The sequence below is a fragment of the Ammodytes marinus genome (assembly GCF_949987685.1).
Source record: "Ammodytes marinus genome assembly, chromosome: 16".
NCBI classification, from domain to species: Eukaryota; Metazoa; Chordata; class Actinopteri; order Uranoscopiformes; family Ammodytidae; genus Ammodytes; species Ammodytes marinus.
Genome location: NC_137220.1, coordinates 15787982 through 15914328, shown reverse-complemented (window position 1 = coordinate 15914328; position 126347 = coordinate 15787982). Strand labels below are relative to the sequence as shown.

Genomic DNA, 126347 nt, shown 5'->3' with positions numbered 1-126347 from the left:
TCAAACTCAGGAGAGGTTTAGAACTGTCATGTAAAACTCTGTGGGGGGTTTTATTAAACTTTTAGATAATTTGTTTTGTTTTGTTTGGTAGCCTATATTGTGCTCGAGACATGGCTCTGTCCCAGATAGCGTGCCTGGATAATAACCATGTGAACCCGCGGACAAACGACTCCAAACCGGATTTCATTTACTGCGAAGACCAGCGGCTCGCGCTTGAGGCTCTGTTGCAGGATGGTCGCGAGGCGTTTTTCAAATACCTGGAGGCTCGAGGCCTACGGGGTTTCCTCTCGGACCCGGAGATGGAAGCTCTCGCCGGCACGTACGAGCCCCATGACCCGGGCTCGGAGCTCATTCAGGGGAACGCCGAGGACGACGGTGCCCCAATGTCACTGCACTACTGGCCCGATATGTCGGACACGTCCATCCCGATGATGGACCTGGGCTGGCCGGACACCGAGGCTTACCGCGGGGTCACGCGCACCAGCGTGTACGCGCAGCCACCGCTGGACGGTCAGCCGCACGTCAAAGAGATTGTTAGAAAAATGATTGGGCAGGCGCTAAAGGTATGTCAACATTGGCTATAATCAGCCACAAGTTAACCTAATTCTACAATGCATTAATAGCAGTGGTCAGTCTGTTTCCCCTCTCCACTTTTAAACTGGGCTACACTTGCCTACGTTTTACGCATTCCACATAAAGCCTGTGTGGCAATAGACGATCAATGTAAAACATATAAATCAAAATTGATTGTAGCCCAAATTCACACAAAAATGCCTCCAATGGCTGTACAAGTATATAGGCCTAAGCAAAATAAAAATGGCATAACAACAACACAAAACACCATATGCATACAACAAGATAAATAACTACAAAGCATTAAGGACAAGAAATAGGCTATGACATAAATAGTTCCAAATTATAACAATTAAACATTTATGAAGTATAAGCAGTTGATGGTGTTGTGCCTTATCTAAAATAGGCCTACTACTGCTATGCCTTGATATAGGCCTTTATCTATGGGTTGTTTCTCTGCCTAGCTGTACCCATTCAAAAGATAAACTGTTACGTTGACATGACACTATGCTAGGGCTCTCTTAGCCAGTATGAGGTCCAGAGTGCAGTCCGCTGATCTAAAGAGACAGACGAGAGTAAAGTGCAACCTTGACTAAGCTGCTTTATCAGGGACAATAATTGCCGCACACACAATGTAACTGTGTGTTGGGTTGGACATTTGCATGAATTTTTTTGGGCTCTTATACTGCCAGGGTGCACGTGTGTGTGCGCGTGTGCCTCTGTCTCTTCATGCAGCTCACTCATCTTAAGGCAGCGGCTCTCAGTGGCATGTGTTATTTCACCCAAACATCCCGTGGGCATTTTCCTGAAGAGCTCACAGATCCATGAGATGTATGATTCACATAAGTGGAAGGCAGCGAGAACACACATAACTTGCCGTAATTGCTGACTTAACAGTTTTATTTCAACACGAAAACCTGTTTGATCTTCTTCTTTTTCGCTCAAACCTGTGGAACTACTTAAATGTTTTAGACTCTTAGGAGAAAACTCTAAACACTGTGTGATGTTTGCAAGTAAAGTCAAAGTTCATTCAAACCCTGAGGGCAGATCCTGCTTTGTGTAATAAAGTGTGTGTTTGTGTGTTTTCACTTGTTTGCATGCATGTGTGCATTTGTGCAAGACTTTGTTCCTGTGTTTGATGTATGATGTATGCGTTTGTCTGCAGGTAATAGCAGTGGCTATGGACGTCTTCACTGATGTCGACATATTTCGAGATTTGCTCGAAGTGGCTTTCAAGAAGAAGGTCTCTGTCTACATCCTGCTGGAAAGCACAAACCTACCTCATTTCCTGTCCATGTGTCAGAGGGCCAACATGCACCCGGGACACCTCAAGGTTAGCCAGCGACACATAGCATTGTTGCGCATAGCGGCCTGGCGTTTAGCATGAAACGGCAAGGCTTACAGTAAGCTGTACTACAAAGTCAAAAGATCCCAGATGGTTGGAACAGTCAAAACAATCACCCTGAACCCTCACTTTGAGAATGAAATACACCTGTGAGTTTCCGTTGTAGAATGCATTAAGTCGTTATCTTTTGAAAGAAAGACAAGCAACTGAAGTCATGAGATTTTCATTTTGCGCTGTTAAGTGAAAGTGCATGCCTTTCACTCACTCTTTGTCTCTTGTCGACATACACGCACACACACACACACACACACACACACACACACACACACACACACACACACACACACACACACACACATACACCCTGCAAACCCTTCCAGCTGGCACTGAACCATAGATGAGCCTCTTACCTCTTTGTATCTACCTTTGGTGTTTCATTCCATAATTGGCTGGTTACCGTGAAAAACAAAAGTGATAGAAAACATTTTGCTCATGCTGGGACTCGTAAACACTGTACGTTGCCTGTAATTTAAACCGCTTCTTCAGGGAGTTCCTTCACTGAGACATAAATCTTTTGATCAGGCTGCCAATACAGACATCCCAGGCAAACAGTAGATGATGGACTCTTTAATGGTTCGCACCTAAATCTGCAGTATTTAGTGGGTGGAAGTCAAGTCTCAGTGGTGCCTGCGTTGTTCTTCCTTTCGCCTGGGTGAATGCTTCACTATATATACACACAGCAGAAGCTCGGCAGGATAGTTTCTACAAAGGATTCCAGTGCGCTTAACTAATTATGTTGAGCAATACATACTGCTTAGGTATACAATGGTCTAAATTAGTGATTGGCAGGCATAAGTACATGTACAGATCGCATACAGATTATACAGCCATACAAGAACAGACACGCGTGTATAACTCTCTGCCAGTTTATGCCTTGGAGGAACTAAACACAAACGCAATAACACCCTGACGAATGTCCAGTACTACCTGTATCTGGATCATAAGCAAAGCAGCAGAACATGTAAATGTCTCAGGTTGCTTTACAAACATACGTTGTCCTACATTTAAATGAGTGAAATATTTGATAGCAGAATGGCTATGTATTAAACAAAGACTGCCTGTGTCAAAGCTCTCCTTTCCTCGTTTCCATTTTTCCCCATTCTTATTTTGTACAATATTCTGTGGTGTTTTTTTCCCATCAAGTGTCAGTGTAGATCTGCAATAACAGGAAGTTTTGAGCAGCATTTAACTTCTCAGGCATGGTACGTTGAGGGACATGGTGCCGAAATTCATGCACACACAGCCATTGTTATTTTAATCCAAACCACTGATGCTATAAATGGTCCTGTATCATTCAGTTCAAGTCTCATCCGGGAGACCTATCACCGTGGTTAGCATGTGGCATCCCAGAAAATCTGATCCGCCAAGAGTACATCTGTACAAGTGGCAGTTTATGGCTAAAGGAAAAAGTGATGAGCAGCTAACGCGAAATCTCCCGAGGTGAAGAGTTTGCAGAGGGAGCTTGGTGATTGGTAGCAAGAGTTGAAGACAGTTTTGACATTATGAGATTTGACTGGAAGCTGGAAGTGCCGTGAGGGAGTCTGCAGTTACAACTACACTATAACAGTAAAGGGATTTTAGTTTGTTCAGTATGCTTTTTTTTATTAAAGCTTGTTCGGTTGTGGTATTTTCACATAGAAATCTTTCTAGAGCAGATTAAGGAAGCGTCCTCCACACTTGTTACACACACTCACAGAAAAGCTAATTTGCTGATTCTATCTCATCAGTCAACCAAAGGAATTTTCTGTGCAAAATAGAAATGTAAGGGTGTGACCAAAGAAAGAGGGAAAACGTGTTGCTACTGTGAGACGCGCTGAGAATAATGTGACAATACAACTCTGTCATAAAGTGTTCTTAGCTGCGCACTCTAAATCTAAACTCACAGCAACCAATATAATGGTCTGTCATGTCAAAAGGACCTCAAACACCTTACAAGGGGCTTGACAACTACAAAACGGGTCCAAAATCGAGTTAACTAAGTGAAGCGCAAAGTTCAAAGCGAACAGAATAGCTATGACTCACAAACCAAAAACAAGAAAAGCGAATCAACCAACAGACAAAACAGTCATGCTGCAATTGTGACATTAGATGCCATTTCTTTCATAGTTGGATTGGGTTTGGCATCCTTAAGTCCTTTTACTAACACCTTTTGTTAACACCTGGAAAGGACTTGAAAGCTAAAGTAATAAACTAGATGTTCCTTTCATGTGATCTCCTATCTGGAATGTTGTTAAAGTCTTTTTTATAACACCCTACACGGTACCACCCATTTATTATCATGAGTGTTCAGTGTTAGCGCTGCCACTTATTATATCTGTGCACAGTAACATGTGCACAGTAGGGGTTTGCACGTGTACACGCGTACATGTGTAACCGTTTAGGAAAAATCAATAAACTGAAATGTTTTAAGTTTGGAAAATTATTATTTCCAGGAGTGGTGGGCGATGTGAGCTACTAAAGCAGATAACACAACACATTATTGTGTTTGGTAACAATATTTATTAATTTAACTATTTAACTGCTCCACCTTCAGTTTCACTTTCCTTTTCATCTCCGTCTCAAACAGCTGGTCTACACCTTATGTGCCTTTAAATATGTTATTGTGAACATGCTTTCTAGGGAATGTAATGACGTTACAGTAGAGGATGCTAGGCTAAGCACAAGCGTCAATCATCCAATATACGTATATTCAAAATACATATGAACATGACTAGAACATACAAATAAAGTTTGTTCTTTGCATGTTCTAGTCATTGCTGTCATTGTTTTACAGCTTTGTGTCACAGGGATCACAGATTACAAAGTTGGCTTTGAATCTACAGAAGGTATGGCATCTAAAATCTTTGTTCGTGTGTGTGTCACAGCACCTTCGTGTACGCTATCTGGATGGAGCAGAGTTCTACACTCGGTCCTCAACCAAGGTCAGAGGGCGAATGGCACAGAGATTCATGTTCATTGATGGAGACAGAGCTGTGTCTGGCTCGTACAGGTCAGTGCTGTGTGGGTGTGTGTGTGTGTGTGTGTGTGTGTGTGTGTGTGTGTGTGTACGTGCGTGCGTGCTTGTCAGTGGGGATGTGAGAAAGGGAGCCCGTGAGAGGAGCTTTCTATCTCTGTCTGCATTCACCTGTCTTTGTTTCCATGAGAGCGGCATCGACAGATATGAATAAAGAATGCACCGCATCTATTAACGTTCAGTATCATTTTCTGAACATGTATACTAGACAAACAGGTTGTAAATGTATCTAATGTACAAGAGTAAGAAACACACACACTGGGTCTCCTCATGTAACTGGAAAATGACACATTTCCTCTTTACATATTCATTTGAGGCTCTTACAATCCACATCAAATGTTGTCCCATTTGTCTGCTTGGGTCACTTACTTCTTGCTTTTGACCTCGCCTATGTATATTTTCAATAAAGTATTTTTTTGTTCTGTGAGTTGGTGGTGTACTCCATTGTAGTCTAACATTGTATTTTCTGTGTGTCCTGTAGTTACACTTGGCTGTCCTCGCGACTGGACAGGAATCTCATCACGGTGGTTTCAGGTCAGGCCGTGGAGACCTACGACAACCTGTTCCGCATCCTTTACGCGGTCTCCAGCTCGGTCGACATCACGCAGTGCGCCACGGACCTTGAACCTGAGCCTGAGCCTATCAAAGAGCCGGCACCAGCGCCCCCGCCTCCTTCTGCCGAAGTCGTAAGGAAACGTCACAACCCCAAATACGCCCTGGTCGCTTTAAGCTACCCGAGCCCCAGCCCTGCTGATGACCAAAGCAGCACCAAAGAGAACCAAGAACCAGAGGTCCCAGAAATAAAGAAGATGAGGCGGATGAGTGAGGCCCCGGACATCCACCCCGGACTCGTCGACCTAGAGAAAGTGTGCTTGATGGATTACGTGCCCACGTGGCCAGAGCCCGACCCCCCCAGTGACGTGATTGGCTTCATTAATGTTCGGGATTCGACAAAACCAAATTTGGCCCACCTCCAGAGATCTGAGATGTACGAAACCAGCCAAGCAGTCAGGTTTAGCAACCCAATCAGCGTGCCCAAAGAGAGCCTGCCAGAGGTTGCCAAGCCTAGACAGCTTACTGCTGAACCTAAGGAGATGAATCACGTCCAAACAGCAGTACAAGATAAAACCAATGTTGTGAACCGACCTCAGCCAACACAAGTCAATGCATTGCCTGGTAACATCAAAGGTAAAGCAGAGGTATCTGGACCAACATGTCAATCTGACAAAGGCACTACTAAGACTTTTAACACTGAGAATAAATTGAATACGAACAACCAAAATGCAGGCCCTAACACCACACCTCACCAAAACGCACATGTACCACCCCAGTCCAACAGCAAAGCATCGGCTCCTAACCCCGTGCTCAAACAAACCTTGCACCCTATCACCTCTTCTTCTACAACTGTCAGTCCTGCCCTCTCTTCCCCCTCTGCATCTTCGTCTTTGACTCCAACTTCTAATCCTCCCACCGTTACCCCTCATACTGTCCAGCCCAGAGAAACACCGCAGCAAAAAAAGACTGGTAGTTATGGAATGTATACTGACAGATCGGGAACCACATTGGTCGCTGGAACCAACCCAAAATCCCATTCAGATGTTTTGATCGCTGATGCAGCAAAGGCAAAGTGTGGGAGTATTCAGGAAATCATTCCAAAAGATGTTGAACCCAAGACTTTGACTTCAAAAGATTACAATTTAAGCCAAAAGAAGGACGGAGTAGCACCAGTGCAGAAGGAGCCCAAGGCCCCAGAAAAAGCCCTAATCGGCTCAGACTTGGCTGAAGTGCCAAAAAGTACAAATGTGAAACAAAACAAAACCTCACAGGGAAGAGCGTATCAACTTCAGGATATATCATATTCTAGTCCACAGGATATAGGTGTATTAAATACTGTACAGTCAACAAACAGTGTTGGTAATAATAACACACATACAGCCGCTGCAGACACAAACAGCCAGCAGGTCAATCCAAGTTCCAAACAAGCAAACTGCACGGACAGCGTGCCGAATACTGCCAAACAAAACGCTCACGGCACCTGTGCAGAAGTAACTCCTAAAGCACAGATGAGCACTAAGACACCTGAGAAATCCCTGCGCTTAAATTTCTCCGACACACATTTGCCCAATCTGCGTTCGCTGATGTCTGAGAGAGAATCGCGGTCACTCACAGCTCTCGCGCGCACACCAACTCCGGACGGAATACCCTCGCGCACGCCTACACCGGACTCCCGAACAAACACGCCTGATGGGTATTTTTCACCAAGAGAGGACAGCACCTCGGATGAGTATTATGAATGCTGCGAGTCACCTCTCAACGAGCCTGTTACCAATAGTTCTGTTCACCTCAATCATAACGCTGTTGCCGCTATGTTGGGACCTACAGACAGTAATACCTCTAGCAGGGAGAAACAGAGTTTGTCTGCTAAAGATTTGAAAGAGGCAGCGGAAAGAAGCAGGGATGCCAAGAGAAAGAGGTTAAAAAACCAAGCGGGAGGATTAACCAATGAGGGAGCAGAGCCAAAGGGATTGTCCACAAGGAGGGTTCCTACGGCGAGAGAGAAAGCAGAGAAAGAGAAGGCTGTGGGCCGGGCGGCATTAGGACCCAGCGGTGTGGAGAGGAGAGACAAGCACCTGTCAGTCAGAGACATTGACGCTCAGAAGGTACGATAATGATATAAGTTAGCACATGTTTGAGTGTTTGTATATTCAAGATATTTCTCCTCATTATACAAACAGTGCTTTTAAAGGGTTCCATGCGACTTCATCTAAATTAAAAACATTTCTACCTTCTTCATTTTCCAACTACGTGAGAGTATGCTGTAGAAGCTGTACATCTTTACAACTTTATAAAACCAAGTAGGGAAAGTAGTTCATCTATTCATCTATCTCCATCCACCCATACATTTCTGTTGTAGTGTGTCTGTGTGTCTAGGTATATTAAGTATGCACCAGCGGAGTGTCACTAAGAAACACTCAACACTAGTTCATTATTATTGAACAAGGACACTGTGTGTGAATGAACGTGCTGTACCTATAATGAGGCAGCGCCCGCGTGTTCACACCGATTTCAATATTAACGAGTGGAAAAAATATTGATGGTTTCCAATTTATTTGGTGTAGTTCAAATCATTTGCCGATGATCTTACGATTTACATATATAACAGCTGTCTAGTCAGTGAGGAGTCATTGGCATGTTTCATCTCAGTTCTGACATGTAAAATGAACAAGACATTAAAGCAGATCTCACATTTGACACCAAGTACGTCTCTCTTTTCCATTTGCAACAAAGCTTTCATGACACCCATCACTGTGAGTGTGAGCGTTTGACACTGCATTGTGGATGAGTTGCCAGAACGCTGATGGAATATAATGTGAGAAGAACATGCTGCTAGTGTTAGAACAAAACCTACAGTAGTCAAATGGATTAATATTGGTATATGTCATCATCTCCGGCCTCTTCTTTTTGTCCCTCTCCGTAGCCTTTATATACTCTTCCCACACGTCCACAAGGACATCAGCAAGACAGAGAAGCATTCTCCCTCACCCAGTCAACAAGGTCCACTCGAGCCCCTCCCCTGTCCACGCCTTCTTTGGACTCTCGACACTGGGGGGGCAGTCAGGCATCAGAGAACGCCCCGTCTCATCGCAGGATGTCGCCCAGACATTCTTCTCCAGGGCCGGGTTCCAATAGGTCCGGGTCTGGACACAAGCAGGCCGAAGCCTCCCACAACATGCAGAGCTTCCTCATCCCCTCACGACAGCCTGTACCCACGCAGGCCAGGCCTAGAAAACCCCCGGCCTCCTTCCTCCACTCCATCAGAGGGCAGCAGCTCCTCGGGAATTCCCAGAACCAGACAACGTCGGCGCAGAAGGCCCACAGCGAGGGAGAGGGACAGGCGCCGTTCAGCGTGACTTTTGGCCGGCTGTACAGCCTCAAGGACCTGAAGGACAAGATGAGCCAGCTGCCGGGACAGAGCAAGAAAGGCAGGGCCAGCTCCCCTGCCAATGGGCGTAAGGGCACACGCTAGTCTGCTAGTCATTTAATTTTTTGTTACATAAGACAAAAAAAAAGGTCAGGGTTATAACAAAAAAAATCTATTAGAATAGACCAACCTACAAGATAAGCTTAGAAAATCTTGACTTGACCAGTATGTGGACTATGAAATAAATAAAAAAGGTCCTTCTTTCGGAGAGTTCACTTAGACTATAACAAATGACATGTGGTGTTGAACACACTTCAAGTTGTTTCACCACACGTACGAAACAGCTCCTGTACATCAATGTTTGTTGTCATTACTGCACCAAACCATATGTGATTGGATAATGTTTTTCCTTCTTTCTCTGCTTATCCTTCCTAGAGATGACCTGTATATAATATTATAAATACAAGAATAGAAATGTAAACATAAAACAGTTCCGTCTTACACCTTTACTGCCATTCTTGGTCCACGCACCTGTGAGCTGCTTCAGAGAACTGGTTGCTCTATGGTTTGACAGTTTATGAGGACCGGTCCAACCATTTTGCATGTAGTGACTTATGCAATGTAAAACATTCTCAACATTATGACATCAGCAATTGACAATGTATGACAGCAGATGAATTGTACATAATTGTTTGCACGTGTTTGCCTGAGCCTTTCTGCAATTTGTTTTAAAGAATGGGATATTATTTGTTTGTTCTAAAAAGTAAAGAAAAGGTCGCACATCTCAGGTAGCCAAGCGGCACAAAGAGTTCCAAAGAGCGTTTAAAACAGACAGGTTCAACTCAGTGATATATACATACATACAAGGGCAGAGTCACTACAGCTGGGAGTTGGAGCCCAGTTATGCATCAGCCAATCAAATCATCCCACCCCATTGCTTAACAGACCAAGGGGATATTGACAGGTGATTCACAAACCATTACATTCCATTTTTTCCAGTTATATAAAGTGACCACATAACATGGGGGTTCTAACAAGATTATTTGAGACTTCTTAATTCTCCTAAAAAATGAAATAACAGTTTCCCCAGCATCTGACCTGTTAACATAGCAAACACTTTTTCACCCTGGAGTTACTTCTTTCTGATGGGTTTCTATGATGTGTGAGGACCCACTTCAAGTTGTTTTACCAATATGACAGTTGTCCTTTTGAAACTGCTCCTGTACATCAGTGTTTCTCATTACTGCACCAAACAAAGCTTGACCGGATCAGTGTTTTTCCTTATTTCTCTGCTTCCCCTTCTAGAGATGACCTTTATACAATATTGATACATCTCGAAATGTTTGCAATTCTATTATATATTCTAAATTATGTCATGTTAAAATAATGTCACTGTCTGTCTGGCTGAACTCTGTGCTTCGTCCTATGGGAGGTTGTGACCTCTGATGCTATCAGTGGTCTTAGCATCTGGAATTGAAGCATAGCTGCCTATCCTCGATTTTTAATGATTAATGAGATGGTTTGTCTCCATTTTGTTTGCAAAACCTTTGTCTTACCTTTCCACCTAAGGATAAAATCCCGGTCTAGGTTGCTTTGACCTAGATGTACTGTACATATGATGTGGGTCTAGCAAAAGAAAGAAAAAAAGTTGCATTATCTGTGATACATGTTTTGTGAAATTTCTCTTTTCATTCAGAAAGATATCAAATGTGGGAGGTCTTTCTTAGCTTACAGTTATTTGGTATCTCGGGGTGGTGCAATGTGAATGTGGATTAAGGATATATACATGCTGTAAAGTTAAGTTAAGTTACTTTATTAGACAATGGTTACTTTAAAATGTGTCTTTTCGCATATCCCCTCTCAAGTAACCACACTTCGGAGGGAGTCAGAGCGCAGGATCAGCCATAGTACAGCGCCCCTGGAGCAGTATTTGGGTTAAGTGTCTCGCTAGAGATGATGGGCACCGTAGACGTAATACCAGCCACTACTAGTTTTACACCTTTCCTTGAGGCCATCCTACCACCCTCCCAGTATAAGTGACTGGGATTCATCCATATGCACATTAATAGAGTTGTAGATAGGTTTCACATGTTTGATGAAAGCATGTGGGTGTTTTACATGACAAACTCATGTTGTATTTACAAATGGAAAGAACTTTGTGTGATTTTGAACAACTAGTCACAGTATTGTTAACCTCATGGCAGGTAAACAAATAAAAAAATATCACTGTCTATGTGAGTTTGTTTGTGTTATAATAACAAGCCAATGTTTGCCTCTTGCTTAGGACACAAATTTGAATGCTAAAACTGTTGATGCAGAATCTCAACTCATTGTTTATCGATGTATCAGACATTCCCTTAGGCTCCTTCCCTTTGGTTATTTCATATTCCTCCATTGTTTGCACTACATTGACAGACTATTAGCAGTCAGGTTATTGATGTATTCTTTGTGTACAGCAAATCCCATTTACATTTAAAATGCCTTCTTTTTTTACTGGAAGACAAAGTCACAGCGACTGTGCCTCAGCAAAGCATAGGTTATCTCCAGAGACTAGCACAATAAACACCATGCAGTACACACTTGTTACTTTTAAGTACTGATACAGATGCCCTGAAGATTATAACAGCAGTGTCATGCACTCCATTCAAATGGAGTTATTATAATAATTCAAATGTAGTTAGATAGGTGGGAAAAACAACTGTCTTACAAAGATACGAATGAGAGAAGCTCCAGTCTGTCATCTTGTTATTGGAACAAACAAGGAATTTGTGCACTGGCTTGCTTGCTTTACTTCTGAACCAGCTTTATTTGACTGCAGTTAATCCCCAAATCACTGTTTGGCTCTGTGAGTTCTTGTGTCCATATTGTTTTGGGTTTGGATTTAAAAAATCTGTTCCAAAGGGAGATTTTTCAGAAAAAGGGTTGTTTTTTTCCCTGCCCGTGCAAACTAGGATTGAATTCCATTATATAGATTATAAATTATTGATGTCTGTCCTTGGTAGCTGCTGAGGGCTGGTCTGCATGCCGATTGAGATAATTACTTGATCTACATGGTTGAGTTGACGGCAAGATTTGCTAAATATGATTTATCTTCTTTTTCTAGCTTCAGCGACGTCAAAGAAAAAGTCAGAATAAAACGATGCATTTGTGGGTTTTGGAAGCTTGAGTTGTCTTTCACAGCCTGTTTGTAATCTTTCAAAGAACCAGCAGTGATCCATGTCAGACGTGGGAGTTATTTTGTAAAAAAGAAATTCCAATCGTATATAGGAAATTCAAGATAATCCCAAATAACTTATGTGTTACCTTACATTCAGTACGTGGAGCACTACAAGCTCCACGTACTGAACAAAGTTTGAGGTTGTGTGAGTTGCATGAGAAGCTGCCGCTGAGGTGTGATGATTTAGAGTTCTTTTTTTTTATGGCGTTCATGTTACTTACTGGGTGTGTTAAACATTGCCTGTGTGTGCTGTAAAAAGCTGATGGTGTGCCAGCAGAGACAAGTGATGCATTGCAACGACTGATTGACTCACTTACATTTGCATGCTTCGGTGACGAGAGCAAGATAAAAATGGAGAGAGATGTTTTTTATTGCAGGTTACGCTGGTGTGAAAAAAACACAAGCACACACACACACACACTTTAAATTTCACACAGACTCTACTAATTATCCCTCATGTTAGCTCTGTGAAATTTGTCTTGACATGGCAAAATAAAAAGCAAAGAATGTGTTGAGAATATGGTGCGTGTGCAATAATAGGGGCACATGTTTGTTGAGGAACGCGGAATAACCTACAGACAGAGGAAGGCTAGCTGTTTCCCCCTGCTTCCAGTCTCTGTGCTAAGCTAACTTACTTACTGGCTGTTGCTTCGAATTCGAGGGGTGTAGGCCTACATCTTGTCCCCTGTCTCCTAGCAGTTCAAGTCAATAAGAGTATTTCCCAAAATGACGGAAGAAATCCTTTAAATACTAACTCAGCATTTGTCCAAATATAAAAGAAGCATGAAAATCCAGATTTTAATATAGAGTATTTTTAAAAACAATATGAAACTTTGGTACAAAGTGACAAAAAGCTGCAAAAGTTATATTTAGATGACATCTTTTTTCATATGCCAAATAATAATACACTCACTTTTCTGGGTCACACACATCCAGATTTAGAATGAGTCAGAGGCACACACACACACACACACACACACACACACACACACACACACACACACACACACACACACACACACACACACACACACACACACACACACAAACACACACAAACATACTCTGATATCACACAAGGAAGATGCAGGGGATAGAGCAGTGATTGAGCAGCAGAAAGCAGAGAGATAGAGGAGGCGAGAGAAACAGAAAATTCCTTCTTATCTGAAGTAAAAGACTGATCAAGCAACTCAGATATACAGCCCAGGACATGAGGAACATGGGATACGCAAAATAGATGAATGGATTTAGCATCTATGGGGGGACAGGCTTCTTCATGAGTTTCCCTTTTACATTTTCTGTTAAAGTTTACTATTAAGTTTTACTACTGTATGTTTCAGTACACCTCACGAGCGTCTCATGCCTACCCTGGCTGTGGCTTGTCCAGTGGCTCCTAATACTGAAGATGTCAATGTTCAAAAAACGTGTCACAAATATAATGGTTTCACTCTGTACAGTTTGAAAAAGCAGTCATTCTGGTGACAACACAAACCACTGGGTGCCCTGGCAGTGACTTAAAATAGGTGCCAGACACAGGTTACCAGTTCTGTTTATTACCTCTCTCCACACACACACACACACACACACACACACACACACACACACACACACACACACACAGACGCACCTTCATGGAAGTCTTGTGATGATGTTTTCTGGTGTTGGGGGGATGATTGGACTGTATGATAGCACACCACCATACACATTCATAAACACTCACATCTAAATATAAACCACCCCCTCTCCCTCAGGCCATTTATATGGAGATGAGAGACTTGGATACCAGGGCCAAACACACACACACACACACAAACACACACACACACACACACACACACACACACACACACACACACACACAGATAGGGCTCATCATAACATCCTCTATTCGAGCCCCCGATTCTCATCATAAATGACAATGCCAGACTTCCACCCGGCCGCAAGGGTCGCAGTCGCAGCACAGACAAGTGTGACACAATGGGCTCACACACACACACACACACACACACACACACACACACACACCCACACACACACACACACACACACACACACACACACACACACACACACACTGAAGTGGTGACTCACTCCTCTTTTGGTTCCCTCTGCTTTGCAGACAGCCCTTTGGGTCTTTCGGCGACTGCAAAGTGGCTTACGCACACACCAACACGTAGACTCAGGCAACACAAGTAAATACAGACATTAAAGATATGAGAGGTTGGGTGTGTGTGTGTGTGTGTGTGTGTGTGTGTGTGTGTGTGTGTGTGTGTGTGTGTGTGTGTGTGTGTGTGTGTGTGTGTGTGTGTGTGTGTGTGTGTGTGTGTGTGTGTGTGTGTGTGTGTGTGTGTGTGTGTGTTTGTGTATGTAGGAAGGAGGAGGTGGACCGGCAAGTTTAGCCGAGACATCCTCTGATGTCAACAATTTCCGAAGACATGACTTTAGTCATTCTTCAATTAGTGTGATTTCACGCTCACTTGCTCCTCTGGGTAATGAAGTGTCCTATTAGCCTGTTGGGACTTGATTGAAGACACACACATGTTCGATTATCTCATGTGTCACTTTACGATGATGGAAGATGACGAAGTAAACTTTCATGTTCACTTCTTCCTGTTCTTTAAAATTGGCTACAGAAGAACCAAAGATGAATGAAAAGTTGTGGTGCTTAGTTTGAACAATTGGAAAACAGCTAATCCTATGGTTTCTACAAAAAAAAAATCAGCATTTATTTGTCGGGTTTGCTCTTGGTTTGGTGGTGTTTTCTGACGCACAAGAAGTGTTCAGGTTCCAGTGGAGCGCTAGCTAACCAAAGTATCACATCTATGTCTTATTATTGTGTCTTATTAAATGTGTTTTACTACGTCACATGTTGAAAAAATGTGACTGTACATATGAGCTGTATGGATGATACCATAAGTGAACTGAAGGTATGCGTGACACTGAGATGTGTTGTGACTGCTTTCAGAGGCTGCGGGGCTCACCCTGTTACATAACTGTTTCACCCTGCACAGTGGTTTCAACACCTGGCTGTAGAGGTGCAGTTGCTCTCCAACTCTTTCACAGTTGCATGGAGGCTATACAGTTTATAACACCAGCTGACAGGGTGTCCAGTAGACTTAGAGAAAGGGGTTACTGAGTGTATTTTGCATTGAATCAGAGTTGTTATACTTCTTATTTCAGACAAAATAGGCCTATATATAATATGATAATAATAATGTTTTTTTTTATGAAAAATATTTCTAAGCAGTGTGACCAAGTATCTGGAATGTGCATGGAGGAGAAGCAGGTTACATATTTCACAGGTCAGATAGGTGTGTGTGTTTGTGTGTGTGTGTGTGTGTGTGTGTGTGTGTGTGTGTGTGTGTGTGTGTGTGTGTGTGTGTGTGTGTGTGTGTGTGTGTGTGTGTGTGTTGTGGGTGTGTGTGTGTGTGTGCGTGTGTGTTTGGGCTTTTTTCAGAGCCTTTTTTAAAGGTCAGAAGTCAGGTAGCATCTTTTGGTTGTCTGACTTTAAATGTTACTAGGTCTTATGCCGGATCATGTTACGCGATCATTGTTATGTATCGGTACAGGAGAACGAATTCCGATGATCGCATGTGATCTCACGTGGAATACATGGGAAAACCCGTGGTGCTTCTGTTAAGGGCGTGCATCATTGAGAACATGATTTATTACATCTTAAAAGTCAGTGGTGGAACGCTGTTGTTTTTTTGTTTTTTTTCTATAGCGGAGCCCGCTGGGTGACTTGACACTTTAGGCTCTGGGCTAAATGAATGATGTCACCAATGTTACCAACGCCTGACTCTACAGGATGGCAAAGAGGACTGTTCCAAAAACCTATGAGGCTATTGCTCAGGGCTCATTGGCTTATTTCAAAAGGCACTTGTTTAGTGTTGGTTCTTATCTATTATTCTGGTTCTATTGAGAGTGCAAGATGATATTTCAATCAACATTCAAGAGCCCTTCAGAAAGAGACAGACAGACAGACAGACAGACAGACAGACAGACGGACAGAGACTCATGATATTGGATGTGTTGAGGCAGAGCAGAAGGGAGGGTCATGTAAAAAGAATAAAAAAATAGCTTAAGGTCACAAACACACGCACGCACGCACACACGCACACATGCACGCAAACACACACACTCGCACACACACACACACACACACACACACACACACACACACACACACACACACACACACACACACACACACACACACACACACACCATCCTCTGGCCAACTCCCTCCTCTGGCATGCAGCTGACTGTTGGAGTGGCATTTAATTAATCCTGTCAGAAAAGGTTAAGAAAAAGAGGAGAGAAAGGGAGGCTACAAAATGAAAGACGCAGACAAAGGGAGAGACTCTTTAAGGTGCTTCTATCGCCAACTGAAAAACAATAATTCATTTATCCAGAGCAAATCAGGTTAGCCTCACTCTGCAGGTATACATGAATTTAGTGTACCCGAACACAATTTTAACTGCGTTAAAAAGTTTGGGCTAAAGTGGTAGCGCCGCGGTGCTATTATTAACTTTCAGTCATGCTGTACAGTGGGCATTCTTTATGGGTTGCTGCTTCTGATCACAATCCAGGTGGTGTTAGTGCAAATGTCAGACGCCTCCCATTCTAAGTATTATCTAACCCTTGAGCCAGGTATTCAAGCCCAATAGAAAAGACACAGGAGTAGACTTGTACAGGTTTCCTGCCCAGTGAATGAACTTGGCTCAAGCAAACATCCTCTTGCTTAATTTGCAAAGGAGAGCCTTTGTCAGAAGGGATCTTCTCTGCTCCATATAGAAATGACAATAACACTGCACGTATACAGTGGCTGATAAAGTCTTTGATCAACTCTCTGTCTCTTTAAAGGCAACCTCCTCACCCATCGCTCTTTAAAGCCATAGTGCGTATGTTGCCCCCCTGAGTAATTCTGTGTAACTAATTACAACAATACTGTTGGCGCCATCTACATGAAGTAAGCCTTCGGTGCTCGCGCATGGCTTGTAATACATTCTGCTGTACATCCAGGTTTTTTCTTAGCAGTGGAATCAACAACTGAAACATCCCGAGGGAAAGTTCTTGAGCTCTTGTGCCAGTGTCAGGTAGTGACACCAGTTTGTATATGATGCTTATATATCTTTAATGCTTCTCTGAAATGTTCATCCCTCTCATTCATGGAAAGCTGTATCTGAAGGAATCAGAGCATGTAGGGCGTTGAGGCAGTATGTTCAGTGAGAGTGGTACATCTTCTCCTCTGACAGGTCTATACTTTAATTACCCAGCTCTTCTCTATTGTCAAAGTGGGTAGGTGTAAGGGGGCGGCTGTCAGGGCTTAACGAAGGGCATATAGATTACTCAAGAGTTGCTTCCTATTTGTGCAGTTCAGAGGCTAGCTTCATTTTGACTCATGTTTTGTGGCCGTCAGGTTTCAGTGACAGAGAGCACAGGGCGACACAGCCGAGACAAAGACCGGACACGCAACAATGATGTGTGGTTTCCTGTGGAACAATACTCCTGTAGCCCTTGACAGCTGCTCAGGGCCACTATATCTAACACACACACACACACACACGCACACACACACACACACACACACACACACACACACACACACACACACACACACACACACACACACACACACACACACACAATATATTAGAATATATTGCCATCTGCAGGCCATCGCGTTCCATGGATTCTTACACCAGCAATGTACATTGTATTCAGTAGCTAGTGTATGTATTTAAATGAACTTAGTTTGCCTAAGCTAATGCAGTATAACACAGCCCTCTTCCAATAAATCATACCTTTACAAAGGTGTTGAGCTTTTGTTTCAAAACAGGTGATGACTCTACTCAATATGGTCAATTTATGGCAGTAGTTTTCAAAAGCGCAATAAAAATTCCAGCCTTTTAGGTTAGGAACTTTTGAATGAATTATGAAGTGAAAATAATCTTCATCCAGACACTGATATATAATATGGGGAAGTAAAAATAGTGCACAGGGTAAATTTATTAGAGGTGATTTCAGACACAGCCTCTGTCTCCCTCTGGTGGAGGAAGAGTAGAGACAAAGAGCATCTGTATCCAGGATCTTCTTTTAGCAACATGTTTACACCTACACAACCCCACTATCCTTGAATTAGGAAGACCTGGCCTATTGCATAAAAGTGGAATAAAGACATCCAGGATGATTGATAAAGCCAGCCTTGACAAAGTCTAGCCTGGGCAATTTGGATTAGTCAGTTGCATAAACGCCAATCCAGGATGTAAAGGGGCTGCTTTGTCAAGCCAGGTGTAAGTAATTCTGTTAAGTGCCAGCCCACAGCTTTCAGAAGTAGACCCAAAGATCGAACACAGATTTACTGATGGAAAAATGGAAAAGACGGCCCATTTTCCCACAATGACTTGCTAGTTTAAACCGTAAGTCAGGGGGCAGTTCATTTCATACAGGAGATGTATTCTCTGCCAACTGTTCTTGATGTCCCTGCATTGTTTTATCAGGGCTCAACAATAAGGATTGCCCGACGTCCCGGGGCAAGTAAAACGCCACGTCGGGCCAGTAACTATGACAACCCACTTGCCCGAACGGGCAACCTGGAGTTTTTCCGAAATTATTGAAAAAAAATTATGATAATAATATTTTTATTTTTTATAGAGCCAAATAAAATTCATCTATCCACGGTCTTTTTTCATATAGAGCTGGTGCTCATTATTAAATAAACGCTTAGGCCTATGTTACTTATATAATTTATGTGCGAGTAGTTGTGTCTGCTGCGTTGCATCTCTCTCCTCTGCTCCGTTTTGTGAAGGGGGGCATGGCTCCAGCGCCGAAACACACACACACACACACACACACAGATTTCGGCAAAAAAACTGGTGCGCGTCTCTCACACACACAGTCAGAGAGATAGGAAAGAGAACTACACGCGTTACGTTGGTGTAACAGAAAGTACAAAAGCCAACGAGAAGCCTAAATAAGTAGACCCCAGCCGTCTGAAAAGCAGCAAAAATATTCGCGTTTTTTAAATGCATCCAAAGTGAATCTAGTAGTAGTTTAGCGAGGATGCTAACGTTAGCTCTGCTGCTAGTAGCCTACTACCAGTTTAATGTGTGCAGGACAACACAAACATCAGCAACAGTTAGCAGAGGAACATCTCTACAGCCTGCATGTATATCTTAATAAATGGACCTGAGGTGTCATTTCTCATACCAGGAGGCAGTGGAAGCTTGAAACTATACTGGAAAAGTGTTCAAAACAGCCTGTCCTTAGCCAAAAGTTGAGATTTTTAACAATAATAATAAAAAACGTTTAAAACAGATTGTTGTAGGCCTAAAAAAATGTCTTACAGAAAAAAAGTTCTAAAGAATTGCTGTTGTAAAAAGAATAAGGTACAAGAAAAAAACCTTTGTGTGACCAATGTTTTTTTTGTTGCATAAAACACGTCTCATTTGCAGTTATTGTCGGTTTAGAAACTAAAAAATTACAAATGTTCCAACTCAAATAATATTTGAATAATAGCCTCCACTTTCAGTATGATCATCTATAACACTGTCCATGATGTGTTCATACATTATAAATAAAGAGCGAATATAACAAATATTTGTACACCACTAATAAAAAAATTTTTATATAGGGGCCAGTAAAAATTGACTTCGGGCAAGTAGAATTCAGACCCACTTGCCCGGTCGGGCAAGTGAAAAAAAACCTTAGCGTTGAGCCCTGTTTATGATAAAATAGTTGACAGTGAGCAGTCTGCAGGTGCATCAAAAAGTGAAACTTTCATAGATTCATTACAAGAAGTGAAATATGTCAGGCCTTTTTTTGGATGATTGATTGATCATGGAATAAAAAATCTAGTATCTCAAAATATTAGAATGTTACATACAACCAATCAGAAACAGGATTTATAATACAGAAATGTCGACCTTCTGAAAAGTATGTTTATTCTAGATTAATTTCACTTCATGTGTAATGAATTTCTAGAATATATTTAAATTTAACTTTTTGAATTCAATTACAGAAAAAAAGGAATTTTTCATTGATATTGAATTTTGTTTCAGATGCACCTCGATATAGTTATAAGTACAAAGTGAATTTATTTGACCCACACTTGCAACGTCATCTGCCATCGATAATCAATTGTATAAATATAGCCTGCAATATGAACAGACTATCACATAAATTATTATAATTTATATCATTGCATCTTAATCTAATTATAATTAAGTTAATTATAAATGGTTCAGGTTAAATAAATAAAAAAGAAGAACTATTTAACTAAATGACAATGCAGTCTTTTATGTGGTACCTTAAAACAGGCTAATGAAAATAAAGCAATACACGGAAGATCATGGAATAACTGTTAAACACCTTGATTTCAGATCGGAGTGACAGCTGACTGAGCCAATCAGGCAACAGAATAAGTTTATCCTTTACGTTTAGCCTGGTCCCGACCAGGCTAAACGTAAAGGATAAATCTCCATGGTAACTTATGTCCCTCCGCTTTTATGCAACCAGATCATGGCTAACGCAAGCCAGGATAACCGAAATATCCTAGGTTAATCCCTTATCCTAGTTTTATGCAATAGGCCCCTGGTTACTTAGCTCCACCGGTTGTTTGTTATTCACCTTCGAATGACAAACAGAGAGACCAGTGTTGAGGTCTGACTCTAAGATCAATAGTGTGTTACTTATCTTCATGATCCAACTCTCATCTTCCATCAATGATGGCTCTAGCTCCGACTAATACATATTTTCCCTGCATGTCGCACACAAAATAGGAGGCAATTTCTTTTTTTTTTATTATCTATGAATATGTTTATTGGTCTCTTAGAAAATAACAAGTCTATAAACAAAGAAGTACAAGAAATATAAGGAAGAGATGATTATCTGGTTGTCAACAGCCAGTTCAATACATGTAATAACAACCTTGTACGGATGTCAATAGTCAGTCAACCCCCTTTTCCAGAAAGCTTTACATCAGTGTCTTTTTGTGTTTGTATTCTAGCCTGCACGGCTTCAGTACAGCACTGATGCTTACCAAAGGACTGTCCTTCACAATGCTTATCACAAATGTGATCATTTCATGTGGAAGAGGAAAGAAGCTGTTTCCCAAAGAGTTTTTTTTCTGTATTGTGTGCACCACCTCTCTGCTGTCTTGGGTATAAGAGCTAAGGCACTTTCAGATTTTCTTTTCTCCTCGATTTGCACTTGCACTTACTTCAAAGTGAAAAGCTGCAAAATACCGTGGCACACATTTTACAGAATGGTCATTTTTCAAAAAAAAAAAATTATAATAAAAAAGACAGTATGTGACATTCAACCATAGCACGTGAATCCTATGACCCACTGCAACAACGAAAAAAAAGAAAAAAAAACATTCATCTGAAAAATCATCATGTCATTATTTCAGCCTGCAGAGTCAGGATACAATAGCAACTTACATCTTCAAAGACATTTGGAGTTACACCGTGATTTTGACGACTTGCTTTCATCAAATATAACATACCATGACCGTATTGACAAAGTCTAATATAGAAAAATAAATAAATAACAACTGCATTAACATTGAAGCAACCATTGGAATAAACAATTGAACAGTACAGTGCCATACGTTAACAGCAGTGTTACGTGACATTGATTCATATTTGCAGCAGCGGCGTTTCTATGCAAGCATCAGATACATTTCTTCTGATGATACATTACAATAAGCTGGATGTTGTTGGCCTCTGGAATACAGATATATGTTTAAAGGATGCAATGTCTCTCGCAGTTGAGTTTTACATTTCTGGATTAATCCCCTTTATGACTGTAGATATAAGAAGCAGGGAAGGAAGTTGTAAAGAGAGAAATATATTTCAGGAGACATTATATTCTCCATTATCCGATGAGTGACACTTGTGTTTGGGAGGGCCCAGCAGAGGGAGCCTTCACTCCAGTTATCTACCAGCCATGCCCAGCCATTTGCATAGCTTATGTCTGCCCTCAGGAGATGAACTTCTTCATACATTTAGTAATGAACAGTGCACGCCGCCTGCAGTACATGGCAACGCATTCAAGAGCACCTAGCTTCTCCACTGGTATGAGTTGCAGCTACGCCTATCACACAGTAATATGGAAAATGTAAAAATTTCAAAAAATGAAGTTTTAGGCAAGCAATCGGCACTGCAGTGGAGATGGAAGAGGTTGACTTCAAGTACACTACAGTTGATGAAGGAACTGTACAAACATGTTAGAGGGGAGTTGTACCGAAAAGGGTAAGGTTATGTATGTTGTGTCTATTTTGATTTTTCTTGTGAGATTTATAATACAAATAATTATGATTGTGATAAATCAAGAAAATATATCAAATGCTTACAACAAAAGATGCCAACAGTGCAACAATTGTATTTTCTTCTATATGTGGATGACAGAAATATACAGTATATGTAGTTAAATGACTAGACATCATCTTTGCAGGGAGCACGTCATGTTACAGTTAATGTCATAATCCCTGAATGTGCCAAAATGTGTGTATGCAAGATGATACATACACACATACACCGCAATCATTTTCATACAGTCGACTCCCTAAGGAAACCTATCTCCCTTTGCATTGTGGGAAGAAATTATGATAATTCAGCTTCTTAACACGTTGTTTCTTTCACGTGCTCAGGGAAGGAAAGCAGCAGGAAAGATAATGTGCACTATCAGCTCATTGCATTGTCTGTATTGCACTGGGGATGACAGTGATGTATTCATCAAAACATTGAAAAGCTTGCAATCAGCTTTTCTTTGAACCCCATTAGTCTATCAACATTCCAGTTTTTTTTTTTTCAGCATGAGAGGGGGTTTCATTTTTAGCAGATCCACTCACACAGTATGATCTCTATATATAAAATGAAGAATGTGATTTGCTTAACCCAGGAACAAATAGCTGATGTTCTGATGCATCCATCATGGCCTGAAATAAACTGGGGTTTGTGTGCGTGTTTGTGTGTCGATGGGTGGGTTTGGGGCCCGGATGATAATGCTAACATTTGCACTCTCCTCTGCTCTGGTGCGCTAATGGCTAATGCTCATCACCACATTGGCAACCCGCAGAGAGAGAGAGCGAGAGAGAGATAGACAGAAAGAGATAGAGAGAGAGAGAGAGAGAGAGAGAGAGAGAGAGAGAGAGAGAGAGAGAGAGAGAGAGAGAGAAAGGCCACACAGCGGAGCAGAGCACTTGACTCCCCTGGAGCACACATTGATTGCAATGCTCCTCAATATGCAACGCTGACTGACCCAGCAGTGTGAAACCCCTTCCCTCTCCCTATAACCCTTCGGTGAGCTTCAACCGGTCTGATACGTGTTACGTGCTAAAACTCACTTAAAAGCTTTTGTGTGATTAAAAAAATAATAATTTTGCGCGCTTCTGTAAAGCCTCGTATTAAGGGCACATTGGGCGGGAGGAGAGAGGGAGTACAATCTTGAGACGGCAATAGGAGGAAGAAGAGGGGATCATATGCACTGTAGCAGCCTGTACCCCTTCCCCCCACCCCCTACTGAGTGCTGCACTGATGCAAGGGAATGTGTGTGTGTGTGTGTGTGTGTGTGTGTGTGTGTGTGTGTGTGTGTGTGTGTACAGTATGTTAGGAGCTAGCAGTGCATTTGAGTAGTATAGGCTATAGGGAGGGTTGGGGGGGATGGGGAAAAGGAAAGTGAGAGGTGTGTATTTGTGTGTGGCTCCTACAGTTTGACAATGGTTGCCGATGATGCCGAACGGGCAGGACAGGAAATGGTTCAAACTCAGCTGGTTGGCTTTCTCTCTGCAACACCTGCACCTTATGCATTATCAGCTCTGGAGGGAAGTTAACACACAGAGCAAAGAAAGCATTTGGGAGAAGTCGCTGTGAACTGATGCCAAATCCGAGTTTTTATTTTATTATTATACATATATAAGCTATAGAAAGATTAAAGATTTTTCAACATCAAATCCCCTGGGAGGGATTTACAGCATATCTCCACAGTTAGAAAGCCCCTCTTTAACAGGCCGATGGGGGTAGGGAGATTGAAATGCATCGGTGGTGACTGACAAAAGGCGTATAGTTTCTTCGGGGGAGCTTCAAGGGACAAGGAAATATGCTTCTCTTCACTTGTGTCACGCTTATGAGGTCAGACAGCAGAGAGTACACAACGCACTCGTCAGCTGCTGCACTGCACCGCCGCTATATGTGCCAAAGCCCTCGGTGCACAGTCTCGCACGTAGGCTACACACACTTGGAAACAAACACACACTCCCTCCCCATTTCTCTAAGCTGGGACCAGCCAGCAGCAAGAAGAACAACCATCCATGGCTAGAGCCCCGAATTAAACGCCGGGGTGGGGTGGGGTGGGAGCCATAAAAATAGGACAAGAGATGTATCCGTAGAAAAATAGAGTAATTTCCAGAGAGAGGCTGATAAAATGTCTTTGGCACTTCTGAATTAAAAAAAAAAAAAAACACATCATCCACAAAGGATAAAATGGACAGTGAGTATTGAAAAAGGCCAAAGACGGAGAAAGCTCTCCAACAGCCAAAAGACAAAAGATTAACATAATCCCCCCCAAAAAAATTCATCCACATATAAGTCGGGCCAGTCCCGGGTGGATTTGAGCCTGAACGGGGCCGTACTCCACCATCTCCCCGTCCACGGTCAGCATGCCATGCGGGGAGAGGGGCTCCAGACGCAGGGCCCTCACCTTCTGGTAGACCAGGTGGGGGCAGCCGCACGCCAAGTGGGCGCCCTTCTCCATGGCCAGGAAGAGGCGCAGGAGGGCCGGGCGTGAGATCCCCGCCGTCACGTAGAATAGATGGATGGCCCCGTCGTCCGCCGTCGCCCCGGGGACAGTCCACAGGTCCTCGGCCAGGTGGGACTGGTAAATAGCCAGCACCAACACAAAGTCCTCCTCCTCCACCACCGTCCAGCTCTCTGGCACAGGCTGCTCCAGGCCGGGCAGTAGAGAATCCACCGGTGCTCCGGATGTTTTGCAGTCCCTTTGGGTGTCAGCGGGTCTCTGGGCAGAGATGGCGTTGTTGGAGGCGTTGGCGATGGTGTTTCGGTTGGCGATGGCGCTGTTGTGATTGTGCCGGGAGTTCCGGTTGGGAGAAATGTCGGGGATGAGTCGACAGGGAAGGGACGAGCACAAAGACGGGTGCTGGGGTGTGTTCGGAGGAGGGAGGCTAGCCTTGATGGGAAGCGCCTCCTTGACGGGCAGATACGCCAGCCTGCCCTGGTAGACTCTCAGGGTGGCCAGGCGGACCAGCGTGCCCATCAGGAAGCGGATGGCGCCCACGTGGCGGTACTTCTCGCTCTCGATGTCCACGTCGGCCACGAAGCCCCAGGCCAGGGAGAGGAAGGAGAAGAGGCGCTGACGAGAGGACAGGTGGACAGACACCAGGTCCATGGAGCCCACCAGGCCTTTGCACAGCATGAAACCACAGCTCAGCAGCAGCTCCTCGTTCCACGCTGGAGGCCACCTGACAGACGTTACAGTTAGAAGCAAGCATGACACATCACAAAGGGTGTCATGAATTACTGTTGCTACATTATTATATTTATATGTTTAAGACTCCGAGATCTAGACATCTAAAAACATACATGGTTTTGCCACTGCTAAAAATGAAGTATTCTAACCTTGTTGTACCTAAACAAATATGGTATAGATTCAAACCACACACAAAGATTGCAACACACATGAGCTTGTTTTGCTGAAAAACCTTAAATTAAAGGTGCAGTGTGTAATATTGGAGTCTTTAGCAGCATCTAGTGGTGAGTTTCTAGATTGCAACGCTCTGTTTCTACCCCTTCCTTTCGGAGAATTTACAGAAGTTACGGTGGCCTTCAAGGACAAGAAGTTAGTTACTAAAGATGGCATCATCCACACATGCATCAAGTCTTTCCACAATATCAAGTGATGTGGTAAAGATGTATTTAGTTATGTATTCTATAGTACTTCTTCTTTGTCCTCCAGCAGCATTCCGGGTGGACACCCAGAATATATAAAAACGCATATGACCATTACGTTTCTCTGTTCTGTGCTACTGTAGAAACAGTCAGTGTCAGTGCAACATGGCGGCTCATTCTAAGGCAATTAAAAAGAAAGAAAAACAATTCAAGCAATTTGACAAGTCTATTTAAACATTTTTGTGAACATTATATTCCATTTCTACTAAGTCTGTTCTGAAAAATGTCAATACATCCTACACACTGTAACTTTAATGCAACTGCTTTCACAATCATTAAGAAAACTAAGGGTAGAGTGGGGTCACTTGGACTCATGACCACAGTCTTTAAACACAGCCCTGTCCTTGCATGCAGCTTGTACACCAGAGTTTGATGTTGTGCCTACAGCTAACCAGCAGATGGAGGTGACACCCTGGACTTGTGCTGGGGTCCACCGCTTTTTTCGCAGCTGCACTGTGCACTGTAATCACTCATAATGTGAAAGTTTTTCAAAACCCATTACATCATTCCCCGGGGAGTTATCAGCCGCCTGAAATGACCTCTGCTGCACAGTGAAGCAGTACCAGTCTCTGCTCCACTGTCTCTCTCCCTCCCTCCTTCCCCACCAATGATGTGCCCAGTCAGCTTTTGACCGTAATTACACCGAAAAGGAGATAAATCGTTTGCTTTAAGGCTGAGGAAGGAAAGTTCTCTCCTTTGTTCTTCTTATCTACACAGTGGGTCCATGCATTTAAATGACCTATTAATGGGCTGACTCACTGTGAATAGTGGTGGACAGAGGCAGCCAGGGCGTTGCCTGAGCCACCTGGTAGAATACCCAGAGGGGTCTGGATGGCGTCATGCCAGTCCTCTCGCTCCATCAGACCATTTATCACCTGAATAAACAAGAACATATGGGAAAAGAAACGGAATCAGATAATGCTTCTAAATACAAAGTAGTGTAGGCCTATGGCAAAGAGTTACTATAGTCCTGGGGAAACTGAAGCACCACCGGTGGAAAATCAAGACATTCTTAGTGCAACAGTGCTTCAAATATCCACACAATGGACTTTTTTCCCCATCACCATTTTAGAATATCAACAACCTAAAAACAAGTGAAGCCTCTAAAGAACAAAATTAAAGTAATTAATGTCTGCAGAGATGGAAGATGTAGAATCACATGCTCTTCTGTCATGTCTGAGCCCAAATTACATTTTTGCAGGCCTAATTTGAAAAGCGCTATCAATAGACACAGGGGTGAGATGTTCTTATATCAATTCCATCTGTGATTGGTTAATTTATGGAAGAGTTAAAAGGCCCAAATCAAATCAGTATCATGTTATGTGAAAATGTGACCGTTAGCTGAGAGCTGGTTTTCCTGAAGTGAGGTGTATGGCTAAGCTTCGTACATTTTGTTCAATTAAACATGTCTTTGGCACAGAAAAACAATCCGTGGCTTCCCATTCAGTAACATTTCTCATTGACTGTAAACAAATAATGATTACAAATAATGATATTCAACAAAAGGTATAATGAATCATTTTCATATGAACACGTGTTTTCATTTAATAATAATACCACACAATCTTTTAAAATCTTCTACTCATAAAAGTCAAATCACCTCAGAGAGCAGCCCGTCTCCAGACATGATAACCAGGGCGTCCCACTGCGACAGGTCCGCCTGCCTCACTAGCTCCCGCGCATGGTTCTGGTGCTCTGAGAGGGAACACAAGAGGAACAGGAAAGATCAAAGAAAAAACATGAAAGAGACAACTATGGAAAAACTTTGCGACAAGTGTACGACTAAACTGGCGAATTAAAAACGGGGGCAAAGGCAGAGAGGGAGAGAGAGAGAGAGAGAGAGAGAGAGAGAGAGAGAGAGAGTCGCTAGCCTTTGGGGATAGGATCAGGGAGATTAGGGAGGGAAAGAGATTCAATTTCCCCTATTACATTAGCCCATCCAGCGGCTACTCAACAGCTCCGAGGCAGCTAAGCCTACCAACAAACATCTGTGTCTGACAAATGTCCGTGTGTCATTGTGTGCATCCTCTTGGTTCGCTGTGTGCATGTGAGCGTTCAGCATGTGTGTGTGTGTGTGTGTCTGTGTGTGTGTGTGTGTGTGTGTGTGTGTATATTTGTGTAATGCGCTGGAGGACGACTGAGCTATTTGGTCAGCCTAGTTTTTTTGGCAGCGTCCTTGAAAGTGTCCCTGCTGAGGGTCCCACCATTACTAAAGTCTACAGTCCTGCCAGCCTAGACTCCCCAGTGTAGTGGTGGTTGTGTGTGTGTGTGTGTGTGTGTGTGTGTGTGTGTGTGTGTGTGTGTGTGTGTGTGTGTGTGTGTGTGTGTGTGTGTGTGAAAGAGAAGAGACTTAACTTTACAGAGAGAGAAAGAGGGAGAGAGGGTAGGAGAGAGAGAGAGAGAGAGAGAAAAAGAGAGGGAGAGAGGGAGAGACAGGAAGGCAGACAGACAGGCAGCAAAGAAGTAAGTGAGAATCAATGCACTGCTATCATGAAAGAAATTTTTTTCTCCGCACCAGCTGAAAGTATAGATTGGAAAATAGGACTGAAATAAACTAAAATGACCGCCTGGCGGTTACATGCCTACATCGGTGAAAGTATATTGGTGGTAGACACTGCTTTAAAGAAGGTAAAGCACAGTGACTTTGATCTTCGACCTCCACAAAGTGTTTGTGCCAAATTTGACAAAAGTATTCCAGAGAGGTTTCTAGAGATATCGTGTTCATGACGAATGGGGTCACTGTGACCTTGACTTTTGACCTCCCAAATCAAATCCATTCAGCCTGGAGCCTAGAGTTCTGCTAAAGTTGACATGCATCCAAATCAGTTTATTCTTGAGTCGGAGTTCACATTTGTGCAAACTAACTTGGCCATGACATAGGGATGGACATACGGATAACACAAAAACACAATTCCACCGGCCTATGTCTATCACTTTATATGTATACAATCTACCCTTTCCTTTCAGGGTTGCGTCAGTGCCCCCTGCTTTGTTCTGCTATTTGCTTGCTGTAAACCAGATGGAGGCTTGAAACGATGCAGTGCTGTGTGTTGACAGACAGAGGAAGAGGCGGGTTAACGGCGCCAAGCGGCTGACTCTGCAGTTTACAACCTGCCGGGGCTGATGCTCATGCTTCCCTGGCCACATAGTTATTCAAGGGGGTCGATATCCAAAACAAAAACATCTTCCTGAACCTGAAGACATTATGGTTTGTGAATAATACGCTCTGTTAGAGGCTAGGTGTATTGGAGATGTTTCCACTTTAAATGCAGCATCTTCCTCCCCTATGTCACACTCTGCTGCCTGCTTCTGAGGTGAACTGGGGTGAAGATGAAGCTCGGTGGCGGTGCAAAGGATCACCTCATCCAGAATGTAAAAGGTACTGGCTGACACGCAATGTGCCTCCAATTGGTATGCTTTCCCCAGGCAAAGGTTGTATGATAAATTTATCAAGGAGATGTGTGGCAACGAGTTCAGCAACACACACACACAGTTAAAGGTGTGCCAGTTAAAGGTGGTGTCAGCTATTCTGGAGAACGCTTGTTGTCAAAATCAGTGAATATTTCCTATGAATCCACTATCTGTCCGTACTGTGTGTGTGTGTGTGTGTGTGTGTGTGTGTGTGTGTGTGTGTGTGTGTGTGTGTGTGTGTGTGTGTGTGTGTGTGTGTGTGTGTGTGTTGGAGAAAAAAAACTCCAGTGCTAATATACAGCCTAGGCTCTGAAAACGGGTATGTAAACAAAGGGGGCCAATCGTAGTTTGACAACATGCCTGTTTACAGAGCCTAAGCTTTGTATTAACACAGGAGTTTTTTTTTCCAGCAGAGAGAGATATTCACTGATTTTGACTACATGCCAAACTTGTCTGACTTAAGCTTATCCCACCACTGCAGGCCCATAGTGACCCATATCCTGACATCACTAATTATTCTACTCGTCTTTTTTCATCATCATCCAGCTGCTAACCTTCTTTTAAGCCCCCCAAGAGTCAACACAAAGAGCCCACCAGCACTCTTTTTAACAAAAAATAAACAAACACAGCTTTTCCCTCCTGTCCCTGTGTGCTTTGCTGTCATATTGTGCCTCGAGTTTGAGCGATGTAAGAGATTCGGCTGATGCAATATCAAACCAGTAGGGAAGGAGATGTGTTTTACTTCACCTGTCACTGGGTTAGGGTGTGGAACTTTAAAGCTTGAGGGGCTGATGATGCCTTTCCCTGTTGCCAAAAAGAGGTCACTTGAAGTTGAGAGCCCAACGACGACGGTAGCCAACACATTGACATTGTTTAAGGTCAAATAAAAGCCACCAGCAACTCATCCAGAATGTGGAGCAGCTGGGGCAGACTTGACTTAAATGTGAATCAGTGTGCTTGAATGCCCATAAATGTGTGTGTGTGTGTGTGTGTGTGTGTGTGTGTGGGGCTGAACTCGTTGCCTTTGAATATGTGATCACACACAACAAAGGAAGTGCAATTGCTGCAGAAAATAGCTGGATAGCTCAGTAGCTAATACCACTGACTTGTAGACTTCATGGGAAACAGGAGTTCTATCCCAAGTGAGGGTGGGGCAAGTCCAGGAGGGTCATAAGGGAAGACCCTTAATGCAAACTGCCTACCTACATTGGATAAAAAACTCAAAATGTAAAAATGTGCATTCTTGGTCATTATGAGATGCCAGGATTTTTCATTTACATGAGCTGCAATCCATAATCATCCAAAGAAAAGGGCATTACATTTTTCACTTTATGTGTAATGAATATAGAATAAATTAAGGTTTTATTTTTTGGAGAAGAAAATTATAGAATTCTCTTTTTACTCTTCCATGATATTCAAAAAAATGTTTAGATACACCTGTACTTTTGTTAATGCAAAACTCTTACTTGCAGAGTAATGCAGACGCTATATATACTGACCTGTGATGACCAGCGTGTATGGGACGTTGGCCTCTGTGAACATGCCCTCTACGTGTCCAGTGAAGAGTTGTAGAGCCTGACCACGCCCGCTGTGAGGGTTCACCAACACCATCACTCTGCAAGGCCGACGCACCTCCGCATACACCACACCTGAGAAGGACAAAAATAGGTCCAGTCAATTGGTGCCCCTTTAACTCTTGCTTGACCCGTATCAATATGTGTGCATGAGTTCATTCCTACATAAACACCAACACATATGTATTTGGAGAGGGACTTATCAATTATTAACTTCAAGGAAAAAAAGGACAAACACACTGTGAGTGAAAGACTAACGTAAAAGCAGCGGTCTTATCATCAATGCAGGCAGCTTAACCGTCATCCTAACGTATTTCTATAAACCACCATCAAACTAAAATATGACATTATTTATCTTCTATAACATTATTAGTTATGTTTATATTGGCATCTTAGTCAGGTTGTTGGCCTTCAAAGACCATTGTCCCCCAAGTGGCTGGGCCCTAGAAAGCAAATATTTCAAAAGGACATAATGAGGACAGATTGGGTCCCTCAGGGGATGGAAAGAGCATGGAACTCACAGGCTGTGACAGGGGTCAGATAGATGTTAATGGGATGTGCCATGCACTTTCTGCTAGGAGAGAGCTAACATGCTTCTCAAGACGGGATCACACAGATTATTGAGAGCACTTCTGTGACATGTTTACCAATCCCCATGAGGGAAAGACATCCTCATGTTGCAGTTATGCCCCTCAAGGGAAGACGCAGAAGTAAAGGAGTGACTACACCTCATTATCCAGGGGTCGACTCTGGAAGGATTTGGCATCTTGCTCAGGGCCACTATAGCAGAATGGATTTACTCATATTCAATCTTCAATCTGCTTTTATAAGGATTAAAATGTAAGCAATGTAAGATAGATGACAGTCAACTAATGGATAAAAAAGTAATAAATCAAGAAAAATGGGACACATGTCAGAAAATATTTGCTTTCTTGCAGAGGGGTTGGTTTAGCTCAGTAGCCTGCATGGTCACTATAGCCAGTGAGATTAGTTTAGCACTAAGACTGAAACAGGGGAGAAACCAACTGTGTGAAGTTAAGAAATCCACATGCCAGCAATTTCAATGCTAACCAGTTAACACAATTGTATATCGTTCTTTATATTGACATTTTAAATTGAAATGAACTGGCCTCGAGTGCAGATTTTGGTTTCAATTGACAGAGCCAGGCTAAATGTTCCATTCTTTATGCTAAGCTAAGACAACTTAGCTTCATATTTTTTACCACACAAACAAGAGAATCGTATCGATCTTCTCATGTACTGCAACTCTTGGCAAAGAATTGCAAAGGGAGATCACATTGTCTTGTTGCATCGATTCCATGACTTTAGTTGTAATGAGTTATTTGTTTCAGCTCCTAAAGTTAAATTTTTTTAATCCATATTTATCCGCTGTATTGTAATACTGGCTGTTGGACAGAAGCGTCCTCTAGATGCGGATTCTTCAGCAGACGCCCTTGACCTTTAAAGCAGACACAGACTTAACAGGGACCGCATGAAACCTCATCATCAATTTCCACTGTAATTATTTGGTGCTGTCTTTATATCAGGAAGACCAAATGACCAGAAGCACAAAGTGTAATGGATGGCATAAAACACCTATAGTTTCGACTCCCAGTTCTTCTCAACAGTTCTGAGCCTCAATTTCCAGCACTATGATGCTCTGCTGCTATTGCTGCCTCATTTGGCCCGTGATGACAGGACACACAGGTACTGAAATATCTCCGAGAAAGAGGTGCAAAGCCCACCAGGAACAGTGAGGAGAGAGTGCGAAAACACACAGGCACATGCCAGACTCGGCCGCCGTTCACCCACACAGGGACACCACTGTTCTTTTAGTCTTTTGCTTGTATCAAGAGCACAATGCGGCATTCAGACACAATAGCTCCTCTCTAAACTTCCAGAATATTGTGGAAAATGTAGTCTTGACAGTGACAGAGCTTTGGAGTTATGTTTTGCACTCAAGTGTGATGATGAGCTGAATAACAAAACCCTTGACAAACCCACAGACACCCTTGAAAAGGTCAAACCTAAACAAGTACAGATCAGCGTCATCCTCTGGCAAATGAGATATGGCAGAGAAGGGTTTTTAGGTCTCGTCCAGCACCTTCAGGAGCCCGGAGGAGGACATCTGAATCACTGCACACATCCCTATTTTTTTCCCCTCGCCATCCAAACTGAATAATGAATAATGAAGTGGTGAGAAACCCATCATGCTGCAGCTTCCGAACCATGTTGCTAAACACTGAAGGGCGGCACTATAATCCCGTTATGCAAGGGAATTTATACAATTAAATGAATTAAAATACTTGGGATGGGATGGGATAACTGTAACAATTAATCCCCCTCTTGTCTTGTATGGGGATATAATATATGAAACACATTTAAAGACATGGTTTATATAGCTGGACAGAAACACTGTGCAAAAATGTTGAATTTGTTAAGCTTCATTAAAATCTTCTGACCCTTTTGACTGTCGGGATGGTTTATTATATGCTGATTATGTGCAGTCAGTCGCCACTTTATTAGGTCTATTGAGAGCAATAGACCAGCTCTTTAAAACAGGCTTTGTGAAGTGACACATACATGCTTTCCAATTGTAAGTCTACACATTGATATTAATAAAAGAAAATGTAATAGCTGAAAGTTGTATCCACACCTCTTTATAACAGTTTAAACAAAAAACTGAAGGTATAGGTTTAATAATGAATGATTCTTCATTTTGCACAGGACAACCTGGTTTACTCTTCAGTGACATGTTTGAATTAATGTCACTTTACTTTATATGCTGTTTGCAAATTTGTTTCCTCTTGAATATGCACTATTCCAAACAGTACATGAAGGCTGAAGTTCGAATCAGTGGTTCCCTAACTGGGGTTTGGGGCCACCATAAGGGTTGACAAGAATATTATCAGGGCAGGAGCCACAATAAACTAGTGTATTTTTTTTTAGGTTTGCCTCTGAAAACGGCTTTTCCCCCCGACATGACATACCTGAGCTATGTGTGAGTGTGTTAGTGTGTGTGTGTGTGTTTGTGTGACAGGAAGATACGTATATTATGCAGGGTATGTGAAACCCGCCTGCGAGGTGAAGTCAGATAGCTGCGGGCAGAAGCTGCCTATCACACCGGCAAGCAAACTTCCAACCACAGTGTGTGCCACCACAACCACTTCACTGTTAGAAGTTGGTACACACACCTCCCCCCCTCCCCCCCCCCCCACACACAGTTAGACTTGGTTGTGACAGTGTGGCAGTGCTAACAAGCTGTGAGTAGAGGAGTCATCGTCTCTTTGCCACAAGCGTACCCCCTATGCTGAATAAGGACGCAATGTACCTGCAGTGCTTCATACTGCAGCGCATGTGGCATTTCATACCAAAACCCCATTCAAGAAAACTCTCAGAGAAGAAACAAATATGCGGGTTATTCACTGCGAGCTGTCTTGTGCAGGAGCAACTGTATATCAGACTGGACCGGCGTGTCTGCAAACAGGCTACATTCCAAGGTTGGGGGAATGCTTGCTGGAAAGGAGGGGAGGATGCCCAAAGAGCAGACACACAACTGACCCTACACTCTCAGAAAACAAAGGACCTTATTGTACCTTAAGGACTACAATGACTTGTCAGCGGGGCAGATACTTATTTGTACCCATGCCTTTCATCTACAAATTTTCTAACAAAAAGTATTTCGTATTTCTCTTATATCAGTGTGTTTCAACCATAGCCTACTGCTAAACATCAACCCTAAATACAGAATAAAATAGTAATACCTTGAAATTTACAGTAAGAGAAACATTTATATTTTACCTCACTTCATTTTGTTGTATTTGGTCTAACACACATTGTCTACTGATAGTATACCTTAAAATCTAAAATAAATAACAAATATGCACCTTTTACTGCTTGGAAAACAATATATAACAATATGGCCCTCAAAAAAGCACACGTAGTTACCTTGAGGTCCAATAATTAGCCATAGGGGGCACATTAGTGTTATATATATACCTTGGGGGACATAAATTGACTCTTGCTGTACCCCTATTTCTGAGAGTGTATGAGGCATCACCAGGGTTTGGGGGGTGTTGACGGGCCATCACAGCCTGCTGCATGTCACAGAGCAGACAGAGACAAAGGCTCCGGGGGGACCCGGGGCATGAAGCTTGGGGTGAGAGGTCGTGACTTGTGTGTGGTGACGCATTTTTAGCCCCCGACCCCTTCTCCCATTGAGGCCACAACGGCTTGGGCCAGACAAGATCATATACGCTGACAGGCCCACACACCTGCCACCTGCCCGTTCCATGCTGGACAACTGTTGCCTTTGTGGAAGCTCAACAATCTCCTTCAACGGCTTGCAGGAATTTGTAAAAGTTAAAGGATTAGTTCAACTTCTTCTTTCTCTCTCCGGCTCAATAAAAGGTATTTATATTTATTTGTATTCCATATTCATATTTGTACACTTCATGCCATCTTATAATAAAATACATACTGGAAAGAAACCAGGAAGTTCATGTGATGGCTGGTTTCCTTCCATTATGTATTTGAATCTAAAATGACATAATGTGTTAAAAAATATACAGTGCAACATAACGTGGTAAATTAACAAGTCCCAATAAGCACATTTTCATAAAAAATGCACGCACAGTTACAGGAACGGTTTCTGTCGATTTTCTTGAGCCGGAGAGTGAGGTAAAAAAGTTGAACTATTCCTTTAAGGTTGCTCCTCTGGGTCAGACTCAGAAGGCGGCCAACAACGCACAAATGGAGAACACAAATGTAAAATTCTACTTTGCATCAAATGTTAAAATCCTTACCAGCCTCCAAACAGCTGCTTGAAAAGCAGAAACTGATACAACCAGTAGCAGTGATGGCAGCCACTAGTAGAAAAAAGTCAAAGCAAGTAACCGTCATTTGTGCTGTGCGTGCAATCCGGCCTCTGTGGATCTTTAAGGCATGGAAAAATGCAGAAGCAGGCCATTAGCGTGTGTAGGACTGTATCATAGTGTATGTACTTCATTATTTACGGCTCATTCATTTCAATGAACTTGCGACGGGAATAAAAACCCAGCGGGGATAGACTTCAACATCCAAACTGAATCAGAGTGAATTAGAAGTGTTTCAGCAGTTATACCCTCACGTGCTAAATGTCCTTGTTTATCCACTTTGTACATTCAGCGAATGTACGTCACTGCCACAGCTCTCGGGCTCAATATCAATCTTGCAACGCAATTGCACTTTTAATCCAACCTTTCCATCTGCAATGCCAGATGAGATGACACGCAATTAACTTAAGGGAGGTAAATATACCACACAGGATTAGTGCATCGCGTTGACTTTCATACAACCTCTACGACAAGGCAGCAGAAAGCAGACAATCCTGCTGCAACTATTAAGCACAATGCCAACAATTACAGGTGGAGTCAGCGATTCTGGAGAATGCTTGTTGTCAAAATCACTTTTTGTCAATATCAGTGACTATCTCACAATCCGCTTTCTGTCTGTAGTGTGTACTGTGTGTCTGTAGTGTGTACTGTGTGTGCTCTGAACATTTTTAAGAAAAAGTGATTTTGACGACAAGCCTCAAGAGTTCTCCAGAATCGCTGACTCCACCTTTAGATCGCATCATAGATTCTGCTAAATACTGTATTATTGTGGATGGCCTGGATTTGGAAAGCAACAACAAGCTCATAAATGAATGATACGATCCCATCATCACCAGCACTGAGACGCTGCGTTCAAAAAGAAGCACCAAAGGGAGGGGGGAGGGGGGGGCAAGAGGAGAGATGAGAGACCACACGGAAAACTGTTAGATGGTTGATCTGGTTCATTAATATGTGTGATTTGAAAACCTCCCAAGCCGGAGCCCTTTGATGAGTCCAGTATAGAGGACAAGGACAAGGGTGGGGGGGGGGGCACAGTTATCTCTCAGGTTACCATCTGCCTGCCTGACTGAAACCCAAAACTCCTACTGGCAGCAGAGCAAAGGGAGGCTATAGGCTTGATGTTCCTCCTCACACAGAGCCCAGTCTCTCTCTCTCTCTCGCTCTCTCTCTTTCTTTATTCACCTCTCTGTGTTTTTGCACCTGGAGGCTGCAACCAGGAGGGGCGACCTCATTCCTTATCACGCCACTCACTTACCTACTGTATACTTGCCTCCATCTTTGGAAAAACCAACATTCCAAATTAGTCACTGTCAAGTCAAATATCCGCTCTCCTCCTTGACCTGCTCTGGACTCTCTCAGGACTGGAGGAGCGCTTTATATTTCAACTGTTAAATTATTTCCACATGAGGGAAAAGGGATATTACCTGACCTGACATGTGCAGCTATAGCTAGCGAATTCAGAATTTGATCCCCATATTAAAAGTGAGTAGCCTATCATGATTTTGATGAACCACTCCAAGCAGCGTTGTCCCATCATCAGCACTTCCTCTCCAAATTAGTGATAGGGGCGATGAGCTACATTAACACTCACTCACATCATATCCATGTGAAACCTGGAGTCAGCGATGTTGTCATAAAAAAAAAGACTTTTGGCACCATTTGTGAATATCTCCTCCTGTCAATATATCCTGTCTGTCTGTACACTGAAAATAAATACACAGCATAAGCTCTGTAAACTGGTACGTAAACAAAGGGATATGTAAACAAAGGGGGGGAGCATGCAACATTCCTGTTTACAGAGCCTAGGCTGTGTATTCACATTGGATTGTTTTTGTCAGCGCACACACAGTATGGACAGTTAGCGGATCCAGGTATTCACGGATTTTGACAAAAAGTGATTTTGACAACAAGCGTTCTCCTGAAACGCTGACACCACCTTTATTGTGTCCATGTTAATTACTGACTCCATGTAAACCACCAGGATGCCTTCTGCACAGAGAAGCTAACAAGACTTGGAAGGAAGACAGCGGAACCTGAGGACAGTTTGCATTTTAAACAGAGCAAGACATGATGAGACCTATTTAGAGATAGCCGGCCGCCTGCAAAGAAGCAGTGTGATGAAAGGGTGGCTTTTGTTTTTGATATGATTTTTTTCTTCTTCTCCCACCCATCAACAGTTAATTCTCAGTGGGGAATTTACCGAGCCAAGAGTAATGATGAAGCCTAAGCAGCGGCTATAGCTCCAGGGCTGACAGGGGATCAGTAGAAAATCTAACTACTTAAGTGATCAGTTTTATGTGTGTGTGTGAGTGAGAGAGATGGAGGGAGAGAGATGGAGTGAGAGAGATGGAGGGAGAGAGATGGAGGGAGAGAGAGAGTTTACAGCAGGCTCTACATCCAGAATCAACCCCCCCCCTCTCTCATGGGGGCTGTACTGTACGAATGAATGAGGCAGCTGTGTATAGCTGCTGTTCTCAGGTGGATCTCCTTTCAGCTGGGCAGATAGAGCAGAAGGTCACTGATGGAATGTGTGCTAAACCTGTTTTTGTTAGTAGGCTGTAGGAAGCTGCACTGTGGCTGAGCTATCAAGTGCCAGGTCAACCTGCTGTTTACAGGCTGTGTTCAATTGCCTCTGTGATGGCCCTTGCTTGATCTGTGTGTATGCATGCTCTCTCGTGATATGTCACTTTATTGCAAGGTGCCAGTGGAGCTGATGCAGCCCGATTTGGAACACATGGGTCCGGGATATAAAATAAGTTAAAAGCCCCAGCTTCCAGGACATCTCTGTTTCAGCCAAAGAAGCCCTGTTGCTATAGGTATATTTTATTTTGGTCTTACCACACCTCACATGATAGGCTACATGTTACATAGCCTATAGCCTACATTTGTATTCAATTGGCAAATTATGCCTGTATTATTTTTGGTAATAAATACCTTAATTTACTGATACTTTGTGTTCCTTTTCGGTTTGTGTCAGAGCCGTTTATAGGCTAACTTACTTAAGACTGTAACAGTTTTCCCCTGAAAAGTGAAACCCCAACTATGATTGTTTAGCCTATTCACTGTAACACTAATGGGCTATTATTTTATCAGCTTCACATCAGAACATATGTTATTATCCCTCTACTCTCCATGCAGGCCTCTATATTTTGCATCATAAGTTGCATGTTTGTTAACCATTTCCCACTATAGTCCAGATTGATATATGTTTCCCATTAAGTGCTCACCTTCTCTCCGGGGCGCTTGCAGCACGGCGGCATCCCTGACCGCCCTTGCCCACCTCTTAGCCTCCTGGAGCGGGTCCTGGACCGGCGGCGCCACCCGAAAGCACTGCTCCACTCTCTGGCGGGCCACTCCGGCGCTCATCCAGCGCCTCTTGAACGGATAGAAATACGCCGTGAAGTAGGCTGCTGCCGCGTCGTCCGATTCCTCCGGCCCCCTGTGCGCCCGGCAGCCGATACAGTCCACCAAGTTATAAATCACTTTGGTCCGGCCGGGCGACGAGGAGATCCTCTGGACGGTCAGGGCGCTCTCCGTCAGGCTCACCGAGTACCGGAGCGTGTCGTTGAGCGCGTCGGTGAACTCCCCGTATAACAGCACGCCACCGCCGCCAACGACGAACCCGTTCATCCGCTGCTGCAGCTGCTGCTGCTGGTGGGATAGGGGGTCCCCTGCTCCGGAGGCGACGTCTTTCTTCTCCATCCCGGGACGGAGAGTGCGACGCGTCCCGCAGGCAGGCCCAGTGTGTGGATGGCGATGCGCTGCAGACTCTGCCGTGGGACCCTTTATTTGAGTGTGACAGAAGCTTGCTTTATAGTTCAGAGTCTCTCCCTAGTGACCGAAAAGGGGTATGGCAGTGAGGGTTAGAGCAGGAGGAGAGAGGCTGTCATGTCTCTTCACCAGCAGACTCTGAACTGCTCTCTCTCTCTCTGGAAAGTGACATGTCTGGGGGAAACTCTGGCAGGTTTTGAACAACCATGTGAGTTTGCCAAATTCCGGAAAACATAGAAACTAGGCCTAGCCTATATAATAATACAAAATAACATAATAATATATCAGATATTACTAAAAGCTTCACAAAATGAAAACGTTTTAAAAAGAAGTTTGAGACCTAGGCCTATAGGCTTATTCCTACATTATGGGTGTGAACGATGAAGCTTTTCAGATAAAGACCATGTAGTGCTGGAAAACGCCTGGTCCTTGGGTATAGACCGTTTTGTAATTACTTTGCATATTGAAAATGTAATGTCAGGCTACTTTCCAAAAATGGGGCCTACTTGAGCGTAGGCAACTTTTGAAAATATTTCATTGCACAGGATGCCACAAAAATAAACTTGGTTTAGCAACAAATTTGTAGAATTGTTTTTTTTAATTCATTATTCTATATAATTTGTAGCCTATATTATACAAATTAAGTGTTAACCCTAAAACAGGCAACGTGCACTGGGAGATACATACTCTTTAACATCCTGTAGGGGGCTTGCTGGAAGGTTTTCACTAATCTAGTTAGCATTTATCAAAAGACTTGTCTGTTATTAGCATCTAGGTGACATGATTTGGTTCAAGTTATCTTTCATTGTTTAGTCAGCCTGATCAGAAATCAACATGGACGCCAGTGGTGAAGCGCCAGCTTCCCAGGGTGTAAGTAATCATATATTAGACATACTTATTTTTGTTAAAATAACAATCTAAATTCATATATTGAATTAGGACATTTGTCTTAACATGCTGATGAAGAAAAAAAAAATCCATCTGTGTTTGTGGGGTTTTTAGCAGAATTTGAAATGTATGTATCCCCAGAGATACGTTGCCTGCTTAGGGGGTAGAAATTTGGTCAATGTTCATTATTCTGAATTTTATTTAAAACTTGAAAGCATGTTGATAATGACTGCATAACCATATATTATCATGAACAGTTGTGCCCATTACAACATTATTACTGTATTTCACTTTTAAAATGATCTTTCTATATTTATGTATACTTAGGGCAGTGCTGCCTGGAAGGCCCTATCCCTAACCGTTGGGGGAGGGGAGTGCCTTCCAGGCACAAAACACAAACTTAACTGCCCAGGGATGGCCAAAGCCACTGGCAGGGAAAGTAAGCTGCTGTTAATTAAATATATAATTTCCAGCTGGTGGCTGCTGGTCGTTGTAGGCGCACAGTGTAGCATCATGCCTGCATCGGCTTCAGAGGAGCCTCTGACGCACCTGTGGCAGCTGTTTGAAAGGATCAGGGTGCAGTGACTAATAGTCAATCCTGCTACAGTTTGGCCTGTCATCCATTGCTTTCCTTGGGCACTGCTTTCCACAAAGGGAGCCATTAAACTGGTACACAAGTAGGACACCGTGCCAGGTTCATGCACACGGCACCATAAAGTCCCTACATTCCTGTTGGACGGCCTCCATTTCACTGCCTTCGTGGACCACAAGCCGTATACTAAGCTGGTGGGTGTTACATTTGTCTGGCCCCGCCTCAGGAGTGATGTAAAGACCTGGGCTAGCTTCAGTTTGGCCTGTCAGCGTGTTCAAGGTACACATGATACCAAAGCCCCCTTGGCGCCGATTCTGGTCCCCGAGAGGCATTTCGACCAGGTCAAAAAGGACCTGGTGGGCCCCCTGCCTTCCTCCCGTAGGTTCACTGACCTCCTCACCTTGGTGGACAGCACCACCAGGTAGCCGGAAGCCATTCCTCTGCATTCACTGAGGTGGACTGGGCGTTCCTCAGGTCATAGGTAGCCCGTTTTGGTATGCCGGCTGACCTCACCTTGTACAGAGGCCCACAGTTCACATCCGAGCTGCATGGCTAAAGGGTCGCAACTGGGTTGACTGCCTCCTGTGGTTGTTGGCTTGTTTGGCTCTCTGCCCCTAAGGAGGACCTGCAGTTTTCATCTGCTGAATTGGTTTACAGACAGCCACTGGTGGTCCCATGAAAGTTCCTTCAGGACGCTGCGGTTCTGTGAATGGGCGCGTCACATTGGACTTTTGCCCTGGGCAACTCCAGCCCCTTCACTCAGGTCCCCCTGAAGACTCCCCTATGATGGGCCCTTCTGTGTCCTGGAGGCGGGGACCAAGAACTTTGTGGTGGACATGGGGGATAAGCTACAGCGGGTCACTATGGGCCGTCTCAAGCCTGCCCATCTGGATGTGGCTGATCCAATTTGATGAAACTAGATTGGTAAAACTGAATAAAATGTACTTAAAAAGTAGTATTTGTAATTTAAATGGACAAGATACACAACAATTTATAATTTCTGTTCATCAAATTAAAAATTTATATTTTTACCATTTCGGCTTTTTTTATACCTTAATAGGGCAACGTATCCTGGGAGATACAACTCGTAAAACCCAAAATATACAAAGTATAAAAAAATTTGATGTGGAAATATTTTTCTTTGGTCTTGAAGAGATGAGTGATAACATGAAAATATTTTTAGAAACTCATTTTCCACTGTTGCCTGTTTAAGGGTTAAATTGTAGCTACATTTGTACATAATCAATTCGTTTTATTTCTTTATTCTGAAACAACTTGATGAAAACCATGAAAACACCATAGTAGCCTATATAAAAGGGTTAAGGAAAACACAAGTTGAACTTTTGCCACACCCAGTCTTTGACCACGTGGGTGATGACGTTTACGAGGTATAAAACTGTTGTCGCGAGCCTATCCGGTCTTGTTCTCCTTCTTCCGCGGCGTAGCAGACGAGCCCTGCAAAGCTCCGGCTCCAACATGCTGTTTTCACGTCTCGTGGTCGTGAAGCACTTGTGCCTAACCATGCAGTTTACTGCAGATGAGCCGCCCTGAACAGGTAATAATTTAATGGGTCTGTAATGAGACTAGTGTGTGTGTGTAGGTCTTTAACGGTTTCACATTAACCGTGCTAGCCTGCTAGCTCCTAGCTATCCTTAACACGTGCAGGGGGGACATGCTGGGCGGTGGTTTGTTCTAAAGAAGGGTATTTCGAAAGACCAGATGCATTCAATCCATTGGCACCTAGATTAACATTTAGTTTAGATATAATCTGCATCGAAAGGGATCTTGCGTATGGATTAAAATGTTGGGTCTCCACGGTGTATCAGTTTACAGATATCTAATGTGGTGGATTTTCTCTTCACAGGCAGCTTTGGACAACGTCGATGTGCAATGAGTATCTTGCTATCAACACGAGGCCGCGTATTTCGTTGAAATGAAAGGTAAAACTGGCGACCAATGGCGTAATGCCATTTTATTCCTGACTTCCTGCAATGCAAATGATGAGTTTTGTTATCCCTGTCTGAAATACAAGTGTTGCTATCAATGGTATCTGACTTGCAGTAGAATGACTGCAAGAGTCACTACTCTCTGCTGGACGGTCACTAATGTAAAGTATTGTTACAGGGGTCGCTGGTTCTTCTTTCCCACCCGCCATAACTGCCACCGAGGAGGCCCGGTGAAAAGGTTTGTACAACCCTTATGTTGCTTTTGATCTTGAATTATGAAACTGATTTCAGTGATGATAACTGCTGCATAGGAAGTGCCGTCTGATGCGACAACTGACGATGGAAAAAGCTGTACTGAGAAATCTTATCAAACTTTTTTTACCTTTTAATTTTAAGTGTGCTTATGTGTGGGTCTTTAAGAGAGGACCACCCAACCTTTCCATTTAAAACGCAATGGTGTGTGTCATAAGCATCTCCTGTGATGAACCTTAAAGCAGAGTGAAAAACAGTCCTGGAGTTTTAAGACATGAATGTGAGGACCAGATGCATTTTATCCATTGGCACGTAGATTAACATTTAGTTATCTGCATCTAAAGGGAGCTTGCATATGGATTAGAATGTTGGGCTCCACGGTGTCTGTTTACAGATCTCTAATGTGATGCATTTTCTCTTTTTTACAGGCGGCTCTGGACGATGTATTGCACAATAAACACCTTACTACCAAAACGAGGCCAGGCATTTTGTTGAAAGGTAAAACTGGCGACAAATGGCATCATGCCTCTTTTTATTCCTGACTTCCTGCAATGCAAATGATGAGTTTTGTTATCCCTGTCTGAAATACAAGTGTTGCTATCAATGGTATCTGACTTGCAGCAGAATCAATGTGCAAGAGTCATGTGCTACCCACTGCTGAATGGTCACTAATGTAAAGTATTGTTACAGGGGTCGCTGGTTCTTCTTTCCCACCCGCCATAACTGCCAAAGGGAGGAGGCCCGGTGAAAAGGTTTGTACAACCCTTATGTTGCTTTTGATCTTGAATTATGAAACGGATTTCAGTGATGATAACTGCTGCATAGGAAGTGCCGTCTGATGCGACAACTGACGATGGAAAAAGCTGTACTGAGAAATCTTTGCAAACTTTTTTTAAATTTAACTGTGCTTATAATGACCATTTAGTGATCCAAGATGTTAATTGTTTCCCTACAGGTCTTATCATCTGCAGCACAAGTCTGGGATGACTCATGAATGCTGATTTGAAGTCCAACAGGTAAATACTGTAAAATTTAAAATCAAGGTCAAGCCAGTGATGAAACATGTTATCCCTGTCTTAACTAAAGTGATGATTCATGGTAACCTGAGGCTTGACTGTTGATAAAAGGTATTTTTGTTTGGTTGCATTGGTGCGTGTCTTGGTCTTAATCCTTTTTTCTTTTTCTTTTTTTAACTTTCAGATGAGACCTCAGGGGAAGTGCAGATGACGCCAACTTGGGGATTGATACAAAAGTGTGGACCAACAGCATAAGAAATGTCTATGTATCTGGTCTGAGCTTGGAAAGACAGATTTTGCCTCACGGCCAAACAATAAAAAAAACTATTAACTGAACCTTGTGAGCTTGAGTGAACTATGTTTTCTGAAATTAATTTTCAAATGTTTACATGGCCCCATAACCTTTCCAGAGACTTATCCAAAGATGTGATGGAGTAACCAGTAGTGTTGCAAATGATAACAGTAAAATATCACATTGTAGAACCTCATTTGGACAATTGGATTTCTCCATAAAGGGCTGTCAAGTCTGGAACATGTTACCTGTTGACATCAAATTAATACCACAGTTCAAATCTATAAACTGGCTCAACTGTTGTACCCATTTTTAGATTACTTCTATAGTGTTTTATAATGTGATGCAGTTTATGGTTAATGTTAAATGAAGCCTTTGTGGTTTTAAGTTGCCCAAATGGGGAAAATTGTAAATTAGCAAAACCTATAAACTGCAGTTGCATTCTTATCGTCCCTATTCAAAAATAAATGCAGCCAATTTGTTTCATGTAAAATAATCTTTAAAGTTATAATGTATAAAATTAGGACATAAGTAACATGAATCCAGCTGGGATCACCCAGCTTGTGTTTGTCAATCTGTGTTGAAAGTTGATCTGGAAGATTTCCTCTTCAAATTGTCCAAGAAAATCTGCTCCTCTTGGAGGTATTCACGGTCCTGTGAGCGTGGGGGAAGTCGTTGGAGCAAACGTACAGATGTTTCAGGACATTTGTATGAACTGTGGATCTCATTGTGGGTGAGCACATGTTTCAATTGCAGTTTAAACATTAGAAACCTGGTCACAACCTATTTTTGTAAAATAAGCTAGTCTTGACTATTAGCTCAAGAGCCGATTATTCAACTGTACTGTTAAATGATGTCATGTAGTATACCAGTACTTATCTATGTTATAATGTATCTAAATACTTAGTCTATTTACAACCTAAGTATTACATCATGCATCAGTGACTATTTTTGAAAACCACAATGGAAAAATGAAGGTATCAGTAGGAATAATGACTGAGCTTCTCAAAGTATTTGAACTGGTTACCTTGTCTGCAGTGTACTTCCACAGAGCCAGGCTGGCCTGAAGAGCCATGGCCTGAGAGTTGGCAAATGAAGTAGAATGGGGAATACTGAGGGACAATGGCAGCTGGGGGTTTGGCAACCCTGAACCTACACATAAAAATAAACCTTGTTACATATTGAAATGTGTTTTGTATTATGAACTAGTTTTGTCATAGCATTTAGCTCACCTGGTAAAATGGGTTGAATTATTTGCGGGTCAAAGGTTATTGGAGGGTCAAGTCTCAGCTCCTCGGTCTCCTTCTGCAGATGACTTAACCCCATTCGCTGCTGTAACATGAAGTGTTTGAGTTAAGATACCACCACCTAGTTAAAGTGGTGTTTGTTGTTTTTAAAGAAATGTGTAAAGTGACATATATACCTGAAGCATTAGTTGTTCTTGCTGCCTCAGCCGTTCAGTCTGCGTGTGGATTTTTCTGAGCCTTGCCTCGTGCTCGGCCTCCACGTGCTTTGCCTCCTGCAGCGCTCGTTCCCCTTCCTCGTACTTCTCTGCAGCAAGCTGCAAAGAACATGGTGTGTGAACACGATGGAAGCATTGTCTAGTCCACTACAATACACTGCGGTGCGGTGGAAACTTACCCTGCTAAAGGCCTCCACCTCCTGGGCTCTGGTTTGGAGTCTTAAGGCTGTGCTGCTTATTCTCTCCTTCTCTCTGTCCAGTTCTTCTCTTTGTCTTCCCAGAGTCTCTCTCTCCTGTGCCGCGGCCATCTCCTTTCGTTTCAGCTCGGCAGTATGAAGCTTTAGGTCCGCTTGTTCCTACAACAGATAAAGAGAACGTTGATATGTGTCCATGAGAGCTAAACCAATCATAAGACGGCCCTCTATTCTCTAATGTGAAGGTCACCTGGGCCTTATCTAGCACATACAGGCCATACTACAATATGGTCCAGCAAATCAAATCAGTTTTATTTATCTAGCCCAATATCACAAATAGCCATTTGCCTCAGTGGGCTTCATATTCCATACACAACATGCCACCACCAAAAATGCCGCACAAAACTTTTAAAGATATGTAATGTTAGTTTGTAATAATGTTGACAAATATTTTTCTAAACGTTGTGTGTTTACTAAATTTTCAAGGCTTTATTGATAGTGCAGTGAGACAGATTATTATTTTTTATTTTATTTAACCTTTATTTTACCAGGCAAAATTGCTTGAGGTCAAATGACCTCTATTCCTATCAAGGCCTGGCCAAAATGGCAGCAGTTAAAATTAATGAAAAAATAAGACGAACATAAGAAGAAAGCACAGACATGAGAAAGAGAGACAAATACATTTCAGTTGGTGAAGAAGAAGAACAGTTTTGAGAAAATGATAAAATGCTATTCAGTGGAACATTGACACACTCCAGAGCTTGCCATAACAAAAACATGTGAGTCGAGTTTTAAAATCATTCATAGTGATGAGTTCCTGCAATTTGAATGTTTTTTGAATGGGTATAGAGGGGAATGACATGGAGAGAACGACCACAGGTTGGATTGAACCGTGTCGCTGCGATGGAGGGGGCGCGCTCTATACACAGTCTATGAGCTGGATACTATTGGCTCTGTGGCTGCACACCACACACTTTATGTTTTCCCGATCTGAGACGGAGCATATAACGGTAGAGCATAGAAAAGGAATGGGAGGAGTTTCTATACTAACCTGTGCCAGACTGATGATGGAGCCCTCTCTCTTCTCCAGCAGGCTGCTGGCGTCCCGCTCGGCCCTCTCGTGCCTCTGCTTCTCCAGGGCGTGGAAGTGGGCCAGCTCTGCCGCCAGCTTCCTCCTCTCCTCCGCACAGTGCTGCATCACACACTTCTGCTCCTCCAGTAACGCGCTCTGGTTCGGATAGAGAGATAGGGAGGGAGAGGTAAAGGAAAAGGAGGACGCATGGGATAAACATGGGGCACTGATGTGAATGTTTGTCAGCCTCAGTCACCTTAGCTCTCTCCAGCTCCTCTCTCTCCATGTTGATCTGTAAGTTGAGGGCACGCCGCTCGTCCTCCAGGCCTCTCTGGGTAGACTCTGCTTTGGCCTGCTCTGCTGTCATCTTCCAGCGCTCCTGTGGGCAATCAAACAGAAAGATATCTTCAGAAAATAATACATTTTTTATTTTATTTCAGGTGTTTGTATATTTGCATTGCTGCTGTACTGCGTTATCAAAGCAAGTGCAGCAATCCTTAAAAAAAAAATATTTAAAGCTTGATTTGACCCTAACCTTCTCCAGCTGTCTCTGCTGCTCATTGAGCTGAGTGTCCATCCTGGATATGATTTCCTTGAGGTACGCTCTCTCCTCCACCATGGCTTTCTGCTGCTGGGCCACACGCTCCTGCATCACTGAAACACATTTTAGAGAATGACCTTAACCTACTTGCAATGCGATACCAACCTAATATGCTATGAAGACAACTTGTATCTTGACCTATTTGTTCAGAGTGAGTGTTTGTGTGTGTGTGTATGTAAAGTACGTCTGTGCTGCTCGTCTCTGTGCCGCGCCCCCTGCTCCAGGCCGTGGGCTGTGTGTTCATGTGTGCTCTCCACCCGTGAGGAGATCTCCCCGAGCCGAGAGGAGAACTGCTCCATCTGCTCCATCACCACCGTAAGAGACCTGGGTGGAAAAAGAAATGCAGACTTATTTGTTGAGATTCTGAAATCTGTATACAGAAAATGAGCAAAACCAAAAAAAAAATCATAAATACATGCTCACTGTTTTTGTAGAACAAATTGCTTTTGCTACCTGCTGTGTATTTAAGAGATACTAGCAGTGAAACCGGTATTTCACTCAAAAACAGAGATGAACTGCTAGTACAGGGGCATGGTTATTAGTGTAATTGTAAATGGTGACTCTTTAGGTAAATGACATCCTACCTGGTCTGGGATGTTGCGCTTGTAACCGCATCAATCTCCTCGTCCTTTAACTTCTTCAGCCTCTGGACCTGGTGCTCGTGGTCTTTCTTCATCTCCAAGATAGATTTCCTAGATGGGGATCATAGGACGCACAATGGTTAACTTAACTGTTATTTATTTCAATCAAAGACTATGATATGCTCATTATGGGACTCACTACATTATTACAAAGTTATAAACATTATTAATGATTGTTGGTCCAAACCCACAGGAGCACTTTTGACCTTGATAGTTTCTGAATTATATAGTTATATACACTCACTCACCGACCACTTTATCAGGCACACCAGTTCAATTTCTTGTTACGCATATAACTAATCAGCCAATCACATGGCAGCAACTCAATGCATTTAGGCATGTAGACGTGGTCAACACAATTAGCTGAAGTTCAAACTGAGCATCAGAATGGGGAAGAAAGGGGGTTTTAAGTGACTTTGAAGGTGGCATGGTTGATGGTCCCAGACGGGCTGGTCTGAGTATTTCAGAAACTGCTGATCTACTGAGATTTTCTCAAAAAACCATCTCTAGGGTTTAGAGAGAATGGTCCGAAAAAGGGAAAATATCCAGTGAGCAGCAGTCGTGTGGATGAAAATGCCTTGTTGATGTCAGAGGAGAATGGGCAGAATGGCTCGAGATGATAGAAAGGCAACAGTAACTCAAATAACCACTTGTTACAACCAGGGTATGAAGAATACCATCTCTGAGCAAACACAAAAGAATAAAGGTAGTTCTGAAGGCCAAAGGTGGTCCAACCCGGTACTAGCAAGGTGTACCTAATAAAGTGGCCGGTGAGTGTATGTATATGAAAAAAGGCCTCCTTGTTGTACCTCTGGAGGTCTCGGAGTCTGTCCACCTCTCGGTCTCTGTCTTGCTGGGCCTGGGTCAGTTTGCGCTGGTTGTGAGCCAGCATCTCTGAGCGCTCCTGCTCTGCTGAGCGCATGGCTGTGGACAGACGTTCCATCAGGTCTTCATTCTCCTGCCGCGCCTGTGTCTCCCTCTGGGCAGATGATTCCTCAAGCATCTTCACGCGAGCCCTGTGACATACGTACACAGAAACACTTGCAGTTTGTCTTAAGCGTACCACAGGCTGCTTGAAGTGCAGGGATTTTATGTGTAATGTATGTCAAAGGTGGACTCTGGATGATTCTGGCAAAAAGCTTGTTGACAAAATCACTTTTTTATTATTATCTCCTCACGATCCGATTACCTGTCCGTACTGTGTGTGTGCTGAAGAAAAATAATGTGTGTTGATATACAGCCTAGACTCTGCAAACTGGTATGTAAACAAAAGGGGGCACACCGTAGCAACATGCCAGTTTACAGAGCCTGTCAGTTGTGTATTGACACTGGATGTTTCTTTCAACCCACACACAGGAATGGACTTTTTTCAGCTTACACAAAGTGGTACAGGTAGCTGATTGTATGTAGATATTCTCTCATTTGGGAAAACACATTTTTTGACAGCAAGCATGCTCCAGTATTGGAGACTCCACCTTTATACATGTACATGGGTGAATGATATTTGCACTGTATACGTGTGTGTGTGTGTGTGTGTGTGTGTGTGTGTGTGTGTGTGTGTGTGCGTGTGTGTGTGTGTGTGTGTGTGGTATGGAAATCAAACCTACTTGTATGCGTTCTCCATGAGCTCCAGATCCTTTTTGTGCAGCTGTTGTTGATTCTCCAGCAACAATTGGCTTTTCTCTCGCTCCAGCTGCAGGGCCTGCACCTGGAAGGAGACACACAGTAGGTGTTTCAGACTGCACAGGTAAATACTACTGACACATACGTATAGTAGCTTCCTATGCTTCCCCCTTATCACTACTGCACCGGCATTAACATACCTGTCCCTCCAACTGGATGATGCGAGACTGTAAAGCATGGTGATCTCCAGATGGCTGCTCTCTCTCTTTGAGTCTGTGCAGGACACCCGCATCCATGACTCCACCCAGCAAGTGAGACTGCATCACCTTTAGAAGAGGAACAGTGAACCTGGTGACAAATGTTGTTCCCTACATTCTGAAATGAATCTTCAAACTAGAGACCTGTTTATGTCCCTAACCTGCTGTTGTAGAAGCAGCTGCTGCAGAGTGTCCGATGAAAATGTCACCTTTTCAGAAGACATAGAAGGGATTCGAAAAATGATTTACTTATGATATCCAAAAATCATAACAACGTTATTGCTTAAAGATAGGGTTAGAATACCTGTTGTTGGACAGCGGCGGGTGTATTTGGTATTTGGTTTTGCAGTGGAACTGCTGGAAAGAAAACAACCATGATTAACAATCATAATTATGGACCTGCTCACATTAGATTTAAAAGCAACTATGAAACAAAACTGATACTGTGTGTAAAACTACTTAAACCCAAATCCACTGTTAACCCAAATCCACAAAACCCTTGTAGCTATGTCATTTGGGCTGTTAGTTTCATGATAGTAAGCATCTGGAAAGAGTAAGGCATATTTATCAATCCAATTTTTTTAAATATTGTCATTTAAGTTTGATAAACTTTACAGAGATTCGGATTAGAGGAGTATTTTGAACCAATCACTCATCATTAAAACAATGAATGTTGCCATGGAGTCGGTTTGATACGGCCACGCCCACACAGTCTAGAATTAATTTTTATTATATAGTATTCATGAACATTTATTTTCAATCAGACTTTTGTAAAAGCTTATTAAGACTTTGAAATTTCGAGAGGTTTTAATATTTCCCTCAATAATACCTACCCCATAATGAGCCAGGGGGAGTGGCCGTAGGGAGGAGACAAGATGGCAGCTGTTGCAGGGTTTCCTCCGGAGCTCGACTGGGCTCATGATGTGGCACCCTGGATCCCTTGTCTGAAGGGAAGAGCTGGGGTTGGCTAACGCTAGCAGCAGAGCTAGGGTCGCTAGCTTGAGCAGGGTTATCTGAGGGAAGGAGAGCGCTTGGTGAGGAGGGTGTTATTATGGTGGATTGTGGGTAAGGCTGGTTGGTGGTGTTGGTGGTGGTGGTTGGGGATTTATATTGGGTTAGTACACAAGGGGCTTGCGGTGGAGGCGAGGGGCTAGCGGGAATGTTATCTAAGCAGGAGGAAGAGCAGAATGTGGGTTTTGCAAAGATCATCATCGGCATCATGTGATAGTGATACACACTAGATTTGGGTCTTGGAGGAATCATAGAATGTTGTAAATCTTTCATTTTCTCTGAGATTTCATTCCGGGTGACTGAATAATTAACAGGGTAAATTAAAGGAAGGCTTCTAGTGCAAATATGCCAAGAGGGGAGGTTGCTTTGAAAATGATGGTTGTTATACAGTCTTTCTTCTCTTATAAAATGGAAGCGGAGAGAAGTTACTTGGAAGGATCTCTAAGTAAAGGTGAGACACAGCAGGCAAAAACATTGCTTTTTCGAGAATTGGTCAATTTTGAGATTTTGGCCTATTTTGCTTCCATAATATATCTTAATTCTTACAGGTCCAAATAAAAAGGTCCCAAATGTACATTTAGGGGGTTATTTAACAAAACCTCATCTGTTCGCATCTTTATATTTCTCGTATACTCCCCGAAAAGCATTTTTAAAGACTTGTACATGTATTTTTTGATTAATAAAACAAACAAAAGGGCTGTATCCAAAATCTGATCTGTAAACACTACTATGTTGTAAAAAATAAAGATTTTAACCCTGGCTCAATGCAAAATCTGGATTTTAGTTTTTTTAAAGAAATGCACATTTACCATGAAATGTACGCAGATAGAAATTGCCAAATTTGCACGGTTATTAAAACATTTCTGTTTTAGTGTTAGTAATCTATAAGCATATTTTTTTTTACCCAATTCACCTACTGTGTTTGGCCTTAAATACCTTGCTTGGTCCTCCTCTCTCTGACGGGGGTGGAGTGAGCAGTTGGGCTGGGCTGTCCAATAAAAGTGTCGCTGCACAAAACATAAAAAAGGAGAGTGAAGAAAAAACAGCAGAATATTTTCTTTTTTTCCCCACACACACACAGGCTTCATATTTTCACCTAGTTTCCTTGACAGATGGAACCATGTCCTCTTTGACAGCATGAGCTTGTGATGGGACTTGTTTACTGAAAAAACAAGAGCAGGTTGTCCAGTCAGCACTGAGAAAAATAGGCTTCTTATGTGCCACTCAATGTGTCATTGCATTTTTCTTTTTGTAGTGAATGTCTTGTCATATTACCTAACGGGCGAGTCTAGATCCACTTCCTCTCTCAGGCCTAAGGAATCAGACATAGCTTTCTTCCTGCTTAGCGCTGCAAACCAGTCATCCTCCTCCTCTTCTCTCTTGAGGCTTTTGGTAACCTCTGCCGTGGATTGTTTGGGGAGATTATCAATCAAGGCTGGGATCTCTGTTGTGAGTTTTGCACCAGACGTGGCACGACTCACTGAGGATCTTCTCTCTAGTGCTGGAGAGGAAGGGGCCTTTGGAGAGTCTGTGGAAGCCTTGGTGTCTTTGGCATGGTCCTCTAGAAAGCCCTGGTCCTCGTCCGTCTTCAGGCCCAGCCAGTCGGCAGAGTTGCGGTGTCGAAGAGGGGCAGGCATGGCGGGGGTGATGGCTTTTGCTTTCTTCTCCGGTGTAGAGGCGCTCACGTCCTCTGTGGAAAATCTGACGGCCAGAACAAAATTAAAATCTTAGAGTCCAGTTTTACTATGGCCTGACTATAAGGGCGCTTTCAGACATGATAGCCCCGCTAGTTCACTTCCTCAGTTCCTCACCAGATTGGAAAATTATACTTTGGTTCGTTTTGTCAATAGGTTAAGGTGGTTCTCTTTCACAAAAATGTTGTTTTCCTCTGGTCTGAATCAGTCGATGAAGCGAACACCGAAAATGCAGCGGCATAAGCCAGACGTGAGAACGTTCCACCTCTACACGGTCTTGTATGCTTTTGGTGCGTATCAAAACCCAGAGTTTGTTTCAATCAAACCAAAACATACAGGTGTGACAGCGCCCTAAAACACCATGACTGGACTAAGTTCACACACTCACCGGACTGACTGTCTGCGGGACTGGCGCCCCTCGGGTGTGGATACCAGAGTGGGCTGATAGGAGCCAAATGTGAGGTCATCTTCCACAAGTGGTTCTGAGAGATGGGAAAACAAAACGGACCCTTTTAATATGGCTTTTAATAAAGCGTTACTAGCTCGTACCTATGCTAAAAAGAAGGCGCTGGTTCTCTCTAACCTTTGACAGCGGAGGCCTTCTCTCGTGGCTGCTGAGGCTGTTCCTTCCTCTCCTTCTTCTCCAGGATCTCATCCAGTTTGGTACGAGCTCTCTGAGGGGGCTCGCTCCTGAGATTGAATTGAATTTTGAATTAAAAATGTGTTTACACTGTGTTTTTGCAAACAAGTAAAGAAAAAAAAGGGGGGAAAAACAATGAAAAGAAAATGATGAACAAGTGGAAAGACATAATTATATTTACCATTAAATATTTATGTATTTTCTTTGTTTTAACTATCTCTTAAATGCAATTTCTAATGTCTAATATTAATTAATCTTATGCCCCTGTAAAGCACTTTGAATGGCCTTGTTTCTGAATTGTGCTTTATAAATAAACTTGCCTTGCCGTGCCTACAAACAATTAAAACCACAAATGAAGTTGGATAAGGGGTGAGAAGAAGAATAACTGATTTAATATCACCCCTTCTAGTCGTTCATCCATGATGAATTACCAGATCATCACATACAAACAGACGGAAAAACTGCTAGCCCAAAACACCAAAGCAGTCATAATTTATCACTTGAGCGCTAAACATAACGACGACAGTAAGAGGGGATGAAAACAGAGCTGTTACCTTTCCTTGTTGGACCAAAGCACATTCCTTCTATTCTGACTTTCATCGCTTTTAAGTCCGAGGGCGTCCATGAGGTCGTCTTTGTCATCATCAAATGTGAGATTGCCTCGTTTGTTCGCTGCCTTAACTGATGGATAAAGAAGACACACAGTACTTCAGTCTTCAGAGATTGAGTTTGTCTGTTTGACAATAAAGAATTTGGGAAAATTCAAAAGCTTACATGGGGATGCAGTGGGAGATGGCGCAGGTTTTTGATCAGTTTTGGCCGGCTGTGTGCTCGATTTAGACTGGGGCTTGGTTTCATCTGGCAGCAGGTCATCCAGTAGATCAGCCAGGGGGTCATCTACATCTGCAGCCGTAAAAAAAAAAGGACATTCTTTACTCTTTCTATACTGTTTTTGGACAGTGAATGATAGAGAGGCACCATCATATATGGATAGATTTAGATAGTCAGGATACATTCCTTTAAAAAAATCCCATACCAACATTTTGAAGTATTTAAAGTATGAGTTTTTTCACTTCGCATGTACAATTGTAATGTATTCAATGCATGTATGTTTATAAACTGAGTTACTAGTTTGTTAAATACACCTGATGACCAAACCAATTCATAAATTAGTGGTTGTTGTATTGGGTTGGATTAATTGAAAGGCATTTTTTAATACTGTCCCTCCGTGTGCATGGAAATAGGGATAGACAACATTTTAGAAAGCTTTTTTTTACTATAAGCTCATAGAATAGGAGAAATAATTGGAAGGGTGTTGCATTGATTTGCATTAGATTGTACTCTTGTGGGTAGCAGCACATTGACTGGATATTTACCTTTGGCTCTCTGAAAAAACTAAAGAAAATAATAAAAGAAAGGCCAATCTACCTCCAGACTATCGTCACTTTCTATTGTGTGCACTCAAAATACCCACAGACACCTCAACTAAAAGGTGAAAGGCCTGTATCTACCTTTAGTGGGAAGTCTCTGAGCGAGAACCTCGCCATCATCACCCCCACTGTCTAAACCAACGCAGCAGTTTGAGGAAAACAAAGCAAAACAAAGCCATCAGCAAAACAAAACGTTTGGTTCTCCCGTTGAGTTACGGGAGGCACGGTGTCTCGCTCACCGGACAAAGTGAACTTCCTGTTGTTCTGTGCTGTAGTCGCAGGAGCAGAGTTGGGCTTCTTTCCTCCCGCGATGGGTTCACCTAAGTGAAAAGTGTGTGTGTGTGTGTGTGTGTGTGTGCGTGTGCGTGTGTGTGTGTGTATAGTGTTGTGGTGGGGGAGAGGGGTGGGGAACAAAACCTCATTCTCTGATTGAAACTTCAAAGGCGGTAATAATACGAAGGCAATAACGACAGAATAATTGATGCGAGAACACTGAATTACCTGCTGCTCCCTGTGGGTTTCCATTAGTTTCCAGTGTGGAGGAGTCTCTCTTTGGCCCTTCATTACCGCGCTGCTTCATTTGCGCGGGAGCTGTACCGGGCTTTTTCTTTGATGTAAAAAGGTCAGCGTCCATATCATCCATGTCCTGCACAAGCAGCGATGAGTCAGAAAAAACAAGAGAGATGTAAACAGACAACTACTCAGTGAACTTGAGTCTTTCTGCATTCCCACAGTTCATATGATATAATGAGCTGACCTATACCTTCATGTTCTTCAGGATGTCATCGGGATCTGCCGCTGAGACATCGGAGTCCTTGGGGGAGAAAAGAAAACTGTAACATTAGGGACACTCTTAAACTATAAGAAGTGTGAACGTAAACATGCATATAGGTAGACAATGCAAATAAAAAGCATCTGTGTCAGGGGAGGATCTAGAAAATGTTACATGGGGTGGCGAAGGGGGGGCAAGAGGTCTTGGCAGGGGGGCATTGGAGGACGGTAGCGGGAATCCCCATATATATTATATTGATCATTTCTGATAAAATAAGACATTTGTAGCCTATGTCTTAAGCCTACATAGCTTACCCTATACAACACATTGCTACAACAGAAAACAGGAAATCATTGAAACATGTTATTTTGAGTGACATGACATATCATTCTAGTCTAGTGGAATTTATATGGAAGGAGAATAACAATACAGTAGTTTAGGCTGGGACTGCAGTCAGACCCTCTGCCTACCTTTAATCTTCCTGCTGCCTGCCTCTGTCTACCTGCCTCTGTCCCTCTATCTGAATATAAATCCTCCTCTTCATCCCTCACATTTATTTCTTCTTTTCCTCCACTTATTTATTCATGTCTTTAACATGTGATAGCCTAATGTAACCTGGTTTAATTTGTGCAGCTCGTTTGCTGTGATATGTGAGAGTTTTTAGTAGGCTATGTTTGGCTATTCAAACAAACATGATCGATCTCCTATAGCACTGTCAGTGTCACTGTAGTAACTCAATGCCTCAGAAACGGCAACTCTCTCTCTCTCTCTCTCGCTCGCTCTCTCTCTCTCTCGAAACGGCGATCCACTGTTAAATTGTATGGATCCGAACATGCAAGTTTTTTTTAAATATTTTTATCAAGCTCTTGCCTGTACCACAATAGGCCTACAAATTAATAAAAGGGCAATATGCTCCTACAAGTCACAAGCGAGTGATTTCCCTTTTGGCCAACGATGAATGGATGTGCTCTTATCGATGAATTAGCTACTTTTACATTGCATTACATTCATTACAAATTTAACTTTAAGTTAAATTGGTGTGTTTAAAATTCACAAGGGTAAACTGACTTCACCTTAAGATGCTCGGAGCAGGTCAGTTACTCTTCGCAGGGCTGCATGGCACAGCAGCGCGATGAGTCGCTGTCTGTGACAAACTGTGTGATCGCTGATATGCGCATATGATGCAGGGCCGTGGCTAAGTATTTGAGGGGCAGGGCATAAGATTAGATTTAAAATAATTTACTTTTGTTCAATGTATTGTTTGTTTCAATTATTTGAGTGGCTTGTTGACATAGTGGCGGTTTGTTCTTACAAGTACATTTTTGAGAATGCAAAAGTTAGGGGGGCAGCTGGGGGGGCAAGGCTCTTCAGTGGGGGGGCCGCTGCCCCCCCTTGCCCCCCTGTAGAACCGCCCCTGATCTGTGTGCTTACCTCATTGTCCCCACCGTCCCTCTTCACCTCCTCTGCTAGCATACTGAAGATGTTATCGGTGGCAGAGGAGCTGGAGAAAAAAGCAAAAACGATATAATTCCCAAAAACAGGAAGAGTTCACATTTAAAAAAGAGATGTGTACGTACTACGTAACCCTCATACACTAATCCTCCATCTTACCGACTCAGTGGTCCACCGCGAGTTGCTTTCCCCCTTACTGTTTTGGGTTCTGTTGGAGAGTAAATGTATTTAAAACACATAAACAGTTTAAAGTTATGATACAATAATGATAATGATACTACTGTATTGTTTAAAACTGCTCCCTTACTTTCATCGTCGAATAAGTCGAGGAAATCATCGTCTCCAAATAAACCTTGAGAAAACCACGAGGGGAGGGGACACATCTTTCTTTAAACAAGCTGAAACTATTCAAATCATATACCGTACACGTTGTTGCATTGGGCTTTTTGTAAATGTATGATCAGATTATACCGTTACTCTGTATTACTATTATTTTGTTGCATTGCCACTTTGCAGCTCTTTTTCTCAATTTCATCAGGGCTGTACAGATTTGCAGAGCCCTTTGGAGCAAACTTGGTGATTTTCAGCTGTACAAATTTAATATAATGCAAAATGAAAATAACTGAAGTAAAGCTATGGGGCACGGCATTGAATAATAACACTGGAACAACTTACTTTTGGACGGGTTGCCTTTCAGCTTTGCAGCCTGCAAATAACAGGTCACTGTTATAATGAATGTAAGATGTGTTACAGCTGGAATACATGAACACACAGCAACTCGTGGCAACAACACAGAGCAAATCAAGAGCAAATACAAAGTGATTGAAAACATGATACATTTAACTTTCTCAAGAGTCCTGCTAAAGCTGATAAATCATGAAAACGTAGATACCAACACTGATTTGACTCACCATGTTTGTTGTCCCTCTCCTGGCGGTGTTAAATTGAAAGAGTAGCTCGCGAGCTAACCTAGCCAAATCAGATTAGGCGTCTCCTGTCGCCATTGGTAACCGCTCTGTCACACCAATGAGCGTGCATGTTTAGGACAAAATGTCGCTTAAAGATAGTTAATATGACTACAGGTTGTATTGCTCCATGCTGTAATACAGCCCTGTTTGCTCGCCACGTTTAGCATTTTTAAAATTGGCTGGTTTAGTCAAATTAAAACATGCACTTCACTGCTACACAGTTATTCATTCAAAAACATGTCGTACCCTGTCGCTATGTCTGTCCTCTAAAACACGATTTGTGGCTATCTTTCAAAAGTTTAGCTTTGGGCGAAAAAGGCAAAGCAGTGGTCACAAATTGGGAGATTTACTGCAGTGGTAACGTTACCACAGCGGCACCGACGGGCGCGAGACCGACGTTTCCTGTTTACACTTTACAGTGCATTGTGGGTAGGGTAGTTTTTTAGCGCAAACATGTTTAAGATTTTTTGTTGCTGTTGTTTTTGGCTGCATTTAAATGATTAAGTTAAATGTTTTTGGACTTCCTTTGTCATCATCCTGTTCTTGCTCACATAGCCTATTCATCAACCAAATCTCTACGAAACTACTTTGGCCACCAGGTGCCGCCAGAGCTTAGCCTAATTAGGCCTATCAATCAAATTACTTGGAGAGTTGAATAATTGATCTATTGAGGCCTATATGTTTAATTCAGTGAGCTGGTGGGTCTGACGTTGCACTTTCAATCAGCGCAATGATAATCCAAGCACAGCATTTCAACTCTGCAGTTACCTTGACAGACACACAAACACAAAGCTCGCTGGACTTGAACTGTTCAGTGATGTGTGAAGTGCAATACCATTCGTAGTCATTCTGCTGTGACCATAGTGTGCACATCTCATTTCAATCAGATTGGAAACAATTTTTTTATTGCACTCCACGAGATCCTCTGAGGAGGATAAACTGTGATGAAAAAAGGCTTGTTGCTTGATATGCTTTATCAACCTTTAGGGCTTGACCATATTTTTTATCAATTGTGAAGCAAAAGTGCAAGCATAATAGATATATACTTACTGATGTATAGCAAACCATTTACTATATGTGTCGCAAGCCTGAAATTCGTAGGTTTTATTTTACATTACTACAATTGTCAAGAAAAAATTCAAACTAGCCTGTAGTAAAGAGGAAAATAAATGCTAAATTTCTTCTGTTATGGTAAGAAAAATACAACATCAGCAAATCAAACACAGTCATTGTTATTGAAAATCAGAAACATTATTTGATAATTTAATCAGAACCACACAACGGCACACAGATGAATCTCATTGTTTTATTTAATCGGTGCGCTTCCCCTGTTAGAACAATGTAAACTGCAATGTTTGGTACGATACAAGACTTCAGCCCTTATTTTGGAAGAAATTATAGTAATTTATGAGATCCTAACAGAAGCTGTATACTTTTTAAAGATATATCCAGTCTAAGCTCATCATGTCCTCATACATACATTTAACAAAAATCATTTAACATTTTATTTTTTTAAATCAAGCAAAACAGTTAATGAAAAGAAACGGAGGCACAGATCATGTTTTATCACTTTAGACCCTGATCGTACAGTATCTGTTCTGAAACAGAGAGCAATATTGTGAATTCAGTTTTTTTGGCTGGATACAGCAGTATTAGGTTTAGCAGGAATTCACCCCTGGAGTTCATGCAGTTGCTATTTCCTGTTTTAGTAATGAGAGTGTTCAGGGGACATATCGATCAAAACAGGCCTCTTGTTTTTTCTGGCCCACATCTTTTTAAATGTAAATCCTGGTGGGATTCAATTTGCGGATGAATTGGGATCTGATCAATGAGTTAAACAAAACGAAAAGATGACTCCTGTTGTATCCGGGGCAGGGGAGTTATAAGTCTTGATAGCAGAGGCCACTGGAAAACAATTGAAGACAAAACAGATGAGAGTTCAGACGTACATAGGTCTTTTTCTCACTCTTTTGACAAATTCTGCATTCATTTTTCTTGTTCATTTCTGGTCAAGTATGCTGACAGAGCTTACCTGATTCTCGCCAGACATGAGATGATGGCTTACCCTGGTCTTAGTTCATATCTGCATTGGAGAGGAAACACAAGGGATGTTAAAGGTGCAGTCAGTGATTCTGGAGAACGCTTGTTGTCAAAAATCACTTTTTGTCAAAGTCAGTGAATATCACCTCTACAGGTAGCGGATCGTGAGGAGATATTCATTGATGAGAATATGACCGGTTAATCTATTACTTTATTTTTTAAATATTTTACATTTGCTTTAAACAGTGCGGTTGCAGGGAGGTAATATATTTGTATCAATCCTTTAAAGAGATGAGGGGTTGTTGTTCTGCCTCTGAATCATTTAGTATTAGCAGTGTAGTGGCGAATACTTAAAACGCTAGATGTGGGGCAGGCATCTTAGCTCTTTATGCATCTGTGCCTCGGTAACATGCTCCACTTACAACACACTCCCACGCATATATACACACACACAGACACACACAGATACACAGACACACACAGACACACACACACACACACACACACACACACACACACACACACACACACACACACACACACACACACACACACACACACACACACACACACACACACACACACATGCCATAACTGTCAATGTCCCTGTGCTTATTTAGACGTTTTCCTCTCTCTGTTTTTTTACAAGCTGTATTTAATTTTTAATTTACAACTCAACTCAATTCAATAGTGTAAACTCTGGCTTTAAAAAATGGGTGGTTTCAAATAAGTAAGCACAATTCTTTTGCAAACAAAAACCCCAAACACTGCTATAGCCTCAACATTTTTAAGGTCTGTTTGACGTGCCCACTTCCTCCAACCCTTTCATTACCATTCTCTTCTTGTCCTTTGACTGTGTCTCCAGCCCCAGTCATCCCTATGCCTATACTTGATCCTGTATACCTCATCAGCCCTGCATTTACTGTATTTAACAAGCCATATCCTTATCAGTCACTGCCAGTACGTGAAAGTTAGCACGTACCTCAAGAAAAAACCTGAACTTGAACCTGCCTGTCCGCCTATTATTATATTACCATTAAATCGCTTTTATGAACCTGTCCATCTTGACTCGCTGCACCTGGGGGCCCTTCCCTGTTGCTGCTCTTCCGCACCACTGGGTCACAAATAAAACAAATCAGTGTACTCATTATTTGGACGACTAAAACCAATGGATGCTTGATAGCAGTTGATTGGAGTCAATTAACTAAAAGTGAACTAGTTGGAAACTATGTCCGTTTGTTTTCTTTTTCTAAAATAAGCACAAAAGTTACATATCAATTTCCTTTTAGGAGTTTCTAAAAAAACAGTTTTACAAGCTGGGTGTGTTGAGTTTGTGAGACAAGGGTATTAATGACACTGGACACACTGGTGGAAAGAAAGAAAAAAAACGTAACAAAAAGTTCCCTTTGGATGCCCCTTTGGAAGATGAAACATGATAATGTGCCCTCTTGAAAAACAGGATGCAGTGCTGTAACTGCCCTACATGCTATACGACCAGTTCAGAATCTGAATAATCTTTTGGCCTCAATGTCCCTTCAAGTGGTTAAATTGTTAACAGTTCCCCCTGTATGGTGTTTATTACAGTGATGTGGTACTACAACTATTACAAAACTCTAATTAAAACATGCTGTCAAGTTGCATGGAAGGAAAGTGATAAAAGTCAGGATATTTTGTCCTCTGCTTCTTGGAAGTGCAATACAAAAGATATCCCTGGAGTACCCCCCTTTAATATAAGGCTCCTGTAGACGTATTGTTCATGTGTTCATTCTGTTTTCCTTGACTTGACTTGTTTGCGTGTGCTTACCCTGGGATTCTCACTGTTGTCATTGTGGGGTTTCTGCCGCTCCATTGGTCTTCGTGTATGGCACGTCATTCTCAGTGGCCTTTTTCCACCTGCGACAGGCAACACAGAACGTTATTCTCAATATTGACTCGTATCCAATCCAACACAGAAGTATCTGGAAACACTTTAGTAAAGGATGTGTACTCATTGGAAAAAAAACCCATAGGTTCTCTCTGCCTATTTAGCTTGTGATTGTGTAAGCAAAGCTGTTGCCATGCTCCTCAGTGCCGGAGCCACATGGTATTGTTTGCCCATTGCTGTGCGAGTGGTTAAGCAGGGCCCTTGAGGGGGGGTTGCAGGGGGCTGAGAAGAAGAAGATTGCACTTTGTGTCAATCAGCATCCATGAACTCAAGGGGCTCTGAAGCTTGTCCCTCAATTCATCTCTCCATTAGAGAAAAAAAACCTGGAATACACTGTTGTTACGCGACGAGCCACTTAATCCACACACTTTGGCTCCAGGCAAAACCCTTGAATAATCACAGGAGGGATTTTGAGTGTTGATATTTCCTAAATGCATAGAAGTGTTTCATATCCTCACAAGCCTCAAGCTGTTAAATCTTATTTTCTGGTGTAGGAAAACCTAGTCCAAATCTTTAAAAAAAAATATATAAAAAAAGAAGAATCCTGACAGAACGTAGAAGGAGCCTCTTTTTATTCTGTTTCGTAATCGAAAACGCAGAAAGGTTTTTCTCATGACCACTTGCACTTAAGTGTCTGCTAACAAAAATCAGCAGTGCGGGATCGGTACTCACGGATAGATTTTGTTGGAGTATCTCTGACGTATGATGAGAGCGATGGTGGTGAGGACCATCATAGTAGTACACATGGTCCTGCCCTCCACCCACCCCAAGGATCTCCTGCCCTGGGACTTACGGGACTAACTAAAGCATCGAGACTTCTCCCTCCATTGAAAAGGCTTGAGTGGTAAAATGCGGAGTTTGTCATGCAACAATTGGGACTATTCGTGTCTTTCCTCTCTGCTCTCGCTCACGATTGGGCAGATTAGAGGATTAGTTCGGATCAAGGGAAGGGGTGGTGGGAGCTTGGCCGGCAGGACTAGGAGGTAAACATAGCATGCTGAGTGTTTCTATTCCATGAATTCAACCAACACATGCCCCCATGACCTTTACACAGCCAGCCAAATGCACCTTGATTTTGTTTTTTGTTGTCATTAAGAAAGGCCATTTCCGGATATGTTGAAACTGGATTTAGGAGGCCTAGCTCCACACAACGGATTTACAGTAAGGATTACCACCACCAACCAATCAAATTACCTTATAACTGATTAATCAATTAAGGCCTTGTGCAGAGTTGCTACAATGTATAATGCAAAAGAGACACAGCATAGTGGGATGATGGATGGAGGGTATAAATAGGGACTATCAGCAGCTGATCCACTTAAACTTAGCACTACTGCTGACTTGCTTGCGGAGAATAAAGAAGCAGAGGGCCAAGCTAAGGAACAGGAATGTTGTCTCTGGTAGTAGAAAGGCAAAGGAATCCGATTAGTGAGAAAGGTTACGACATGGTGGTATAGTGACGACACAGGGCTTTCATTGTATATTCTTTTATTTCAAAACTGTGTCAAATACAGATAAAAAGGTTGATTTGTATTGAAAAAAAATGCAAAATCATTGCGAATCACTGTTAAATATATATTAAAAAAAAAGGTACAGTGGTAAAAGTAAAACCTCAGATGATATTTAGAATGTTATCAAAATGGCAGTTTGTAGCTGTACACATTCGTTGGAAGGCACATCCAAATCAATTGTGACCTCTTGTCCACTGTTTGGGTTTGTGCTTGCCAAGTTCCTCCTCTCTGCTCTCACCTTCAAATGGTTTTGTCCTTTAGAAAAGTATAAAAACATGGAGAGCTTTCATTTCTAATTCACACAGTCAGTCAGTCAGTCAGTCAGTCAGTCAGTCAGTCAGTCAGTCAGTCAGTCAGTCAGTCAGTCAGTCAGTCAGTCAGTCAGTCAGTCAGTCAGTCAGTCAGTCAGTCACTCACTCACTCACTCACTCACTCACTCACTCACTCAAAAACACAAACACACATGATACGCTGTCCAAAAGGTAGCAGTTGAAGCAAAGCAGCACCAGCTCTTATTTAGAGTGTATATATAGGCCGCTCCATATAGCCCACAATTATCTTAGATTACATATAGCGGCGTTCCCCATATTTGTCAGATAACATTCTGTAAAGATACATTGCATGCCACCGAAGGTCAGTACAGCCAATGTGTCCCTCTGAGATCAAGACATAGCCCCAAGAATAAGAAGTCTCTCTGGATGTTCATGGTCCAATGAACCGACACGGAGAAAAAGAAAGCTTCAGCCGGTTGAGCTCGGGGGTTTAATCCAGCCAACTTCCTTATAGATGGCCTGGACACCGCAATAGATGGAAGCCATGAGTTTGGTCCATGCCGCCCCCGCCTCTGGCGTCACAATCTCTGTCTGCTCTCCTAGGACTTCCAGTATCACACCACCAAGGATCTGGGCAAGACACAACACAACGCAGTACTTACAGTAAAACAGCTTGAGGGTCCTATTAAAGGAACAGTCTGACATTTTTGGGAAATACAGTAATTTGCTTTATTCGATTGTTAGCAGTTTTGAAAATTATTTTTCTATTAAAGCTATAGTGTGTAACTTCGGTCGCCTCCATGAGGAATTCAGAGTAATTACAACAACACAATCGGCACATCTATATGAGGTTAGGCGTTAGTGATCGTGCATGTTTTTTTTAAAATTTATTCTGCTGTACGTCCAGGTTTTTGCTTAGCACTAGAATCGACAACTGAAACATTTCGTGCAGGTGCTTTGGTCAGGGGGCGACAGTTAGTTTGTAAACGCTGTCATACAGAGAAATACAGAGAGAGTTTTCTGGAACTGATAGGCTTACTCAACTTTGTGGCAACTAATTTGGCAAAGGCTTGAATGTAACTGACATGTGTTTATATGAAAAATGTACAAACTAAAGCATTAAAACAATGTTATGTCTCAGAAACATGAAGTGACCTAAATGTATTTGTCTGACATGTGTCTCAGCCTATCAGACAGGTTTATGCTTTGGAGTCTTATTTCTGCCCTCTAGTGTTCAAAAATACCTGCATTCAGCTTTAATGGTTTTGTACCAATTTGTTTAACACAAGTATCCTAATTATTGGAGTAACTCTGTGAGTGTGTGTGTTGTTTGTCATTTAAAAAAAAATTATTACCTTAAAGTACACAGGCGCCACGTCGTGTTTGATGGCGTGGGCTTTGGCTATCCCCTCCAGCGTGGCAGTCAGCTTGTCTGGGTTATCGAGGTTATCCACCAGTGCTTTGATGGCATTCATGACGTGGCGAGCGTGCTTCCTGAGCTCGGCATTTCTCTCCAGCTCCTCCCGTTCCTTGATGTCCCTGAACTTGCTGAAGTACTGCTGGGACTTTGGGAAGTTCACAAACAGCCTGCAAAGGAGGAGAGAGTGCACTGGGTGAGAGCCTATACCAGGTTGAGCAGCTGCAAGCGAAAAAGCCCAGCTAACCTCATCGCCCCTTCACACTACACCGGCTCAATCCTGCAAAACCCACGTTTATTTCTGTTACCTTCTGCTGTACGTCCAGGTTTTTTCTTAGCAGTATAATCAACAACTGACACATTTCTTGTGGGTTTTTTTCTGTGCTCCTGCGCCATTGTCGGGGGGGAGTTTGTAAATGCTGATGGGCTTAATCAACTTTGGGTCAACTCGTTATAAAAAAAGCTACACACTATAGCTTTAAACTATTATCTGAACACTACATAATATCTATTTCATATATTTGAAGAGACTTTGAAAAGGGAAGGACAAACTTCAAGCTGCAGAGGAAATGTGAAGCAGAATGGCCGAACGACTATGCCTCTGAGACATTAAGTTATTAATCACGATTGCTGTTCACTTATTGTCTACACTTACTGTATTCTTTTCAGTCCTTAATGACTTCTCTATTTCTTATGCATATGGCTCGTGAAGTGATCATCCACTACCAAGCACGTACACCACAGCTGCTGTTGGTGAACCCTTTTTACCACATGAATATAACCTGTATATCTAGAGTCTCTGTAGTCACAAGGTCTTCCTTGTTACCGTTTGTGGTCACCACTTGGCAACCTGTTTGAGATGTCACAATTTTCTAAAGAGAGCTAACATAATAAGATAATTAGACAGGTGTAGACACAGAGAAGAATGGTTGAGATAACATTACAAATTATCCCACTGTATTACATGTTTCCTCTGGCATAAATATTGTGTTTTTTGCTCAAGTCGGATATTTCTTTTCACATCCTGACAAATGGCTGCCCATAGGGGGGAGAAAGTAGGAAAATATGTCCCAGCAAATAGAGGGTTGCCTTTGGACGTCAGGAACATGAGCTAAACCTTATTTTGAACCAACATATTCACCATAACCTATAACATACAGTATATGACTCACAATTTTACTTCAACTTTAGAAAAACTTTCAAGAGGTTAAGCTTGAATAGATGATTGATAAGAGAGTAAGTATCTCTCCAAATGTATGTACTGTATGTGTTTATGTATAGCAATGAGCACATACACACACATTGATACGAGTAAAGCATAAGTAAAGGGGACCTATTGACTGGACTTTTTCAAGGGAAAAAGCACATCACCCCCCCTGATGCAGCTCTACTGGTTACCAAGTCCCGGATCAAGTTCAAAATCCTCCTACTGACCTACAAGTCCCTGCATGCTCTGGCCCCCCGTTACCTCTCTGACCTCCTCCATCCTTACACCCCCCTGCGGTCCCTCAGGTCCTCTGCTAATGACCAGCTGGCAACCCCCCGCACCAGACTCAAGACCTATGGGGACAGGGCCTTCTGTGAGTCTGCCCCCACTCTGTGGAATCGGCTCCCCCTCCATATCCGCTGTGCCACTTCAGTGGAGTCCTTCAAGAAGCTCCTGAAGGCACACCTCTTCTCAGAGGCCTACGGCCTCTAACCTGCCCCCCCCCCCCACCCCTGTGTACACAAACACACTACCCTAGTGCCCTATACATTTACACTGACTCACTTTCACATACACACTCTTACTTCCCCCTTAGGGTCCAGACATATATGTTGGCCGGCCCGTCCTGACTTACACAGTGCTCTTCCTGTCAACAAAGAGTCAATTCAAAAATAAAATATTCTTCAATTTTCTATCCCTGTTTGACATTCAGAGGTATCTTGGAGAACTTGCAAAGAGGAACCTAAAACTCCCCCAGCCCACAGTCTGGGAAGAGCGCCAAAGTATCTAGTTACCGGTGGCTATCTCATCCTGAAGTCCCATCTCCCCCTTGGTCTTTTGCTCCAACTGACACAAAAAGGAAGTCAATATGTTCACGTTCTCTCTGAAGAATATGGCTGGATATCACAGTTTCACTCGAAAAACTCAAATGTCTGGAAAGGGCCGAGGATGGAAGGATTCATCTAGATCTCTCCGCTCTGGGTGGATGAGTGCCCTGGCAAACGATGGAGAAAAAGTATTTCTATTTCACTGCACACTAATGGGGAAGTGTGGCTTTTTAATCTTTCTCTGGTTTAATTGCATGACCTGTGGTTGCATATAAATAGCCTCATTAGTTTATTTTCCTATGGTCACGGGACTCATAATCCTTCCTTATCTATTCTTCGGAGGAACTAACAGAAGTGCTGAATCCCGGGGAAAGTTTCGTAGTTTCATTTCAGAGACCTCATCTCGCTATACTTTATATTTGATCTGTTATACTTGAAAGTTCTTGACAGATTGCATTTGATACCGAGCTTCTGCAGGAGATATGGGACCCCCTTCCACCGCTGAAAAGGAGAATTTGCCACGGTCTTGCTTATCGATCTATCTCCATTCCTCAAATTCCTCAGGGTCGTGGCATGCAATTGAAGGAATGCGGAGGAAGGAAATAAGTGGAAAATGTGTTAAATTCATTTAGCTATTTTAGCCCTTTTTTCGTTGATGTTAAAACCCTGTAGCTTAATCCGAATTATCACTAATCAGTATAGAAAGGCATTATTGAACCCATGTTTACTGTACAAGTATATTGGTCTATGCGTTTTTTGTTTACACTCCCTCTGAGCTTTCACTACGTGCAGTTATGAAGGTTTACAAAGGCATGCTGAGTCATGCAGGGAAACTCAACATCTTATTAACGGACTTCACACCTACACCTCTCAATTACACGCAACACATGATTTTCTTTTGTCACAGTTCCTCTTTTTGTTGGTGTCGAAAGGAAACACTAAAGGGAGTTACCGAAAGTGACGTCAACAACTGAAAGAATTCCTGCGGCAGGATTCCAAGCAAAGCAAAAACAAATCCTATCCCCTGCAGTGATACACACTGTGGTAGAGCTCTCTCATCCCTTCATATGTTTTCTCTTTAGACAGAAGTGATGGAGTCATGCTGCTGTAGGTTGCCCAGGCCCTCAATACAAGCATTCAAAACATAACCCGCTTCCAGAAAAGGGAGGGAGCCCTTATGTCTGACTGATGGATTACAATGTTTATGCTCTGCCTTTTACTATTTGATACATAGGATTAAGGAAAAGAGGGAGAGGTGAGAATATTCCAATGCGTAAAAAACAGGGCTCTTTTGGACGGACTGAAAACTTGTAAAGTCAGCAAGATCGTTAAAATGAAGCCCGATTGCATTCTGACATGAGTATAATCTGACACCTCCCTCCCCCCAGTCTGGAATACAGTGGGTTTATCTTCACAGTTTTTCCAGTGACAGAAAGCCATCAGCAGGCCTTGAGGCAGGTGCAGTTAAATGACTGAGGGGAAAGCGGACAAAATGCCAATTTGACCTCATCAGTAGTGAACTAATTCAAGTTGATGGTGTTAGGATAACATTTATGGAAAGTCCCCAAAATAGGAACAGTTTTGTGTGACATGATGATTTACTCTGTCACTCTCCCTGAGGTTTCCGTTTTTTCCCCCGTTAAATGTTTTTTTTTACTGGGGGTTTTTCCTTAGTCGAGCTAAGGGTCTAAGGGTCAGAGAGTGTCATATTGTGCAAGGACTATAAAGCCTAGTGAGGCACATGGCTATTAGTGATATTGGGCTGTACAATTAATACTTGTTTGATTTGATTTGATTGGTAAAAAAAAAGTGAGAACTGGCATGAGTGTAAAACACAAACAGAAAACCTTGCGACAAATGTCTCAAATACTACGTCTTCGCCTCCTCTAATTATACACACAGCATTTGTCACCTCTTTACCATTACATTTCTGTCAAACATAATGCAAATATCTTTCTATAAGTCTGCGCCACTCAATATTGCTTTAAAATGTCACAACACAAAAGCGGTGGAGAAGGAGAAGGATGAAACTAAAGAAAAAGAAATACCTGACTAGGATGACGACCCCGACATCATCACAGTTCTGGTAGACCTCTGCCCAGGACTCCTGGATCATGTCTCTCTCCCCGTCAGTCATAGGGCTGGGGCGCTCCAGGTCATTCATCTCTCCATCTCCCTGCATCCTCTCCATCTGGGAACACACACACACACACACACACACACACACACACACACACACACACACACACACACACACACACACACACACACACACACACAGTTTGTTCAGAGCTGAGCACGTGCTGGAAGGCGCTGGAAAGTGCCCTCTCCCTCAAGATAAACACTGTACTTCTACCTTTCTGTCAGCTTGTTTCCCAGTGAGAGCGAAAGAAAAAGATTTGCGTCCCTTCCCCCTTTGTGAGAATCCTTTGCTCTGCACCTCTGAATCTCTGCTGAGCGATAGTGTGAGTGAAGAATAGGGCTGAAAAAAAACACACAAGAAAAACACACGCAGCGAATGAGGAGGAGCCTCCGTACTCTCTCTTTTACACTCTCCCTTGCCTTCCTTTTTTTCTCCCTCTCTCTCTCTCTCTCTCTCTCTCTCTCTCTCTCCCTCACCTTTGTAGTGTTACAGTAGGAAACAGAACCTCATTAGATGAGATACTCAGGTATGCCATAGAGGCATGTGTGTGTGGGCGTGGATGCAGTGTAAGATTAGGATAAGATCCAGGAGCAGTATATGAGCTTTTTCATCCATCGCCACCATTCAAGGTTTAACAGCATTGCATGTCTCACTTACCAATGATGGTGGTGGGTAGAGAAGAGTCCACCTCGAATGGTGGTTGAAGAGAAGACTGAGACTGGGAAGGAACACCTAGCTAAGCACATTTATGACAGTTTGCACTGTCCAAAGTGCTGTACATAGTGCATTCAGTAAACAATGAAGGTAAAATAACAATAACAAAAATAAAAGACATAAAGCCCATACATCCACAAATATAAACAAAGATAGTAGTGCAGAGGTAAGATAGTTAATGGGGAGGAAAAACCAGGGTGTAAAGATGGGTTTTGAGCCTTGATTTAAAGGCAGAAATGGAGGGGGAATCACATTTGTCAGGTGGCAGTCACAAGCACGGAGCAAATAGTGCAAAGTACATTCCTGAGAGTTGTGCCAGTGGCATGGCTGTATACGCTGGTCACCAAAAAGAAAGTGATTGTCTACAGTAGCTCAGAAGAGACTGACATCTCCATTCCACTTAACGACACCACTGATGAGAGTTCAGATGGCCAGAAAGATGATAATGGTGACTTTGTCATTGTGAGCTTTGCAGGCAAAACCACCTAGATCTGCTAGGCCTTGTTTAAGAAAATTGACCTTCAATCTTTGTAAAATATTTACTTTAAATAAACCTTAAATAAGTAATTGTCTTATGGATTTGTCTTGCATTACAGTTTATGAGCTATATATCAATGGCACAATTTACCCCATGGTATTCTCTCTTGTGGCACAACTTACACCACACCGGGGGCAAGTTGTGCCACAAGACAACTTTTTTTCCAAAAGCTATATTTCTTAAACAGTTTATTCCAGATCCAAAGTTGTTATTGCCAGGGATGCACAACATCCTGAAATATATGTACATATTTGAGTTGGAGACATAACTGTCAAGGCCTCACTTTAAAATCACTTTGAGTAAAACGTTGCACAACTTAGGCCACTCTCCCCTACCAGAAACTAGTAGCATAGAAAACGTGCAAATTGTGAAAACTTTTAGATTGCTTTAGTGGATACTAAAGAAGAACAATGTCTCTGTGTGAACTGATTATTTTGTAGAGATCTGCTGATCTGTTAAACAATTGTGTGAGTGGGTATTCAAAATAAATTGGTAGGTATGCTGGGCTAAGTCAGAAATGTACGTGCTACTATTGTAAAATAATAAGCCCTTGCTCCCCCAACTGTCCCTGCAAATCACTGGTTGATAAGATAGTTATTCTCTCTACAAATACATGTATGTGTTTTTTTAAAGATATTTTTTGGGCATTGTTATGCTTTATTGATAGTGCAGAGAGACAGAGGTGAAATGGGGCCGAGAGGGGAGTGACATGCAGAGAACGACCGCGAGCGGGAATCGAACCCGGATCTGCTGCTGGGCCCGGCCCGGGGGGGGGACGCCCTACCAACTGAGCTAAGGGCGCCCAACCTTAACTGTTTCTGATGTTGTATGTGGTATCATAGTAATCCCTGACCATGAAAACATAGGGTTAGACATCACTAGTTATGTGGTATTATGTTTGGTTCAGGAGTTATAATGAAAAATGTAATTAGGCTATGGCGGAAAGTAAAATGGTCGCCATGGCAACCATGATTCGATTTTGCAATGGCTTAATATCTGAAAATGTTCAGAGCCCCAAACTATATAAGTGTACCAAGTTTCAAGCTTTTCTGAAAAGGTTAACAATTTTGCACATATCCCCTCTACCATAAAACAGTACTTTAGGAAGCCGAAAATTGACATAAAGGTATGGTTAAGAAACCCCTTAGAAAATAACTTTCCACCACTTGGATTCCTTAAGACTTTTATTATGTTATTTATTACATATTCATGAGTCAAAAACAGTTGGAATGGTTTCTGTTGCAATTTTTGAGAGGTCAGGTTATATAAAATGCCTGGACTAAACAGTGGGTAGCCCAGAATAATGTCTGTTTTTTTTGACAAAACACTCTGTGTTTCTGTGTCAAATATCCATATTTAAAGTCACAAGGCCAGTGAATGAAATACATGTACACATTCACTTCATGTATAAAAAACTTAGCCGAATGAATATCAAAGAGCATTAACCTTTGTTAGAAATAGGGGCAGGTGCCATTCATTTTTAGTTTGTTCAGCACTTCCATACTTTTTTCATTGCTTAAACCTTTTTCGCTCTGCACCCACCTTTGCTGTGACACATGGTGAGGGATTGTTTTGTCACAGCCATACACTTGAAATTGTTATCGTTTGTTCAAGTTTCATAGTAGGCTCGACAGGCAAATAGCCAAGTAGCCAGGACTCTCTTTCAATCATAGTAAACACATGAGCAGTGAACAATGCATCTGATCTGGTTACCGAAGACTGAGGTGCTATTTACTACCTTGCTGCGTAGGTACAATGAACACCAGGTGTCAACAAACGTAAACGGACCCATGTTAAACATTGACAGAGTCCTTGAGAGTATAAACCACTAACAATCACACGTTGGCTGAAGAAAAAAACTGTGCCAAAGGTATAACATCTCATATTTCCGGAGATTGCTTAATGTCAAATATGCCGGAAAAAGCTATCTTTGCAAGCACAAGTATACCGCCTTCTCCCACAACAGTACAGCCAGCGATTATACCAGCTGATCACATCTTAAAATGTTTCACCTTTGGTTACAGTTGAGACCATTCCAAGTCCAATTTAAAGCAACAAAAACAGAGTTTATGTATGCAGCTTTTCACTGCACACATGCAGATTTATGGTCATCAAAACACCTGGTCTGTGATCAGATACTAAAGGTCAGATCATTGTTGTTGGTCAGACAAATTAGGGAGACTTGGTCAGTTATTGTCAAGCAACATATGCTCTGCTCGTATTGGTTTATCTTCCTACAAGCCAGATGCATTTTGTAACACTGAAGGATTATTCCTGCTGTCCACACCCATTTCAGAAAAAGATGACTCATATTTCATATGAATCATGTCATACCTTTAACCCACTGTCCTCAAGAAAAGGCGAAGATCTCAGGATTACCTCATTGTTACATCCAATGGCACAAAGCAAAGGTCTTCTCATCCGATCCAGGGATAAAGAGTAATTCCATCTAGTGGACAGATGGGAGTATTTCTACTATCTAGGTGCTGTCAGAAATGCAATTCACAAGATGAATGAAATGTGGTCCGTTTTATGTAAATAATGTATAGGCTAAGACAAGTCAACTCTTAATTATACATAAGGAAGCCCCACTCACAACTCAACGGAATGCAATAATTGTGTAAAGGCTCAAACATGTTTTTGGAATAGTTAATAATACATATTACATGCCTATAGGCCTATTCAAGATTCAAGATTATTCATTGTCACATCTGTGCAAAACAATTACAGCAGCAGTCATGGGGAATGCAATTCTTGAGTTTCAGGCTCCCTTCAACAGTGCACTATAAGAAAAGAAAGAAAATGAAATGAAAAATATAATAAATAGAAACACACAAAACAACACCCAAGGCTTAAATAAATGCAACGACATAGTGTAAATACGGTGGGATAATGCAAAAATAAAACACAATGCTTTTTAAGATGCAGAGATAGATAAATAAAATATACAAATTTACATAAATAGAATAAGTCAAATCAAATGTACATAAAATATTATAGCCTACTGTATGATGTCAAATCTATACACAATATGTACGTAGGCCTAAATTAACTTATAAGCAGAGTTAATATACAAATAGACCTATGTGTGCTTTGATTGAACAGGTGTTAAAGATGCTTAATATTGTTAAGGGACAGTGATGAGCTTGACAGCTCAAGAGTTCAACAGTTGCATAGGCCTACAGTATAACTGTGGTATGTAACTTACCCTGAGTCTGGTAATGTGAAACCAGATTCTGTGGTACCATGATGAGGAGACTTCTTTGGGACAGGGACGATGGTGGACTTTTTAAAACATATACAAAATGCTGGGTTAGTGACATTTTGAAAATGTCTGGGAACACATCTGCACACACCTTGATAGCTGGGATGCTATCAGGTCAGGAGGAGCCTTCAGCGGGTTAAGGTGAAACCATAGGGTGAAACCAGTGGTCAGGTATCCTGGGCCTTCTTGGCTACAAAAAAAGTGTTTAGATCATCTGAAAGAAAACGATAGGCTAGTGTCAAAGAATGATTATTAAGAAACGGATAAAAAAGGACACGTTATATGCAAATGAAGATAGGATGAAGATATGATTTACAAAATACGTCTTCGTCATAAAAAATGCCAATAAATCATTAGACCTTAGTGCACGCAGATAGCGCTCTCAAAGTAAACATGTTGCGCAAAGCGTAGCTGTCAAGTATGACCCCAAGAGGATTCCGTAGTTCAGTAAGGTTGCAGTGGTGCGGACTAACTGACAGGTGCCGTTTGACTGGCGCACAATTGGATAAATTAATATAATAAATACATACATTTATGTTTTTCTTTTATAGTTGTGCTGCAGCTAAGTGTATGTCGCACACTGATGGTCATTTCGTTGATTAGTTAGCTCAGCTAGAAAGCTAGTGAAAAGCTAGCTGGTTGTTAGCTAACGACGTCGTCTCAAGAAGAAAACGGGACACAGACGCGGTGGTTAGAATATAAAACATTAAGTCTTTAGTCAGGGAAATAAACCACCTGGAGTGACACAATGAACGTCGCTAAGAGTGGCTATCGTGTCTTTTCCGCCAACTCCTCCGTAGCATGCACAGAATTGGCCAAGAAGATAACAGAGTAAGACATGTTTTATTAGTTTAGCTGCTAACAGCAGCAACTTTGTTTTGAATTGCAACACTTAAAACACTATTATTTAACTCTTGGTTATTGTAACATGGAATGTTAGCATGTATAGTGTTTGCATTGAGCCCTACGGAATGCTTGGATTATTATTATTAATTAACAATGTGTTTATGTGTATAATCTCGTGATCTTGTTCCTCAGGCGGCTTGGTGTTGAACTGGGAAAATCTGTGGTCTTTCAGGAGTCTAACAGAGGTGAGACTTCCTGGCTTAGTGGCTAAAAGTTATTATGTAACCGACTAAATTAACTGGTCAATATTAAGGCCTATGGCTTTGTGTTTATGGGAATTTTAGTCAGGCATTGTCCCTGGCTACCCTTATACAAACAGCAAAACACTCCACAGTTAAATTAACTCAACTGTGTGTTTGTTGGAAAACCCCCTTTCAACAATATGAAATGTAGCATTTGGTGCTTTTTGTAAAGCTATAGGTTAATCATGAGTAACATGACTGATACACATGACACATACTGATGAGTGCACACGCCACTCCTCAGTATGACGATGAGTGGCATGTGCACGATGAAGGTCTTAGTTAAAGAAAAAGGTGCCACAATCTATCCGGAATAATATAGTATTTAAATTTAGATTAAGATGCAGCTCATGCTAATGTAACTGATTTCATCCTCCTTTTCTCTCCACACTAGAAACTAGGGTGGATGTGAAAGAGTCAGTTCGTGGACAAACTATTTTCATTATCCAGACCATACCCCGGTGAGTGTACAAAGGTGTGTCTTTTGAATTTCAAATAAAAATCCCCTTATCTCTGAGTGAGATGTTGTTACATATTTTATTTTTTTATTTTTGCAACAGAGATGTCAACACAGCCATCATGGAGCTGCTGGTCATGGCCTACGCCCTCAAGACCTCTTGTGCAAAGAACATCATCGGAGTCATCCCTTATTTTCCCTACAGCAAACAGTGCAAGATGCGAAAGAGGGGCTCAATAGTGAGCAAGCTGTTAGCTTCCATGTTAGCTAAAGCAGGTAAAAAGAACAACTCTCCGCCGTCTGTGGTTGTTTTACATAATAATCAATGCCATGACCGTGCCTCTCATCTGTATTTAACCCCAAAAGGATTAACACACATCATCACCATGGACCTGCATCAGAAGGAGATCCAGGGCTTCTTCAGCTTTCCAGTGGACAACCTGCGGGCCTCCCCTTTCTTGATTCAGTACATCCAAGAAGAGGTGAGGATGATTACATTCAAATGTCCTCTCTGTGTGTTTGAGTACATGTGCTGGTTAGCCCACTCATAGACAAAAGCAATGAATCAATCTTACCTTATCATGCAAAACAATATTCCGATATTAAGAATAAGACATCGCCTTGTAAACATTAGTCTGATCTCACCTTTATCAGAATAAGGTATTTTTTCGGAGTAAGCTATAATCGAATTGAGACATGTTGAGTTTTCTGATTTTTATTGTGTTATTGAGACATGTATACACCTTAAACACACTAAACATTCGACTGGAGTTTTCCCTGTGTTTTTCGGCATCTGCTGCAGTATTCGATGCAAGCCCTGGTTTAAGACTGTTAAACTTGTGTGTTTAAACCATGGTGTAAACCTCCTTAAACGAAGATATGTCATTTATGGCTGACAAAACAATGCCAGAAGATTACAATATTGTCACAAGGAGTGTTGATTTACTTTGAATTGGATGGGAATTATGGGCGGAAAAGATCACGCCTAAGTCTGATGGACCCTAACTGTCATGACACTTCTTCCACTACTAGTGTATGCTGCTAGTTCATTCAGAATATACTGATGAACATGTAAATGTAAAATATTCCTGTAGATGTAAATACCTTATTTGGAATAGTGTCTTTTGTCTTTTCGCAATCGGAATATGCTGTGCATGCAATCTTAGTCATTGACAACGGCTTTCTCCTGTGCTGGCAGATTCCTGATTACAGAAATGCCATAATTGTGGCTAAGTCCCCGGCAGCAGCTAAGAGGTAATACAATAACTATGCTAAATTGTAATGCATTAAACATCTTAAAGCATTAGACATGCCAGAAATATATATTTTTTTATATACCTCATGTATGATATGTGTGGCTAGAAATGGTTCATTACTTAAAAAATTAAGAAGCTTTCTGTCCTGTTTCACCATTGATTTCTGAGTGATTACTATATTTGTTTTTTCTGTAGGGCTCAGTCGTATGCAGAGCGCCTGCGTTTGGGCCTTGCTGTGATTCACGGCGAGGCCCAGTGTTCAGAGTCTGACATGGCCGACGGTCGACACTCCCCACCGTGTGTGCGCAACACCACCGGACACACAGGCCTGGAGCTTCCTTGTAAGAACGCCCGTCTCTTTTGCAGAGTGATGTTGCTGCTTTTCAGGTCTTTCTTTGCAGATTTGCAGGTCCCAATACCCGGTAGCTTTTTCTTTTCCCTGTACAGAAAAACAAATCTCTGCTAAAGGTGGAGTCAGTCATTTCTTGAGAATGCTCGTTATCAAAATCATTTTCCTGTCAAAACCAGTGAATATCTCCGCTCGATCCGCTTAATTTTTGTACTGTGTGTGCATATACAATGTTTACATACCAGTTTACAGAGCCTAGGCTGTGTATTAACAACACTTTTTTTTCTCCAGCGCATAGTCACACACATTGTACGGACAGATACTGGATCGCGAGGAGATATTCACTGATTTTGACTTATAGTGATTTTGACATAAGCCTTCTCCAGAATCACTGACTCCACCTTTAATTGGTTCTCAGGTAGATCCCTCTTTTATTTGGCACACCATGCTCAAATATTCATCAAGAGTTTTTTCTTATCGTTTCTGCTAGTTGAGCTACTTCACTGCATTCATAATATCAATCCTCTCTTTTTGTGCTAACCTATTTTGAGCTGTCGATTCCGCTGTTTTTCCACCCATGGCATCGACCATCCTTCCAAGAGAACTGATTTTTGTGTTACTGCATGTTCTGATTCCACAGATACACACTACTTGTACTCATGCTGCATCTTCCATAACCTGCAACTACTCCTAACTTACAAAGAGTGATGTACATAACAAGCATAGACTCATTAGTCCCTAACTGTTTCTCGGCACTTATCTTTGATTTTAAAATATACTTTCTTGGTGAAAAAATACTAACGTGACATATTTGCAGTGTTAATTCCTGGTTAGGCCATTGTAATGGTTCGGCCCGGAGAAAATATCAAATGAGTGTGTCATTGGCAAATGACTCCAAAGAATTTTGCGTCCGGTATTCACTTTATTATTTAGTAACAATATTTATATTTCTTACTTGTGTTTCTATCCTCACCCTTGACTTAAAAAATCCTCCTTTGGAACAAATACTTACAAATTGCTTTAACCATGAGAAGACTTTTAAATTCCAGTGCAATTTGTTGATGTAGATAATTCTTTAAAATATTGATCAACATAGCTTGAGGATTTTTCATGTCTTGGCATCATGTGTTTGTCGTGTCAAATATTTGTGCATTTGTGTTAACGTGGTGTTTATTTGTTGGTAATAGCAGGCAAACAACAAGCTCCGTTCCCTGGCATAGAGCTCCCAAGTACGACCGTAAAAACATAACTTATATTTGACTGTAAAATGATTCCTATTCAAATGGCTCCTCAATTTCTGCATGTTTAGATGAAAGGGGTTTGCGTTTGCATCTTGTGAAAAATGCAGTCTGGTTTCAGGAGAGGAAATAGGTGGAAAATTGAGACAAACTGACTGCAATAGCACTGACAATGTGCATTGCATTTACTGTCCAACTGGCCAAAGTGGGCTCTGCACTACGCAATTTGCACTTTATATTTACCATACCCTTCTAAGATTCCAGACAGCCCGTTTCTACAAGATGGCCGAACCCCCTCTTTGTTTTTTTCTAATGTTCTGATTTTATTTTGAAAATCCATAAATCAAACCAGAACCATGCCAATCATGTTTTGTTTTCTTTTTCACTTTAATATTTGGACTCATCTTGCCAATCAACACATGGTGCACCCATATGAAACCCTGCGTTTGAAAACCTGATTAACATTTGGTCATAACTGCATGCAATGGGAACAATAAAGCATGCTTTTCTTACGTCTAACTATGTAAAAAGCATTGCCAATGGAATGATTGATACGTTTTAATCAGCAAAAAAAGAAAAATGTTGTCCTACTGAAGTGTTAGCACAACGCTTAAAAGTAGAATTTATTCTATCAACAGTACTATTTAGTTTAGAATTACACTTTTATTTTTAAGGTAGGATTTCTTTTTGGAATGCAAACCTGCCAACCTGCCAATTTGTTGAGCTTTTGAAATCCCCCAGAGGATAGCGTTGATTCATGGGTTTTATTGACAACTTTGAGGACAATGTCAAATACATTTTCAAGACATCTGACCAAACTTTTCTCAGGTAGCTCACTGAAGACCTCAGCAAGCCGTGAAAAAAAGACATGTTTTTCAAAAGTGTGTGTACTGCTAACATCATGGCTTTTGCTGTATTTTTGGTTAATAGTGATACTGATCTGAATGTGACACTGCCAAGTTTTCTGATGCTGTGGAGCTCACAGTATTCAGCAAAGTGTTCTGCAAGGCATGCTCCCCCTTCTCTCTGCTTTTATACTTTCCCCTTCACAATCGGCTTGACTGGCTGATTGTGGACCAGTTGACTGTTTCCTTATACCCTTTGGACGACTACTTTTACATGCACAGCAATACTTAAAATAACTCTTGATGCGTAGAGTTAGGTGCATGTATTATATATTATTGAGTCCCTCACAAGTTAGAACACACTCATTTGTCTTCAGCATGTTATTTTATATTGTTTCTATTTAATCGTTTTTTTTGATCACTTAGATACCATGGTATTATTTTAGCAGCCACAAAAGGGGGACATCAAGATGTTTACAGTTAATCAGGAGCAAAGTAATTTTGCTTTAATAAATGTATAGGTATCACAATGAAAAGTCGAGCCTCCTAGTTGTAAATGATTAAATTACATTTTGTTTGTGGGTTTATATTGGTAAAAACATTTTATTTCTAGCCGTTGCATCTCCTTGGATTGGCACGTGAGATGCAATCGGATCCATTGTGTGCACGCAAAAGTAGTCGCTGGCAGCAGTGATGTTCGACTGAGGACTGACCCCCAGAACATTGGCAAAGTGTGTAGTGAGTTAAACCCTCATCGGTGCTTGTCAGCCACATGTTGTCCCGTGGGAAATGAGATTGTGTGGTGCATATTGGTTCATATGCAGTGTGCTGCCATGTGCCTGCCACAGCCCAGGACTGAGGCTGTGTGTGTGTGTGTGTGTGTGTTTGGAGCAATTTTTTTTTTCTTCGTTGCCTTCTGATTGGGTATCCTGGGCAGAAAAACCCTGTCATCTGAATTTGCATGGCATGTGCTGTTATTAAGTTTGCCATTTGAGTTTAAATCTCCTAGGGGGTAGGTGGTGTAAAATGGGGGGAACAAATTAAACCTTTGATTGTCATTTTAAATTGATACAGCATTCAAATTACTCTAACAGAAACTTCCGAAGATCATTTTTATATAATCTATTAATGACCCCATAATTGGGGTGCCGATTTAGCTTAATTGCCACAAGTTTTCTCAACCCATTTTACCCAATCTACTGAGATTTACTTCTGATTTGGTGACATGCATTCCACAGGCTCTTTAAAGTACTCTCTCAGCTAACCACTTCTGCTTTCCTTTGCAGTAATGATGGCCAAGGAGAAACCTCCCATTACAGTAGTCGGAGACGTGGGAGGGAGAATTGCCATCATTGTGGTAAGAGACGCTGTAAAAGTACTTTTCCAACGCCTACTTGCTTGAACTGTTGGCGGTGGCGGCGGCGGCTCTTTTTATTTTAAGTTATTTAATACCACTCACAGTTTGGTTTTTAAGTTTAATTTTCACACCTTCAAAGGATTAAAAAATAAATAAAAAAAGTGTTGTAACATGTATGTTTTTAATGCTGATGAATTCAATGCTTTGTCTGTATGAGGAAGAACGATTTAGTAGCTTGTCATACTTGTTCATACTATATAACAGACTCTATTGATTCACGTTAGCCAACTACACTATGTTTTGTCATTTGTGGCCACAGTGGCATCAAAGTGTTCATATCTTCCTGCCCTTATTCTTTGCTTCTCGTTTGTGCTGGATTAGAGCGACGTGTGTAACTGTTGATTGTGAAGCTAGACATTGTTTTTATTTTCTTTCTCCTCTCAGGATGACATTATAGATGACGTGGGAGACTTTGTTGCAGCTGCAGAGATCCTGAAAGAGAGAGGCGCCTATAAAATTTACATCATGGCCACACATGGGTTACTGTCTGCTGACGCTCCACGCCTAATAGAGGAGTCTGCCATTGACGAGGTAAGGGCATTAAGTCAGTTTTTTTTTAAAAGTTGATGTTTGCTGCGGTTCAATGGATAACTTATCAATAAGGAAGTGAAAGGAGAAGTTGGAAGGATTTATTATAATTCATGAGTTCTCATCCATTCTTTACAAACAATCTACAACACACATGAGCTTCCTCCTAATGTAAGCTGGATTGTTTCTGACAAGAAATGAGTTGCAAGAAGAATGAGGAAAGGTTTAATATATCGGGCAGTTGCATTTCTGTAAACTATTAGTTTCAATGTGCAGTTCCTCTTCTATCCCGGGCTCAGAAAACAATAGTTACAGTTTAATTTGAATGTAGAATTTATTTTATGAAATATATATCTACATAATAAATTTGTGTGTTTGTGTGTCAGTGTGTGTTTATATATGCAGAATATATGATTACATTGAATATGCGGTATATGGTTCAAAGGTGCTTTATTTATTTAGAATGAGAAGATGTTGTTTCTTATATGTACATTACTGGCATTGGTTGGTTTAATTTAGCTCTCAGGAGTGTGTCAAATCTGGTGTGTGGAACTCGCTCAGTGTGGATTAAAAACTCGATTTGTATCTTCGTGTAATGTAAAATGCGTAAGAGTTTTACAGGCAAAGAGTAGCAGTAATTAAATCACTGAGAGAGAAACATGTTGCCTATTTTGATATTTCTAAAATATTTTAGCCATTTATTCTTCTATTGTTTTTCTTGCTATGTTAAAATGCACATGCTTTAGTTATTGAAAAAATTATCTCGACTTCCATCTTGACCAAAACCTTTGCAGACTGCGTGACCTGGCAAACTGCCTCTTAAACGTGGAGTCAGCAGCAATTCTGAACAAGTCTTGTTGTTAAAATTTTTTTTTCAAAATCAGTGAAAATATCTTCGCAAGCCACTAAGTGTCTGTTGTGTATGTGCGTGTGGGAAAAAAAAACATAGGTCTTGAGCCAAAGCTGTGTATATTAACACTTGCATGTGTTCAGTGCACACACAGTATGGCAAAGGTAGCGGATCTTAAGGAGTTATTTACTGTTTTGAGAAAAAGTGATTTTGATGACAAGCTTTCTCCAGAATCGCTGACTCCACCTTTAATCCAAATGAAGAACTGCACTCATACGATCTCTGTTGGACCTCTCAGGTGGTGGTGACCAACACAGTCCCCCATGAAGTACAGAAGCTACAGTGTCCCAAAATCAAGACCGTGGATGTCAGCATGATATTGGCAGAGGCCATCCGCCGCATCCACAACGGAGAATCCATGGCCTACTTGTTCCGCAACATCACCACGGACGACTAGACAGTGTCTAGAGATTGAAGGCTAAGGTGGGTCTCACATAGTGGGAAAAGCCAGGGACACTCCCTCCAAGCGCTGTGAAAAACATCATGTTTAATGTATTGTATGTTTGTGTGTGTGTCAGGATTGCATTTGTCCTAATTCATTTGAAGATATATAAAGTCTCAGGACTTGCCCAAAGTTCTCCAAGCTCTTAAAATGTATTGCTTTTGTTAAGTTGAGAAACGCATCTAGTTCATGTTGAGAAAGGCTAGTAAAAAATAACAAGTGGCTTTGATGCATTCAGACATATTTTAAAGCCTTTCCTTGTCTTGCCACGCTGGTTGTATTTCCAACTTGATCAAACAATGCTTTGTATTTTAGATGTTATTTATTGACATATGCTGTGGTACCTCATATCTAATGACTGAAACCTCAACTGCAGAAAGAGGTGAGACAATTGTCTCCAGTAATAGTAACTATTTTCCAAGCACTCTGGCCAACCACATAGGCAACACTTGACAACTCCTGCTTATTTGTGGCCAATTTACATTTTTATGCACCTTTTTTAACATCTGCCGGATTAATATAATTGCCATTATATACTGTATATTGTAGGGTCAGTTCATCTAAAATATAACGACAGTTATTTTCCTACTTACCCTCAGTAGTAACCCCAGTGAAGGGAATCTTAATTTATTGTGCTGAAAGCACTAATATACTTGGTTTGGACACCGCACATTAAATTCCATTCACTTCCATTGTTATGCACTTTTAGCCGATGTCTGACAAAGTCTGGTTACGAATGGCAGGAAGCTTTATTATTATTTTTTTAATGTTTTTTGTTTTTATGTGAACTTACCCTTTAATGAACCAAAGCTCCCTAGCAATAGAATAAACACACCTAGTCCAATATTGTACTCCTTATAACTGACTGATGGTGTATTTTGTGTGATAGTGACATCACCACACGTGTCAATTACATAAATAGCTAAACGGTCCATTACGAAACATTACATGCCGGCTGTTTTTAAAAGCAGAGTTAAGATTTGTGTTCTTTATGTTCTTTCAAAGCAGTCAGCGCTTTTTGTTCATTTCAGTTCAGTTTGCGAATCAAATTGCAATTGCAGTATTGTTATCTGTTGATGTGACTGAAGGTTTGCATGTGTGGTGGTGGGGTTATATGAAACCCTGTTAGAAAAACAAGTATTCTGTTGTTAGAGACATTAATCCACTCCAAGTTCATATGATTTTTAAATGAAAGTAGAATTTGAATTGATGTTTGCTTTTTTTGTAAATTACTATAACAAAACAACACCAACTTTGACAACTTAAAATGGTGGGCTTCTTGAGTTGCTTTTGTACTGTACTAAAGTGAAAACCGTTTACTGCCTGGAAGATAGGACATGTGCACTTAAAAATGAAGAAAAATAACCATCTGTAATGTAAAAATTTGGTTATTTTTTGCAAATTGGCAACGACTTGATATTAGTCAACAAATCCCTGCGGCATCTCTTCATAAAACCTTTTTATTTATTTTTATTTTTACTTCTGTTCAAAGTAGTAGAAGGGGAACTGAGTGTATTTCTATGCTGTTTGGGCCTTTTGCTCAGGGCAATATACCATAACAAACCAATGCACAAATATTTGTTTTTGTCTTTTACATCATTTGTTCCTGTTTGCAACGTTTGGAAAAAAAGGCTTGTTAATAATGTCTTCCATTTGTTCCACTGTACTGTACGTCTTTTGCTTTTCTACCATTTAGTTCTGTGAGAGATTCTGTATTTCTCCTAATGTGCTTATGAGGGAGGATAAATGCCACGCTGCTGTTGAGTTGGTACAAAAATGAAGGAAGTCTGTCTGTATGAAATGCTGTCCCTATGCTGGCTGAAATTGTATCTGTCGTCGGTGTATTCTCTCTGTCCTCCTGACATGTCTCTGATGTTGAGGGGATATAATTAAGACACTCACTCTAAACCCCTCTGTCTCGCTGTGCGGCGTTTGTCAATGTGTATGAAAATTAAACGGTTGCCTCCTGCTTTGCCTTGTCTCTCTACCAAACATGGAATCACAGTATTGTGCTTTGGTGAACGGCCCTCTGGGTTTCAGTCTGCTGCAGCTTATGTCAGTTTAAGTGAGCTTATTACAGAAAAGTAAGATTTTTAAAGGTTTACTTTAGGTGAAATAGTTTTTCTTGGAAGAGTATTGTAAACCAGTATCTTACTGTTAAATCTATATTCAATGATTTGTTCTTTTTAGTTATTTAATATTTTTGCAGCAAAAAAAAACACAATTTTTTTTTTAAATATTTTAAATCACACTAACTGAATATCTACAACAGATACATGACATGTGTGTAATGTGTACAATAATATCAACTGTTAACAGTGGTTCTGTTACTGCCTTGAGCCACATCACATCTGTTGTAGTGACGGTCACGGATCCTAAACTTGTTCAAAACTTCTCAGGTATCAATACAACACTGAGGAGCTAAGACCAAGTCCAGGAGCAGAGACAAATGAATATAGGCCGAAGCTCGCATGATCACAAATTAGGCTTTTCATTCTGTCTCGGCAAACCGAGTCTGATATTATCCGTTGTATCAAATTGTTTAAAAAAAAATGGTTACAAATTGAATGGAAAGTTTAGTTTGCACGCACCTGAGCTTTGAAAAACAATGGTCTCTGTGTCCTTTCCGTGTGCCGAGAAGACAAACTGGTTGACCGCTGTGCTGCTGTGTGCCGGCTGAAGACAGCTGTGCTCTTTTTACAGGTTGTTACAGGTGTTTTAAAACAGCTCACAAAGAGGAACCAGAGATCTCTTTATCATAGTTCACTTCCTTGTCGGATTCGATGGAAAACAATGCACCTTGTCTCTGAATATTTTTTTACTTTCTTTTTTTTTTGAAAGAGGAAGCATATCTTTTCCTCTCCCTATCTGGGCCTCTGTGCACCTTTTTTAACAGTAAAGTTTGTGAATGGTTAATATGAAGGGCTCTTTGATAAAGTCTAAATGTCAACGATATTAACTATATCATTTACAGAATATATGAGGCACATACTAATGGGGGTTCAGCAACTCATTTCACTTTAAATTACAGTAGCCGTGTCATATTTATGGGGTTTTTATCTAAAGTATTGTAGCAGTCCTCGGAGATGTTGAAACGGCATTAACAAATCCGTTTGGTTCCCTTATAATCAAATGTTTGTGGTTGTCAAAAGCCTAATATGTTAAATCAACTGCTTCCTCATGGGGATATTTTCGATGAAATTGCTGTGTTTTTGCTGAAAAATAAGCCACCAGATGGCAGTGCAACACAGAACAGAGACAGACTATGGAATCTGTGTGTGTGTGTGTGTGTGTGTGTGTGTGTGTGTCTGTGTGTGTGTGAGAGAGTGAACAGGTCGCTCAAGTGGTGCAGCATTATCTATCGCAATACAACTTGGAGTGGAGCTACAGTCCTTCAATCTGCCATTACTATAATAAATGATGTCCATCTGTTATGACATAAGTGGAAGAGAAGGCTGTTCTTGAGTGCGCCCTATATTTAAATCTGACATTTCTCATAATTGCAATACAAGAATATCTTAAAGCCTGAAGATCCAAACTGTCATTGTGTAAGTGGTAGAAATGGGTTTAATGAGACAGGCATCAGATTTTAAAATTCATCTTCTGTCAGCTCCTGAAAGTTTTGTTTTACTATGCATTTATACGGCTTCCCGTGTGCGCACACATGCACACGTGCGCGCATGCACACACACACACACACACACACACACACACACACACACACACACACACACACACACACACACACACTTACTTCTTTTGTGTCAGTTCAGTCCATCACAAAACAATAATATGCTAAAAAAACAAAATAATCTACAAAAAAATGAATGCTGTTTCATGTGTAGAGACGGTTTTATTTATCTCAAAAGTAGCACATAAGAACATCAGACATCACGTTGGTCTTTGTATTGTCATGGGGATAATAAATGACATTCTAAAATTCTCAACAACACATTGCAGGGACTTACAAATGTTTTGAGGACACGACACCTTCACCTTCAGTAATCTAATAAGAAAAACTCCTTAATAGAAAATGAATGTCACAAACAAAGATACAGAGAAAAGCTTCATACATGTTATTTTTTTGGCAAAACAACATTTCAGAGTTGCAGGAGATGCTTAAGAATTTACACCAAACTGCTTTGCTGCAATTAAAAAATATATACAGTTAATATATACAAGTAACATTCTCCTGTTGTTCACTGGATTTGTCCAACTATCTTAGGTGAACACACTTCTGCATGAATGGCCAATCACTTCACAGTTATTGCACTTTTTTTTAACACAGAAACCAAAAAAAAATATATTCACATACACAAGTAGTAGAAACTGAGCTAACAATACATAATGCTTGTTTCTACGCGATCACAATTCATCACGGCATCATTTTACACATTTACAGAAAGCAGTGTAAGTGCACTGCTTTTTTTTCAGTGTTCAACGGTTGTTTTACCACATTCTTGCATGTCTTTGGTGAGGGTTTCCTCTTTCCAAGTCTGTCCCTGGTGCAGCGTCTCTGTGCCTACGATACTGCTATAAGGGATCTAGGCAGTTCTGTTGAGGAGTTTGCTGCCTCTGTGTTTGAAAACATTTGTCTTTTAGTTTGTTTTTCTTCACACCAACAAAAACCCAGTCAGTCCTTTTTTCGGGGCAGGCTTCCTCTAAGGGTGTAACGATACATCGATAAAGATATTATTAATTAATCGGCAAACCAAAAAAAAAAACATATTGATGCATCGCCCCAACATTGATGCACATCGCCATCTTTAAAATAAGTTATTTTTTACAATCTCTGCACGTCTGTGTGTGAAACTATTTCCACTGAAATAATTTTTTTTAAAGGATTTTTTTCTTCTTCAATATCTTTAAAATTATCGTATCGTCGGCCAATTAATCGATCTAATATCGTATCGTGAGGAAACCAGACATTTACACCCATTCCCCCTTAGTCTCTTGCTATTGCTCCCTTTATCATTACGCGATGAGGCAGCTGTTGGTCTTGTTCATCGGGGGCCGTTTGTTGCTTTCCTTGGGGAAGGTCTCCCTTCTTCTGAGCAGCGCCGGACTGAGCCAGCTGGGCAGGTTGGACTGCTGCAGGAGCTCCCTGAACGCCTCCAGGACGTTGACGTTGTCTTTGGCCGAGGACTCCAGGAATCTGTGGTTCCAGTCCAGCTCCACCGTGGACAGCACCTCTTTGCTGGACAGCTGGAGGTCGTCGCGGCGATCGATCTTGTTGCCTATGACCACGATGGGCGTGTACTTGTCCTCCTTGACCTCAAGGATCTCGCGGCGCAGGCTCTTGACCGCCTCTAGGGATTCTGGGTCGTCCACGGCGTAGACCAGGGCGAAGGCGTCGCTGTTCTGGATGGAGAGCTTACGCATGGCGGGGAAGGAGTAGCTGCCGCTGGTGTCCATGATGTTGACGGTGACTTTGGCGCCGCCCATCTCGTACTCCTTGCGGTGGAGCTCCTCCACGGTGCGCCGGTGCTTGGGCTCGAAGGTGTCCTTGAGGAATCGCTGGATGAGGGCCGTCTTGCCCACTCCCGCCGCTCCCAAAAACACCAGACGTACCTCAGTTTTCTCCTTCACTTCAAAAGACATTTTCAGCGGCTTTCTGTATGTCTAAAAATACACTTGAGTGAAACAATCTTTCTTCTCCGGATCCTTGTCTGCAAACTGTTCTGATGTCTGTGATGGGGCTGGATGTAGTTAGTGTCGAGAGGAGGAGGAGGATGACACGAGAAGCATGTGTTTGACTGTGTGTCTCTACAGGCAGCACTCTGTATTTATGTTCACAAACAGTACCCGCCCCCTTCTGCTCCCAGCCAATCAGGAGTGGGCAGTATCTCCCTGTGTGTGTGTGTGTGTGTCTCTCTCTCTCTCTCTCTCTCTCTCTCTCTCTCTCTCTGTACTTACATTTACCATTCAGACACCTTACAGAGTAAGAGAGAGAACAATAGGTGAAAAGTTCTCAGTTCTTAACACAGGAAATGAGGAAACTTGTTAGGCTGTTTCTTAGTATTGGTTTTCAGATCATTAAAGAAGCTAAAACAAAGGCTTTAATTATAAGAAACAAACAAACAAAACAGATATCACTAAATGTAGGATTTGAAAACACCACAGGCAAAGCTTAAAATCAAAATAATCAACTGAAGAAAACTAAAACTATTCATTACGTGAAGATGAATGGAGACTCAAATCAAAATCACGCAAGACAAAATGAGAGACACAAAACAAATCATGTATGCTTATTAAAAGTGTTCATAGGCATAAATCACTTGCATATTTGCATCAACTACAAAAATTACAAAAGTGTTCAAACCATATAGAATATTTTCGTGATAATGTCTAAAGATGATGTGCAGCGATTCTCTTAAACTTACTTGGGAGACAATCATTGCGTTAAGCATTCATAAACGACTTCTGTCGTTTCGTTTGAATGACAGAAATGCTCTTGAAGTCATCATTGAACAGGTCCAATATTCAGAGCTTTCCCCTAATGTTGTTGGTGTCCAAAATGTCATCTGATCCCTGTGCAACTATTTTGTGGAATATAATAGCTCTCACTTTCCCCAGTCACATTACATAATTGCTTCAAACTGCATGTGGAAATAGGCAAATAATCTAATTCATTATTAGGAAGAATGACCCTTCTTATATGATAAAATTGTTATTTTATGTCATGTGCAAAGGTATCATTATTTCTAGGCAGATTGATGTCTTCTTTCTCATTTCTGAATTGATGTAGTTTCGGCTGACAATACTCTTAACTAAAAATGATCACAAAGGGAGGTGGCTCAATGTGTGTCTTTGTCTGAAAACTCATGTTAGCGGCAGAGGAGGCATACACAAACAGTATGTTATATTCTATTCCTGCGCTCTGACGCAGTTGTTCTCATTACAATGGCTTAATTCCTACCTATTTTTAACAGAACATTTGTTGTCACATGTCTTAAAGAAATATATTACGTTTAAATTAACTTTAATTAAATAAATATAATAAATTATATTATTTGAATATATTCTGTCTATATTAGACAGAGAATATTCAATATCATTGTTCTCAAATTCAAAAGTCAATTTAACGGAAAACAGACCCTTGTCACTTGTTGCTATGATACCACCGAAACCATTAGCTGTGCTTAAAGGGATTTATGGATAGAAATGTGCACCTGTCATTCATTACCGAGTCCAACTGTTCACACTGACTGGAGAGTGTTGATGGCCCTTAATATGTTATGTTGACTAATTCGGGGCAAATTTAAAGTAAATTTATATTGTACTTCTACATGCCTATTTCATGTCAGCATATTTCACTGGCCTAACACTTTTTAAGTATGGGATTTAAAATAATGGCACATTTTATTGTAGCTGACTCAAAAGTTGTTCTTATGTCTCGGGGTACACAATTTTCAAGATTTAACTGTATCTTTTGGTCCCTTTTGGCACACCTATGTGTTGCATTATAGGGGAGAACGGGGGAATCTGAGGCATCGGGTAATGTGAGCCACCCCCTGTATCTAGGCAACGGAAAACATTTGTGGTCATGTGAGATATATATTTTCAAGCCCCTCTCATTTCCCCATGGCCCTGAAAGAGAGGACCTCATGGTGCTGTGATAAGTTTGCTGTGATGTTTTTTTCACCAAAATAGGTATTTTGCATGTAAAAGTACATTTTCTTGCTGTCAACTTAATCAACTGTTGTGCCAAAGCAAATGTATTCACGTAGAAAAACTTCTATCATACGTGTTGATGAACTACCAACATATACAAACCATGATGATATTATCTAAAGATTAGCCTGAAATGCTAAGAGAGGTAGTTTTTTCTCAAATTGTGGTGGTCCCCCACCATGAGGCACAAGTTAAGTTTAGTCTTAAACATATTTTAATGTAATATTACATAACATATGTTTTATTTTAATGTCATACACATTGTAGAAAAGCCATCATGCCAAGGAAATACACCAGGAAGACGACCTGGGGCAACCACACAACACGGAAAGAGCACCTTCTCATCTTTCCCTGTAACCTTCAGGGCTGGAATGTAGTAGAATGGAGTAGGCCTAGTTGTATGTATGACAGGCTGATGTTATAATCCAGTTGGGTCTTCTCCTGTGTTCTGAGTCCCAGGATGTTCTTGCTGGTTCTGATTTTCCTATGCTTTGACCCCCAAACACAAGCTGGCTCTAAGGGTCCTGCGTTCTGACCCCCAGACTGTGTTCTAATCTAACTGGTTCTATCTTTCATTTGAATCTTATTAAAACATTTTGAATTATAATGTGTTGTATTTGATTTTGTTCAGAGTTACTTTCAAGTGTTTAGAAAATTTGCTTTGCTTAATTGACCAAACCCCATCATTATTTTACTAGTCCGACATTAGTTCTGGAATGTGTGGCTAGCTTTCAGGATTCTAACTGTTACAATATGTGTTGTTATGGTAGTTTCAGAGTGGAAAAAGTAAGTGGATCAGTTTACCCCCAGCTGGTTCACTTTACCCCCTTTTTTTTTTTCTGGTATGTCTCAGTTTACCCCACAGCTGGGGTAAAGTGAGCCACATGACAACTTTTTTTAAAACAATCATATTTTCACTGCCCTTTGTCTTGAAAAAATTCTGCTAATGCCCATTTATAGGAAACATCCTGAATTAATGGGAAATGTGTAAATTTGAGTGATAAATCATTTTAGCTCGCTTAGAGGGGAGCAAATGTAAAAAGTGGCCCAGATTACCCCGTTCTCCCCTACGTGTAAATCTTATGTTCTGCTCAGAAACCAAACTATGTTATTTTGCCGTCATGCAGCAATAGAATAAATTAAAGTACACCATTAAAGTACATCTCCTGATGTTACTGTAATGTGCTGCACTTCTCTTGTGGAGGGATGTTAACTCTGGACTTGGTCTCTATTTATTCTCCCCACTCCAGAGACAATGTGTCTGTAGCTCAAGGCCCCTCAGAAATACAGCTCAATCTCTCAGGGTCTTCACTTCATTAAATACAGTGCCATCATCAGGGCACAAGTAAACACAAGTTTTTTTCCCGGCACATTTCTCTCTTTTTATATTGAAGTCTTGTTGAGAGACTTTTTAATGAATGTAGGTTACATAACATTAGGCAAGGTGGTCCACAGGGAAGGCCCTCGACAGGCTGGCTGTATTGCACTATTAAGCCGCTGATCATCCACACTGGCTCAGAGTTGTTAGTTCATGATGATGAATGGATGGAGTACTGGGAGAGAAGGAGCTGTTTCTGTAGGCCAACACCGGAGTAAAACAAGTGGATAGATAATGATAACTGATAATATATTTAGTTTAGTTACACTCAACAAAAATATAAACGCAACACTTTTGTTTTTGCTCCCATTTTTCATGAGATGGACTTAAAGATCTAAAATTCATTCCAGATACACAATATTACCATTTCTCTCAAACATTGTTCACAAATCTGTCTAAATGTGTGATAGTGAGCACTTCTGCCTTGCTGAGATAATCCATCCCACCTCACAGGTGTGCCACATCAAGATGCTGATCTGACATCATGATTAGTGCACAGGTGTGCCTTAGACTGTCCACAATAAAAGGCCACCCTGAAATGTGATGTTTTGTCTCACAGCAAAATGCCACAGATGCCACAAGCATTGAGGGAGCGTGCAATTGGCATGCTGACAGCAGGAATGTCAACCAGATCTGTTGCTCGTGCATTGAATGTTCATTTCTCCACCATAAGCCATCTCCAAAGGTGTTTCAGAGAATATGGCAGTACATCCAACCGGCCTCACAACCGCAGACCACGTGTAACCACACCAGCCCAGGACCTCCACATCCAGCAGGTTCACCTCCAAGATCGTCTGAGACCAGCCACTGAGACAGCTGCTGAAACAATTGGTTTGCATAACCAAACAATTTCTGCACAAACTGTCAGAAACCGTCTCAGGGAAGCTCAACTGCATGCTCGTCGTCCTCATCGGGGTCTTGACCTGACTCCAGCTCGTCGCCGTAACAGACTTGAGTGGGCAAATGCTCACATTCGATGGCGTCTGGCACCTTGGAGAGGTGTTCTCTTCACGGATGAATTTCGGTTTACATTGTTCAGGGCAGATGGCAGACAGCGTGTGTGGCGTCGTGTGGGTGAGCGCTTTTCTGATGTCAATGTTGTGGATCGAGTGGTCCATGGTGGTGGTGGGGTTATGGTATGGGCAGGCATCTGTTAGGACGAAGAACACAGGTGCATTTTATTGATGGCATTTTGAATGCACAGAGATACCGTGATGAGATCCTGAGGCCCATTGTTGTGCCATACATCCATGAACATCACCTCACGTTTCAGCAAGATAATGCACGGCCCCATGTTGCAAGGATCTGTACACAATTCTTGGAAGCTGAAAATGTCCCAGTTCTTGCATGGCCAGCATACTCACCGGACATGTCACCCATTGAGCATGTTTGGGATGTGCTTGACCGGCGTATACGACAGCGTGCACCACTTCCCACTAATATCCAGCAACTTCGCACAGCCATTGAAGAGGAGTGGACCAACATTCCACAGGCCACAATTGACAATCTGATAAACTCTATGCGAAGAAGATGTGTTGCACTGCATGAGGCAAATGGTGGTCACAACAGATACTGACTGGTTCTGAGTCCCCAGACCCCCAATAAAGCAAAAAAATTCACATTTCAGAGTGGCCTTTTATTGTGGACAGTCTAAGGCTCACCTGTGCACTAATCATGATGTCAGATCAGCATCTTGATGTGGCACACCTGTGAGGTGGGATGGATTATCTCAGCAAAGCAGAAGTGCTCACTATCACACATTTAGACAAATTTGTGAACAATGTTTGAGAGAAATGGTAATATTGTGTATCTGGAATGAATTTTAGATCTTTAAGTCCATCTCATGAAAAATGGGAGCAAAAACAAAAGTGTTGCGTTTATATTTTTGTTGAGTGTAATTTAGTGTGTATTTAGTTAGTACACCCCGTGCCCTGTCCCCCAAAATGCTGATTATTGGGTCAGTGGTCAAGTTTAGGGTTATAGGTGAAGGTTTTGGCAAGTACTGGGTATGGTTAAGTATCCAATAAATGAATGTGAGTGTTACTAGAATTATTTCATCAAACTACCCAAGTGTTTGAATAATTGAAACTGAGTCAGGCCTTCTTGGAAGCAGGTGAATTTACTTGCAAACAGCATACAAGGGAATCAATAATGTACCTGGCTTGATACATGGTTGAATACATCGAATGAACAGTGTACATGGGATTATATGCAAGAGAAGGTGGTGTGTGCGCAAACACACACTAAGTTTGGTGTGTCCAGCCCTTATTTTGCTGGCGAAAGCAGAAATGTTTTTAATTAGGCAGGTATTCCCAGAAATTCATCTCAGCTGGTGTTATCCTTCATACAATGTCTGATAACAGAATATGGGGAGTGAAACTACTGTGCACATGAATGCGTCATACCTCTGTATTGTGCCAAAATCTTATTAGGCTTCAAGGCTAAACAACAAACTTGTAGCAGAACTGGGACAAAGTTCAACAGCCAGAAAGCATGTATTGTGCATTAAAATATTATACAATCATAAAGCAAACTAAATTCTGTTAACATTCCACCCTTTTTATAATATTTAATGCAACTTTCAGGTAACACTTCAAAGCAAAAGGGCAAAGCATATGAGTAAATATATTTCATTCAAGCAGAATAATATCAAGTACATCAACATCACAGTTGTGAAAATGCAAGTTTGTGTACTGGTGCAACAGTCTATGTACAGTTTCAGAGAGGACAGTTTTTTGCAGAAGCCAGGGAACAGGAACCAGGATCGTCTTGATGGTCAACAAGTCCTTTTGTGGCATTCTGACGCAAAGTGTCCTTCATATCACAGTCACTGGGGGAATGGTTATGTAGGATATTATCATAACCGATTCAGATTGTTCCTCAGTGTCCAATTGTCCTTATTGAAGCATGGTCAGCTTCGTCTTCTCCTTGCATCTGAAACAGAATGAATTTGAGCAGTAACATGTTCTCAAAAGAAATGCTCATCATTCTGCCAGGGTTGTTTCTAAAATATCATCCTATCCATTTTGCTTGCTTTAGATGTCACAATTAACGCACAACAACATTTTAGGATAGGTTTGATTTCATTTCTTCACATTTTTTGTCTGTGTTTGGGCAGCATTCAAGCACACACAGGCAGTCAGTGAGACAGGCCCTCCCTTTTCTGCATGGGACTGAATCACACACACACCACATTCCTGAGAAGCTCTCTACTTCTCCTTTTCACAGAGACTGAGTCTCAGTTAGACACACATGTATTTCATTCATCACATACAGTTTGTGGCAAATAGGTTGCTCTTTCGTCCTTTCTCTCATAACAGCATAACAATTGTATGCACACTTACTAAACCTTTTATATCTCCCTTCCCCTACATACTTTTTCTTTCTTTATAACATCCATAAACAATCAGTTCCAAACAATCTTTTTCCTCTTACACTTTCAACAACATTCTCTTATCATCTCTTTGGCCACCACCTTTCTCTTATTCATCTCTTTTACAAGTAATTTAATTTTTAAAATGTAAAATCTAATATCAAATTACCCAGTAATCTATTTAAACAGGGTGAACACCCCTATTCCCCCCAATTGATTAAGAAAATTCACCAATTTAAAATTAGAACACCCTATGTGATGTATTCTAAACAAAACAAATAAGTCTACTCTGCAGTTGTAGACTATTGACAAACATAACAAAACAAAACAAATAAATAACCTGTCATAGACTAACTCCCTGGAGCAGTACTATATCCCCAGGCTAAGTAATAACAAGCAGCCAGATATCAATTTGTTTCCACAAAACCTTCCCGAATTACAAAGAACTCTCAGTTTAATGGAACAAACTATATCTGTCAGAATAAAGGGACCACCCTTGACCCCACACTAATGATCATCTAATTACGTACGTGAGACTTTGACAGTGTAAATTCTCAAACACCAAAAGCAGTCCCCCACGGATGGACCCAACCAGTCAGAGACAAACCCCCCGGGAGCAGAACCCTGCCGGAGTATATCCCCAAGTGTTTGAATAACCAAGATGGGCAACACTACTACTAGGAATTCTCCCGGAGATGGACTACGATACCAAAATGGAGAACACCACCATCGATAAACTAGTTTATCTATCTAATACATAAAACAAAGGAACTACCATAATTCCTGGACAAAACAAAATCAGCTGTTTATATTCACCTGATTTCAAGAAAGCCTCGACTCGCTCAGGCTCTGGATTCCGTCACCCCTCTCCGTCCAAGTCGAGTCTGCAGACAGCCTCTTTTGTAGCTCTGTTTACTGGAGGTCTTTTGTCGAGAGATCTTGGACTCCCCCGTTCACGGTGCAGGCTCTTCTTGTCCAGAGAAGAAGATGTTGGATCCGGCAACTCGAAGGACCATTTGTTACTAGAATTATTTCATCAAACTACCCAAGTGTTTGAATAATTGAAACTGAGTCAGGCCTTCTTGGAAGCAGGTGAATTTACTTGCAAACAGCATACAAGGGAATCAATAATGTACCTGGCTTGATACATGGTTGAATACATCGAATGAACAGTGTACATGGGATTATATGCAAGAGAAGGTGGTGTGTGCGCAAACACACACTAAGTTTGGTGTGTCCAGCCCTTATTTTGCTGGCGAAAGCAGAAATGTTTTTAATTAGGCAGGTATTCCCAGAAATTCATCTCAGCTGGTGTTATCCTTCATACAATGTCTGATAACAGAATATGGGGAGTGAAACTACTGTGCACATGAATGCGTCATACCTCTGTATTGTGCCAAAATCTTATTAGGCTTCAAGGCTAAACAACAAACTTGTAGCAAAACTGGGACAAAGTTCAACAGCCAGAAAGCATGTATTGTGCATTAAAATATTATACAATCATAAAGCAAACTAAATTCTGTTAACAGTGAGTCTATGTAAATACCCCAAAAGTGACATAAGTAAACATGAGTGTGTGTGTGTCTTGACTTATTTTACAGCCCAGCCCTTCATTCAAACAGTTGAAGTGGAAGATGAGGATTAAATGTATCCTTGGCACACTCTGTTGGTCCAGTTCCGGCAGTATGTACTAAGGTGAAAAGGCCAAGGGCGTAGCATATTGATAGGGATAGTCCCTACAAATATCCAGCAGATACTACTACAGGCCGGGCCCCACTACCTTTGCTGTTTCCCGTTAACTTGTGAAAGGCTGTTGCTTCAATTGGTTATAAGAAGCATCAAGTAGATTTGACACCATCCTGATACTAAAAGCTCATGTGTTTCAGTTTGTTCATTAAGAAGGCTACCGTGTGTATTGCAACAGTCCTTGGTTATCTTTAAGTTAGTGTGTGTGTGTGTGTGTGTGTGTGTGTGTGTGTGTGTGTGTGTGTGTGTGTGTGTGTGTGTGTGTGTGTGTGTGTGTGTGTGTGTTTGGTATTTGGTTAGGATGACAGCCAAAAAAGAGTGGTGTACTAAAAGAGCAAGGCAAAATGTGAGTCACTTCTAATGCGTAGAGTCAACAACAATGGTTATAATGATACTCAAGTGAGGCATGTCGTTTTTCCTCACTGTTCTTATAGCACGCATCATTGGTTATCTTTTTAGGTGACAGCAGATGCAACCGACCGTGTGGTAGCACATGAGGGTCACACAGGCAGGTGAGGTCGGAAAATAGTGATATGCAAGTATACTGACATTCAGTATTGAGACAAATGTTAAGGTGATGATGTACAGTATAATAATTGTTCATCATTGTGTATATGAAATTAGAGTATTGAATAGGCACATGTTGTCCCACTGTGCATATGACATGCATCAATGTGTTATACTATCAGGTGACAGAGGCAACTTGCCAGGTAGGTAGCAGGTCAAGCATCTGCGGATAATGAGGATATTTGTTTTTGTATCCCATTGAGGTTATATTGGTACATTAAGAGGTTTATTAAGCACTCAATCATGCAATAAAGGGAGGTGTCCTAATATTTATGAATGTGTGTGTGTGCCTGCATATTGCTCCAACGTTTAGGCAATCACCAAAACACTTGGCACTGCTCTCCCTTTGCCGAGGACCCATAGGAGAGCAGTGTTGAGAGTTAAGTTGTTTGGAGCGGTTCTGAAACTGCAAAAAACAATGCCAAAAAAGACTGTACTGTAACAATACGAATACAAGCCATCTTATTTATTGCCGATCCAATCATAGATTTATTCTTGTATTCAGTATAAACAACCCTAATGAAAATTCTTAAATTACGTCTTTTATGTCCCTAACAATGTCAAAATCAATGTCACGCCTTTGGAAGAAGGCTATGGGTTTATACTTGGAATTTGAACGTTTGCTCTGTGTGCAGGAAAGTAAAGTGAAAAACAAACAGAAAGCTAATAACTGCTAATACGGGAGTGTCACACGTGTGAGTGTGTGTGATTTTCTCGTATTGCACTAATAATACACACAGATGTGCCGTAAGCCGTGTTAGAGGCTGACCTAGAAACACCGCACCATGCTGTAAAGTCATTTGATCTTTACAGCTGAGCTAAGTGGGCAATTTAGGGATTCTGCACTCCAGTGGAGGGTATGATGGGAAGTGAACAGACTCAGAATCGGCAGACTTTGTTTGCCCATGGATTAAAGGGGAGGTCAATGGCTTCGATTGACTACTAATCCCATTAAAGTGGTATGTGTAGAGCAGAATAGGACAGTACAGTTTGTTCCTATTGATTTATATACGACTTTTTACGGGCTGAACGGGGGATGGGGTAGTGAAGATTAGACACCTGACACATCTGCGGAATTCTCCATCCTCCATCTTGCACATGAAACATGGTGACATACACATAATGGCATGGACGAGAGAGCTATCTGACAGCAGGTTTCTGAATGGATTCTTCTCCTTGTACACTGTAGCTATGTGAACGGACTGCTACATGACCTTCTGTCAACAAGAATTCTTGAATATCACTGACTCTACCTTTAATGACCTGCCTGGTAAAATTAAAGGTAAAATGAAAGAAATATGCGAGTGATGGACACATTTCGTGAGGGAGACAGCTTGATGTTGCCTTGGCGGCTTTTGTCAGCGTATGTCCTGACGCCTGGTCTTTTTTCACTATCACTGACCCACTAACTTCTTGTCCCTTTTCTCTTGATCCCTCCTTTTCTTTCGGAGGCTTTGCGGCTTGGGACAGCACAGGAAAGCACACACTGCACGCTGTGTGTATACTGAAAACCTCCTCCCTGCCCATGTTCGGCCACAGGTTGATGGACATTGTCATTTGGCACTGGAACATCATGTCCTAGAAAGATAATAAGAGCTGTGGTGGTAGAAGGAACAACAGCAGCTATAACCAGTCGCGAAGGGTTTCATTACACCTCGCTGCAGAAGAAGGTGTTCTCTCTGTTTGTTGGAGGATTAGTTGTTGAGTTAAAAGGTTCTACTTTATTGTGTGTGTGTGTGTGTGGGGGAGGGGTGGGGGGGTAGTTGTGTAGCTGAGCAAGATGGGGGAAACACATAAAAAAGAATATGCGCACACACACACACACACACACACACGCACACACACACACAAACACACACATACAGTTATTCAGAACATCCCACGATGACGCAAAATAAACATTTTGGACTTGCATTTTGGACCTTATGTAACCTGTGGCTACTTGGAGTGGGGATGACAGCCAGGTAAGAGGGGTTATAAGGTAGGTTTGATGTTCAGGATCCTGTTTCATACGTTCAGTCACCTTTCACACAGTACTATAATAAAGTAGTACTATAATAGATAGTGGAAAAGCGAACATGGTTAAGCCAGTAGAGAAAAATATGTTATACCCCACTTAAGGAAGGACATAAACAGAAAACCAACAGGCATTAGATATATCGGTATTTTCTGCATTTTCCAATCACTGCATCTTTGCTATTTCAGCCATTTGTCTCTTCAAAAGAAGATTCATTGTATGAGCTGTTTTTTTAAAGCCGAATTAAATATTAAACTATTTATAATGCTAATAATTCATGATACATCGGATATAAGTTTGACTTAAGAATAATGTTTGGGTTGGTTGCCAGGAAAATAATATCCCTTTATTTGGTGTTCATCCTCCACCATCATTACAATGTCATTGACAAGCAAGGCCCCTCTAATTGACCATTGACCACCCTGAAAAAAGATTAACATCCACATTTTAACACCTTTAAAAATGAACTTTTATAACCGCATATGACCCACTTACTTTTGCTTGAGGAAGATCTTCCAATGGGTTTAATCAAAAGTTTGTTTAGCCTAAGACGGAGGCTTAAGAGCACATGCATATCAATCCCTATTTTTTGTCGATAGCATCCTGGAGCATTTTGCAGCAATTCAATTTGAACAGTGGGTTGTTTCTTTATGTCAGGAGACTGGCTTATTCAGTGCTTGGCATTTTTTTTTTTTTTTTGGTGAGAGGTTTTATATTAAGGAAGTTGCTTTATTTAAAGTGTAGAAGACGACAACTTCCGCTTCCCTGCACCTCAGTAACACCTCCAGTGCCCTGTCTTTTTTTAAATAAATGATATTGTTGTTCAGCGGAGCACTGCTATCTGTTCCCCAATGGTTGGATATCCTCATGCTGTAATTGAGTGCGAAGAGAAAGAGAACTTTTGGGCATTGAATATAATTGTAGTTGTATCTTCAGTATATCAGTATCACAGTGTTTTACTTGACACAGTTTTACATTTTAAACTTTCACACCTTTTCCTAAACAGAAGTTTAGTCAGAAACGTTTTCACATTGCTTCCTGATATTGCTTGTTCAGTATTTGCTCACTATAATGGTTGGACAAGTTACACTTCCTCAACCAAATAAAAGATAGGACAGAGCCACGATCGTCACTACAAACCCAAGTATCTTGGCTCCCTAAGTGGATGTTCCAGTCCTGGAAAGATACGTCTTTTACATAATCTCACATAAAGTCGATTCCCTTTGCAAAGTAGGCCTAACGCTTGTTCACAGTTTATGTTACAGCCGAGAAAACACAGTTTAATCCACACCATACTCTTCGGCTCTTGCATTTTTTTTTCAGAAAGGGGATTTAAACCACCATCCAAACTCTATACATCTAAGTAGTAGGCCTACAGGCCCCATGCACAATAAGTAGTGATTGGACAATTGCTCTAGGACAGGGTTTAAGGAACTGACCTTTGTGAACCTCGGAATCGAACCTGGACCACGAGTGGCCTTTTTGAAAAACCATTACATCACAAGACCAACACAGAGTGACACATTATTTTTGAGAAACTATTATATTGAATGATGATTTATTTTTCTGAAGTATAACTGTGGGATAAGAAAGCACTGTGCAGCACATCATATACAGACCTTTTGACTACCACCAGCAGTCGAACAATGATGTCCATTTGAAATATTAATATTATAAGATAATAGAATTGAAAATTCATGTTCACTCTACAAGAGACTGAAATTAAATGATGTCCAGAGTTCCAGAAGCCATGGTTAAAATAAATGAACATTACGCCTTAAATTTAGCTCATAGCAAAGACAAGTCTTTTGAAACCGCACTAATTGACTCCGCAAATGGACAAGGTTTGAAACATAACATGTACATTCAGATTCTATATGGGATTTTCAGAGTTCTGAACGTGAGTTAATCATTAATACATATATCACAAACTCACCTGGCAAACCTCAATAGATACTGCCACTGTCACTATGGAGATGTGGTTCCCCTAAGTAGCTTTGCTGTTTCATCCTGCTTTCTCACAGGAATGGCAGCTCTGCAACTAAAAGCAATGAACAGTAAAAAAGAAAAAAAAACAGCTTTCCACAAACAAGCCTAAATATTGTGACTTCATAAAATAATCCTGAATATACAAACATTACAGGACATTTTTTTATATATATACTGTATTTGTCTTCTTCATATTGTTTTTTGTTTTGATATTCTTTGATTAATTTTTAATTAATTTTAATTAACATTTAATCGTTTGAAATAAAGATTTCATAAAAGTAATACCCTTATGAATAATTTAATATACTATAACTATAGTCTGGTAAAATGGAAATAACACATGAGTCCCTGTATCAAAAGACAGAGTGTGAGCTCATACATATTGCACACATCTTGACATTCTAAGATTAGGCCAAGGCTCGGTCATACATACAAATTTGCACCGTGTACTGTTCAGGTGATCAAATATGATCTCGGAGAGTCCACACCGCTTACTCTCTTTAGTGGAAATGTTATTCTACTCACGAGTCAGGCTCTCGACAAAGGCTTTCAGCAGTGTGGATTTGAGAGGACCTGACCGTTTTTCAAGAGGACCCTTCAAAGTACCGGGAAAACTATCTTAAAGAGATCCTATTATACTACTTTTCTGGTCTTAATTTCTTGTTAAAAACTGCTATAGAGCAACCTGACACGAATCACATCACAAAAACTATGTAGATTTTCGGGACACTCTTCCTCCTAGCGAGCACAGCAGTCTCTCTCTAGTCTACACACTGCTTTGAGCTTCTCCGCCCCTCCCCCCCCTGCTGCAAACCCCACTCCGTTGTGATTGGTTACCTTCCTTCCAGCAGCGGGAGATTTTCAGGAAGGTGGGGGCATGCAGCCGGAGCTTGCCTGAGCAGCATTACCATACATGGAAACATCATACATGGAAATTTGAACAAGTTATGTCTCGACCGGCTGCCATAGTGTTTAGTGCTCTGCATAGCCACCCCAGACGGTCAGCAGGGAATACGTCGAAATGCATGTACGTAATTATTTGATACGCTAGTATGGTTAAACATGACTATAAATCATTATAACAACGTTTATAGGTCATAAAAGTCGAAAAGTATCATAGGTCCTCTTTAAGAAAAGTGCTTTCCCCTCGTTCCCTGGTTTGGTGCTGTATGTAGGTCACCCATTGTTGAAAAGAGGACTGTATTGATCAGTGGGCTGCCTTGCTTATGAGAGCATATTACAAGTGTTACCTATGTGTTGCATTGAGGCCAAAGCCAGCTCTCTCAAAGTCCAAGTGCCTCTCGCCATTAGTGTCATATTCTCATACACGTGACGACGTGTTGTTGTTTATTTTGAGCATTATGGAACAAACATTTCAGAATAAAACACTCTGCATGAAGAATGGTAGGACTGCATGACCCAGATGTTATGTCTAGCCAAGCCTCTCATTCACAGAGACACAGACACAGAAACACACACACACACACACACACACACGCATGCACGCACGCACGCACGGATGCAAGCACACACACACACACACACACACACACACACACACACACACACACACACACACACACACACACACACACACACACACACACAGAAACAGCACTGTCGAACATGAACCTAACCTGAACTTATGCAACGTGCATATGGAAGGTTTAATTGTGAATTTATGAATCCTATGGGGAACAGCTGAGAGTAACTAAATAGAAGCATTTCAAAGCCCATTCTGCCTTAAGATGCAAGCTAAACACATCCTTGCATACATTGTTGAAGGCCCTTGGTTTGTGTTGTGCATTCTTCAAGGTGAATTCATTCTTCAAGCACTGTGCATAGCTTTGGGCGTTCAACAACCTTGGTGAAATTTGCATCAGCGTGAAAAAAGTAAGTTTTTCGTTGGGAGACTTAACAAGTTACTGTTAAGCTCTGTTCGTATTTGACTAATGAGTCTCTCTGCTCTTGTATACATAGCACCATTAGTAATTGCTGCAAATAGTGTTCCATTTAGTCAATGACACACTTATTTCATAGCATCACATTTCATAATGTATATTTTACACAGTGCATTTGTAGAATTGTTTTGCAGTAAAATAATACATATAATATTTGTAAAATTGACCTAGAATTGCTCACACTTGCAAAGCACAATGATCAACAAGAGGTCTCCAGCTGACTGCATCCAACCAGCAATGATGTTCCTCATCACCAGTCATTGAGTTCAACGTTGCTGAACTCTCACCTGGTTTTCCATAGTAGGTTCTAATGTTACACACACACACACACACACACACACACACACACACACAGACACACACACACACACACACACACACACACACACACACACACACACACACACACACACACACACACACACACACACACACACACACACACACACACACACACACACACACACACACACAAATGGAAGTGTGAACACTCTTAAATGTCGTGATCCTCAATCGAGAAGGACAAGTGGTTGGATTCTGTGTTTGGGTTAAGGCACATGACCCGAGGTTTTGTTTGACTGTGTAATGCAGCGAGATAATGGATAGTAATGTGACCAGCCATGTCTAGCAATGATGATTGCAAGCTCAGCTGATTTTTTATCTGACAGTGTAAGGGTGAAGCACAATGTTAATGCTTATTTTTTTAAATAAAAATTCCATTTATACATACACCTAGACTTCCAAACCTGACACAGAATGGGTTTTTGATTTAAAAGAATAAGTATTGTGATGTTATTTAATAAAGCTGCATCTTTTTAACTGATAAATATTGCCTTCTTTTATATCTTTTGCTGGTATTGTCTGTCTTCCACGTCAATGCAGGCCTGTCGTGTGAGTGTCATTTCAGTAGGTGTAGTTGTTGATGTACAGTGTGTGCTGATGGTGCTCAGTCTCTCTTGATAGAAGGGGAGGAGCAGAAAAAAAGTTACATAAAATAATTGGATGTTGACTTAACTGTTCAAAAGCGCTCCTGCAGCGGAGCTCCACTTTTGCTGTCAATTAAAAACTTTTCCAGGAGACATTTGGTCTCCCCACTTACTATAAACAGCTAAATTGCCACTCTGAGTCATAAAATTGTCCTTGTCAAATCTCTTTTAAGGAAGCAGCTGAGGTAAATTGATGGGTTTGTGCAGTTGAACACTCAAGTAGAAGGCCGTAACAAGCATAAATGCATTGAAAAAAGTTTTGCAATGTCAAACCATTTGCATTTCTGAAGCACTTTTTTCAAAGTAGACTTTTAAACACATTAAGAGAGAGAAAAAGTGGATTGTGGACAACAACTAAACTGAAAAGTCAAGAATGGTGTTTAATTATGATGTAAAACCTTGAAGATTTTAGGTGCCTTTCAGGAAAATAAATTCATTAATCTCAAATTACGAAACATTACGGCAATAACATTTGACTAAATTGGTAAATAGTTAGTTTAGCAGAATTTGATATGTCCCACACATTCTCAAATATATGAATATAATCTAATCTGAAACACATATTTCTACATAACATATTTAAAATAAGTGTCTATTTTTACAAAACATTTATTTTTTGTACCTGACTATCGTTTTTGAAAGTAATGTCAGCTTTAGACGGTTCAGTGATTTCCTGTTATATAATATGCGTGGCAACTGTTAGTGTTTATCTTTCAACGTTTGCACTGCTGCAGACTGAAAGTCTGAAGACAGATGACACATGTCTAATCAAGAAAGAATTGTCATGATCAAGAACACTAGTGCCAAGAGACATTGACATAAATATGGTGATCGGGCGAGGTGACAGGATTACTTCTAATTAATGCTCCCCAATTCGGTATGAAATAACAATTCCTTTATTAATTTTTTTACAAATCAATGTCAATGCACAAGGTCAGGACATTGTCGATGATTTTTTAATATGATGACGTCACTAAAACACTTGTCTTGTACACAAAACCGATGTAGTCACTAATGACTGAATGTCTGTCTAAATCCAACTTAAAACTAACTCCGCCTTTCGTTCCAATGGGAAATATGTTGGACCATTGAGCTGTTAGAAATAGACAAATGGGACGTCACAGATATGGCAAGGCGGTGACTCAAGCAACTGTCAACCAGTCAATGTGACAAAAAGCACGTAAATACGTAAAACCCTTCTATCATTGATCTGTGGCTGTGCAGTGGTCTACGGAGGCAAAGCAGTGGCTCTGGCACCTTTCCAGTTTTCTCATGATTATGAGATCTTTTCTTGTGAATTCTAAAGCCTGATCTTGGAATGTTGGCACTCACCTGCTCTCTCTGTCTCCCTTCCCCATCTAGGGAAGCTAAAGCGCTGGGGAGAAGCTGGGTCCACACAAAGTATAGGTCATAAAGGCTGTCTATGCTCTGCCAACAGGTTGTTTGAACAGACCTTTACAATATATGCTATAGGACAGGAACCGAGAAGAATCTCAAAGTTTTTGTATCACCCCCTGCCTCCCCGCAAATACATAATTTATTAAAGGCACTCTATGTTTCAAGACCACTGTCTCAAAGTCTCCGATCCTATTGTGAATCTCACTTCCATGTCCCCTGGGTTGAGCACTGCTATTCTATAATTCAAATACAGAATGATGCAAACTCGAAACCCAAAGGTGAAATACAGAAAGTGCATAACGTTTTTCCAACATTGTTTTTAATACAGTATGGCAGAAGAGACAAGTGAGGGGTCCCGGGCAATAGGACAGGCAGTGAATACAGAGGTACGGGGGAGAACACAAGGTAGAGGATATAGGAATAAATCAACAGAAATAATGTGAATTGTGGACATGAGAGAGAGGTGGCACTGACTGACATGATTTTTGACTAAATGAAAATATCACGCGGATGAATACGTGAAAAAAAAATATATAGGGCTATTATTAATTTAATTTTAATTTTATTTTTGAGTTGTGTTTTTGATATTAACATCATATTACGCAAATGTAAGTTATCATACAAAAAAAGGAATACAATATTTTGGTCTAGGATAGTTAATCATCTGGGAGGTAATCCGAGGTTAACTGATCACGTCACGTTCACGTCCATGCACAGTGTGTATTGAGTTTATTTTAAAACATTTAGAAATGGGGCTGACCTCAGTTGCCCATGCACTGTGTCTACAGCCTTTTTCAGCCTCGTCTGTGGAAATAAAGATGGCTGGACAAGAGTTCTTCTGCTTCGTTCCTCTCACTGCATTTAAATGCATTCACTATATTACAGAGAAATATGTCTCGTTAAAGAAATAGAACTCCAAGCCCAACCCAGAGGACCCTGCATATTCGATTTTAAATTAATATTTTTATGGAAAATGCATGTGTCTTTCTTGAATAGCTTCTAATTCATCCGACCCAGTGTCTCCAAATTATTTGTTCACACAAAATTCCTCATATTTAGCCTCCTAATTTTCCTCTCAAAGTGCACCAGATTCATGCATTTCACTTTAAAAATTAAAAAATAAATCTCCCGGGGGGGTCATTTCCCCGGACACCCCTAGGAAAGTCTACTGGCTACTATTTTCACCCAGCAGGACATTGGAGGCACTAGCGAAAAAACACAGGGAATGACATTTAACACAATTCAATAATTTGGGCAAGTCTGTCTGCCTATCTTTCTAACTCCACTGCACACTCAGTCACTACTATCCACGCTCAAAGGAAGCAGGATTAAGACACTAGATTAAGATGTTCAAATGTATTTTGAAAAAGCAAAACAAAAACATACCTAGATAAAGATATTAAAATGTTTAAAAATGTTTAAAAATGCACAAAGATGTTTAGAATGTTTCAAAAATATGTTTAAAATGTGTAAAATAGGAACAGAGTTGTTTAAAATGTGTAAAATTATTAAAAGATCTTTCAAAAAACTAATGGATTTAGAAAAAAAAAGTGTATGGGGGGGCTCCGCTTAAATTTGTTCTCTGAGGGGGGGGGCTCACTCTCTCACACTTGGAAAACCCCTGGACTAGACTTTACCACAGAAGCTAAGTGCTTGTAATTGCTGGTAATTCAATAGCAATTACTGAATTTTCCACCCCAAGAGAAAGAAAAAAAAAACACTACCAAATCAGAGGAAAAGTCAATATATTGTATTCTTCACGCAAGGCTTGAGCAGCTTCACTTCACCATGGCAACGTTTTTTTTTTTAGATGGGAGAACATGAAGTCAATGTTGTGGTTGCAGCCCCAGTGGTTGAGGTACAGCAAAGTCTGGACACATCTTGAGTCGTGTACGTAGGCTATAATGTTCCACAGTCAGTGGAAACGGAGGGTGCCTTTTTTTCCTCTGTAAAATATGCGTTGTTGTGCTATGTTTCATAAGTGTTAAGCAAACAAACACTTACACATTGCTCTTGTTGTATTTAACAGAATAGGCCTACTTCATTTTATCCGTCACATGAGGAGATAAATAATCTGGCATGTTTACCACTTGAAAAGAAAGTAATTTACACATTGACATCACTGAGTGGATTACCTTTGCCTTTTTAAATAGCAGTGGTTAAATGTTATCTTTTCCTTTTAAGATAACACATTTTCCCAAGGCTCAATATTCCCACATTTATAATGCACCAAACGGGATGTTGTATTAAAGGGATGGTTCAATATTTTTGAAGTGGGGGTTGTATGGGGTACTTGCACTACATGCATAGTTAGTGTGTGTTACTTTATGTAAATGGCGGTCAGCGCTTTTTTGAGGTACGGCATGAGTTGGTGTAGTGATACATGGCCAAAATACACTTTAAAAAAAGTGCAAATATTAAAAGCTGTCTGCCGGTGCAGTGCATAATATCAGTCCGCAAATCAGCAGTCAAAAATCCAAAATTTTGTGTAAAATTTAACAAATATTTCATTTTTCGATAAGCATTTATTTTAGTGGTGAAAAAAGTTTTTTCGGCTAGCCCCTTCTGCAATAGCAAAACGCTGACTTCTGCTACTGAACTTTCCCTTTAATATTCAGTTTTGTAGATAAAAAGAAAATAACAATGCCTTGATAGCCATGAACATTCATGATGTGTTAACTTTGATGTATTCATCTCTATATCACTTATGCTATGCAGAAGAAAGAAAATCCACAATATATCACTGTGTATTTAAATAGTATGCCTTTTCAGTCCACCTCCTACTAGGAAGTTAGTTCCCCGACGTGTTATCCTATTGAGCCCTGGAAACATTGAGTCACCATTGATACACTCAGCCTTTCTGCCATTGACATGTTTGACCCAGTCAATTATAGGTTATAGTTTTTGATGAGAGGTTATAGATTTTGTTTTTATTGCTTGGTTCTGCCCTCTTTTATAAACAATCTATGGTTCTACCTAATCAAATGTCCTGGGGATGGACATCTTCTGTCTTTCTGACTCTATGGAGCAGCAGAAGTCTCAGACTCACACCACACGTGACATCCATATGTACTATTTGAAGCAGGAGAACAGTCGCCTAGATTGCATCTATTTTAATAATGAATTTTGTTTTACTTTCTTCAGTTTTAGCTTAAATGTTTATCTGAAGTGTCTCTTTAAGGCTTTGTTCCTGTTTAGGTAACCATCTGTGCTGTGGTGAAAAACAGCATCTGTGAGAACATTATTGTGCAACATAACTACCTGTCCATGTCCTTACTTGCTCGATTTCATAGACTGTTCACATTTGCAGCAATGTTATCTCAGTTGTTGCTGTGGAGACTTCTTATCACTCTTTCTTCAAGTTTAATGTGTAAACTAGCCATTGCACGTGTGCAGACAATGTTTTTTCAACTCATGCAAGAGACTTAGTCGGTTCTTCAGAATTTCCTTAATATCAGCTTCACAAAACAAGACATGCGCACCATTGGCCGAACTGCACCAAAAAAACAAACAAACAGACCATCCGCTACTGTGAAAAAAAAAGCTGGTTGTAATTAGAAACTTGCACCACCGTGCAGAAATGAACAAACAAAGATGCTCAAACCCGGGTACAGAACATGCGATCACCTTAACTCAACCTGAACTAGTTCAACAACTAACACCAAACTAAAATACAACCAAATTCCCATTCCTGGTGTCTCTGAAAAGTACACCAGGCTCGTAATATTTCTGCAATTTCTGCAATATTCCAAGCAAGGCTGCAAACTCAGGCAAAACCTAATGTAGTTTGTCAGAAAGGCTGCATACCTTTCTCTGAAGCAACATAGTTTGCAGTGAGGCACAGCGCGGAGGAGTGTACACTGTCTACACTTGCAAAAAACAAACAACCGTAGCAGCAGACTCATAGTCACACCGTAGATGAGCAAACACAACCTGTCAGGACAGAGTGGGTTCAACAGTTTACAGAGAAATGAACGTAATCTGCAGTAGCACCACGTGAAAGTCATTTCAGGAGAGGGTGTAAGACTTGACAGAGGTGTACAAGAGAGAGCATTCCTGATGGAGCTACTTACCCTTTCTCTGTATAAAGGAAGGGTTCACAAAGCTTACCTGGATAGAATGTATTACATTTCACCTTTTTATGGAGCGTAAATAAAACAATGTTAAAAAAACACTTTACAATAAGGGTACATTAATTAACTGTTAGTAAGTTACTGCTATTACCGGTTAGAATATTAAGCATGAACTGTTACTAAGAAGTTGTTAAGTTAATACTTGGATAGCCATTAACTATGCTAAGTTAAAGCATTAACTAAGCGTGATGGTTAGTTGATGCTTAGTTAATGTTTGTTAAGCATTAACTACAAATGAACTCACAGTTATTTAATGTACCCTTGTCAGTGTTAAAAAATGCAGGATTTGCATGATCAGTGGCTGTTTTTATCTTTTCTATTTTTTTTATTAGTACCATTACATGAGCTGAATGTGAATGAACAATACATCTTAAAACACATTTTCTCAGACAAAATGGAAGGAAATGGTAAACCAAACACAACAGTCATTCAATAATAGGAACAAATGTTAAAGCATATTACCATTTATAACATACTGTATGTGTCCCTAATCTTTTCTTTTTTAACCCTGTATTGTAGTTTTACAGATCTGTATTTAATTCTTATTTTTCTATTTTACTTCTCCCTTAAAATAAGCCATTTACAGATTATCACATTATATTAAGTGCAAATTTACACCCCTCCAGTGTTCATATGTTTACAATGAGCTCTCCAGTACAGCATTTTATAGTATGCAAGAGGTCAGTGTAACACATTCTATCGCTTGTCATTATTATTGCATGGGGACACTGCCTCCTTCTGGCCATCAGCAGGAAATGAAGGTTCAAACAAGTAATTTACCGATGAAATTTGCTGCAAAGTTTTAAGGAAAACTGTGTAATATTCAATCAGTGAAAGTCCTCTGACACAGTCTTCCAAGTTCACATTCATTAGTCATGGAAATGATCAGTGAGATTGAGGACGTTTGCTTTCAAAGATCTGTGCCACGGCTTTGCCGAAATAGGCCACACTCTCAAATTGTCACTCAAACCAATTGTTATCTATTTTTAAAAAATTCATATAACAAGCTTCAGCATCACAATTCCCACCATTAGAGGGATCCACTGCAGTTGGACCCTGTTCCCCAACCCCCCCGGTCCATGTGACCGTCCCACCCTAGGAAACTCTCTACTGGAGCGATACCTCCCTACAGAAGGAATCCACAGAGAGCAGTTATAAGGCTCGCCTTTCTGTACCACTATTGCGCTGCTGACATTGTACAGCCCGTGTTGGTCCTCATCCTCCTGTGTTTTGGCAGAGTCCGTTAAGTTAACGCCCCCCTGGAACCAGTGGACTGTGCCACGGGGGTAAACTCCATGGAACCAGCACTTGGCACCAGACTTATCGATGGAGGAGTTGGAACTTCCAAGGCAGTCTGTAAAGATCAAGGAGAGAAAAAATCTAAAAGGAATAGTCCAACACTTTAAATTATTTTAGCTTTTTGCCTTACTCTCCAGCTCAAGAACAGGCGACAGAAACCGTTCCTGTGACGGAGGGAAGCTTTTCTTCACTGGTTTTCTTTCCAGTATGTATTTGATTCTAAAATTATAAAAATTCAAAAAAATATATTGACTGTGCAACATATCAACTGACAAGTACAAAGCACATGTAATGATGTCAGAAAGTTTATCTTTTGACTTGTTGCCCTTTGCCCATTTTTTTTTAAAGATAATTTTTTGTCATTGTTATGCTTTATTAGACAGTTGTGGAGAAATGGCCGTAGAGAGGGGAATGACATGTAGCCTGAAGAGTGAGGCAAAAAACTATAAATTAAAAATGTTGAACTATTCCTTTAAAAAGAAAATATGAAAGGTTTCCCCACCTTGTACTGTAACAACAGTATTGGTACTGTTTGCTCCCTGCAGGGTGTGCACTTTGCAGAGGTAGGTTCCCTGGTCGCGCGGCGTCACGTTGATGAGTTTCAGAGTGAGTATGTTGTGGGGAATGTTTTCACATTGAACCCTAGAGCCAATTCGAAGTTGGCCGTCTTCATATTTACACACTATTTTTTTGTGGGCCAGCCAGGTAAACGATTTAATATCCAACTGGCTCGAGTTGGCCTCGCATCTCAGGTTGACATTTCCTCCACAGCGCGGCGATACCTTGGAAAAGGCCTGTAGCTCCACACCTTGACTGACTGAATGTTCAGAGAGAAGAGAGGAGGAGGAGGTTAAAGAACAACAATTATTGATCTATTTTGGTCAAAGTTTATAATCGTTTATCATTCCCCAGTTCAATATTCAATTGGTTACTATCAGTAGTCTAGGAAAGCAGTCTTTGGGTTACAATTGATTCAGAAATGAGGCTCGCTTTCAGACTTAAAGCTACAGTTCGTAACTTCTGTCGCCCATAAGGGATTCAGAGTAATTCCAATAACGCTGTTGGCACATCTCCATCAGAGATTGGTCAAATAATTTATACCTTGTGCTGTACATCCAGGTTTTTTCTTGACAAAACGCATTTTTGTGGGCACTTCTTAGTATTTTTCTAAGCTCCTGCCCCAATGTTGGGCGGCAACACCAGTTTGTAAATGCTTACATACTGAGAAATTGAGAGGGTTTAGTGGAACTGATAGGCTTAATCAACTTGGTCTCAACTCGAATTGCAATAGCTTGCATGTAGCCACAATTGATATAAATAAAGGTACACACTATAGCTTTAACCTTCCTCTCGTGTTAGGGTCGCCACCGACCCGTTTTGGTTTTCAAATGCATAAAAGAACCACTTACATTTTGTTTATTGCATCAAGATTTCTTGACTTTGTCAGGAACCACTATTTTAACAAAATTAAAAAAATTAAAAATATTTCACTTAATTATAAAATGCTCTGGTGGAAATTATAACACTGGTGGTGTTAGGGTCGTTTTCGACCCGGTTATAAAATAAGATTTAAAAAACAATACTTAGAGCCAAAACTGAAATCATAAGTGCACTGTCAGCCAACACAATGACAGTCAGCTCCTCTCCCAATCATGTGAGCTCTGGGGAGGTTCTCATTTTGACTTGTTTTGCCCTTATACCTGCATAACAGCGAAACAAACAGACGGGCATATCCAGACATGTGAAGTCAATTCAGTATAGAGTTAGTGACTTGCAGAGTGCACATCTCCTATTTGCAGTAGTCAAAAATGAGGAGATATACAGTGAGCCAAGTTCTGGATCATGTTTTTGGTGAAAATGGCCACCTGATTCTAAAAATAAGAGATGTCAGGTCTGCCGAAGCACTAAGGACAGAAAGATAAACATATTGTGCTTCACCTGCAAGAAATATCTCTGCAAAGAACACTAAAAGTGTTGTTCTTTATCACACATCTGTACACACACACATACACATGCACACAGAGACTTTTACTCAGTTTTTTCTTTACTAGTTTTGGAACTAGTAATTGATTTCGATTTGTTTGATTAGTTGATTGGTTGTTGTTTATTTGACCTTACAAATCTATATTTTGTGTTGTGACTTGTTCTGGTTTTCATTGTGTGTTTGTATAATGCTGAAATAAAAGTTTTTTTGCTCTTTTCTAAAATAAATATTTATGGGTCGTAATTGACCAGTAACACCGTAAATGTTAAAAAAGTCAATAATATTAATATGAAAAAATAAATAAAACAAATTTAGTTAAGAAATGTGTTCTCATACCCCTCAGTAATAATCAGGTAACACAACAACCAATTATTTATTTATATGATTCTCTTGAGGTTCATTTTACCATTTTATTTATTGAAATTGAGGCGCATACTGACAAAAAAAAGGCCCAGCCTCCTACACCAAAAATATTAAAAACAATATTTTCATGGATAAGGAAGCCTAACAATGTAACAAAGAGATGAGAAACAAACTGGATGATAGATAATGGTTTTTAGTGTTTTTTTACAGCTGAATTCAGACACGGGTCGAAACCGACCCGCTAACACCATGGATGGTAGCAGAAAGTTAACACAGGAGGAAGGTTAAAATATTGAAATTGTTATAGATTTACCTCAAAGATATTATGAGGACATTTTGGATATTATACACTTAATTGCAGAAAACTAGATCATTGTTAAGCACACAAACTGAAAACAGGGGACAGGTAGCATTGCAAATCAAAAAACAATCTCCCAACAAATTACCCCTGAGCTCACCACTTGATATAACACAGGATGTATTCTTAGTTTGCACTATACTAAAACTGTAGTGTAAAAAAGAAATGAGCAGTGTCAATCTTGTTATCTAACGCTCCGAACAGCCTGTTTACCCCAAAGTGCTGTATGTTTCCCTTGAGTCCCACAATGGGATTAAAGGAGGTTTACCATAGAAAACCTGTCCGTTTTTTCTTCAATCATCAAACAGCGCACGACTATATACAATGGTGATCAGCACATGTTTTTCTGCTCAAGCACATGTTGAAAAAAGCATGCTGTGGTGAACATGTCTTTTCATGCACACACACACAACAAAAAGCCTCACCATTAACGCTGACTGTTGAAGCCAGCCACACGATGGAAACCCAGCCGAAAACACCCCGCGTCTTCACACCAGAGGAGAGACTCATCACTTTCATCTGTATAAAAATCAATATGTTCTCATTAGAGGAACCAGACAAAGGCCACACACAGGGGAGCAGCTAGAGCACATCAAGCCAAGATAACCAAGGTTGTCTGTACTCACCGTGGTGGTTTTCTACCCTAACACACAGCTAAGAAATGGGGTTTCATCCAGTGAAGATTGTTATGACCGCTAAAGTTTAGGTTCAATCCATTCAATGTGGTGACTCTCAAAAGGAAGTTTTGTGAGTAGGAACTTTCCCCCCTGAGTCCTCCCCTGCATTTGGAAAGCAACCTGGAGTCATGTGGTATCAAGTTTTTTACTGAGCGTGAGTAGACATGTCCTGGAATGAATGACTCCTGAGAGAAATCAGGAAGGGACAAAGTCTTCTGCAATAAACAAACATTAAAAGAAAATGTAAGTCACTATTTACATTAAACCAGGTTAGGTCCCCTTTACTCAGCTGAACAATCGGTAACACTTTACAATAAGGTACACAAAATTGTAGTAGCTACTACATACCTACTACATAGATATGTGTTACCTACTACATAGGTTTTTTTTTTGTGCTACCTATGTGTTAGGTAGCACATAGGGTTTTTTTTGTGCTACCTATGTGTCAGGTAGCACATAGGGTTTTTTTTTGTGCTACCTATGTGTTAGGTAGCACATAGGGTTTTTTTTTTTGTGTTACCTACTACATAGGTTTTTTTTTTGTGCTACCTATGTGTTAGGTAGCACAAAAAAAACCTATGTAGTAGGTAACACAAAAAAAAACCCTATGTGCTACCTAACACATAGGTAGCACAAAAAAAAAACCTATGTGCTACCTAACACATAGGTAGCACAAAAAAAAACCTATGTAGTAGGTAACACAATAAAAAAAAACCCTATGTGCTACCTAACACATAGGGTTTTTTTTGTGTGCTACCTAACACATAGGTAGCACAAAAAAAAACCTATGTAGTAGGTAACACAAAAAAAAACCCCTATGTGCTACCTAACACATAGGTAGCACAAAAAAAAACCTATGTGCTACCTAACACATAGGTAGCACAAGAAAAAAACCCTATGTGCTACCTAACACATAGGTAGCACAAAAAAACCCTATGTGCTACCTAACACATAGGTAGCACAAAAAAAAACCTATGTAGTATAACACAATAAAAAAAAACCCTATGTGCTACCTAACACATAGGTGTTTTGTTTGTGCTACCTAACACATAGGTAGCACAAAAAAAAACCTATGTAGTAAGAAATGGGGTTTCATCCAGTGAAGATTGTTATGACCGCTAAAGTTTAGGTTCAATCCACTCAATGTGGTGACTCTCAAAAGGAAGTTTTGTGAGTAGGAACTTTCCCCCCTGAGTCCTCCCCTGCATTTGGAAAGCAACCTGGAGTCATGTGGTATCAAGTTTTTTACTGAGCGTGAGTAGACATGTCCTGGAATGAATGACTCCTGAGAGAAATCAGGAAGGGACAAAGTCTTCTGCAATAAACAAACATTAAAAGAAAATGTAGGTCACTATTTACATTAAACCAGGTTAGGTCCCCTTTACTCAGCTGAACAATCGGTAACACTTTACAATAAGGTACACAAAATTGTAGTAGCTACTACATACCTAATACATAGATATGTGTTACCTACTACATATGTTTTTTTTTGTGCTACCTATGTGTTAGGTAGCACATAGGGGTTTTTTTTGTGCTACCTATGTGTTAGGTAGCACATAGGTTTTTTTTTGTGCTATATGTGTTAGGTAGCACATAGGGGTTTTTTTGTGTTACCTACTACATAGGTTTTTTTTTGTGCTACCTATGTGTTAGGTAGCACATAGGGGTTTTTTTTTTGTGTTACCTACTACATAGGTTTTTTTTTGTGCTACCTATGTGTTAGGTAGCACAAAAAAAAACCTATGTAGTAGGTAACACAAAAAAAAACCCTATGTGCTACCTAACACATAGGTAGCACAAAAAAACCTATGTGCTACCTAACACATAGGTAGCACAAAAAAAACCCATGTGCTACCTAACACATAGGTAGCACAAAAAAAAACCTATGTGCTACCTAACACATAGGTAGCACAAAAAAAAACCCTATGTGCTACCTAACACATAGGTAGCACAAAAAAAACCCCTATGTGCTACCTAACACATAGGTAGCACAAAAAAAAACCTATGTAGTAGGTAACACAATAAAAAAAAACCTATGTGCTACCTAACACATAGGTTTTTTTTTGTGCTACCTAACACATAGGTAGCACAAAAAAAAACCTATGTAGTAGGTAACACAATAAAAAAAAAACCCTATGTGCTACCTAACACATAGGGTTTTTTTTTGTGCTACCTAACACATAGGTAGCACAAAAAAAAACCTATGTAGTAGGTAACACAAAAAAAAAACCCTATGTGCTACCTAACACATAGGGGTTTTTTTTTGTGCTACCTAACACATAGGTAGCACAAAAAAAAACCTATGTAGTAGGTAACACAAAAAAAAAACCCTATGTGCTACCTAACACATAGGTAGCACAAAAAAAAACCTATGTAGTAGGTAACACAATAAAAAAAAACCCTATGTGCTACCTAACACATAGGTTTTTTTTTGTGCTACCTAACACATAGGTAGCACAAAAAAAAACCTATGTAGTAGGTAACACAATAAAAAAAAAACCTATGTGCTACCTAACACATAGGTAGCACAAAAAAAAACCCTATGTGCTACCTAACACATAGGTAGCACAAAAAAAAACCTATGTAGTAGGTAACAGAATAAAAAAAACCCTATGTGCTACCTAACACATAGGTAGCACAAAAAAAACCTATGTAGTAGGTAACACAATAAAAAAAAAACCTATGTGCTACCTAACACATAGGTAGCACAAAAAAAAAAACCTATGTAGTAGGTAACACAAAAAAAAACCCTATGTGCTACCTAACACATAGGTAGCACAAAAAAAACCTATGTGCTACCTAACACATAGGTAGCACAAAAAAAACCCTATGTGCTACCTAACACATAGGTAGCACAAAAAAAACCCTATGTGCTACCTAACACATAGGTAGCACAAATAAAAAACCGTATGTGCTACCTAACACATAGGTAGCACAAAAAAAACCCCTATGTGCTACCTAACACATAGGTAGCACAAAAAAAAACCCTATGTGCTACCTAACACATAGGTAGCACAAAAAAAAACCTATGTAGTAGGTAACACAATAAAAAAAAACCCTATGTGCTACCTAACACATAGGTTTGTTTTTGTGCTACCTAACACATAGGTAGCACAAAAAAAAACTATGTAGTAGGTAACACAAAAAAAAACCATATGTGCTACCTAACACATAGGTAGCACAAAAAAAAACCTATGTGCTACCTAACACATAGGTAGCACAAAAAAAAACCTATGTAGTAGGTAACACAATAAAAAAACCCTATGTGCTACCTAACACAGGGTTTTTTTTGTGCTACCTAACACATAGGTAGCACAAAAAAAAACCTATGTAGTAGGTAACACAAAAAAAAACCCTATGTGCTACCTAACACATAGGTAGCACAAAAAAAAACCTATGTGCTACCTAACACATAGGTAGCACAAAAAAACCCCTATGTAGTAGGTAACACATATCTATGTAGTAGGTATGTAGTAGCTACTACAATTTTGTGTACCTTATTGTAAAGTGTTACCGAACAATCTTCACACATGTGACATGTGTGAAGATTGTGTGACATGTGACATGTCTATGTACAAGGAAATTGTTCTATTTGATTCTACAATTAAAACTCAGTTCCTACATGGATATATTTGAAAGGTTTGCTTGGTCAGTGTTGTTGTTTCCATCAGAATGTGACCCTTGTGTCATGGTCTGTCTTTGTCCTATCTTGTTTTGGTGTTTCCTGTTTTATTTTGGTATGTCTGTCTTGTTCCTCCCCATGTCCTGTCAAGTTTCCCTCCTGTTTGATTACTGCTCCCTCCCCTAATGTGTTACACCTGTGTCTCGTTGTGTCTAGTATATATGCTCCTTGTGTTCCTTGTCTGTGCATTATGGTTTGTTTTGTGAGTCCTTGTCCTTTGTGTTTCCTGGTCCTCCTGGTCCTCTTTTTTGCCTGTTGGCCTTTTTTGAGCTTAATAAATTATTATTTTGCTACGATGTCTTGCGTTTGGGTCCTGCTTGCCTGCCTGTCTGCCACACCGTAACAGAATGCACAGTCCCGAAATGGACTTAGCAGACAGCTTTTTTGAGGTGGAACTTGAGGAGGTAATTTTTACAATTTCTTGCCTCAAGAAAGCCTGGGAGAAGGGCCCCACACTCGACCACCGAGAGGCAGCCTTGACTCTGGCACGTCGAGCTGTGGAGCTACAGCCTTGGCTCAGGGAGTCCCTACCGGAGTGGGCAAAGAACTCTTTAGACCCACCTGAGGTTTGGCCTCCCAGCTACCAGCACAATCCCAAGCCTCTGCCCCCAGTCCCTAGCTTCAAGCCTCTGCCCCCGGTCCCCAGCAGCTTCAAGCCTTTGCGCGTGGTCCCCAGCAGCTTCAAGCCTTTGCCCGTGGTCCCCAGCAGCTTCAAGCCTTTGCGCGTGGTCCCCAGCAGCTTCAAGCCTTTGCGCGTGGTCCCCAGCAGCTTCAAGCCTTTGCCCGTGGTCTCCTGCTTCCAGCTCCAGCCTCCGGCTTCCAGCAGCGAGCTCCAGCCACCGGCAAAAAACGCAGACGTCAAACTGATAATTAAACTTGAATTTTGAAAAAACTCCAGCCAAAGTGAAGAATTTGAAAAAAACTCTGTATTTCTGTATGCTCTGAGGATATGGAAATCTGAGGTTTGAAAAGCACTGCCATCAACTGTTGTATCCATCTGCTGAACACTTTAAAGACTGTATTGGTGGGAAAACACTGTCTAAAAGAGGCTACATCCCAGTACGAAGTGTTTTCACCCTTTGGATATATCCCTTGTTTTACACTTCGGGACAGATGCTACACACCCTGAGGGCTTTTCCTCCAGACTAATTGGATATGAGGCTTTAGCTTCTCTTATCACAAACAGAGCTAGATTGATTGGATTGTAGATAGGCTGCCTGCAGTGTTAGAAAAGTATTCTTTGCTAAGATTGTCTTAACTTTCCCTCCAAATACTTAAAAATGCTCCTTTCCTTTTTTATTAAATTAATTGAAGATAGTGTTTGTCCCGATAAGGGTTTATAAAAAGGACAATCGACCAAAAGGTGTTGTCCTTCAACTTGGGAGTACACACACAGTGCTTTTGTACATTATATTTCATGAGCTTTTCATGTCTTCAATTCATAGGTATCTTTAATGTACGTTATTGGTATACTGTATATTTGAGTGAGAGAGTACAAAGACTGGCATTTCTCTTAATTATAAAGGGTGAAATTAACAAGTGTGAAAGGCTGGGCAAAAAAAAAGATTGCTTAAACAAACACATGTATTTATGTTATACATTTTGACACGTGCACTTTGCTCTTAATGCAGAGAAAAACAAAGTGAGTGACTGTACCTGCTCTGGTACAGTCATTCACACTGGATGTACAGCACACACTTAGGTAGACTTTCTGTGGAACTGTGTTGACTGAAGTGGACATTTTACATACAAATTGACCTAAGATTGCCAGTACATATTTGGTTACATTTTTATATGTCTAAGATGTATAGCTCCACCTGCTGGACCCTGTTTTTTTTAGTTTCTCACATCTTTTAGTTGCTATATGACAAGCACATCTATTTAGACTTTAATGGACCTGAATCTTGATGGAGCTGTATAAATGAACATCAAGACTTTTGCTATGTTCCCAGAACCAATATTAGAGCACCACAAGTGCTATGCCATCACCTTCAGTTACATTAATGTCTGTTTTGCACATTTCTGGCAATGTAAAGCAGACAATCTATCAGTGAGCGGGTCAGGTATGTGCTGAGATCTCATATGAGAAATGAGTTGTCATGTGCAGATGGATAGGGAAATTAGGACTTCAAATGAAAGTTTGTCTTTCAAGTGTTTATAGTTGTATTTATGCATTTAATCAGTGTGTGGCTCAGTGTGGAACCAGCAGTAAATTGAAGTGGCTGCAAGCTGCATGGTTTCTCTTACTGAGACACATCGAATGATGTGGTTCAACATCTGCTCTGAGAAATGAAAGCCAAAGGCAAAGCAGAGAAATAGGCAGTTTAAGCGTTCACAAGTTAGAGAATTGTTGAAATAGTTAGCTTAAAGTATTATGTAAATAGTTGAAACGCCAACATTAAATAACTTAAAGTAATGGGTAAAATGCTAAATAGTTAGCTGAAAAATATTATGTTGAAATAGCTAGGTATATTTAACAAAGTTGTGGCTAACATGATATAGTTACAAGTAATATACACATAATTATAACATCTAAATGGATAGGTACAGATAATCAAATGGTTAAAGTCTCCATGTCTCCAGATCTAAATCCTATTGAGCATCTTTGGGGTATCCTCAAACGGAAGGTGGAGGAGCGTAAGGTCTCTAATGTCCACCAGCTCCGTGATGTTGTCATGAATGAGTGGAAGAGGATTCCAGTGGCAACCTGTGAAGCTCTGGTGAACTCCATGCCCAAGAGGGTTAAGGCAGTGCTGGACAATAATGGTGGCCACTGGCCACACAAACAATTGACACTTTGGGCCCAATTTGGACATTTTCCATTAGGGGTGTACTCACTTTTTTTGCAAACAGTTTAGACATTAATGGCTGTGTCAAGTTATTTTGAGGGGACAGTACATTTACACTGTTATACAAGCTGTACACCGACTACTTTACATTGTATCAAAGAGTCATTTCTTCAGTGCTGTCCCATGAAAAGATATAATGAAATGTGAGGGGTGTACTCACTTTTGTGAGATACTGTATAAATATAGACCATAACATAATAAACAGTCTTAAAACATTTAGTTTCAATTTAATTAACACAATAAAATGTAGCCTATGAGTTCATTTGAAAGGGGCTATGGGGGTAAAGCTACAGTATGTCTGGGAAAACACTGCAGCGTATCAACTCTAACATTGTCCCAACATTGTATATGCTCTTTGTCTTCTTGTGGTCTCTTATACTAGTATCTACATATATTTATATATCTATATATTTTTTTTATAGATTTGCATAAAAGCTACAATGCTAAATGCCTTAGATTTCCTTCCTATTTTGTAATACATAACCTGCTTTTTCCACTCCTGCTTTTTCCCTGGTGTATATTTCCCTGTTAAAAACAAATACAGTGTTTAGTATTAAAGGCAAAACTTTGAGGGCTCTTTGTCCTTGGGCGTCTGCTTCTGCCAATCCTCAGCAAAGTAGAGGGAATCCAAACTAAACAGTGGGAGGGTGAGAGAGATTTGCAGCCAAGGTGAAGACACTCAAGAGACAAGTAGACAGAGGAAGAAAAAGACTAAGTCAGTATGTGTCTGTAGGATAACATGTTGTGGATAATGCACTGGTGGTTGAGAGGTCAATGTGAAGGAGGCGAAGATGTCTAAGAATAAAACATAAGAAGATAATTTCTCGAGTCTGGGGGAAGGCATGAAAAGGGAAGAAAGATGAGAGGAGAAGTATGAGAGCGATACTGAGAGGCTGCTGCTTGTGGCAGTGTACTTGGTTTAACTGTCCAAAGGTGGTATCAGGATACATCTTCTCATCAAACGGATGACAAAAGTGATCTCCGATTCAATGACTACTTTTTTTTGTAACTCTCTCTCTCTCACACACACACACACACACACACACACACACACACACACCCCTCCCACCCACCACTATGTTTCACTGCCGATTGTTTCCAGTCATTCAGTCCTGTAAATTGTCTCTGCATCAGTCATACTGTCATTTTACAGGAGCACTAAGTGAATGTGATCTGACCAGCTCTGCATTTAATGTATTTTAATGTTGGCTGTTGGCAACAGCGGCAACAAAAGGCCCAACATAGCATAGAGGGAAAACAGTTGTCATGGTTACAGAGGATGCTGCCTCTTGCTGTCCTTTAGTAGGACCTGTAGCCTGGACTTTATTTATTCATGTATTATTTGATGTTCACTTTTCTTTCATCTGTATTTCTGAAAAGCCATGAACAACAACAATGCCAGGGAACCGCATTTGTAATTGTGCCTGATTTCAACTAAATTGTTGCATATGCTGACAATGGCACCCTGATTGTCTTATATTTCACAATGTAGCCTATTAAATGTAGCTTTTAAAGTGAAGATAAAACTATTAAATGTAAAAAAAAAATATCTTATTAGCCAATGTTTTTATATGATCAGGAAAGTATGAAGACCGTCACAATAATCCTTAACACTTAAAGAGGACCTATGATACTTTTCGACTTTTATGACCTATAAACGTTGTTATAATGATTTATAGTCATGTTTAACCATACTAGCTTATCAAATAATTACGTACATGCATTTCGACGTATTCCCTGCTGACCGTCTGGGGTTGCTATGCAGAGCACTAACCACTAGGGCATCCGGTCGAGAATTCACTTGTTCAAATTTCCGGGTATCGTGTCGTCACGTACCCGGATGTTTACATGTATGGTAATGCTGCTCAGGCAAGCTCCGGCTGCATGCCCCCACCTTCATGAAAATCTCCCGCTGCTGGAAGGAAGGTAACCAATCACAACGGAGTGGGGTTTGCAGCAGAGGGGGGGAAGGGGCGGAGAAGCTCAAAGCAGTGTGTAGAGAGAGACTGCTGTGCTCGCTAGGGTAAGAGGAAGAGTGTCCCGAAAATCTACATAGTTTTTTGTGATGTGATTCGTGTCAGGTTGCTCTATAGCAGTTTTTAACAAGAAATTAAGACCAGAAAAGTAGTATAATAGGAGATCTTTAAGGAATTCTGTGGGCGGCAGTGGCGAAGTGGGTAGGGAGATCGCCTCTGTAGTGCAAGGTCGGAGGTTTGATTCCCCGCCTACCCGCCACATGTTGAAGTGTCCCTGGGCAAGACACTGAACCCCAAATTGCCCCCGATGTTTCAGAGAGCGCCTTGCATGGCAGCTACTGCCATCGGTGTATGAGTGTATGGGTGAATGTGGTAAAATATGTAAAGTGCAATTGGGGCTGAGAAAATTGGCTAGAAAGTGCTATATAAGTCAAGTCCATTTACCATTTTCTTTTTTTTTATTATTTAAGCATTTTTTCCAACTTTTACAAAAAAAAATTTAAGCCACATATTTAGATTAGAGGCGTTTTTTTCCAACAGGCTACTATCACCTTTGTACTGAGCCCTAAAAGAGCCATGCTTAACATTGGCTTTCGGTGTGTTGTGTGTTCAGTCCGCTAGGTGTCGCTGCTTAGCCGCTGTCTGTCGGCAGGTCCACAGTCGGAGCTGTCCACTGTTCTGAAACCACACAGATCAACTACTGAAAGATGACTACTGCATGCTATTGACATGATTGTGCAGATTTCAAAAAACAAAAAACATTTGGGCTGAATTATTCTACCATATAGTTCATTACCATTATGCTACTCTATTGCTGACGGGCTTAATGCACATTAGTACTGTTTTCATTGTTACCGTCATTTACGACGCTGAAGTTGGCAGCTGATTCGCAGCAGCCGATTCGGCAGTTAAGGAAAAGTTAAGGGATTCTTAAGGAGCAGCGGAGCGACTGATTCTCCGTTGTTTAACCTCCTAAATCGCCGCGGTAAAGCCACATTAATTAGTCTAGATTATCTAAGAGAGTCTAACCATTCTTTAAAAACAGTTTAAAATTGATGTAACCTTTATTAAGTTTGTTTAAAAGAAAGAGAGGGGAGATTTCACTGCTTTTTTTTTGCATCTGGACCACATTAGAACTGGTCCTGATTGAAAACCACTGCACCTAGACTCTTCAAATCCGGACTAGAATATCACAGAGAGGCTATACATTATAGAAAACATAGTTTCTGATTTGTGAAACTTTTATTCTATTTGTGAAAATGCAAAGAATGCACATTTCAATGGTTTTTTGGGGTCCAGACCACATTAGAACTGGTCCTGATTGAAAATCACTGCACCTAGACTCTTCAAATCTGGACTAGAATATCACAGTGAGGCTATAGATTATAGAAAACATAGTTTCTGATTTTTGAAACTTTTTTTCTATTTGTGAAAATGCAAAGAATGCACATTTTAATGGTTTTTAGGGGTCAATGCCGCATTAGAACTGGTCCTGATTGAAAACCATTGCACCTAGACTCTTCAAATCTGGACTAGATTATCACAGTGAGGCTATAGATTATGGAAAATTTAGTTTCTGATTTGTGAAACTTTTATTCTATTTGTGAAAATGCAAAGAATGCACATTTTAATTGATTTTAGGGGTCTAGGCCGGATTAGAATTGGTCCTGATTGAAAACCATTGCACCTAGACTCTTCAAATCTGGACTAGATTATCACAGTGAGGCTATAGATTATAGAAAACCTAGTTTTCGACTTGTGAAACTTTTTTTCTATTTGTGAAAATGAAATAAAGGCACATTTCAAGGTTTTTTTGGGGTCCAGACTGCATTAGAACTGGTCCTGATTGAAAACCACTGCACCTAGACTCTTCAAATCTGGACTAGAATATCACAGTGAGGCTATACATTATAGAAAACATAGTTTTTGATTTGTGAAACTTTTTCTCTATTTGTGAAGATGAAATAAAGGCACATGTCAACGCTTTTTTGGGGTCTAGACCGCATTAGAACTGGTCCTGATTGAAAACCACTGCACCTAGACTCTTCAAATCTGGACTAGAATATCACAGAGAGGCTATACATTATGGAAAACATAGTTTCTGATTTGTGAAACTTTTATTCTATTTGTGAAAATGCAAAGAATGCACATTTTAATGTTTTTTTGGGGTCCAGACCGCATTAGAACTGGTCCTGATTGAAAACCACTGCACCTAGACTCTTCAAATCTCGACTAGATTATCATAGTGAGGCTATACATTATAGAAAACATAGTTTCTGATTTGTGAAACTTTTTTTCTATTTGTGAAAATACAATAAAGATACATTTCAAGGTTTTTTTGGGGTCCAGACTGCATTAGAACTGGTCCTGATTGAAAACCACTGCACCTAGACTCTTCAAATCTGGACTAGAATATCACAGTGAGGCTATAGATTATAGAAAACATAGTTTCTGATTTGTGAAACTTTTACCCTATCTGTGAAAATGCAATAAAGGCACATGTCAACGCTTTTTTGGGGTCTAGACCGCATTAGAACTGGTCCTGATTGAAAACCACTGCACCTAGACTCTTCAAATCTGGACTAGAGTATCACAGTGAGGGTATAGATTATAGAAAACATAGTTTATGATTTGTGAAACCTTTTTTCCATTTGTGAACATGCAATAAAGATACATTTCAAGGTTTTTTTGGGGTCCAGACCGCATTAGAACTGGTCCTGATTGAAAACCACTGCACCTAGACTCTTCAAATCTGGACTAGAATATCACAGTGAGGCTATAGATTATAGAAAACATAGTTTCTGATTTGTGAAACTTTTTTTCTATTTGTAAAAATACAAAGAATGCACATGTTAATGGTTTTTAGGGGTCTAGGCCGCGTTAGAACTGGTCCTGATTGAAAACCACTACACCTAGACTCAACAAGAGAAAGAGCAGGCTGCAGCCTTCACAATCG

At 41.0% G+C, this 126347-nt stretch overlaps 7 protein-coding genes and 1 long non-coding RNA gene across 11 annotated transcripts in view; 3 read left to right on the top strand and 5 right to left on the bottom strand.

Annotated features, from left to right (window-relative positions):
* LOC307263070 (uncharacterized protein) overlaps positions 1-11197 on the top strand; it is an 11792-nt gene extending 595 nt beyond the window's left edge. The window contains exons 1-5 of one of the 2 annotated variants that reach the window (XM_080044106.1): positions 1-563; positions 1739-1906; positions 4843-4967; positions 5473-7651; positions 8470-11197. The exon at positions 1-563 is cut by the window's left edge and continues 213 nt beyond it. In XM_080044106.1, coding sequence (XP_079900232.1) covers positions 111-563; positions 1739-1906; positions 4843-4967; positions 5473-7651; positions 8470-9018 — 3474 coding nt within the window. In that variant the 5' untranslated portion in view covers positions 1-110 and the 3' untranslated portion in view covers positions 9019-11197. The remainder of the gene's footprint in view (positions 564-1738; positions 1907-4842; positions 4968-5472; positions 7652-8469) is intronic. The other variant, XM_080044107.1, reaches the window with a different exon arrangement.
* Positions 11198-24709: 13512 nt separating this feature from the next.
* Positions 24710-41646, bottom strand: LOC307263415 (sphingosine kinase 1-like; the record flags this gene model as incomplete). Its single annotated transcript, XM_080044564.1, has 6 exons — positions 24710-25613; positions 26860-26975; positions 27701-27795; positions 31011-31160; positions 39187-39790; positions 41611-41646. 6 exons carry the CDS (start codon positions 41644-41646, stop codon positions 24710-24712), a joined length of 1905 nt encoding a protein of 634 aa, XP_079900690.1.
* A 989-nt stretch (positions 41647-42635) lies between these two features.
* Positions 42636-44752, top strand: LOC307262393. Its single transcript, XR_013845242.1, has 7 exons — positions 42636-42765; positions 43075-43150; positions 43335-43394; positions 43837-43906; positions 44099-44160; positions 44364-44424; positions 44609-44752. It is a non-coding gene; the product is annotated as an uncharacterized lncRNA (long non-coding RNA).
* A 487-nt stretch (positions 44753-45239) lies between these two features.
* fbf1 (Fas binding factor 1) lies at positions 45240-58887 on the bottom strand. 3 transcript variants are annotated; one of them, XM_080044171.1, is made up of 31 exons: positions 58477-58887; positions 58241-58271; positions 57873-57917; positions 57725-57773; positions 57545-57614; positions 56105-56155; positions 55843-55987; positions 55581-55661; positions 54686-54814; positions 54466-54592; positions 53855-53961; positions 53660-53753; positions 52853-53278; positions 52674-52739; positions 52514-52584; positions 51400-51579; positions 50871-50923; positions 50728-50775; positions 50510-50635; positions 50294-50394; positions 49496-49702; positions 48630-48737; positions 48230-48369; positions 47980-48098; positions 47701-47823; positions 47424-47600; positions 46358-46534; positions 46140-46277; positions 45949-46048; positions 45744-45868; positions 45240-45370 (listed from the first exon to the last, which is right to left on the bottom strand). In XM_080044171.1, the coding sequence occupies exons 1-31, from the start codon at positions 58477-58479 to the stop codon at positions 45287-45289; spliced, it is 3501 nt and encodes a 1166-aa protein (XP_079900297.1). In that variant the 5' UTR covers positions 58480-58887; the 3' UTR covers positions 45240-45286. The 3 variants fall into 3 exon arrangements, with proteins under 3 accessions (XP_079900297.1, XP_079900299.1, XP_079900298.1); XM_080044173.1 differs by having other exon boundaries at positions 45949-46045; XM_080044172.1 differs by having other exon boundaries at positions 50871-50920.
* A 5087-nt stretch (positions 58888-63974) lies between these two features.
* On the bottom strand, positions 63975-70232 carry LOC307263160 (cytoglobin-1-like). The gene is made up of 4 exons (XM_080044232.1): positions 70088-70232; positions 69780-69922; positions 65636-65867; positions 63975-64910 (listed from the first exon to the last, which is right to left on the bottom strand). The coding sequence occupies exons 2-4, from the start codon at positions 69920-69922 to the stop codon at positions 64749-64751; spliced, it is 537 nt and encodes a 178-aa protein (XP_079900358.1). The 5' UTR covers positions 70088-70232; the 3' UTR covers positions 63975-64748.
* A 4628-nt stretch (positions 70233-74860) lies between these two features.
* LOC307263224 (phosphoribosyl pyrophosphate synthase-associated protein 1) lies at positions 74861-84903 on the top strand. The gene is made up of 10 exons (XM_080044330.1): positions 74861-75222; positions 75430-75482; positions 75934-76000; positions 76100-76272; positions 76363-76478; positions 77195-77250; positions 77448-77593; positions 80971-81041; positions 81486-81632; positions 82778-84903. The coding sequence occupies exons 1-10, from the start codon at positions 75140-75142 to the stop codon at positions 82934-82936; spliced, it is 1071 nt and encodes a 356-aa protein (XP_079900456.1). The 5' UTR covers positions 74861-75139; the 3' UTR covers positions 82937-84903.
* A 1968-nt stretch (positions 84904-86871) lies between these two features.
* On the bottom strand, positions 86872-88683 carry LOC307263122 (ras-related protein Rap-1b-like). Its single transcript, XM_080044182.1, has one exon. It carries the CDS (start codon positions 88580-88582, stop codon positions 87956-87958), a length of 627 nt encoding a protein of 208 aa, XP_079900308.1. The 5' UTR covers positions 88583-88683; the 3' UTR covers positions 86872-87955.
* Positions 88684-106530: 17847 nt separating this feature from the next.
* On the bottom strand, positions 106531-114979 carry LOC307262571 (uncharacterized protein). The gene is made up of 4 exons (XM_080043505.1): positions 114834-114979; positions 114633-114726; positions 112005-112319; positions 106531-111557 (listed from the first exon to the last, which is right to left on the bottom strand). Exons 2-4 carry the CDS (start codon positions 114724-114726, stop codon positions 111199-111201), a joined length of 768 nt encoding a protein of 255 aa, XP_079899631.1. The 5' UTR covers positions 114834-114979; the 3' UTR covers positions 106531-111198.
* Between the last annotated feature and the right edge of the window lie 11368 nt (positions 114980-126347).

Coding starts and splice junctions, on each gene's coding strand:
- fbf1 (XM_080044171.1), bottom strand. Junction 52,740..52,852: donor GATCTAGACTCGCCCGTTAG/GTAATATGACAA, acceptor TTGTTTTTTCAG/TAAACAAGTCCCATCACAAG. Junction 46,049..46,139: donor AAGAACAACTAATGCTTCAG/GTATATATGTCA, acceptor TTCATGTTACAG/CAGCGAATGGGGTTAAGTCA.
- LOC307263160 (XM_080044232.1), bottom strand. CDS start 69,922: ATGGAGAGGATGCAGGGAGATGGAGAGATGAATGACCTGGAGCGCCCC. Junction 65,868..69,779: donor GGGGTCGTCATCCTAGTCAG/GTATTTCTTTTT, acceptor CCTCCTTTGCAG/GCTGTTTGTGAACTTCCCAA. Junction 64,911..65,635: donor TGGCGCCTGTGTACTTTAAG/GTAATAATTTTT, acceptor TGTCTTGCCCAG/ATCCTTGGTGGTGTGATACT.
- LOC307263224 (XM_080044330.1), top strand. CDS start 75,140: ATGAACGTCGCTAAGAGTGGCTATCGTGTCTTTTCCGCCAACTCCTCC. Junction 76,001..76,099: donor ATTATCCAGACCATACCCCG/GTGAGTGTACAA, acceptor TTTTTGCAACAG/AGATGTCAACACAGCCATCA. Junction 76,273..76,362: donor TTCCATGTTAGCTAAAGCAG/GTAAAAAGAACA, acceptor TAACCCCAAAAG/GATTAACACACATCATCACC.
- LOC307263122 (XM_080044182.1), bottom strand. CDS start 88,582: ATGTCTTTTGAAGTGAAGGAGAAAACTGAGGTACGTCTGGTGTTTTTG.
- LOC307262571 (XM_080043505.1), bottom strand. CDS start 114,726: ATGAAAGTGATGAGTCTCTCCTCTGGTGTGAAGACGCGGGGTGTTTTC. Junction 112,320..114,632: donor TTCAACAGTCAGCGTTAATG/GTGAGGCTTTTT, acceptor CTGAACATTCAG/TCAGTCAAGGTGTGGAGCTA. Junction 111,558..112,004: donor TACTGTTGTTACAGTACAAG/GTGGGGAAACCT, acceptor TGATCTTTACAG/ACTGCCTTGGAAGTTCCAAC.